Source organism: Telmatherina bonti (genome assembly GCF_933228915.1).
Source record: "Telmatherina bonti genome assembly, chromosome: 22".
Classification (NCBI taxonomy): domain Eukaryota; kingdom Metazoa; phylum Chordata; class Actinopteri; order Atheriniformes; family Telmatherinidae; genus Telmatherina; species Telmatherina bonti.
This window is the reverse complement of record NC_136631.1, coordinates 17641312-17785490: the sequence shown is the minus strand read 5'-3', so window position 1 is coordinate 17785490 and position 144179 is coordinate 17641312. Positions and strand designations below refer to the sequence as shown.

The 144179-nt window shown below is 38.4% G+C and overlaps 8 protein-coding genes across 14 annotated transcripts; 4 read left to right on the top strand and 4 right to left on the bottom strand.

The window, feature by feature from the left end:
• Window positions 1-12329: 12329 nt before the first annotated feature.
• stac (SH3 and cysteine rich domain) lies at window positions 12330-41898 on the bottom strand (the record flags this gene model as incomplete). The annotated part of the gene is made up of 12 exons (XM_079261525.1): window positions 12330-12428; window positions 15714-15851; window positions 16368-16419; window positions 20091-20188; window positions 22704-22771; window positions 25092-25173; window positions 26545-26651; window positions 26861-26942; window positions 32398-32531; window positions 38411-38744; window positions 40783-40815; window positions 41785-41898. The coding sequence occupies 12 exons, from the start codon at window positions 41896-41898 to the stop codon at window positions 12330-12332; spliced, it is 1341 nt and encodes a 446-aa protein (XP_079117651.1).
• A 14356-nt stretch (window positions 41899-56254) lies between these two features.
• On the bottom strand, window positions 56255-61696 carry mtfr1l (mitochondrial fission regulator 1-like). Of its 3 annotated transcripts, none has more exons than XM_079262567.1 (8): window positions 61581-61696; window positions 60586-60663; window positions 60325-60432; window positions 60109-60218; window positions 59479-59690; window positions 58300-58666; window positions 58054-58211; window positions 56255-57935 (listed from the first exon to the last, which is right to left on the bottom strand). In XM_079262567.1, the coding sequence occupies exons 2-7, from the start codon at window positions 60598-60600 to the stop codon at window positions 58094-58096; spliced, it is 930 nt and encodes a 309-aa protein (XP_079118693.1). In that variant the 5' UTR covers window positions 60601-60663; window positions 61581-61696; the 3' UTR covers window positions 56255-57935; window positions 58054-58093. The 3 variants fall into 3 exon arrangements, with proteins under 3 accessions (XP_079118693.1, XP_079118694.1, XP_079118692.1); XM_079262568.1 differs by having other exon boundaries at window positions 56255-57714; XM_079262566.1 differs by having other exon boundaries at window positions 56255-58211.
• A 1769-nt stretch (window positions 61697-63465) lies between these two features.
• On the top strand, window positions 63466-77878 carry LOC306772442 (oxidation resistance protein 1). Of its 3 annotated transcripts, none has more exons than XM_079261903.1 (16): window positions 63466-63586; window positions 64348-64586; window positions 66697-66893; window positions 67156-67217; window positions 69528-69671; window positions 70126-70299; window positions 72482-72613; window positions 72690-72874; window positions 72988-73355; window positions 73439-73598; window positions 75106-75280; window positions 75502-75618; window positions 76261-76413; window positions 76504-76599; window positions 76865-76938; window positions 77038-77878. In XM_079261903.1, exons 2-16 carry the CDS (start codon window positions 64486-64488, stop codon window positions 77171-77173), a joined length of 2274 nt encoding a protein of 757 aa, XP_079118029.1. In that variant the 5' UTR covers window positions 63466-63586; window positions 64348-64485; the 3' UTR covers window positions 77174-77878. The 3 variants fall into 3 exon arrangements, with proteins under 3 accessions (XP_079118029.1, XP_079118028.1, XP_079118030.1); XM_079261902.1 differs by having other exon boundaries at window positions 70123-70299; XM_079261904.1 differs by lacking the exons at window positions 63466-63586; window positions 64348-64586 and adding an exon at window positions 64597-64660 and having other exon boundaries at window positions 70123-70299.
• A 731-nt stretch (window positions 77879-78609) lies between these two features.
• Window positions 78610-86185, bottom strand: selenon (selenoprotein N). Its single transcript, XM_079262389.1, has 12 exons — window positions 85837-86185; window positions 85040-85157; window positions 84813-84949; window positions 84439-84651; window positions 84213-84337; window positions 83732-83869; window positions 83566-83647; window positions 81805-81993; window positions 81621-81726; window positions 80561-80673; window positions 80363-80464; window positions 78610-79888 (listed from the first exon to the last, which is right to left on the bottom strand). The coding sequence occupies exons 1-12, from the start codon at window positions 86020-86022 to the stop codon at window positions 79718-79720; spliced, it is 1680 nt and encodes a 559-aa protein (XP_079118515.1). The 5' UTR covers window positions 86023-86185; the 3' UTR covers window positions 78610-79717.
• Window positions 86186-104281: 18096 nt separating this feature from the next.
• LOC306772478 (14-3-3 protein beta/alpha-1-like) lies at window positions 104282-111419 on the top strand. 2 transcript variants are annotated; one of them, XM_079261965.1, is made up of 6 exons: window positions 104282-104396; window positions 104963-105360; window positions 108865-108988; window positions 109228-109391; window positions 109484-109579; window positions 110352-111419. In XM_079261965.1, the coding sequence occupies exons 2-6, from the start codon at window positions 105067-105069 to the stop codon at window positions 110421-110423; spliced, it is 750 nt and encodes a 249-aa protein (XP_079118091.1). In that variant the 5' UTR covers window positions 104282-104396; window positions 104963-105066; the 3' UTR covers window positions 110424-111419. The 2 variants fall into 2 exon arrangements, with proteins under 2 accessions (XP_079118091.1, XP_079118092.1); XM_079261966.1 differs by lacking the exon at window positions 104282-104396 and adding an exon at window positions 104543-104689.
• Window positions 111420-112094: 675 nt separating this feature from the next.
• Window positions 112095-126150, top strand: adam17a (ADAM metallopeptidase domain 17a). Its single transcript, XM_079262589.1, has 19 exons — window positions 112095-112268; window positions 112572-112704; window positions 114204-114337; window positions 114417-114505; window positions 115365-115554; window positions 116637-116767; window positions 116929-117015; window positions 117671-117793; window positions 118128-118272; window positions 118578-118669; window positions 119138-119290; window positions 120995-121194; window positions 121277-121380; window positions 121507-121641; window positions 121727-121857; window positions 122028-122106; window positions 122263-122351; window positions 122469-122528; window positions 124637-126150. The coding sequence occupies exons 1-19, from the start codon at window positions 112163-112165 to the stop codon at window positions 125051-125053; spliced, it is 2598 nt and encodes an 865-aa protein (XP_079118715.1). The 5' UTR covers window positions 112095-112162; the 3' UTR covers window positions 125054-126150.
• Window positions 126151-126181: 31 nt separating this feature from the next.
• iah1 (isoamyl acetate hydrolyzing esterase 1 (putative)) lies at window positions 126182-128178 on the bottom strand. Its single transcript, XM_079262590.1, has 6 exons — window positions 128107-128178; window positions 127939-127994; window positions 127425-127573; window positions 126883-127044; window positions 126659-126780; window positions 126182-126461 (listed from the first exon to the last, which is right to left on the bottom strand). The coding sequence occupies exons 1-6, from the start codon at window positions 128167-128169 to the stop codon at window positions 126285-126287; spliced, it is 729 nt and encodes a 242-aa protein (XP_079118716.1). The 5' UTR covers window positions 128170-128178; the 3' UTR covers window positions 126182-126284.
• Window positions 128179-128431: 253 nt separating this feature from the next.
• rpap1 (RNA polymerase II associated protein 1) lies at window positions 128432-140946 on the top strand. 2 transcript variants are annotated; one of them, XM_079261863.1, is made up of 27 exons: window positions 128432-128476; window positions 129022-129219; window positions 129335-129483; window positions 129664-129756; window positions 130044-130212; window positions 130305-130469; window positions 130588-130797; window positions 131392-131507; window positions 131646-131744; window positions 131911-132012; window positions 132100-132267; window positions 132495-132680; window positions 132779-132913; window positions 133491-133661; window positions 133845-134002; window positions 135237-135407; window positions 135495-135690; window positions 135791-135900; window positions 136036-136231; window positions 136415-136561; window positions 136777-136919; window positions 137206-137638; window positions 137931-138049; window positions 138146-138377; window positions 138483-138659; window positions 139284-139340; window positions 140319-140946. In XM_079261863.1, exons 2-27 carry the CDS (start codon window positions 129024-129026, stop codon window positions 140466-140468), a joined length of 4248 nt encoding a protein of 1415 aa, XP_079117989.1. In that variant the 5' UTR covers window positions 128432-128476; window positions 129022-129023; the 3' UTR covers window positions 140469-140946. The 2 variants fall into 2 exon arrangements, with proteins under 2 accessions (XP_079117989.1, XP_079117988.1); XM_079261862.1 differs by having other exon boundaries at window positions 130044-130218.
• The last annotated feature ends 3233 nt before the right edge of the window (window positions 140947-144179 follow it).

The window sequence follows — 144179 nt, the reverse complement described above, 5'->3', positions numbered from 1 at the left end:
AATTGTTCAAGACTCTCTAGCTGGGTCATCCCTCCGGTGAGCATGTCAACCAACTTTGAGAAGCAAAGCATCATAGACAAAGTTTATAATGGACTGATGATATCATCAGGTTAATCTGCAGATTAATCGCTTAAAAATTATGGCAAATGTGGCTTTAATACATACACACACACACACACACACACACACACACATATATATATATATATATATATATATATATATATATATATATATACATATATATATATATATATATATATATATACATATATATATATATATATATATATATATATATATATATACATATATATATATATATATATATATATATACATATATATATATATATATATATATATATATATATATATATATATATATATATATATATATATATATATATACACATTTAGTGCTTTTCATAGCGCAATAAAAATTACTCATTAGCACCTCCTCCTGGCCAGACAGACAAGCTGCATATCTCAGCCATGCGCTGTATTACGGTCAAGGCCACGCCCTGTATTGAAGGCGCAGTGCTGCTCTGCCTTTTCCTCTTAGATCATCACAATGATATGGTTTTACTTGGTTTGTCTGTTTCCTCATATATATTGATGATCAAATGGCAGGTCGCTACACTGCACTATACAGAAGTTGGTTGATGTGCTCATCAGAGGGATGACCCTGGTATAGAGGATTAAACAATTTTCACATCTTTCTTTTCAAGAAAATCAACAGCATACACTATTGCAGGGGTGCCCAAAGTTGGTCCTCGAGGGCTGCTGTCCTGCAGGATTTTATCCCTGTTCCAACACACCTAGTTTCCATTAAATGGATCAAGCGGCCAATGAAGTTCTGCACAATGACTGGTTAGTTTGAGTCAGGTGTGTTGGAACAGGGATATATGGAAAACCTGTGGGATTGTGCCCTTAGGGACCGGAGCTGGACCCTCCTGCACTACTAGTTGTGATGACAGACAAAGTTAAACAGTCTTAGGACTAATATTAAATCATGTAGCTAGCTTTGCGAGGTTTTAATGGTGTATTATCTAGATTGTGTTAGCTTAAGCAGGCCATTATCGGCCTACACATTTAAATAGTTGTGTGTTTGGTGCAATTTGTGACTGAGTGCCTACCTAACCTTTACAGAGTCTTCTTAAGATCAATTATGAGTGATGATCTTAAGTTTTGAAGAGAATTTTAATGTAGGAAGTAAAAAAAAACAAAAAACCGTTATATTTCAAGAGTAATCTTATGTGTGGGTGTGTTGATGCCCACTCCACTGCTTGTTAAGCTTTTTTCATTTGAAGTGGAAAGATATTCTGAGAACAGGCAAAAGGGTGAGATTAAGACGAGCCATTCACCAGACCACACTACAGGAAATGATGCCCTGAAAAGAATGAAAGATGAAAATGTATGACATGACTTTTCATGCTACCTGTATTAAAATGCATTATCATGACTTGATGATATGCAGAGAATGTTTATTGGTCCCTGCTTTTAATGCTTAAATATTTTCGAAACTGAAAATAGAAAAAGAATCAAAAGTTTAGAAGTGTAACAGTTTTTTAATAATGCAAGTTAAAAAACCAATCAACTTCAAATGCATGTATGATACTGCAGTGTGTTTTATGACCTTTGACACATGACTGCCAGCGCTCATATTAATGTACACTCGCAGTTGCAAAGTCACCAACTCCAGTCCTGGAGCTCTACTATCCTGCAGGTTTAAGTCTTTTCCTGCTGCAACATTACCCATAATTCCTCTTTCAATGACTCCATTAAATACAAATGCACAAATGACTTAAAAATAGTATAAGTGCATTCTCTTATTGTTAAAATCTTAGCTCAAGTTTTCAAAAAGACCCTCTTTATAAATGTTATTAATTAGTAGGGGATTGAATACCTTAGGTCTGTAAACATTGGTGACAGTTATTGTTTTTTATGCATATTTGCACATTGACTTTACAACTTGCTTAGTTATTTCTTTCTTATAGTTTCACTTTTTTAAAACAAAACAGAGCTCACTCACACTCAGTACGCCCAACACAATGTCCAGCTTACTTATAAACTTTATTTATGCAAAAGGGAAATTACAATCATGGAAAGCATAAATAATAAATGACTGTAATCAAAATCAAACAGCTGAAGCATAATGAAATCTGAGTTCAAACCAGTGCGTTATTAGAGGTTGTAAGGTGCATAATTTGTTCTCTCACGTTCATATATTTCACTAAAATGCATGTATATTCGGTATCTGTGCCCTCCAAGCACCATGTTTAATCTTTTTGCAGAGTTTCAGACGAGCACAGGCAATGGCAGGTTCACCTCTTCTCATGGCATCAATCAGTTTATTGCCATATCTTTTAATTATCATTCTGCAGGCCGACTTGATGATACTTTTCATGTCATTGCAAGCTTTGCTCAGCAACCCCTTGATTTTTTCCTGTAAGAAAAAAATTAAAATGCATTTCACCAAAAACAAAAACACACTTTTCATTCATTGGTGGAGCATTGTGGTCTCAATTAGAATGGTTGTCACTGAAACAGTGAAGCAAAATTTCCATGATGGGAAATTTTCCTAAAATCTCCTAAACATCATAACTATAAGCTGGATCTACTTTAAACCCAAAAAGTACAATATGGCTTTGCATGTTTCTCATGTGCTGTCGTGACTAAATGCAAAGCAGAGAAGAGCTGAGCAGATTAACAGTGACCTCCACCTTTTTTTTTTTTTTTTTTTTTTTTAAATTATCAGATCTCTTCAAAGCCCAAAACAAATAGAATCAAATCTGTGAACAGGTATCCCACCAAGATTTTTGAGAAATATAAGAAATTAATGTTAGAGGATTGATAAGACATGCTCTTTAGATAAAGTTTTTTGTTTTTGATGAAAGACACTGCTGAGTTTATGTTGTGATAAAGTCTGAGATGTCTGTTGGGCAAAATTGGATTAACAAAAACCCAGTTTATTACTTAGATTATTGTACAATGTCCATATTAAAGTCTTATTTCAGTTGACACAACATTGTATTACTTATCCATCACCTTTGATGATTCATTGCCAACTTTCTTCTTCAGCCAGGTAATAACCATTTTGCAGGCACGACAGGAACCTGGAAAAAGTTCTCTCTGCAGAATCTAAAAGAAAACTTCAGCTAAAAACTAGTTTCATTTTACAACATTACAGGTTTTACATGCTTTTTATTCAGATAAATATCTGACATTATATGCAGATGAGTCAAGCTTTACTTTCACTTGGCTTGTCATTCTCACCTCCTCTTCATTGTGGACTCTTCTCTTAAAAGGTTTTAACTGGAATGGAAACTTCTCCTTCTTCTCATTCAGGTCCTCCAGGGATTTCCATGACTCAAAGGCAGCTAGTATAGGTAAAAAAGTACATACATTTTCAAAAAGATAGGTGGCTGGAAATAAGTGTAAATGAGGGTGAACAGATGGCTTAAAATGAGATTCTTTCTTACTTGTAAAGAGTAGTAAAGTGATGATGATGAAGGAATGACTTAGGATCATTGTCATTGTATCACCCAAACTGTTTTCAGACACTGCTTGTGTGACTTTTTATACTGTGGCTTGGACAGTTTGCTTCTGAACTGTATGTATCAGCACTTCATTTACCGCAGACGAGATGCTGCTTAAACAAGTGACACACTGCATTTTAAGTTTTGCAGACTAAATCTTTTTTGTAATCACCTGCATTCAGCATAATTTACAATTAACAGAAAGATCCTCATAAAAAGGAATAACACACAAATTTTGATACAGGTAAAACATGACGTGCGACTGTTTGCTGGTTGAGTCTACATCCTTATTTGATTATTGAATATTTTTTTCTTTGCTTGTTGATATATATCTCTATCTCTATCTCTATAGGATTGCAGGGAAGCTGGAGCCTTTCCCAGCAATCCTTTGGAGAGAGGCAGGGTACACACACACACACATAGATGATGATGATATATATATATATATATATATATATATATATATATATATATATATGTATATACATATATATATATATATATATATATATATATATATATATATATATATATATATATGTATATATATATATGTATATATATATATATACATATATATATATATATATATATATATATATATATATATATATATATATATATATATATATATATATATATATATATATATATATATATATATATATATATATATATATATATATCATCATCATCTATGTGTGTGTGTGTACCCTGCCTCTCTCCAAAGGATTGCTGGGAAAGGCTCTAGCTTCCCTGTGACCCTCAATCGGACAAAGCAAGTCAGGAAATAAATGAGAATATATTTATAAAGTTTATACATGAATAATTAAGAAATGCAGACAAGTCTAAACTATCACATTAGCAATCTTATCTATCAGTTATTTGTAAAAGGGTTTTTTCTTCTTCACACCCACAACAACCATATTTAGGTGTGCTGTGAACTCTCACACGTACAAAAAGATAACTGCAAAAGAAAAAAACCTTTAAATTTTCCTTTTGTCAAAGTCAGTTTTGACAATGTGTCAAATGTCAAATGAGCTGTCTTAAATAGAGGATTTGGAACAGTATTTATTGCCATTTTTATAAATACATTAAAGGGCAGCTGTTATAGACACACATGGCTGAATGTTCTGCATTTCCTTTTCACTGTTTGATTGTTTAGAATGCAACATGGACATGGCTCAACATACCTGTATAATAATTAGTATATCACATTGTTTTATTATAAGTGAGTGAAATACTTCACCTTTAAGGTGATCAAACGTATGTGCAAAGTTCTTCCTGTAGAGTGCCAGTAAAGTCAGATTTTAGGCCTTTTTAAAACATACTGCAGAACTTACAAGATTAAAGATCCAGTATGTAATTCAATCAAAATTTAAACAAAAAAAGAAATAGTATATATCACTGAAGCATAATGTTTATATAGAAACTAATCACTTTACAAAACACACACACACCCACACCATTTTAGTAGAAATATTAAGACACTTAGAAGGGATGCCATATATATCCAACGCAAGTTTATTTGTATGGCACCTTTCATGTACAAGACTATTCAAAGTGATACAAGACGATACATAAAACACTAAAACCATTACAGATGGTGTAGCAAAGCATAAAAAGGAAAAAACTTTTTTTTAAAAATCACAATAAAATCATAAATTAAATCAAAATAATTTTAAGCAACAGCAGTTAAAAGCCACCATGCAGATGTTATGTATAGGCGCATGGGAAAACATTTATACCACCAATTGTTAGTATGGTGTCTCCTAATGGACAAACTGCAGTGTGTTATCATTGTAGTTGCCTGTAGTTCAGTTGTCACTGCAACAAATTTGGCCACCATCAACAACCACCCATTCACAGCATTCATTCATTCATTCATGATCCTAACCACTTAATCCAACAAAGGGTCATGGGGAAGCTGGAGCCTATCCCAGCAGTCTTTGGGCGAAAGGCAAGGTACACCCCGAACAGCTCGCCAGTCCATCACAGGGCCCATCCACAGCATTTCATTGGAAGTCATTGCTGTACCAGTCGTCACCACAAGATGTCAGTAATTCTTGAACATTGCACCTTTAAACCAAGACAACTGAAGCTAACTTTATGCCTTTTGTTTACACATAAGCCCTTTTAATATAAAAGCTATTTTAGTGAATTCATCGGTCAGTAAAAGTGGGGATGTTTACCTGTTCATACATTAGCCATTTATGTGTTTATTTTGCTCACAGACTCATTTCTAAATACTTGTGAAAGCAGCTGAAATAGCCACATTGTAATGTTGTTTTTTGCTACTTATCTTGGATCTGATGACAAAGATGTCTAAAGACTTCATAGAATGTTATTTTTCTCAAAACATATAAATGAAAACACATACCATATATACCCTCATGATATTAACACATACAATATACGAAAACATGATTTACATTCTAATCATTAAGTACTGACATTATTGAATTGGAATTAAAGAAAAAACATTTTAAGTAATGTAAAACTGCATCTGGGAGTATGCTGTTTCCAAGTTACAAATATCTCCATTCAAGTGCTTCTTTCCTTACACTCTTAGGGAGGGAGAGCACAATCTTGTTAAGTTGTAGTGGAACTGTTGCTTTGACCAACAAAAAAGGGGTGCTGCAGTCAGATATCTGGGTCCCGCTTGCTCTCTGCATTGATGGCCACACAGCCACAGAAGAAGAACATGAAGAAACAATTTTATATAAAAGTGTCTGTAGTTGCTTTTTGCTCTGCTGCCCATCAACAATTCAAACATTAGAGCTGTTGCTTAATAAAGCTGCTGAAGCTTGTGAAACTGAATGTCTCTGCATGGGCCACTTGTCTGGTCAGAGGCAGAGCAGATGGAAGATACCACAAAAGGTTCTGGAGACTGGGCTATAAAGAGATAAGACAGCTTTGTTCAGCTTAAAAGCTTGGTTGTTGTTCTTTTAGGTCAGCTCTGCATATTAAAACCCTGCTTCAAACACAGCTGGGAAGTTGTCTAAAATGTAAGAAAGCAGATTTAGTACAGAGAATGAAAAACACTATAGTTTTTGCTGTAACAGCACTTGTTTGATACAAAGTTTCTGAACACTATATAGCTAACTAAGTTATATTTTTTTGTTTTAAGGATTCTGAAGATGGTTTAATCACAAAATAATAATTTCAGAGTGTGAATGTGTCTCCTGCAAAACTACAACAGCTAGCTAGTTACACAGTAGACATAATAGGAACTGAACTCACATGTTTTAGTAAGGGGTGAAAGGCAATGCTGAGTGGAGAGTATCAATCAGTGTGTCAGTATCAGCAACTTGATGGTTCTGCTGAATAAACTAAATAAAATAAATAAACTTCATAACATTCTATGAAGTCTTTAGACTTCTTTGTCATCAGATCCAAGATAAGTAGCTTTTTTTTTTTACCCATGCAAAAGCATGGGTAAAAAAATCCTTACTAACTTTGAACATTTTACAAGATGATAAGAAATGACATGATTAGAATTTACCTTAAAAACCGTAAAATGTCATTTTGTTCATCCACATTTTTTATTATAGCTCAAAGCAATACATTTCTATGTGAGTAACAGGTTAGGGGTCGGAATTACTCTCATAACTCTTATAACTACTCTTACACATCCAAATATGTATTAGGGCCTTCTCCAGAGGTGTCCCAAGTGAGGATATTTTGGCTTTATTTGATGTGAATAGCTGCTCAAACGGTACTCCTTGGATAGTGGGTATGGCCTATAATCTGTTTCCAAGAAGGAAGCCTGTCACTCAAATTAGAATAAGGGACTTTATTGCCAAGGTTATTGTAAAAGCATTATGTCACATTTTTATTGTGATGATTTTTATTGTAACACAACGTTCTGTATATGCAGATGTTGTTCGGACCTGGAAATATTGGCGTAAAACACATTAACTTATTCTTGTCAAGTAGTACAGTTTTGTTGCTTCTTTTCAAGGATTAATATTCCACTCTGATTTATTGTTGTCCACACAAGAATGTAGTACAGATGAGAGCAACTCATCACCTGCCTGCACGCAGAGATATGGTGCACGCTGTGTCTGGGTGTGTGTTGCTCGTGGCATATGCACCACTAGGAGTGGGACAGGAAGACGTAGTCCTGTCTGGTTTATCACTGTGTCCTCCAGCTTCGCCATCACAATCTGTCCTATAATCCTGTTCAGTAAATACACACACAATTTCTTAATTCAAAGTTTAAATTTCTACGCTCTCACTGTTAAACGTATCACATTGTAATGCAATAACTTATGTTTTTAGAATGAAGTTAGTGAGAAAGTCCCAATTTTTTTTTTTAAATTTATTAGTGACAGCTCTATGCTTCCAGTAACCAGGTGCAAAAATTGTATAGTCATTTCATCATTTAGTAACTTTAATTCATTGCCAGTATCTAATATATTATTTTGCTGATTTATTGTGAAATTACACCCCATTTTGCCATTTAACGGTTCACTGAGACGTATCTACGATTCTTCCATATTCTCAGATAAACGGTTCCATTCAGCAGTTGGTCAATCTGATGAATACTGTCCCTGGACTGCATGCTGACCAGTTTAATGCCCAGATTCTTCTTCTAAAGCAATGCTAAACACATTGTGTTGAATGGTCTTTCTAAAAAGCATATTCTCCATGCAAATAAAATATTTAAATGAAAAATAGGGAATTTTTAAGAATCACATCCAGTAACGCTGCATGTTGGCATGGTGGCTAGCACGGTCGCCTCACAGCAGGAAGGTCGCTGGTTCTCTGTGGAGTTTGTATGTTCACTCAGGCTTCCTCCCACTTCTCAACCAAAAACATGCATGTTTGGTAAATTGGTTACTCTAAATTGCCCATAGAGTTAGCCCTGCAATAGACTGGCAACCTGTCCAGGGTGTATTTGCCAGGAGGCTGCTGAGATAGGCTCCTGCTCCCCCACCCTTACTTGGATTAAGTGGGTTCGGGGGAAAAAAATAAAATAAAATATTCCGTAAGCAATAAGTATAATTTCATGTAAAAACAACTTGTGGCTCCACAGAAAGCTGTGTAAACCTGAAAACAGTGATGGAAGTTCAATTTAAAAAAAAAAAGTTGACTGGAAGCTAGCCAAATATAAATAGCACAGAACCTTGTCACACCCTGGATGCCAGGTCCTTTTTGTCTTCTAAATGGGAAAAAACGTGTCAAAAAGTAGCAGCAGCCACATGATTGAAGTGGGCTTATATGCTGTTAATGCAATGAATTACTATGAGGACACACAAGTTCAGCAACACACAAAGGAGCTGTGGACAAAAACCAGTTTGAGGATAATGAATAAGGGATGAGACAGAGGAGCAGAGGATCAATCCAGGAAAATGAGCAGCTGTGAGAGTCCAGACTCCAGAGACAGGGTCTGTGACCAGAAAATCCGAGAGGCTAGAGGTGTTCGTCGTGGGCAAGGCAAGGAGAGTAATCCTGGGATGTGAAGCGGTGAGTCGGCAACTGGGGCCAATCCGTAGAACACTGGACAACAACGAGACATGAATCTGCTGATAATCTGGCAGAGGGGAAGAGACTGGAGAGTGTTTCAGTAGGTTGTGAGTCATAAAAAATGAGCAGAAGACCAGGTGAACTGAATTAGACTGATGAGCACAGCAAAGGCAATGAGGAAGCCCCAGGTGGACAGAGTTCCAATTGATGAGTGCCGGCAGATCAGGGAAGAAAAACACAACAGTTATATGTTATATTGTGATCTTTGAATCTGAGCAAGGCCTCTGATATATTCATCAAGTGATTGACCATTTAAATACACAAACTACACACACACACACACACACACACACACACAGAGCTGTCAGTGGTTTATAAACAGTGCAAGTCTCTGACTGAGCACTCATTGATTGAGCTGTACTGTGGTTGATTGAAGAAACAGTATGGGCTGATCAAATATGATTTCAGAGTCTTCAAAGGTTTTGAACTCCAAAAGACTCAGATTGGAAAAAACTAAATTAACAGAGTCCTGCTTTAATCTTCAAAAAGGCAAATTAAAATAGTTTGAGAGATTCAATGTAATGATAAATAGTTTTAAAGAAGCACATGTTAAAACACCAGTAAGGTGAAAACCTTTCTCATAAGTTCATTGAGATCTGCACAATAATGAATTGACTCTTTCTCTTCTTCACTGGCTCTCCAATAAGTTTCTTCTAACATAAATACTATTGATCACATTTCTGCATCTTTACTCACTTCTTGGTATAAAAATAGTGCTATACTGCATTCAAACAAATCCTCCCTGAGCCACCACCTTATTGTGGTAGAGGGGTTTTGTGTGTTCTGAAGATCCTGGTAGCTATGTTGTCGGGGGCTTTATGCCCCTGGTAGTTTCACCCATGACAAACAGGTGTCTAGGGCAGGGACCAGACTAAGTGTAGCTCAAAGACACCTAAGATGATGACGACCATGGGCGGAAATGTTCCCTTGCCCAGACGCTGGTCATCAGGGCCCCCATTTGGAGCCAGCCCCAGGGGTGGGGCACAAGAACAAGCGTCTGGTGGTCAGGTCTTTGCCTGAAAGGGTTACATGGGCCCCAGCCCCCCTGGGCCCCATCACCATCTGCGAGAGGAGCCGTAGGGGTCAGGTGCAATGTGAGCTGGGCAGCAGCAAGAGGTGGGGACCATGGTGGCCTGATCCTCGGCTGCAAAAACTTGTTCTAGGGACATTGAATCTCTGGTGGGGAATGGTGGGGAAGTCTGGGCTTCCCTGCTTAGGATGCTGCCCCCACAACCGGACTCCAGATAAGCGGAAGAAAATGGATGGATGCATTCAAACAAATGCCATCGGAAACATTAGGAGATGGTCACTGCATCCATGATTTGATAAGTATTGTTTAGCAAAGAGGCTAGAAAGGAAATGCAACAGTAATTATGAGACACATTTAATTATTGTGATAAAAACATTTTAATCTTGCTCATACATTATGTTAAATAAAGCATATCTGGGGAGTCAATAAAGCCAAATTTCAGTGCAGAGCAACCTTTAACAGATATACTATACCTACTAAATTGCAACACTTTTCCATAAAAACCTTTACTAGAATCTGTTCAAGACGGTCTGAGCTGAGAAAGAAGAAAATCGAAAGAGTGATCACATTTAAAGTTAAAACTAACTGGAAATGTATCATGTTTTCTTACACGTTCACAGACCATATCCAGCAGACTGAACAAAGTGTGGCTACCGAATCAATCAAAACCATCTTCAGTTCTGATTATATAGTGGATGCAGCTTAAATCGCTAAAGAAAGACAAACAAAATAGAAGAAATTCAGAATTCACTTACAAAAATATGTTCAAGATAAGACTTGAGAGGTAAAGTCAGCAGCTAAGACAATACAAAATGTTACACAGGGAGAAACATAAAGAAAACTACTTTAGAATTTTGCAGGTCTGATTTCGTTTGATGACCTGTTATATCTTGATTAAGTCAAAGACAATCAGTGAAGTATTATGCTAATACTTTTATGGGAAAACAGAGAATTGGAAGTCTTTAAGTGTTTTTCTTTAGGGAAAAAAAACTCCCCTACATGTTGCAACTGAATTGTGTTAAAGTGGCTCTATTGTGCAAATTTCAGTCTAATTTATTTTAATATGCAAGTCCAGAACGGCAGGAAATAATCAAGCATTTTTCACAAATCCCTTCATTCATTTTGTATTGATCTCTATCAGATCAGAAACAAGCGAACAGAGAAAGCTCTGACCTATGTCCTGCCTGGGGCTGCATCGGATTGGTCAACTGCTAAGAGTAGTTATACATAGCAGTCAAGGTGAGTGTGGCTTTCTTCTTGTGAATGTGCACAACCTAGAGAAGATGGCCGATCACTGAGTCACTCTCCCGGGACGTCACTAAAGTTTAGAAGTAGAAAAAACTCTCTAAAACCAATTGTTTCTGTTGCCATGGAAACCGAACATAGAGAGTGCTGGAAACTCAAACGTATGTTTAGGTGATAAAAAAAAAAGAAAAAAAAGAAAAAAAAAAAGAAAGGGTGCCGCTCATATGTTTGAAGAGTATTCAACACTATATAACACTGTTGAAAGTTAAAAAAAAAAAAAAAAAAACTAGAAATAACATAATAGAGCCACTTTAATATATTTCACCTGTTTTAAGAGAAACACATTTTTTAGTTCTTTCACAGGGCCCCAAATACAAGAAAGGATATTTTCTTTTGGCAGTTTTTGGTAAATGAGAAGTTTTTATCCCATTTTTTGACTTATTTAACCACCCTTCATAACCAGCAAACATTCACAGATTTTCCCATCCAAAATAACAGACACAACAGCAGCAATTGTTGACTACTTTGCATTAGCTCAGAACATACAGTGAACAAGCATGGAAACCAACTATTTAACCAACTATTTATTGGAGGAATGTTAAGTAAAAGCTTGACAAATAATCAGTTTAAAGCCAGTTGGCAGCCCTTTCTAAAATGAAACAGCTTGTGTACAATGCAAAAAAAATAACACACACGGGCTCTATAAATGAAATAAAATCCGTTACACAGTGATTCCCTGTCTCCTTGGAACAATAAGCAGTTTGTTGTCTCAATGTTTATCTGTAAGCAACTGAAAGGGAGACAGACTGACTTGTAACACAGCGACGTCTTCGGTGACATAACCTTCCCCGCGCCGTATAAGTTCAAACTCCAGTCTCTGACGAGGTGAACTCCTTCACTGGTATCCAGTTCCATCTCCACTCACCTCCTGGTGGCTGAGCTTGCCTCCCTCATTTTCCGTCGTCTTCTTTGACAGTTGTCTCAGATAATTTCAAGGACGTCACAAGGCACGAAGCCTCTCTTCTTTCCACTTGCTACTTTGATGAAGCCACCGTGCTCTCCCTCGCTGCTAACACAGATCTGAAAACCAAATGAGTAATAAAAAAAAACCCCAACATATTAGGCCATCCTCAAACAGCTGACAAAATTACTAAATAAAAATAAAAAATTACAATGAAAATGTGTTCTGTTCTTGAGAAATGACTGCATGGCCTGGTCTTGTCTATAAAAGTGATTTTATAATAAAGGAGCCAAGATGACTTAAAGTAGCACAGTTGCTTTTCCATCCATTCATTTTCTTGCCACTAATCTGGGTCCAGTCACAAGGGCAGCCCAGACCCTCCTCAAACCAGGGGATCTTGAGGTGTTCCAAACCCATTCTAGAGAAGTCGTCCCACCAGAGTGTCCTGGGTCTTCCCAGGGGTCTCCTGTCTCCTGTGCTTGGAATCGGATGTCTGAGCCACCTAATTTGGCTCCTCTTGATGTGGAGCAGCAGTGACTCAACTCTAAGCCCTTCTCAGATGATCGAGTTCTCGCCTATCTCTAAGGGAGAGTCTGGCCCCCCCTGCGGAGGAAACTCATTTCGGCTGCTTGTATCTGTGAAATCGTTCTTTCAGTCACTGCTCACAGCTCGCGGCAATAGGTGAGGGTTACAGAAAAAGTAGATTGACTGGTAAAACAACAGTTTTGCCTTTGGGCTCTTTTCCTTCTTCACCATGACTCTGCATCACTCCAGATGCTGCATTGGTCTGTCATGGTGATACTTGTACTCCTCCAATTGTGGTAGGCCCCTTTCTCAACCATTTTCCAGCTGAGGACCATGGTCGTGGATTTGGAGGAGCTGATTCTCATGGAAGTCAGTATTTAACTTTCTGTACTTAAAATATCGGTTTCTAACTTCTTTTAACGGCACAATGACGTTTATTGTGCACATTCCTGGAGTTTCTGTTGCTCACCACGGTCCTGAGGCTGAAACACCGCACTTTACAATTTTTGCTTTCAGAGGGCTTTGTCACATTTTGGGTACGTTTAACTTTATGTACCGCATCACACACTACTGGCAGTGTTGAAGACACAAGAAATGCAAGAGAATATTGTTGGAGGAAACGAGAAAAAGACTGAGAGAAAGAGGCAGAATATGAGATAAGATAAAAGTCTGCTTTGAACTGACTTTTACTTGCTGGAGAGAGCTGAAAGTACAGGTACCCGTCCTCAGGGTAAAAACCGATCAAATTTGGAAGGTAAATCCTCAACTTCTATTTAAACGAAAGCTAATCATTTAAAACATCTTGCATTGCCTGTGTGGGGTTTAAAGACTAAAAAGTTCATTAATTAGTAGATTAATGGTTAGTGTGGGCTGTTTTTTTGTCGAGGTCTGGAGCTCTTTCCAATAGTTCAGTTTACACTTGGCAGCTGTAACACCTGAGAGCTGAGATGTCCTCTGACTGCTTGAGATAAAATCGGTATACAGAATGGAAAGATGATGTTCTGGTGTGTGGATTGTCCAGTTACTTGTTGTAATAGCAGCAACTATCTAAAGTCTAAAATGATGATGAATTTATGACATACAAAAAAAGAAAAGAAGAAGAAAAAAGATTATGAAGGTAAAAAGGTAACAAAAAATGTTTTTTTCTCTCTATAAATCTGGTGAATTTCTACATTCCACTGATATCTTAACTCCACCTTTTTAAATTACCAGAAGGTCGTACATGGACAAAGTTTTTTTTTGTTATCTGTATACAAAGTGTACATGAAGATCCTATGAATATTATTTTTATTCAAAGTGTAATATCCAGCCTCATTTATCTTTATATTTCATTGAATATCAACCTATATGGATACAGACTAATTGAAACTTTTGTTCAGTCTGAAAGATTGGAAAAAACGTTTGCATGTAAATGTGTGTGTGGCCATTCAGGAGAATAATAGTGATCTTATGAGCAAAATATAAGCGGCTCATTCTTTAATAACCTTTACGCAACTTTGTCTTCTAACTAGCTGTTTGCAGCCATATTAAGATTTAAAATGTCCTCCATTGAGACTTTGTCCATTAGCTGTCACTCCTAATCTAAAACTTAGTAATTTATAAATAAGCAAAACATTTTTTTTTCAGTTGTTACATTTTCTTTTATTTCTGTTTTACATATTTTATGTTCCCTTTGTTATTTTCTATTTTAATCTCTAGTGACATTCTGAAATAACAGGAATTCATTCATTGTTATACTTTTTATTCTTCATTTTTATTGTGTTAAAAGGAAAAAAACAACTTAAATTTGTACAACTTTAAAATGTAGGCTCATCCTCAACAAAAAAAAAAATTGGTATAATATGTGTTTGAAGTTCGAAAAGTGGTACTTTCATAAGGAGGAAAGAAGAGTGAATACCCTTGCAGCCTTAAATTTGGCTCCCTGAACCTCTTATGGGTCAAGCACGTTGTTGTCATGATTTTTCTCTGAGTGCTCTACAACATCTTCCCCTGGGTCTGTGTGACTGGAAAGGAGAGTCAGCAGGTCACAGACTTATCATGTCTTTAGCGGTTTCATCTCTGCTGGGGGTTGCTTACTTTAGACCTCCTCAGAGCCCCAACATGTCCTGGACAGGATTGTGGGAAACAGGGGGGCTGGTACTCAATGCTTCCATTTTGCCAAAAATGCTAATTTAATAGTAAATCCTGGAAATGATGCTCTCTCTGTGAAGTCCAGGGGAGCTTGTCACTCAAAACACGAAAGTCTGCAAGAAACGAGCAGCTGGAGGAAACAACAGGATATGACTGAATAACTTTTGTGAGCTGATGTGCTCTGATGTCCGAGGTGTGACCATGAATTAGAGAGAGTGGTAATCAGAACTTGAGTCTTTGCGTTGCCAAATCGCGATGATGCTTTTTCGGATTAACCCTGCTAATATGTTCTCTGACCACTTATGCTAAAGACTAGATTAGTCTTTCATGTATTTAGCTTCTCTGGCTTTAAAGCTGCACCATTAACCCAAACAACAAGCATCGAAAGTCCAGGAGAACCTCTCGGCAAATCTGAACACTAACAGATACAGATCAAACAGATACCCCAAGGGTAATTACACTCGATCCAAACTGCAGCTGATCCAAACAAACTAATAGAGGGTGAGTGCTGACAACTGCAGCAGCATGAAGCTCCAGTAATTGACAAGCAGCTGTGCTAGAAAAGAGGATCACATTTCTCTCCCAATAGCAGGGATGTAAAACCAGATCACATATGGCTGCGTGAATCCACTCAGATATTCCACATGCTGACACATAAACCTGACTTGAAATCAGGCCAGTGCTTAATGTAACTGAAGCACAAAGTCTTCACTTGTCGTCATCCTTGTTGCATAAATCGGCCTAGGTACCTGTCCTTCTTTCAGGGTGATCTGGCCTTGTTCCTTGCAGCCAATGAATGTCCTGTTGCACCGAAAGACTTGGTCTTCTGCATGCAGCTGATGAGCAAAGGCTGCTGGGAAGAAACCGATCCTGTCATCAATTACCCCCTGAAAACAAGAGAAGATTACATCAAACATGTAAAATTCAAAGTGCAGGATTAAGAGGATCATTACCCCAGTATATGAATGATCATACCTTGGTTAGTACATTTAAGCCTCTAAAAAGTCCATAAGATGCATGCAGGTATAACATGAGGAGCTAAAGTTTGTCTCGACTTGGTATCTATCGTTTAAAGCCCAAACTGCCAATATGTCTTTGTTTACTAACAGCTTGCAAATGAGAAAAAATGTTAAAAATCATCTTGAGTTTTTATCTTGGTCTGGTGGTAACACACTCCTTCTGCACAGTCACTGCTCTGCAATTTGTTTCTACAATTCATCCGTCATGCATTGGCGTCGTGAGCTGGCACCTTGTTCATATGATTTGCTGCTTCACTTCATACAACCTAGAGATGCTTTTAAGGTCAGTTTCGAGACTTGTGAGAAAAATGGAGAAAAATGCAAACTAACATACTAACAATATGGAGATATAATAATAATAAGTGTTTCAGTGTTAATACCTACCTTCCACCAGTCATCATTAGAGTCATCAGCCAATAAGATCCTGTCTCCTGCTCTGTAAATAAAAAGATGAAATACATAAAACAGACAAATGTATTGCACAAGAAAATGTTTATCTTTTATCAGCATGGACAGACAAAAGCAGCAAAGATAAAATGATAGCGCAAAAGCTGATATGTCATGCTTAAGAAATAAATTGGTTGCTGCTATTACAACAAATGGTGCAAGCAATAGCTTAAACCGGGACATTGAAGAGTGAGATACCATTAATAAGATGCTATAAAACTCTATAGAAGAAGCTGCTTGCTGTCTTGAGGAACATGTCCTGTGTATTATAGTCAAGCAGAGAAGGAGGCATTCTCACAATTAAATCCTTAAATCCTGTGTTTGGTAAGGGGAAAACAGTCTTTATTCAGGGAGCGGATCAATCATTGCATCCTTTCACTTCATCTGCCATAATTACAAACATGTGTTCAAAGCTGATGACTTAATTTCACCAATAAAAAGCAAAGGCAAAAATGGCCCAGAACAAATGAGCCAAATGCCAATTGAAGTCAGTGTAAGTAATTTTCTTCTTTCTTTGGTTTATTTGTAAAACCACAGCTTCTCAGACTACCCTGTTTCAAACAGATGAGAAATACAGGAATGTACTGAATGAGCTTCTAAATTCTGCAATGAAATTTTCCATATGTGCTATTTTAAAAATGCTGTGAAAGTCATAGAATCATCAGATCGTTGAAGATTATCACGTTAAGCGTCTGTGGAAACAACAGAAACTAATCCTCAAGCTGTAGTTTGATGGAAATAATTAAGACACTTTTTCATTCGGTTTCACTTTCTTTCCAAAAGTTTTTGCTTCATGTGTTATTGTTTGACTGATTTACTGATTCCTCTGTAGTGACGAGAGAAACTTAGGATGTAGGTTTTCATAAAATAAAATTTTGAAGTCATTGGTGGGCAGAAAGTCTTGGAAAAGAAGTCAGTGAATTTCAAATTAAGTCTGAGGATTGAAGTTTTCCTTGACTAAAGAGAGAGGAAAGCCCCATGGCCTTCTGGGTATGTGTATATGTGTGCACAAGTGTAATATCTTATCCCTAAATCCTTGAGAGATTTCAGTGAGAACCAGAAACAAATTGGCACTCAGACTCAAGGACTGTTCTTTCCTGAGGGCCTCTTTTAAAGTATGTTGCACATGATGTCCAATCAATCATGGTTGTGGTGGAAAATAAAATCTAGACCCAAAGCTTCAGACTACAAGAAGTCCTGACTTAAAAAGACACATATACTATGCGTTTACTTCACATTATTGTTCCAATACAGGAGAAAAATAATGGAAAGATGTAAATAAAGACTAGTTATTCCTGAAGGAAAAGAAATGTTATTTTGGAATATTTTACACCTGAGCTTATAGATATGCTATCTTAAAGGCATCTTTCTACAAAGAGATAAAAACAACTATATGACTCATGTTAACAACAGAGATGTGTCATGTGAGGTGATTTTTATTAGTTAAAGCTGAAAAACTAGCAGTCATGGCCAAATAAACAAACCCACAAACTGTGGCCAAAGTCACTTTCTGTCTGCCAGCAGAACTGTTTAGGGAACCATATTAAACTCATTCTAGCTTAATCTAATTTTGCAGTCATTTTATAAAAGTACAGCTATATTCATTTGCATTTAAGTATTGAAATTACTTTATCTACTAAACTTCTGAAGCCAAGAAAAAAAATGGCTGCTTAATTGAATGATTTTATAGATATTATTTTGCAGTTGGCATCAGTTTGGCTACAGCTGGCATAGGAGGAGTATGTCACATGAAAAATAAAAGCATTGTGATTCTTTTTTTCTGTCATGATAAGTTAGCAATGCACAGTCACACGCTAGCTGGTGACATTAGCTCGCGAGCTCATGTGCAGCCTGGCTTGCAACAATAATAACCAGATCTGTAACTTTATGAATAAATCCAGGACGGAACTGTTGCCGCATCAACACAGCAAATAACTATCTATCACTATAAAACTGCATTTCCTTTTAAATAAGTGTTATATTAATTTATTATTCTGTTTTTGTAATTATATTATATGGATGGATGGATGGATGGATGGATGGATGGATGGATAGACGGACAGACGGACGGACGGAAGGATGGATGGATGGATAGATAGATAGATAGATAGATAGATAGATAGATAGATAGATAGATAGATAGATAGATAGATAGATAGATAGATAGATAGATAGATAGATAGATAGATAGATCACAATGGTGGTAAACTGCTGGCATCCCTTTTAAGAGTCTTAATAAGACAAAGATAAAATAAACTAAAATAAAATTTTAAAAAATTTAATTAAAAAAAAAAAAAAAAAGAAGCAGCAACCCCACGGATTTCTGACTTTTAATTTAACTTTCTAGACTTTCTAAGTAATACAGGTTTCTACTTTTGTGCTTGGCTGAAAAATGTGAATGGGTCATCATTCCAACACCTATAAATCAAATTAGTGCTTGATTTAAAAACGTTATGCCCCATCTTAGCAGCTGGCACAGTGTGACAGCCTCGTGGGAGCTATGAATAGATAAAACTCATCCATCTCTCTCAGGATAAATTGAAGAAGACACAAGACTGATTAGATTTTAATAGACAGTCACATCAGGCACACAGGTACTATTAACAAGGCCACTCCAAAGCTCTAAATCTGTGAGGAGCATTGCTTGAAAAAAGGGCACTAATTGATTCCTTTTGTGGATCTATTTTTGTTTATTATAACGTGTGCTGCAGTGACTCACGTAGTTATGTAAGATCAAGCAGAGAAAAGGATACAAACACACTAATTAGAAAACAACTGGGATTTCTGATGTGAGAAACAGCACTTGACAGAAAGCAAATGAAACACCTCTGGCATTAACATTCATTTTGAAAATGTTATGTGATATTAGGTGGTGAATACAGTTGCATTTTTATCCATTTTTTGATATTTATAACTACAAGCATCAAGGTTCTGTTTCCAGTGCAGGCTTCTGCAAGTACTTGTTATTACTTCAGTAAGTAAAATGTTTGCTTCTGTTTGGATGTCTGCTGGCAACTTTAGACAAAAACAAAGCAGACTTTTGTGCTTTTTTTTTTTTTTTTTTTTTTTGAGAATGGGTCTTGGTCTAACTTAGATTGCATCATATTTTGGGAGTGATCTGAAATTAATTGTGGACACAGGACAATGTGGGTAAAAATGAGCTGCTTGGCAGAAGTCTGCACTCTGTGTTTTTCTAGTATTATGAATATATTGTAAATAAAAAGAAGAAAAACTATAAAACATAGCTTGCTTTTTGCTCTTAATTTGGGATGCAGTTCTGGTCCTCTCAATAACAGAAATGACTGACCATTATTCAAAAGTGCTACTGAAGTATTTAGGAACTAAAACACACTTGTTTGGTCAAAGAAGAAGTTAAATCTATTCTGCTCAAAAAGTGTAAACAAATCAAATATCTCAGTGAACCTGAATCATGCTTCCAGGAGACGGAAGAGCTTCAGTGTCTTTGTTTACTTCTTTTTATGAGCAAAAAGAAAAATCACTGTAGGCACATCAGAGTCAATCAGTCGTCAATATTTCATCTGCAGTCCTGGAAAGGTGCTGCATTGAACAGTGCTGGTGGGTGTTGTGTTTTTGAGTTTTGTTTTTTTCTTTTCAAAGGGTCTGTGTGTGTATGTGTGAGAGAGAAAAGGGAGAACAAACCTCATCTCGAGGTCATGGCTTTCTTGGGCGGTGAAACTGTACAAGGCCACGTAGGTGTTGAGTTTAAGCATGTCTTTCTGGAACTGGCTCGGCTCCATCTAGATGAACCATAACATCATAACATGTTAACATTCACTGTGTCTGTTGTTATTTTTTGCAGTCTAACATAAAACAATCTCTTAACATTTACACTAGAAGGAGAGCTCCTCGCTTGTTCAAGTTGCTCTGCAATCTGTTCCTTGAAATTCATCGTCAACAACAACACGAGTGGGAGAGACGGGATCAGACAGGATCAGGTTTCCATGAAGTGAAAATAGGATTTGGTTGTGTAGGTGGAGCGGAAGTTCTCAAAGATGTGTCAGCATAATTAACAGGGAAATTCACTTCACTGCCACCTTGGTGCTCTTCACAAGAAAACTGGTGGGTGCTGCTTCCTGTTTCCTCACCCAGTATCTTGAGTCTGAATCCTGCCTGCTGTGTCCTTGAAATTCATCCAAATGAAACTTTTTCCTGTATGGTAACAGGGAGGCAAATGTTTGTTATGACAATAATGTCTATTCTGGTTGGACATCAAGAAGCTTCTCCATCTTAATGACTCTACAATGAAGTGAAATGGCTACCTGACAAGGACTGGAAATCAAGCTGATGGATGAAGTGAGTTAAATGCAGGCAAACTGCTTCTGCAGCCTCTGGGTGAAAACAACATTAGATAGTGGCAATCCATTACAGCTAACTAAGAGCTGCTCGCTGGCCTCAAGGGGCAGCTGATGCTATGACTGCTACCTGAAACAGGGGACGGTTAAGATAGTAACCCTTCCTCTGAAAAGCGTTTGAAGGGAGAGACAGTGTAGTAAAATGAGAAAGAGAAAAACTCTCCTTCAAAAGTCAAGAGAGGAAATTTTATGGACAATCAATGGAATATTAATAATAAATACCATTTTCACTGGTGTAGACATGAAAAAGAAACAGTTGCTTGTCTTAATATTACAGAGCAACAATACAATTCATTTAGATTTGTATTTCAAGCCATCAAGTGGCTTAAAGTTCAATGTTCACTCTGTTTTGGGCCTCCTGAGGGAAATATAAAAAAAAATTTTCACACATTTTTATTAGGTGTTAATATAAGAATATTGCTTTGTGGGTATTTTTGAAGAATACGATTTTGTCTGGGAATGAGAGATGGTTTTCCAGAATGTTTGGAATGAAAACAGGTCACCAGTAAAAGGACAGAAAAGCCGTCTCACCAAATCAAACTTGCATAAACAAAATAACAGGATCAGATTGTTAAACACTGACTGTGAAAAGTGTAAGCAGATGGCGATTCCTATGCACACATGGAGGCTGCTCTTCGTTGGTGAAGAAAGAGTTTGAGCATTTTTCTCTGATCATTACCCTGCGGAGCCTCCATCTGTCTGTCCGCCAGCTGGGCTAATGGACCTGTCATCTGACAGACAAACCGCCTGCTGCCAGCTGTGCTCGCTCCAGCCTGATAACCCTGCACAATGCATTTCAAACATCCTCCCTGAAATTGATGGCTGGACTGTTGGATTACATTGCAGAGGATAGATGTAGATGTATATGTGTGCATGTGAGTGTGGTGGCCTTGTATGGTTATTTCTTCATTTTTGTGTGTGTCCAAGTATCTGTGCTCTTTTTCTATTGTTCAAAGCCAGGGTAAACATGATAAAATATAAAAGTAAGCTGGCCGAAAAGAGAAACAGAATACTGAGGGCACTCCCACAGATTCCATCCTGGAGATAAGAAAAGAGCACTGATTAAACCCGTCCATTAAAAATTAACAGCCGCTCTACAGGAGGTGATAAGACACTTGTGGAGGCTTGACCTTTTTCTTTCTTTGGCATGAATTTTGCATCTTCCACATTGCATCATAGAACTATAGCAGCATAGACTCCAAGGCTGATCCAAACACTAAGGTCAAGGCTTCGCTGTGTCACTCCAGGCCAGTAGTCACGTCAGCTCGGGTTTGATTTGTTATAGTAGGAATAGAACAGAGAGTTTTCTCCCATAGTCCTGGGAAATGCTTAATGGGTGCAGAGCAGGCTGGCTTGGTATCAGTTCTCAGACTGACCATTCAGAGTTCAAGCACTGGTCAAAGATTTTCACTGCAAACACTGCAAATATTACATTTGCTGAATGACCAACACTATGAAAACTGAAGCAAAAAAAAACATGAACCGAAAATGTTGATTAAAGGAATGTCATTCCAACTGGTCCTCAAAATCTCAACTTAATTAATGTTATCTTGCATAGTTTCCATTTCATCACTTTGCTTCATTTTACATAGATTAAGGTGAAACCTGGCTGCAATCATGAATGAAAAACCTCCTTTTCTAATGTTTGTGTTTTAACCTAAAGGAACACCATATGTGTTTTCGGACAACATCTACAAGCTAAAGAGTTATGTTTTTTTTTCTCCAAGAACCATAGAAAATAAAATGGAAAATAATTTTGACAAACAATTAGTTTGATGGCTTAAAAAAAAACAACAACCAAAGGTTAAAAGAAATTTACAAAATTACAGAAAAAGTTGGAAAAAGCTGGAATAAATCATTGTGTGTTGTATGATACTGAACAGTCTAATAAGTTTCTTACCGATAAATCCTCGGCTTTTCTCTCAGGCAGGTAGAAATGCTCAGTTCCGTTTTCAATGACTGTAAAAACTGAACAAACAAGCAAATAAACAAAAACAGTTATGATATGAAAACAACAAAAATGTCAACAGTCTGAGTGAATCCATTTATCAGTCTTGCTTACAGCCCTAAAAAACTGCAGTGCCAAATTGCAGCCAATATTAAACCTTAAAACATTTCATATTTCTTAAACTTTAACTGCAAACAAGGAAAACTGATTAATTTTGTTTTATGAGTGGCACTGAAAAGATCACAGAACTCATAAGGTGTCATTTGAGAGCATGAATGGCCCATTCTTTGTCAGCTCATCTTGGTTTTTTTTCCTTCCCACACCACACTTCCAATTCAGTTTAATTTAGTTTTATTAATACAGCACCAAGTCACAACAAAGTCATGTCCAGGCACTTATAAAGACATAGTTCAAGCCACTTCTAACAGAGCTCACCTATTTTTGTCCTGTAAGCCGAGCATATGATGGGGAAATCACAAACACATCACACGAGGGATGAGTGAGTCGTGACACTGAGTTAGTGAGTAACTTAAAGTGGAAGTATTATGTGCATTTCAGGCTAATTTATTTTTATTTCTGAGACCAGAAGGGCTGGGATTGATCGAGTTATTGTCACAAATCGCTTTATTTACTTCAGACCGACCCTCTCCGTAGGCTGTCAGATCAGCCTGTGGGCAAAACGAGTGGATTGAGACTCTTCCGCATTAAGCCCTGCCTCCCGCCACGACGCTACATCGGGAGCGCGCACCGCACCTGCTTTCGCCGTCATTGTAACATCTCATAAACAGAAGGATTAGGCTAATATGAACTCAATAAAAAAAACAAAATACAATGTCAGCACATAGCACACAGCCCTACATGTTGGAACCTGAATCAGACCCTGAAAACAAAGTGGAAAACAGCAACCCACAGCAACGAATGCAGCAGGATGTCTCTCTTTGGTAAACTCACCAGCCATTGTTGGAAATAACTTTATCCGACGTTTTCCACCCGCCTGATGTATTTGTACATGCCCTTGTTAACCAGTAGAAGGTAACCAATCACCAAACCTTATCCCCCGGAACGTCACAAGTATTTCGAAGTAGAAAAAACTCTAAAACGACGCGTTTTTCGTCGCCATGGAAACCGAATGGAGAGCGTGATGGAACTCAATCTCAAACATGCGTTTAGGTGATAAAAAACTGTGCCGTTCACATGTCTGATGAGGATTCAACACTGTAACACTGTAGAAAGCTCAGAAAACTCAAAATACCATAATAGCACCCCTTTAAGGTTTCAACAATGTTAATTAGAAAATGTCGCCTAGCATTTTGTTTATGAGGACAAATATATCTCTTCTAAGACTTTGATTTGCTTCAGCAGGATTTTTGTTACCAACAAAACCCCCCAAAATGTCTTAGTTGTCATACTAAATAGTCAAATAAGCTTCTTTTAAAAAGGCTGATTCCACATAAATGTACTTTAGCATTGACCCATAAAGACCTATCCCATGAAAACATGATCAAATAAGTCCATTTTTTTAAATATGAGGTTTTTATTTGTCCCTTTAACAAAATGTCAAATATAAAAGTATCTAATTTATTAGGGATATTTACTACTTATTACTATGTGATAGTTCAAGTTTTTTATTCTGTAATCTTCTGTAGGTGTCCATTAACGGGTAAAAGACAATAATCAGGTTGTGTTCCACAGGATTTTGAGTTTGTACCACAAAGTGATGCCGAAAGTCTCAGAAATTGTGTGTATCATATACAGCAGGGATCCTCAATCCTGGCCCTCAAGGGCCGGTTTCCTATAGGTTTTCCAAATTTTCCTGCTGGAACAAACCAGACTCAGACTCAGACAAGCTCTGCATATGTTTCCTACATACACATTTATTTGAATCAGGTGTGTTGCACTTGGAAAGCCTGCAGGACTCTGGTTCTGGAGGACCAGGATTGAGGATCCCTGACATACAGTATGTCACACTGGGTTCTTATGGGTTAAATACTTTAAAATCTTAATACACATAAAATGGATGGAATTTGCTGCTTTTTTCGAGGCTATTGCAGCTTTTTTATGGAAATAATTCAGCAGCATTGACCAGCAGTTGTCCACTGTGCAACTTTAGTTCTACTGACTCCAGAGAGACAAACACTCTAAACAACACAAAGATCTTGAAGTGAGCAAACACAGCAAAAAGAATGACTTGAGCTCAGTGGAAAACTGGAAAGTTCCTTTTTCAATGTTTCATGGGGGAAAATCTGATGTTGCAACTTTCTTATACTAATAAGAACAGTGCATTCTGACTATGTCACTACATGTACAAGATCCACATACGGTGCTGCAACAGATACTAACCATCATCGCTGTGTTTTCTCGACAGCTCTTGCCTACTGCTGTGGGCCACAACTTCCTCTGGAACATTATCCAAGTCACTGGTCTGCAGTAATTAGGATAGCAGTGATTAGTGAGATCAAGACAGATATTGATTAATGACTGAGAGGAGAAATAAACTGCTACAGAAATAGCTTTTGTTACATATTGACAGTCCGAATGGATTAACTTCAATTTCTGAGAACAAAAATAGCTAAAACTCAGCCAGTTATACGAGCTAACCATCATTACTGCAGTGCAGTAAACATGCTGTTACATTGTGTGCATTTGGAAAGTATTATCAGACCCCTGACACACACACACCCATCTCTAACAGCTGCACAGGACAGCAAAGGATGGCCCAGACCCAACAGCTTTAAAATGTCATCATGCAGAGGCCCATATCCAGCTTACCTAACACACATGATACTCTGTGAAAAACAGATTTGACAAGAAGTTGGAAATCAGTTTAATTCATCTTCAGGGCTGGTGGATAACTGTTTACAGTGATAGCTTCCAAGGGGATTGCCTGGACCACACTGCCTTTATTGGTAGTGTTTATGGCCCTGCAGTGGTGGTATCTATTTAGACAATCAACTACAGTCGGTCTGCTAAAGTGGGACAAAAGTTGTGCGTAGCTGAACAAATGGAAGTCTTATGTCAAATAGACATCTAATCCAGTGTAGCGAGTAGTGTATTTCTGGATTCAGATTTAAAAGTGAGAACATCGGGGGAAGAAAACCCTCCTCTTCACATAAGAGCACGAGCATCTGAAAGTAAATCATCCACTAAGACTTCAGTTTGATGACCAAATGTAATATTACAGTTGTGGCTTAGAATGAAAGTTTCCATTCTACCCATCATTACCTCTATCCGCAGCCTCAGATGATGCTATCTCTACTCTTCCTTCAATCTTCCCAAGCATTGTGCTATGTTTTACTAACCTGACCAAATCAGCTCATCCCGCATGACAAGATTTTATATAAAACAGGGATCTGGACCAGCTGTCTGTGGCTGAACTGCAGACATGGTAATGTAAGTGGAAATAAACTTCCAGTCATGTATTTTTACAGTTTGATCTGTAGAAGTCTGAGGTGAGTCTGCTGTGTGTCAGTGGGAGTTTTAAGACTAGGTACTTCATGCTCTATCACACAGTAATAAAGTGATGTAGGTGTTAAACTTGTGCCACTAGTGTCAAACCTTGTAGAAGAAAATAGTAGAGAGGAAAAGAGTAGCTTACTAACATCTAAAGCCAGCTAATGTGAATGAAGGTGTAGAGTCAAGGTTGGAAAGATGTTCTGTTGAAATGTCTCTGGGTAGCGTTTTGACCAAAATATGTCAAAATATCACATTCATACCTCTGGAAGTTGTTTTAACTTGTTCAAATTGGGCATGCATGTACTTTATGCTGCAACAGTGACTGATATTTTGTTCTTACTGAGTTTCTGTGAGGAGAATCGGAACCACTGGCCCTCTTGGCTTTCTGTGCTAGTGATGTCCCAAACCTCAGGGCTTCATATACAGGGTCCACCTTATTGCCACAGGCTTTGGAGAGGAATAGCACAAAAATCACTAAAACTTGACAACAAACAAGTTCAAGCTTTCACAACAGCCAAGTTCTGATTTATGAAAACCTTGTGGACAAGGTTCCCATTTAAGTTCAAGCAGAAAAGTGGTTCTGAGAAAATGGAGTTAACTTTTATGCATCCCATCCCACACAGAACTGAAATGAGGATGAGATTTATGCCCCTCACCGATGGGTAGTACTTCTTTGATGCAGCCATACTGTTCCTGAATCAGTAATGGAGAGCTGTAGTATCGCCGAAAGCCTTTTGGCTAAAGAGAGAAAGATAGAGAGGAGGGAAAAAGAGTGATGCGACAGACATTGGGAACAAATCAATACATAGCACTGCAGGCAGCACAGCACCCTCACACTGAAAATGCACATAACATTGCACAGTTGAACTTTTCTCAACATAGCTCACCTCAAAGTGGTTACGTTTCTAGTTAATAGATGATATTTGCGACTGAAGCATATTGTACCACTTGAACTAAATAAATCCAAAAATAAAAACCTTTGCTAAATGTGAAATGAAATGGTTCTACTAATCATCCAAAACCTGCAGCACAGAGGTCCCAGAGGACCAACTCACACACAGTTTAAATTCTTTCAAAGCTATACTGTCATTAGCTGTGCTTAATAGTTTGATCATGGGTTTATAGGTTCATGTTGATTTACAATTGTTATTAAAAACATAAAAGCTATACAAAAGAAAAGATAATTTTATATACAGGTATTACTGTTTGCAACTAGTTTGTGCAGCATAACTGAGAGGAAAACTGACAAGGATAAAGAAAAAGCCAAATGACTAAATAAACAAATGCAAACAGCATACATGAAAAAATATAGAAAGTCAAGAGCCAAGAGTGAGGTCTCTGCAAAGAAGATGGTTCAAGGGCAAAGTGGACAACAGATGCTGAAGGGGGTGTGTCTGTTTACAAAATGACGTCAGACTCAGTCAGACGTCATGTTCAATACAGCACTGTCCTGAGGCTGAGACGGACCATTAGTTCCACTAATTTTTACTTTTAGCACATTATTACATCAATGGAAAAAACTTAACGATCATATTTTATATTGTGCATCATAAACACAGACAGAGTTGAAACACTATGACTTGGTGAAAAAAAAAAAAGCTCATTGCTGTGTGTCAAGTGAAATAAATTTCAATTCGTATCTTTTTCTTTTTCTCAGTTTGAGTGCCTGTCATATCCGCCTCCAATTGGTCAAGACCCTTATACATTTATCTTCTATAGATCTATAGTGGCTGCACATCAGATCAATACTTTCCCATTAGTTCTGAAGCCTTAAGTACACCAAAATGCAGAAGATTGAATCCTCAGAGACATCATGTCATCTTCAGCCTACTTACAGAAGATTAATCTATGCATTTAGATATGTTTTAATTTTCTCTAAACATCCAAGCATTGCTCTTCTTTCTGGAGATTTACTGGATTTATTCATTACAGGATGTCCTTCCGTAGTTTGATCACAATTTGTGCAGCGAAGTCACGGGTGGTAAACCTCACTTTGCTAATCACTCCCTGATTAAGACCACTTATGACACTTATGATGATGAGGCAGCTAAAATAAGCAACTCTTGAGCTTGTCAGGCTCATCTCAAGAGATAAGATGTCAAACCAACAATGGCAGACTCATTTAGGAAAAGGTTAAAGCACACACTTGTAGAAGCCAATCTGGTTTATCTGACAGAGGGTTGTGAGTGCAGGAAGTGGCTTTTGGGACAATGGGACAAAGTCAGCATGAACCAATGAACCTCAATGAAGCTGTGAATATGAAGTGAAGACTTTGCAGTCTGTCTTTATCTTTGTTATAATAATCATGAAAAACCGATTACTATTTATCCTGAACAATGTGTTGAATTAGCTGATTCACCCTTCATATGATTTCATTGGGTGTCAGATGTTCAAACACATGTAAACTATGGTCTGTTTGTAAACTAAGTCTAAACCAGTAAATTCACAGATTAACTGACAACTACAAAGTTTGATCCAAGTTGACATCCCACTAACACCACTGTATTATACAGTCATGTGAAAAATAAAGGAGAGAGACTTTTCTCTCACTTAAAAATATAATTTTTGTAACTGAACAACTACAAGACCTCTGTAACAATTTCCATTGGACAGACAAGACCAAAGTGAAGGTGTTTGCTTATAATTCATCCCCCAAAGTTTGGTGAAGAGAAAACATGGCAAAGCAGTATGAATCAATACACCATGACGGTGGAGAGTTGATCATTTGGATCTGTTCTGCAGCCAAGGTCAAAGCCTTTTCCACCCAAAGTATTTTGGGGTTGAATGAGCTCATTTATCCCAAATCTAAAGCCTGGCTGAAACTGTGTCATTTAACTGGCCAAAACTCACAAATAAAGCAGCAAATCTATCAAACAAATAAACAAAATCGTAGGAAAAAAGCTTATGCAGTGGTGGAGTCAGAGTCCAGAGCAAAACCTGACAAGCCAGAATTCCTTCACAAGGCCTATCACATTTCACTGATTTTCATCTGCATTTGTAAGGGAGTTGTTGTGTCGCGATGTTCAGAAGCTTACAGGAAACATGAAAACCAACTGGTTTCATGTTTAATAAAGATTCAGAGCATTGAGTCACTTGGTTTCTTTCTTTGGAGTCCAAAAGCCAAGAGAAACAAGCATGGTTGCAGAAGCGTCCAAGTTTAGAGTGAGTTGAATTTAGAGCTTGAGTCCTCTGGGGAAACTTCCCTTTTTATGCTCGACCTCTCAACCTCATTTTCCACTCCTGAGAGCCTGTCATATCTTCGAGCCTCATCCCACAGGCATCTTGTGGAAAGATGTAACAGGGGAAAATGAGAGAGACTGGGCGTATTGTTGGTATTAGTTATGCATTTTAACAGAAAATGTATTCTCCTCATTCTTGGTGTTCAGCGCTGAGTTCAGCCCCATCTGATTTGCTGCTATGGAAGTAAAAATGCTTATTGGTAGTGACTTGTATGAGCATGACTGGACCTAGCAGTGTAAAAACAACCTGACCACCTTCACAAACCCACTCAAAGACCAGCGATCTCATTTTAATGCATTCCTCTGATAATGACCAGAATAATAAATCTTATGACTTATTTCATCCCAATCACTACTGTCACCATCCAACAATGAGGACAACCCCTTAAGACAGCAAATTTCAGGGAGAAATGCACCAGAATATATGGTGATATCAACGAAGAACTGTGTTTTTTAGGTTTCATACCTGCATTCAGTATCCATTTATCAGCTAATTGCAACGATATACCAACTTAGCAACTGTAATAAGACGACTCAGATCAGCCAATAAGCCTTTATCTTCTTGAGAAAAACTTGCTTTGAGTGAAATCATAATTCTTATCAATGATTTCTCAGCATTACAGACATTTAAGTCTGGGCAGTCATCACATCTGGTGGTTTTCTGACTTCTACATCCTCCTTATCAAATGTGAACAGTTTGAACAGATGAACCAGGTCTAAGGAGTAGCCCCATGTGTAAAAGAGTCAAAGTGATCTGTTATTGCTCTTGCCACCTTTGGTATGAAGTCATACAAATTCCAGAGACACTCTCTCAGACACACTTGATGCTGATAGATAAATATCACTAGCTGTGGCAGAACTTTACCAATGACAAGACAGACATGCCCAAAGGTACAGTAGGTCGCTTGGTGCAGCACTAGTACTAGCTTGTGTCTTGATATTTATTGATGCCTATTGAGTGAAAATCTCCATATGTCAATTTTCTAATTATTACTGAGACGTTTGATGTGTGTACTACATGTACTTTTCCTGTGTGAACTGCTGGCAATGTAAGCAAGCTGATCTTCCCATACTAGAAAGATTCTTGTCTAAATGAGTTAAACATGCCTGAGCAGACTGTATGTGAACTCCAAGTAAAGCCAATCATGTCTCACCAGCATCCATGTTCCTGTTTAGAACAAAAAGGACAAGCCGGCTGTCCCTCCATTATTTCCACACAACGCAGAGTGACGATTTGAAAAGTTGCTTAGACCTGTCAGTAATGTGAATAAGCAAGTTGCACTTACACCTTTAGGTCACTTTTGCAAGCTGCATTTAGGAAAATCATTTACATTTTGCCTGACACAGTGACATCCATCATGTGTATCTCTGGAGCTAATGCTGTGTGACATTGCAGCAGAGTTTGGCTTCACACTAGAAAACACATTGGCTGTTTTGAACACACATTGTCACAGATTCAGCAAAGAAACACATGAAATTAAAAGAGCAATAAAAGAAACAAAACAAGAGTTATTCTAAGATCGTCTTTTGCTGGCTGGACAGAGCTAACAGGTCAAATAGGATGCAAGATGGATGCCAAATTAGCAATCAATGGTGGCCACGTGATGGGGACAATGGCCAAAGTTCTGTAGTGTGTCTTTAAAGTATTGAGATTTTGACCACAAAGTTACAGTGAGATTTAGGAAGTAAATGTAGACCAAAAGTTAAATTATTTTAAATGTTTAAAGATGTAATTTAATGTGTTTCTACAAGCAAAGGAAACACCTAAAGGCAAAAGTAAAAACTACTGATGGTATGATAGTATTGCTTGTTGTCCACAGTTGTCCTCTCTCATCAATTCATCTCTTCAGAAGGACTGATAATTTGTGATCAATTTGACATGTTGTTGAATAAAGAGATTCAAATCCTGTCAGCAACCAGCTGAAGCGGCTAATATGTTCCCATTAGTGGTGTAGTCCAGGGTATACGCAGGTATACGGAGTATATCCACTTCTAAACTCCCTGTGATGCTGCTTTTACAATTACAAACATCCCTACACATGTACCTACGTCACCTAGCAGCTCAGCTAAGGTTACCTATGCTACACTGGTGCAGTTAGCCATCAGCTGCTTTAACTTTAGCCTAAACACAAACATAATGAAAATATATGTATATATGTCTATGAGCCTGTCTCTCACCAGTCTGTGTTCCAGTACTGGTTTAGTCATTTCGTAACTCTTCCTCCCTGAAACTGAAGAGCAGAAATTATGTGACAAGGAGCAGATGTACTGATGGATTTTTGAGGTAAACTAAATAGAGTAGTTTTACATGTCACTTTTACTGAAACAGCATTTTTCTGGGCTACTTTTTTCTGGGTTTTTTTTTTTTAAAAAGGGCAAAAAATTGAGAGTATATCCACTTCTTGAGGGTCCACTACACCACTGGTTCCCATGAGAGGTCCACAAAGTGAAAAGGATGGTGTCAGCATTAGAAACTGAATTATTTACAAACTCTTAGCACAGGGAACTTTTATCATCACATCCACAGCCTGTAACTCCATAAAAGACCAGGCTTGACTTCAGTGTTAAAAGCAAACTCATCACAGTTGAGACTATGAAATGTCAAACACATAAAACTGCCACATGATTGTCAATAAGATGCTTCAGGGCAACTTATTTCTCTTACTTTTATGTTGAATGATAACAGAATAAGAACTTTATTTCTATTATCTAACACGAGAAGGGTGATGATGCAACCACACTGAGGATGGATGGTGGTCACAGATGCGCCTGCACACTGACACATAGAGTGTGATTTCTGAACAAGCACATTGTGGTGGGAAAAAATTCCACAGCCAATTCTGATATTTTGATGTGGCGAAGTGGCATTGGTGAATATATTCCTGAGGTTCAGAGTCTCTTAAACTGTTCAAATTGAATAATGTACATCATGTACTCATTGTAATGCCTCTCACCAGTTTCCCCATGCAGCGCTGCTGCCCAACTCCGTTTTCACATTTGTGGTGAAGGCTCATCTTGCAGGCTTTGCAGCGGAGGCCGTGCTTGGCCGTGTTTCCTGCCAGGAAGACCACGTGCTTGGCTGTTGTGCCTGATATGCAAACAGAAAAAGAGACAACAAGGTCCAATCTGTCATTTCAAGTGTCGAAATCAAATGAGGCTCGTCACTGAACTGGAAATGCCCTGCAAAAAATTCTGAGAAAATAAAAACTCTTTTTTTTTTTTATCACAGTGCCATTTGTGACTTTATTGTCTTTACACACTTATTTTACTCTTAGTTTTTGTAGTAGTTCTCAATATGCTCAGAATAAACTAAATTAAATGTTAATTATCCTAATAAAATCTACAAAAACAAGCTCATGAATTAAACTCCTGCATGAGTATTACACTAAAACACACTCTAAGTGAAGCAGTGTTTTCTCTACCATCTGAAAAGCATCTCAGATTTCTGCCTGAGTGCAGCTTTTTCTCCAATATTAATACATAACTCACGGTTGCAGAAATAAGATTAATCGTACTAATTTGTAAACCAAAGTCATGCAACAAAATGTGCCATCATTTTGCACGAGGGTGTGTAAATGCGGGTATGCGTGTGTGCAGAAATAAGTGAATGGCTGTAATAAATAACCATTGAGGAGCAAGAAAAACAAAGTCGGGGAGACACAAACGAGAATAACAGTCTTGTTCAAAGTGGAGTCTTGCGTCAGAGAATGAAACTCACATGGCAACAAGAACAAACGGCAGTGCTGCAACTTGGTATTGAATTAAGAGCACACAGCAGTGTGTTCATGATGCAGAAAGCAAGTTAAGGAAGGGTAAGAGATTAAAAGGAAGGTAGAAGTGCTGTACTGGGGTAAAGCTGGCTAAACAAAAAGATTAGAATGTTATTAAGACCAGGAAATTTCTAGTGACCTGACAGATTTTAGTACAAAAGCTTGTTTTCAAAAACCAAGAATGAATTAACAAGATTTAACATGAAAAGGGCTTCACCTAACCAAATGACAAAGTAAACAAAGTTATCCAATCCTTGAACTTTATGTTGTTAAAGAGAACTAAATGTAAAATATTATACAAAAAATATTATTACAGTCATTGGTTAACTAATGGTAAATTACTTGGAACATAGGTATGTGTAGCTATCACCAGGATTAGCAGCTCATTTAAAAGTTAAATCAGAGTCAGGAGCTTTCTGTCAATGGCATGATAATCCGGTGTGAATGGAAAATTTTAGACTGCACAGAGCCACGGTCACACCGTCCACAAAGGCAGAAAATTCAAGACCAGTCTTATCCTCCCCATGAGTACTAGATCCCCTCTGCAAGAGCAAGCTATGTCCTACTTCAAATGGTCACGAAGAAACTGGTATAAGATCTTTTACATCTTAACAGACTTAAATTTCAAGTTAAAGATGCACATGGCCGGCCTGCAAGTAGAAAACTGCTGCTGTAAGACAAAAAACACTGCTGCCCTTTTGCAGTCGAATGATCCACACAAGAAAAATGCCAGAAAGATTGTTTTGTAAACAGATGACAAGATAATATGACAATTTTCTTTACATGTGTTTGTAGAAAGAAGAAAACACACCATTTACAATGAGAACTGTCGGAACTACAATCTGTGAAATATGGCAGCGAAAACATCCGGGGTTCGGGCTTATTTTACTGCAGGACAACCTGTTTCAGACTGAACTGTAAATTCAAATTTATTCTAGTAAATTCCTGAGGAAAATGTTCAAAACATCAACTCATGAGCTAAACTTCAGTTGTCAACAGCTGAGCATACAAATCATTTCAGCAAAGAATAAATTCAGATTAAAGTAAATGTTCTGAAATTATTTTATCCAAAACCTGACATTAAAATTCTGGAATATATAAAATTATGCAAAGTGACAAATGATTTTCAATCATTATAAACTATTAACCATGACTCAGAACCAGCAGTGGTGTATTACTTGAGATTTATTTTTAGTTACCAGTAGAGGACAGTCATTCTGATGCTTTTAGGCATAGTCTGGTAACTGTGGCTGCTTATTGATTAATCCATAAGCACGTGCTCTGCATATGCCCACACTCAGATACGTGCAAGAATATGTAATGTAAAAGAACCATCAATCCATGTCGATGGACACTGAGAGGACAGAATACAATTTGTCTAGCCAGAATCTTAGCTATTAAAAGTTTTTCAAGCATTTCTTTGAATAGACTAATAATCCTAAACTGGTTTTGTAATCCAACTGCAAAAATTAAAATGTTGCTTCTCTCAATACCAAGGACCATTTTCAAGCAGGTTACATGCAGGACGTTCAATAACACCCAATCAAAAGGCAAGTATGTTTTGTACAACGTACTGTGAATAAAGGATGTGACGGGAGACAAATGAAATGACTGTTGAATTTTAAATTGTGCCAAACAAAGAAACCGAGCCCTTAACAATCCAACAAATATGAGAAACTGTAGTCGAGGTGCTAGAAATAAAAAGGGGAGAGTAAATTCTCTGTTTGATTTTCATGTGCTGTAACATGAACTTGTATCCGGCTTCTTTAGATCTAGGCAGTAGCAGCAGGAACTGGAAACTAGATCCCCCATTTAAAGCTTGTGACGCTTGGTTGAGGTTATCTGACAAAGAGCTGGCAGAGTTAGTTATACCGAGACTGGAGCAGAGAGAAAGTTGAACCAGCACAGGTCAGCCATGGATCACCACAAGAACTGTGGAAGCAGCAGAGAAAACGAGCCTTTTATTTCATTTTATTTTTTCAGTCACTCTAAATCAGGTCGACATATTATGTTCCTCAATGAACTGCTTGTGTTTCAATCCTTTTCAGGTCTGCTAAGTTTTCCAAAGATAGGTATCTTTAAGAAACTATGATTGTATTTCTTGTTAGTCTGTATGGGTATGTGCATGGGGACAGGAAGCAAATGATAATCTTGTCAACCTGTGAATTGGATTGTTTTAGATGGCCATCATAACCAGCTGGCCATCTTACACGACAGTGAGATACCCGAGATTAAAAAAAAAAAAAGATAGAATATACCTTTTCTTTTTTTTTGTATTGGCTGGATAATGAACTCTCTTTCCAAAGATATGTGTTCCATTCTCCTCCCCACAATGTCTCTATCACTCTCACACTCTTTAGATGACACTTGTATATTGATCCATTGAGCTGACCCTTTGCCTCTTGCATATCTATGTAGATTACCTGTGACCACTAATCCATAGTCCTCTAAAGCTGACTAGGCAGAATAAACCATCAAGTGTTTTTATTTAAGAAACTGTCTCAGATTAGGAACTGGCAGCGTATCAGATGGGGTAGCTTCTGTATGCATGGTTTCATCAGGAGCTCTGTGGCAAGACAGTGGTGGCTTGCTGAACATAAGTAAACCAGTAAATTCCACATGTTAGCATGAGACCCTCATGAATCAAAGCAGATAATGGTAGTGCATTACATAAGTTTAATTTAAATTATTAAACAGAAAATCTTTTTCCTGCTTGGTCTGTGTATACACATTCTGCATGCAAGCACTGTTACAATTAAACCATGTTTGATCTATATGTAACTACACGTAAATATAATAATAGTAATTATAAACTAGCTGGGCTACGGTCTCATATTAAACACAGCTTTAAAACAGAAATGACATATTGTTTTACATATAATATTCACTCACTTATGCATAAACTCTGTTAATTCTAAGCTGATGAAAAAGTCAGCGAACATTGGGATAAAATTATGTTTTACTTTTGCAATATAATAAAGGACCTACTTACAAGCCAGGTGTTTAACATTTCCTGTATACCCTGTATAGTATTAGCATACTTGTATTAACCTTTTATACATTTATGAGTGTGTGGCGAGTAGCACGTAAGCCTAGATGTGGAGATTCAAACACCTTTGCATAATTAAGTCAATCCAATTTATAGATAATCACCATACTAAATATTTTTATACTGTTACATGTTGCATGTCCATCACGCAAGCTTATAGGAAAAATTGATTGATAAAGTTAAAATGCTCAGAAAATTTAAGTTAAAATAACATCTTAAGCTAAAGACATATCAAGCATTATTCTAGTTTACTATTTGTGAATGCATCACTCAAATAATGTGTCAATGTGGCTATTCTGCCACACAAATGAACAACACTTCTGCAAGTTTCCACTACACCACACAAGAAGGCGCCACACTGTCAGATTTTATGTGATTTACAGTCAGCTACCATTCACTGGTAGCTGCACAATCTGCCCTAAGAATACAAATAACTTCCCACACACAACAACATTTGACCAAACGAGGAATTTACAAACAGAAGAGAGGGTCTGTGCTTACAAATGTACTTGTAAGGGATAAATGAGACAGATCACTTTTAATGCATCTCAGTGTTGTTCTTTCGTTTTCCATGAAACATAATAAAATATTGCTGCACTCATGTAATAATCTAATAAACTGTGATTATTTAATAAACCCCCTTCTACTTGTTTACCACAGATATTTCTGCTTGTGTCTTGAGTCTTCTGCTCTGAATCTGATTCTGACAGCACCATTATACCTCATTACACACACAAAAACACACACATGTACACACAATATGCTCTCATTAAAGCAGGACAAATGAAGAACAAGGGCCAGGTGGGGCTGATCATCCTGTCATCAGAGAAAGACCACCCAAGGCTTATTCAGAGCTACTACTGAACACTCTTTTTTTGACCATGTGGATCAGTACAAATAAACATATTTTTAAGTACATATTAGTTCATTTTGATGCACAGTAAACTAGTTTATTTATGTCATCTTCTGTGAATTTGCTTGTATTTTATAGTTATAGTTTCATAGTTATTTTTTGTATTGTATAGTTATTTGTTTCTTTGGAATTTTGAGGCATGTCAGGGTGGAAAATCTCTAAATAGAATTAATTATGGTAATAATCCTGCATTTTTCATAGTCAGGTCAAAGTCAGGTTAACTTTTTATCATCTTTCACAGATAAATATGCCTGACAAGACAACTGTAAACCTACCATGACTTTTCCCTTCCTGTCTTCTTTGTAGCCTTCTTCCTTTAACATGGTTACTTTTTCTGGTCCTACAAGAGCTTTTGACAGCTCTGGCTCCTTAATCCATAAGAACCTAGTGCGCCATATATGATATATACAGTTTATAAAACATTTTTCACCAGTTTATGCTACAAACTTTGCTCAAAATCCTGTGAAACACAATAAAATTTTAGTCTTTTGCCCCTACTGGACACCAGAAAGCATAAGATAACACTATTAACATTTTGGCATATTACATGATAATAAATGGTAGATATCCCTAAAAAAATGTTCATACTTTTTATTTTACATTTTGTTAAAGACAAATAAAAACCTCATATTCAAAAAATGTGACTTTTTTTGTCACTTTTGCATGGGTAGGGTTTTATGGGTTAACTTCTTAATTTCAAGATTTTTGGTGCAAAGCACATTTTCACCTTCCCAGTTCTTTGATCTTTTAATTTATTAGCAGACAATATGAGGGGCTTTTTGAGCAGATGGTGCCAGTATAGCCCTTATCATTATCATGCCATGAGTCTCTGTGCAAAGACTTTGTGTCCCTCAGCTCTGATAGTTCACAAGGAAGTCTGTGGCAAAAGAACATCTGGCAAGGGCAAGACGAGTAGAAGAGTTGGCACAGCTACTGTTGGCTACCTGACACCTCAGTAGACAGATGGAGGGACTGAGCTCACACGTCAGAGGGTCAAGTTGGATACTCAGGGTCACATGCCTGATTGTGTTTCTGTGTGAGTTTCAGTGGTTTGCAAACTTTTCTACCTGGATACCAACATAGTACTTTAAACATAAAATAAATGTTAGAAGGAATGTCATGCTGCTTTGCAACTCTCAAGCCTCGATTCTAGTGACAGAAAGCCAGGCAAAAGTTTCTGCAGCAGCTGTTACTTTGCTTTACGTGGCTTTGATGTTCTGATGTGTCAAGCGTACCTACAATCATGTGGTTGCAGACATCACAGAACGTGGGCTTCTTGAAGATGTGCTCCATGAAGCAGTGTCCTGCTGAGTCTACTTGCAGTGGATTACGTGACTGGGAGCGTGATGTGGGAGGAGGAGCGCAGGGAATGGCTGGTGGGACCGGAGGAATCGGGAGATTGGTGGTGTGCGGCGGTGCCATCCCGATGTTACAGAGATGACCCGTGCTGCTGCTCACATCAGAGAGCAGCTCGGTCTTGTTCTCGCTGCTGGTTCGGAAGAAGTTATCAGCGCTCTTGCTGCGGATGCTTTTAGTCTTGAAGGACAAAGACCGCTTGAGTCTTTGCAGCTGAAAACAGAAAAGATGAGTTAAAGAAAATGGAGCACATGAGAGAAAATCAACCACTTAAAACTGCCGAGGCAGATGTGAAGCGAATAAACTGTTGAAACAAGCTGTGAAAATAACAAACGATGCTTCATAAACCTTTAATATCTCAATTTCTAAGAGCTAACTAGTGCTGGGCAAACTTATCACTTATCACTGCTCGGTGGGAATAACCTGGGATGTAATGTAATTTCCAGCCTCAGCCAGTGCATTACCTTAAAATGACTTCTCTCAAGCATTCACCTGTTTCTGGCTGCAACCACTATCCATCTCATTGGGTTTCTTCTCTACAGTAAAGTAACGCATTACAATCCACACTGACAAGTCCTCATTTAATCTCTCAGTGTGAGCCTCCTCTCCTGTGAGATCCACTTAAACCTGAAAAACACAGCGTTACAAACAACTGCAAAGCATTTTCATGGATTTGTTTTTTGTTGTGACATGTGGATGGAACTGAATAAAGAAGAAGATTAAATATAATAGGTAAGGATAGAACCTTAATTATCTATTAGATCCTATTGCAGAGCTCAGGCTTGTTTTTACAACTGAAATCCATCTGTGGAAATCTGCGTTTGTTACAATGCTCAGAGACAAGACACAGAAATCGTCGCCTTAAACACTGTTAGGTGAATTAACACACTGCTCATATACGGTTTACGCTTGTCATTTTTCTGAACATGCCTGAGCAAATTGTTTAGAGTCACTGCAGCTGCACAATACTGAATCAATTCTGCAGATCACTCTGGAAACAATCAATTTTGACCCTTTTTCTGCCATCACCACCCACACACATGGATGCACAAACAGACATGCTTTTACAGACTAACAGATAAGAACCAGCATTACAAATACTGTATTTTCTTCTGCAAGCTCTGTGCAGAGCTTTTACACACAGTGGCAAAGACACATCAATCTTGATTCTATACAGATTTACTATTCATTCTATTGTGTGTGTATATATGTAGGACTTATTTAAACAAACTATGGCAGTAAAGAAAACTTATTCCTTGTGTTTTGGGAATAAATGAAGCAAAGCAACTATATGTGTGCATGCAGTTCATGCTCTGTTTAATGGCACCAAACCTACAACTTCTATGATAAAGCAAGGAGGGTTAGGAGGAGGAAGGTCTGCTGAGATGCTACACAAACTGCAACAGCCACTTATTTTATGAGACAAATGTGCAGTGATATAAATACAAACTCCAGAAAAGTTGGGAAGATTTATCAGGTCCAATAAAATCTTTAATTTGTTCTTTATGCTTTTGAACCGTTATTAAACACGCTTGTACAAAGGAATTCATTTTTGAGGTTTTCAGTATCACATTTAGGATCTCAAACAAAATCTTTAAATGGACGTCAGCACCACTCTAATAAAAAGCTGGGAGAGAGGCAAGGAAGAACAAATTTTCTTACAGAATATCAAAGTCAGTGTTCTGGAAGATTCTCCAATCAGCTGTCAAAATAGTGACAGATCAGACTGTCAGTATGAAATGAGAATTTATCGAAGTTTTAGCCTTTACCAGCAGCAAGAGGTCATCGGATCAAGGCAAACTATTGTCACTGAAAACAGTCTGCGTTGGACAATGGATTGTTTAGCAGCTAAGAATAGAAACAGGCTTATTTAGCCGAACTTAAATAATTATGATCATCAGGTGGTAAATGACAATAATGTCACTAAAAGAAAGGCTGATGCCACAACATTAACAAGCCTCTGACCCAACTTTTTGTTTTTTAAGTGGTTTAAGTTCTTCTTTCATTTCAATAAACTTCTCAACTTAATTGAGGTTTGTAAATAAATGTTCTAGCTTGAAAGAAGAAGTCCCCTGCATAAAAATGGGTGATGACAGATGAAACTTCTCAGAGTGATCTGACTATAAAAACAGTAAAAGTTGTGGTGCCAGTAATGCAAAACAACTTTTATCTGTATGTACATGCAGGCATATTTTCATGATGGCAGTCTAGTATAAGCAGTTTGCTACAATTCACATGAATGGAGGCTCACCTTGCGCTTGTGATGTTCGGGCCTCACAATATTCTTGAAAGAGGAATAAAAGTAAAAATACAGCTTTACTTGACGCTTGTTGATGAGCTATTCTACTCTGGGTAAAATGAAATACTTTTTAGTTCCACACTTCAGTGTATAAAAACAACTGAAGTGAGTGCAGTTGTTTGGCAATAGTTTTAAAATATGGTAAAGTCATCCAGAAGATGAAAGATTGTGTCATAATATGTGTTTGCACAAGGATTTTTTTTTTTTTTTTTTTTACTTAGTCATCAACTGCAACTGAGAAACTGATTACAGCCTCAGTATTATTCAGATAAATTTATTAAAATTGCAGGCATCGCTCCTGTGTGGGAGTTTTGGGGACAGGAGAAAAAAGAATAAAGCTGCTGCCATCATACCCTGATAACTGGTCCAAAAATGTCCTGCTAATTGTAGGAGACTGGGCAACAAGTGACCCATATACATGGTAAAATGCCAAAGGCAGTCACAAGAGGAGGCACGAACTATTTAATGAATAGAAATATATTATTTGTACAATACTGTTTATTTGGCCACAAAATAAACATATCTTTGGCTGATTGGAAGCTTTCAAACAAACAAACAAACACAAAAACTATACCTGTCAAATCAAAAAGTAAATAAATGGACTGATTATGTTGTATTCTCTAAATAAAGAAACATGGTTATACACATATAAACAAGGTATTACTTATGTGGCGGTAGCTTGTTATTTCTAATGTAAGCTGGTTATCATAGATATTTTACAGGGTGGCGTTTCTATGATATCCTTACCAAACACAGGAATATGTTATTAACGCATTTAAATGCATCTTCTTTTGATTGTTCTGTGTTTATTCCCTTTTTGAAGTCAATTTATGTTTAATCAATTTTTAAATATAATCATCTTACAAGTTTTTTTTTTTTTTTTTTTTTTACTATGTTCAAAGAAGTTAGGCTCATCCGATCCTACAGTAGGCATGTGAGGTAAATAGGACCTACCTTGGTTTCCTGATGGCTGGCGCTCGTCGTCGGGGATTTGGGTGTCTCATCCTGGTCCCGTTCGTCCTCTTTGCCCCCACTGTCCTCCTGAATCGCGTTGGCCGGCGGGATCATCCTCTCTATCTGCGATCTATTTGAAAAAAAAAAAATCACTGTTGCTCTTTAGAGTTTGTTTCCTGCCAACTCCGCTTACATCGTTTCCACTCCTCTCCCAGTCAGTGTGATCAGAGGACAGGAGAAGTCAGCCAGTCCCTCTGATGACAGAACTAGATCCGAGACAAAAGGAAGAGATAAAAGTCGTGTAGCTACTGGGAAAAGTTGATGTCTAAAATCACAAGTTGAAAGGCATTCCAGCTCGGCTTGGAAGCGTCCCGTCTGTGTGAATGAGTCTCTCGCGTTTATGGCGACGTCGTGCGTAAACCTTCCAAGAAGTCTCCAAGTCCACGGTGTGCGCCTCACTGTGCCAATACTCTGAGGGGCGGAGAGCTTTAAGGGATGGGAGAGGAAGGAGGAAAAGACGACACATTTACTCTGTCTTGCCAAAATTTAGTGACACTTTCAGCAAAAACACCCAGAAATAAAATACATTTTCTGAGCTGATCATCTGAGCAGATAACACGTGTTATTTTCTAGTTTTCCCTAAACATGACCATTTATATTAATAACAATCAAATGAGGTTTGAAAACTGAAAAATCCAGAAACACAGAACATATTTGGTTTGTTTATATTTAACTAATGAAAGTGGATGGAAGGCGTATCTTATATCTGAAAAGCCAGTTAAGATTAAATAATTTTACTATTAGCAGATGAAACTGAAAACAATTGTCTGGTGAGGGGAAAAATGAGAGTGATGCTAAAGATTTGCCAGCTCTTGTGCTTCAAAGCACCTAAATCAACACATTCATAGAAGTGACAAGAAGAAGTTTGCAATTCTTTGTGTGTAATTCTTTACACTTCAGCTCTGCTATACGGGCAGCCTGGTGGACTCAGTTGTATTGAGACAAACTATAGAGGCTTAAATGTGAGCTTTACAAACTGACCATCTGTTGGGTTTAACTTTTCACTGAGAACACATGTTGATACACTATAGGCTGCTATGTTTGCAGATTGATAAACTATTACTTAGCAAATAAGCATCAACATGGCTCTTTAGCATTCATGTGAAAAATGATGCGTCTGATACACCTCAGATGAGATAGGTAAGATGGTCATTGTAGTGATACATCACACTGCCTCCCTCCAGGCTCCCGTGTGATGAGATGTCCTTGAAGTTAAACTGCAGGATGAAGGAGGCAGGCGCCAGACTGCAGCCTCCTCACTCTGACAGGAATGCAAACACCAACATAGTCCCAAGGACTGAGTATCCATATACAGTTTTGCTCTCCATTTGAGGGCAGAAGGAGTTGTTTGATTGCTGGTATTACACATTTGACTTCTCATAAATGTTGGATGTGTTATTTGGACATATTCAACATTTTATTTTACTGCATCATCGAAAACAAACATCCACTGTTAGAGAGCGAGAGTCAGAGAAAGTTGCACTGAAGTGTATGAATGACAAAACATGTTAGAAATGACACATAACTTACTCGTTGAAGTGGCCAAATCTAGATTTATACCGGCTCTGAATCTTCCCATTAAGCCAATGCTGATTATATTATGCTTCACAGTATGATTAACACCAAGGACAAGAAACGGCAAATAAAAAAAAAACTGCAGGAGTTTTTTAAGGTAAAAGACAAGCGGAATATTCTTAGGTGTCTCATTAAGCCATTTGATCTTGACCTGCTTGAGCTTCTCTTCACTTGATGAAGGCAAAACATGTAAGATACGCAACTCAGTTGAAAACAACTGCAGTGAAATCTTGAAAAGTCATCACATGGGCAGAAATCCATTCATTAATGATGTGCCCAACAGTGTTTTATTCATAGCTAAACTAATTTATCTCCATAGTTTATCTCAAACTAAAGCTAAGTCAAAGCTCATTAAGCTAATTAAACCTAATATGATTTTATGCTACCATAAAAAACACAATGTCTTAGTATTTTTGGACCTGTACCGACAGTGAACTGCTTTATTGTCGGAGGACATGTCCAATAAACAAAGTCCTCACCATCTAAGTATTTTGAGAAACAGTGATAACTCTACATCAGCAGTGATCGCAGTGTTTGAGTATGCTAATCAACCTGGCTCTTTAGTTTGTGAAAAAAAATGGCTTTTTATTAAAATTTGGTCTCATGCTTTCACACAAAAGCCCACCACCTAGAGAGAGCACAAGACAACCCCTTGAGTTAGTCAAGCAGAGCATGAGTCAATTTGTGCATGTATGCCCATGTGGTGTGTGGTTATTGTGAATCATGTCAGCAAAGAGAGCTAAACACATGACCAGTTGTTCCAGGAAGTGAGAGGAAGGAGAGAAGGAGTGTGAAATCAAGACAGGGAAAGAACATTATAATTTCCTCCTTCACTTACCAAGCTATCACAGTGGAAGGAGGGGCGTGCGAGGATGAGGAAGATGGAACGGAGAGGGAGGATAGGACAGAGGACTATAGTGATACGGGTTAATTAGGCCAAATGAAAGGTTTCTTTCAGGCAGTTTCATGGCTCACAGTTGCTAGCTCACAATTTGAGCATTTTTTTTTTTTACACCTTAAACGTTCTTTCCGAGCATTTCTGTATTATTTTATCTTTTAGGGAACATAATTTCATCTTCAATGAAATAAGTATGAAAAGTAAATATCTGTGTGCCTCTTAGGTGTGTTGTAATTCAATTTAATTGCATGATGAGACAAGGAGGCAGACAAACAGAAACTGAGGCAATTTAATCAAATGACTGAAAAGTGCTGCAACCGCTGGATAAACAAGAACAAAAACCACACCAAAAGAACTTTCACAAATGTACTGTGCACAGCAAACAGAAGAAACTGCAAAGGCAAGACAAGAATCAGTCAGTGGACTGAGGAAACAGTAGTATTCAGAGGGATAAATGATGAATGAAAAGCAGGTGCGACAAGCTAAGAAGCAGGTGAGACGGGAGCAGGAAATGAATCCTAACTTGAACACAGAAATGGACAGAATTATAGAACAAGGCATAAAAAAGAACTATACTCAAAACAGAAGTAAACCCCACAGATCATAGCACATGAATCATCTGGTATTTACCACAAGATGAAACAGTTCATCCCACCAAAAATTTCTGTTTGGAGGTTTGTGGTAAAACATCCCAAAAGTTGCTCTGGTCATTCTACATTTCACAATTTTGATCAGTTGATCTGTAAATAACTGAAGTAACACATTATGTTACAATTAACTTATTTGATTGGAGCTGCACTGTTTAGTCATGACCTTATTGCTTTACAAGTCAAAAGTAATAAAGGTGCCATTAAGTGTGCAATGTATGTTTAGATATTATAATTTAAAACTATTTCTTGTTTCATCAAAGCAGAACCACATGATGATCAAACAACACTGCACAAAATGTTATTGTGCAACAATATCCCATTACTTGGCTTTATATTTATGGCACACCTTCATGGGTACATTTTAGCATAAAGGGATCAGTAAATTTGTTTCATCTGGTTGCTAAGACAGAACAATGAATATCTCTTATTCTCTATGGATTTTAATTTTGGGGAATAAAGTGTTAATTTTCTATTAAATTATTGAATAGTTAGCATTCATGTTAGTGGAAGCTGTAAATATCAGCTCTGTGTTCATTTCAGCACACTATCTAATTTAAATAGCTATGCTAATATCCTGATGTTTGGCAGGTTTATGTTTATAAATAACGTAATATAACTTACTATATGCACATTATACAAGGTGGGATGGTGGTTTGCACCACAGTTTTACAGAGTAGGTCACTGGTTTGAGTTTTGGCTTGGGGGGTTACCAGTAACTTTTTCTGCATGAATCTGTGAGTTCTCTCCGGGTATTAATGGGTTAATAATTGCTGGGGCAGGCTCTAGCAACCCTTAATTGGATTAAGTGATATAGAAAATGGATGACTAGCTTAATGCAAATAGTTACTAAAAAGTAAACGGGAAACTTTTAAAGTATAAAATACATTTGAGTAAAGAGGGGATATCCTCTGAAAATCCTACTTCTCAGAAGGAACATTTTATGGCAATTCCTTCAATACAGTGTAATGCTATGTATTGCTGGTTGGCTATTTTCGAAGGACATTGCTGAATTGGTAGATTTTTTCTTGTACTTTTGTGCTACTGTAATAAAAATTATCATTCCTTTCATTTTCCTTTTTTTTCAATAACTTCCTCTTAAGTTTCTTAGACAAATTAGCCATGCTGCTTGTTCAAATCAACCAGTGTATTCGAGCAGCCTCTGGCTGATAAAGTTGTGAGATGTTGTTTTATCAGCTCCAAGGCTCTGTAGGGCAATGATAGCTCAAAGAATGTGCATTAGAAATGTCAATGTGCCATCAAAACAAGTCAAAAGAACCAAGTTTTAGGACCTAAAATCTTTGTAGTTTTGCTTTAATGTCAGTTTACAGGCTATAGGGGGTAAGGTACCTCTTCATTTTGTAAACTGTGTGGTCTCTTAATGTACATATATGAAAAACAAACAAACATCAAGCACTGCATCACCGGTATTCACAATAAAGCTTTAGCCCCTGATTTGATGTCCTCTATTAGAAAGTATTAAGTCTCTGTGCCTGATCCCCAGTTAGCATTTTTCCTCAATGTGTCTTGAAGGAGAGTGTTTAAAAAAAAAAAAAAAAAAAAAAAAACTTTCTGACTTTGTCACACTTACATGTGCCAAACTCCACATTTTGCCTCTTTCTGGTGGGAAGTCTGCTCCTTTGAGAGACTCAACATGTCAGCAAGCTATTCTGGGATTGCAGTCTCGGACTCACGCACATGCTGTTCTCATCCGTTTCAGCTGCTAAGAAGACCTGATGAGCTTCAAATCTTGTCATAATCTCAACCAAGGCAGAAGGAAAGGACCAATATAACTTCTGTGTTGGTATAATTAGAAGTCCATTCTTTTTTTTTTCTTTTTGTTGTTATCGTTAATATTTTGCAAAGGCATGACTTTATAATAGCATAATTTTTGTGTCAGAGAAGCTTCCTTTTTCTATAAACTTTAATACACTTAAGGAGTTATATCACCTATCTGGATCTTACACATTTAAAAGTAGTTCTGGAGAGATCTGTATAAAAAGCTGCATAGTAGAATAACTGAAGTGTATGATTAAACACTAAGAGAACCAAAATATTTGATCAGGTCAGAACATTTGAATGACCTTTTTAATGCCTTTAATCTAAAAGTGTATCTTATCAGTTTATACACTGTGTCTTCAGCTCAAAGTAAAACTCAAAATGTTAGCAATTACCAATGACCTGACCTGACATTTTACAACATACACATGCACACACACACATAAAGCAGCACACATAGGTTTTAGTATGTCTTACAGTAATGGGTTAACAGATTCCCCAAGAACCAAGGCTAATTAGCTATCTTATTATGAGCCACCCTCAGAACAGTCTCTGCAGTGTACAACCGAGTAATGAGAGGGGGGAATAAAGTGTACAAATGTGTGTGCATATTTGTGCGCGTGTGTAGGAGAACGAGTTCACTTTCCTGAAATGAATCTTGTGAATTAACACATGTATAATGACAATGATAAATTATGGTTACAAAGACAAATTAGAGCCTACATTATGTTTTACAGCAACAAACCCATTCTGATTCATGTCAGAGACCTTTCCTCCCAGTGATTCATCAACTCTGACTTTAATGCAAATCATGTATTTTTCTTAAAAAAAAGGGAAAAAAAAGGAAAGTAAATTAAATTTAATAGAATCATGTTGGTTGAAAGTCTTCCTACATCACTTCATTCTTCTGCATGTCTGTGTAGCTCCTCAAATAAATAATAAAACAGTTTTTCAGAGTAGCATTGGAATTTTACTCTGCTGGAGTTTGTAGTCTCAACGGAGACAAATAAATTAGCTTAGCTTAGCTTCAAGACTGCAAATCTGAAAAAACTATAGATTATGATCACCTATAATGGTCAGTTCGGATCCATATCCCCGGCAAAAAAATTTATTGAAAGACTCAAAATGTTTTCAAGTCTCCCATTCTTGGGTTTAAAAGATTGCAGTAACTCAGCTATTTGCATGACGACCTCAGGGTAAGAGCTGGACCACATGGTAAATATTGAACTTGTGTCCAGATCCTCAGAAGGAATTGGGGATCAAGAGGCCTGTGGCTTGTAAGAGCATGTGCTACTTCTGCTTTGTGGAAAAACTACAAAGTTAATATTAACATAAGCTTTTAAATTTGGCCTCCTCTGTGCTGATTCATGAATCTTCAGCACATCACAGGATTTCACACCTCAGAGGTGTAAATCTCAGCTCCCTGAGATATTGAACATTCTGTCAGTTTTCCTTACTGGACACTCATTGATGTAAGTGTTGCTTTATGGTTTTAAATATCCATTTTTTTAGAGTGCTGTCTTTCATTCAATGGTGTTTCTGTCTTGTTCTCCAGTTGATAATTTCTGCGTATTGGTGTCCCAGTAAGGACTGGGAAGACATAGACTAGCAGTTCTGAGCAGCCACACAGAGGGATTCACATCTCCATAAGAGAAAAAGCGAGGCATGTTGTCCTGTTTTACACAGTGCTTTTATTCAGAGGACAGAGGTTATGTTTACAGCAACATTGGTTTGTCTGCCTGTCTGTTTGTTAGCAGCATAACACAAAAGGTGATGCAAGGATTTGTATGAAATTTTCAGCAAATCTCAGGCATGGAAGTGATTCAATTTTGGGTGTGATCAGGATCACTGCCTGGATCCATGATTTTTTTAAAGGATCTATGGGGAGGTAGATATAATTGGGCTTCTAACTAAAAGACAGTACCCTCAATCATTGTCAAAAAAAAGTTACAACAGCTTACGTAAGGTCTGTGCTCTGAATGATTCTGGTTGTATAATGTGACGATACACAGCTGTTTCTGTTCACAAATGTGGGAAATTCCTGGTTGCTGGTGGTTCTTAAATCAGCAGTTTAGTATTTTTGGTTGATCAGGTCAATCTAAAACTGGTTAGAAGCTTTTGTTGAAGTCTTATATAAGTTGCAGAAAAAACATACATAATACACAAATTTCATTAGAATCGAAAAGTATGAGATTACAACAATCCTACAGTTTTCTCCCGATTGACTGGCTTCAGCCTCCAACTCAGTATTTAATGAATGTAGCTGTTTATCTGTGTCACCAAGGCGTAATGTCATTTAGTTGCTCCAAATTATTTGAATCTTTCTTTTTTGCTTTTTTTTTTACCATGAAGAAAATAAAAGAACTAATTCCTTGGGGAATCCTAGAGTATCTGGGCACTGTAGATTCTGTAAACAATCCTGGGAAAAGGCTTAAAACTTATTAATTACTTATTTTTAGAGTAATAAGATGTGAAAGAATATATCTCTCAGCACCACAAGGTGAACAATTGATTTTTCAACATACATTTTGGACAAAAACAAAAGTCATTTGCTGAGAGAAATGCCAAAAAACCTTGAATCATAGGATCAAGTGTTCCTTTTTGTCTTTAGGATTTGTCATTGGGAACAGAAATTTGAACTACATATAAAGAATACTTCACCAGATGGTTTCACACTTCATCAAACATACGAACTGAACATATTTGCTGTTCTTTCGTTCATACAGTTGGCCTGAAGTGAAATATTTTATTTATACTTTGGGACTGGTTCAACCAAGCAGCCTGATTTATTGAAGATTAGCTCTGGCTGCGCTTTTGGTCCCAGTAATACATGACTAGTTTGGCTTTTGTTGGCTGCTACAACGATTCCTCTGCTAATAAGAGAGCGAGTTAGCTCTTTGTGTTTTGTCTTCTGCCTTTGATTTGTATATATTTTTGTGATTTTTTTTTCAGCTATTTTATAATGACATTCCCTCATGAGCGCTTCAACTCTGCCAGTCAGATGCAATAAAGATGCAATTTCTGTGACAACATTTTTAAAAATGGAACTGGGGAAACTATACTGGTTTACTCTGTTTATCCTGGTGCTTTCTTTGACAACAAACTGGCTTCAGTCATGTCTTCTGGAATAATATTTCTATCCAATGAGAAATGATGTTCTGAGTAATGTTAAGAAGATACCTGACACCGAATCACAAATATGAATAAACGAATGTTATAAAAGGGTTATTTAATTGTGGACAAACTGGACTATGAACACTGCAGAGTGTAAATGCAGGCTTTATCTTGTTTGATGGGTCTAGTCATGTTTTCTGTCAGTTTTGATTGTTTTTTTATGATCATTTTCCTCCAGTAAAAACATTTTAAAACTGAAATCATGTGTTTGGGGGGGGATCAACTTTTTTTTTTATCTGTGAAACCCACAAGTTAACCAGCTTCTAAACATGTCACTGATTTTCCACAAGTCAAGATCTAATATTTGGCATAAAATAAGCAAAATGGCTCAGACAGATACACTTTAGTAGTAGGATTCACAAAGAAAGGTCATCAGTATAAAGATTGGCTTCATTGTAATAATGAACATGATTTTCACAAGTTGTTGTAACTCTCTTTTCAATTTGGTTCATTTTCAGCTGACCATTAAAAGAAACTCTCATTTCATGTCATCCTGAGAAAGAACTCACATCTAATCTGATGTATTTCTCTTCTTTGTTTTGAGCAGTCATACCGTTCACATACCGTCATCTCATAAATAACTTAGGAGTATTTAGAAATCCAGCATGTTATTCCATCATCATGAAGAGTTTTCATTATAAGTGCTTTTGGTAAATAAAGAGCGAATGACAGCTTTTGATTTTTATTTTTCTACAGGATCCTTATCATTAATGAATGACCACCTCATAGGCTGTGACACTGCGGTACCATCTGGAACTCACAAGCTAACTCTTATCAATTTCTTATCAAGGCATAGCCCAGAGCTCCGGGGCAAAGGGTTGAGGCAAAGAGAAAATGATAGCTATCATTTCTATTTTAAACCCCCTTTTCTCCATGTTCCATCCCCACTTTATTGTTGAACCAATCTGACCCACTTACAAATATGTTTTCAGATTTTTTTTCCACAAAACCAGCAAGTTGTCGTCCTTAAGGAGCAGACAGGCTTATTCCAATTACAGTGCAAAATGGGGATTAAGTCAGAGATTACTCATATGTCTGATGTTCGAGAAAGACTTTGTGCTCAGACAGAAATGATAGATTCATCCCTGTCCTGACTCAAGTGTCGGGGCAACACCACAGTTTCAGTGTGTGTCCCACTTAACGGACATAATTTATTCTGCATCACAAAGCAATCATCTTTAAAGGGCAAGCCCACTAATGAGCCAGAAACACTACAGATGCCCAAAAATAGAAACTGCAGAGTGAATTCAATCGGCCCCTAACAGCTCTTGTGAAGCTGTAGCTATTGTGAGTCAGAAGTGTTTTGTGTCTTGGTGACGTGGAGGGAGATGCGTGGGTGATGCTCAGGGAAGGGTGGGTGGCTTGGAGCAGCAGATGAAGCTCTTGTGTTCCCCCAGACCTTTGTCATCCACTTGGTCCTCCCTTCATTCAGATGGTTGTTGCTACGATACAATGTGGAAGATGACACTCAAACTGAACACGCAGACAAACACGAAAAAGCTGTTACAAGTCGGCACATTCTGGGGCTTTTTCTTTCTATTTTCGAAAAAACTAAAAATGTCTGGAAACGTCACCGCATCAAGTCAGTGTCAAGTTCATCACAGACTTTTCTATGTTAGCACTAAACATGTCACCACAGCCACATTTAAAAGAAATTAAACTTTAACTCTGTACTCTGCTCAGCTGAAAAGCATGGTGATACTTTATGGATATTTGAATTAAAACAGTACAGCAGCTGTTTTTGCACTTCTTTTATGTGGATTAATGAGGATAGAGACTATTTGGGAGTTATCATTATGGAGCTCCGTGCACTCTTCCTCTGGTATTTCTAAAGCTGAAGGCCATTCAGACTAAAAACCCATAAATATCTATGCAGAATACAGAAGAGCTTAACTCTTGACTCATTTGTGTTACATAACTGCTGTCAAGTTTGATATAATAAATAGATTTTATAAAGGTATTTGCACCAGAGTATTCTTCTTGCTTAATGTTTTCTTTATTTTATTTTGTTTGCTTTTAAAGAAATGATAACTGTATTGTTTTAAAAGAAATGCTTTTAAAACATTCTTCATGAGCATTAATACAAAGACAAACTGAAGTTTATTTTTATATAAAAGAGATAAATCAGCATGACTTTTTTTATAGTCATCTTTTGGCTTTTTTAGGGGAGTTTTGTGAATGTCTTGGTTCTCCTTAGTAAAATTTTGAAGTATTTTATCTCTGTGGTTGTACTGTCTTTATTTGAAGTAATTTTGTGTGTCTTTCCAAAGGTTTTGCATGTCGTTCTGATAAATTTGTAATATTTATGTGCTTCTGAAATGAATTGTCTTGTTGCAAGCCCCTGTCTAATTTGACTGTTTTTTGTTTTTTTTTTAGTTCAGCTCTCTCTGTCTCTTTGTTATCAATTTTATCCTCATAATAAGCATCCATTTAAAATTACATTAATTCACTGATTATGTTTTTGCATCTTCGTTTTTATATTGTGCAAGTGTATTTGGCTGTCTTGATAGTTTAATTATCGTTCATCATTTGTGGTCATTTTTCAACTGATTGTCTTCTGTTTTCTGCTGTGAGAAATTATCACATAAACATATCAGGATGTCCTGGGCAGGAGTTATTAAGCCTTGATTAAAATAAAAAAAATAAAAAAAATTTAATTATATATATATATATATATATATATAAAATTTTAAAAATTATATATATATATATATATATATATATATATATATATATATATATATATATATATATATATATATATATATATATATATATATATATATATATATATATATATATATAGTGTATAGTGTATAGTTCTTTGGTCTGAGCTAAAACTACATTGGTGGCCCTTTCCAAGCACCACTGCAAAAACCAAGAGTCACTAAGATCACAGTTTAAAGAGTGGTTTGGACTGCTACAAAGACAAAGACCACAGTGGAGTGGTCCATGCCACTGGGAGGCATCTAAGTGGTCCCTGCTAAGGACCACAGCATGGACCACAGTATAATCATTGGTCCATGCCACTAGGGGCAACTAAATGTGGTGATCCATGAAACGGAGCATTTGTTTAATAAAGGTCAACTTGACATAGTGAGTAATGTGCCAGCATACATTGATTTGGTCACCCCCAAGTGGAAAAAGAATACAATGTTGAAAACAAATTAATGTCAATTTGTTCATTAAAAAAAACAGGTGAACAAACTTCTATGAGTAAACCGAAATAGTATCATAATAAATAATTGGCCTAAGTGAAAAGCCAGTTAATTAGGTCGAGATGACAAACATATAACTAGTGCAGTCTAGCAGTTGCCATAATTATGGATACAAAATGGATCAAACACATGAAAAATAAACACTAAACAAGGTAATAATTATAAATGTTAAATAATTTATGGGTGGTGGTGGTGCTTGGGACAACAGAAATATTAAACTGATGCCTCCCAGTGGTCCAGCCTACTCTTAAACCATGGTCTTAATGGTCTTAGTGGTCCTTAATAAAGACCTAATTGCGACACCCCCCCCCCCCCCCCCCCTTTCCTCAGAAAGGTGCAGTGTGTCAAAAACTGATACCATCTGTGACATATCCTCTGTTAAACCTGAGTTGAGAGAGTGATGGAAGCTACAACCATCTGTCTTCGCCTGGTTTTGACTAAACTCCTTGCTGCTACAATGCCTGGCATAATTGCTGGACAAATCAATCAAAACCCAACATGAAACATCTTTGCATTTGAAAAACTTTAACCAAGTCTCTCGCCACGAAGGCATTTCCTGTGATCGAATCAGTCTTGAAAATAACAGATGCCTCTGGGTATTACAGGAAACCAGCAAGGACATTGGAGTTGTGTTTCTGTTTCCAGTGACAAGCCTCTTTAAAGAGCTTCCAGTGAGGAAAGAAGACACTGATAAAGAGCTCTGAAGCAAGGGGAGATGGACGAGCCATGCCGAACAGTCAGTATAACAGATGCTCAACCTGTGGAAATGTTTGCTGTTTCAGCGATGCTCATCGCAGAGTTGAAACTTGGCTGTAGACTCTGCTGCTGTGGTGGGATGAGAGGACTACTACTGAGAGACACATCTCCATCAAAGAGGGAAAATGCTTTGTTGAGGTCAACACTAAGGTTATGAGTGGTTTTGAGTTTTAAATTTGAACGTGGATGAGGAGGAAGGCTTGAAGAACAGCTCAAAGGTATTAAAATTCAAGTTAGATCATCACTTTTAACAGCTCCAGGGAACTTCCAGCATGTATTCAAGATTACCTTAGCCTGCTTTGGAATTGTTGTAATGCGAGTCAGAGTGATGAAAATGTGTCAATGTCACTTTGAGAACGTGCAAACCAGTATTTATAGGTTTAACAAAGCCTCATTTTTGACACAGAGCCCCATTAATTGAGCCCTCTACAGACATCTCCCTGCATCTAAAATAGGTAGGAAGTCCATCGTGGAGGTGAAGAGGGACAAAGTAGGCCAAGGACTCTCAGAGAAAATAGACTGCAAGTCACAGAGGGGGGCAGATCATCCAGGGAAAGAACAGGAAATGGGAAAGAATGTGGGTTAACAATAATCCTAGAAATTAGAAGAGTGGAGATGGTCTACAAAGTAATCAAGTGAAGAGGTCGTGCATGTGAGATATTTTTTTTCAGAGAAAATGGTGACACAAACTGCAGCCTCCTATTTTCTTTTATTTGAAGGCTTTATTCAAATGGTATCTACAAAAAACTAATGTGCATTTATACATTTCAAAGATACCTATTTTAAGAAACAGAAAAATAGCACTTTTCTCCAGTTAATTTTTTAGCAATTTACAGAAAAAGTAATGAAAGTGTGTCTTTTCATAAATACACGAATGTGGATCAAATGATTGGTCAGAATCTATTCATCCATTTACTATACACATTTTATCCTGTTCAGTCACACGCGGCTGCCTGTCCCAACTGTTATTGGATGAGAGTTGGTGTATGTCCAAGACATGTCACCACACTATCAAAATTCAAACACAAAGTGACAGTCAGCCACATACACTCGCACTCAGCTCATTCTGAATCATCAGTTACACTGACAGGCATGTCTTTGGTCTGTGGAACAAAGCCCATAAAAATGAAGGGTACTGTCAAAGCAGCAACCCCATATTAAATTGAAATTGGGCAGCTGTATAGCAAAAGCTGATGTCCTTTTTTTTTTTTTTTTTTTAATTTTTAATGAATTTCATATATATTCATAATTTAATCCAAACAACATGTTTCCAACAAATTAGGAAAGGAACATGGGTAATTTTATGTTGCATCATTAGTCACCTAACTCGTCTCTTATTATGCCATTTCCGTTTCACACGGCACAGAATAGTGTAATTAATATGTAATAGATCGGAGGTACAACGTGTAAGTGCTCCCAAGTATATACCTGGAACTTTGCTACAGAAAACGATTTCATCTGGGTGGCATATTGTGCAGCTCCATAGATTATGTATTGTTCAAATTGATTAATAATGATGCCCTCACAGATGTGCAACTTACACGTGCCAAGTGCACAAATTCCTCCGAGGACCATACAGATGTCGGCTTATAACTGTGGAATGACAAAAAGCAAGGCGGTTTGTTTCTTCCTCAGTCTTCAGTCAGACTAATGAATCTTTCCCATCTTCTGAAAGCTTTTTGGGGTGCCCTTTTGAGAAGTTTCTGACTAAACATTTGATTAGCTTTGTTATATAGAGTTTGGCGGAACATACTCAGCTGTTTTTACAACATTCCTCATAGTACAACCACCTCGAGGGGCTTCAAAACAGTCCCCATCACAAAGCCAGCCTTCTTCATAAGTTTGTTTTGTTTGCTTGAGTCAGTGGTTCTGATGCAGCTGCTTCCAAAGATAACTGAAGAAAATGCCCAGACTTTCCACCACACAATAATAGAGGCTATGCAGTATTTGCTGCAAATATCAAAACAACCTAACCTGTCAGTATTAAGTGAATCAAATATGTCTGTTTTGTTTATATATATTACTTTTATTTGCTGTCCATTTTATTTTTGGATACATATTAAAATAACAAAATTAAACAATGAAAACAATAATCTAAGTAGGCCTGTATATTTTCCCTTTTTCCGAATTACTTTAAATCTGTTTTATGGAATAAATTCAAGATGAGAAGGCCTTCCAAAAGAAAGAAAAAAAACAGAATAAAAAAAAAAAAAAAGATGGCGTTCAAATACTCATTTCTGCAATAAGCTCTCCATGTAATTTGTGAACAAAATCTCAATTTGTTTCGCTGCACTGCCCCCATGTGGTTACCTTTATCACTGCATACAAATACCATAAAGAATTCATCAGAATTTCAAAACATCTGCACAGTCTTTATTTACAGGTCCTTGCACAACAGAAAATAAAACATACACATGGTGGTGAAACGCTCAATGCGACACAGAAGTACAATGATATCATGCACCCAAACTAAAGTAGAAATTCAAAACAAAGATTGCAAGGTTCCCCTTTTTCATGGTGAGTGTTCCAGGTAGCTTAAGCTGTGAACTTTTCCCATCTCAAGTGTAGAGTAACAGCCAGTATCTTTGAACTTGCATAAAGTATGTGCAGTTCATTACTATATCAAATGAGGAAATTAGTTACTGAGTAGTACAACCTGCGGGCAAGAAAAATAAAACAACTCCACTGTTTAGAAGTGATACAGACCCCATCTTCATTCAAGCACTTGGCAAAGTCTTTTCCCACAGCTCAAGCAGGACAGCTGAATGCTCAGGAGTGACACGAATGGGAATATTTTTGTGAGAGCTTATTTAAAAGCATTTGGGGAGATCACACGTACAGCTGATAAAAAAAAAAAAATGTGACAGTTTGTAAAGCTTAATAAAGTTGAGGATGGAGCACATATTCAGGACAGGCAAAAAGGGGTGGGCTGATTAAAACAAACCCATGGCACTTGGGACTAAAGAGGGAGAAATCAGGCAATGGATATGTGGTAAGGCGTCTGGGAGAATAATCATACTTATAATCCTGATTCCCACAAAAGGTTTATGAAACAGAATGAAACTTGCTTCTTTTACATACAATTCCGTTTTCTCTGCACAAAGTAAAATAATTTCAATGACGTTGGCTCTGTAAACATTTACTAGTGCCTTCATGTGGCATTTACCACATTCCACACAGGGAAATGTGTTTTTAAAGTGTATAAGCTTGTGTCTGAATTGAAAACAACAATGGATGAGAACTTATTTGTGTCCGTGTATTAATAAAGCACAAACTCATTATCTTATTCATTTACTCACACCCTTTTAGTTTGGGTTTCAAATCCCTTCTCTTATTTACTGCCTATAAATAAATGTAGATTACAAATAAAGAAAAATACATTAAAAATAAAATCGGCATGGAAGTTGTATGAATCTCTGCACATTTTTAAACTCAGCTCGGAAACACAAATATCAAAAGCAAAGACATGATCTTTTTTTTTTCCCCCCTCCTAAGTGTCAAGATTACCTACAGTCCATCTCTGCGTGTATATTAGAGCCGTTTCACCTGTACATAAAATATGTTCAAGTATGTTAGAAGACCTCTGTTACTGGCTGATAGACAAAAAAAAAGTTTGCGTTTTTCTGGGAAAACTAAAACAAATACATAATATTTAAAGGAGTCGTCACAGCAAAGTAAATAACATGCTTGTTAAAAGAGAAAACACTCAAAACTTTATGATCATGTTTCTGATGTCAGCCTTTTCTGTGTCTTCCTCTACACATGGCAGATGTTTATGTAGATCAAGTGACTGGTCTTAATTTGAAATGAGTCTGTTGAGTCCCTATTTGAAGAGAGAAAATACACAGATAATGCAACACAATGCTTTAACTGACTATTTTTATTAAAACATTTTCTATGACCCTCAGACTAAACCAGTACTGTGGATTTTGGTTTTCCCCATCGAGGAGTTTTTATTTGTTCTAAATCTTGCAGACTGCCATTGCAAATAGGTCTTAAGGGTGAGGTTGTGGATCCATGAGTACATATTCCAAAGGCAAAGGCCTAAAAGTCAGGATAAAGTTGGAAATTAGCAAAGCAAACCTAAACTAAAAACCCTAAAAAACAATAACAAAATATTTAAAAAGAAAGCAGCTGAAAAATTGACTTTCTCCTGACTTACATGGAGCAGCAGGATCTGGTTTTGATGATTAACAATCTGGCTACTTCCTTCTTACAGCAGCAGTATCTTCTTCTTTAAGCACAAACTTTTTCCTCAGAGCTTCTGAAATCAGAGTGGCCGAGTCCTCCTCTCTGAGGGACGTGCAGCCTCTGTTGTACCTAAAATAACACAAACAATATGCCACTTACAATACCAAGTTAGTCCATTTACTCTTCTTCTTATTTTTATTAAACCAACTTCTCTCACCTGTCTTTGCTCATCTTCATTCTGTTCATGTCCTTCAGGATGTCTGTGACATCAGCAAAACTGGTGGACTTCGATAGTGACACTGTATCCTCCTCTGCCTCTCTGAAGTCCATGCTGGGCCTGTCAAGATCAAAGGTCGCCGACGCTGTCATGGAAACAGGCGGCAGAGGGTCGGGAACTAGCTCTGACACCACAGAGACAACATCTTTCTCGTCTTCCTCTTCTTCCTCCTCTGTGACGTCACTGATGACAAAGGAAGCGGGAGCAGCGGTGGCTGGCTGGTAGGGCGTGGTTTCGAAAGGTGCCATGGAAAAGCTCATGCTCGTGTCATCTGGGGAGAGCAGGTCTGGTGTCAAGGGGTTGGAGCCTGCACCGGAAAGACAAGAACTGAGTCAGTGTGTTTAAGGGTTTTTCTTTCAGGTCAGAGCTAATCCCTGCTGTTCTAAACTGTACTATATGTATTATGTACTGTATGGATTCAGAGCATAAAGATGAACATACAGTTGTAGTTTCCTGTAACTTTTCTCCAAGCACAATTTCTTATTTTTTGTTCAGTGTTGTGACAGTCTGGGGCCATAATTATTCACATATCCAAGTAAATCTAATTTTCTCTCAGCAAAATTGAGTTTTTAATGAAACAACAAATTATTATTGATAGGAGTTGCATGATACAAATTTACATGATCAAATGTGACATGCTGCCCTGACAGCTGAACATCATCTTGAAACTTTTTTTTATAACAAATCTAAATCCATTTTTAGATTGATTTATTAAGCATTTTATTTCCAAATAGAAATGCAAAACTTGGAATGTAGGACTTTTTTTTATTGTGTCTTCATGGAACCCTTTAACAAAGCGATGACCGGCTGCTACAAAACAGATAACAGATAATCGTCAGTCACTGACCTAAAAACTGACGCCAAGTCATCTTAGCACAAAAGAGCTTTAAGAGAATCAGGGCGGGTGACTTGGCAGCAGGACATCAGTCACATGAACATTGTAACTTTGTGTTAGAAACACATACATGTATGTTCAACAAGACAAAATCTTAAACCTTACATGGCTCAGAGGAATTAATATACTGCAGAATCAATAAAACTCTTTCAGTTTCAGTCTGTGGCTGCAGTGTTACTGCTTCAGGTGTTTACACGGTGTACATATGTGGTTGAGCTACATACCAGTATCATTTGCAACAATCTTGGCGATCTGAGCCCGGAGTCTGCTGAGCTCATCTTGCAGGGCTGTGGTGCGGTTCAGTGCAGTCACCCCAGGCTTCCTTAGCCCTTCCATGCGTTTGCCCTCACGGCGGAAATTTGGCACAGATGAATTCCTGTGAAGCACCAAAAGCGGCGTGGGTCGCCATTCGTGCTTAAGAGGCCGTGTGTCGCTCCTGAGAACAGTTAAATAATTACTGTGACCAAACAGCAATTTTCATAATGTGTCCAGCCTTGTCTTTCACTCTGTGCTTTTACTTCCCTGGTGCCATTTTCTTATTAGACCCAGAGAATTTCCAAATACCGATTTATGCTTGCTAATTAGATGCAGCAGTGCAATTTGAACTACTTCAATGATGTAACACTGCTATAAATCCTGCTTTAGGTTCATGGTTTTCTGTCTCTAGCAATAGTTATACTACAAAAACCACCAGAAAGCTCAATCAGCATTTTTCTGAAATAGCAGTATTATGTGCAACCTTACATGACATGTGCACCAAATCAGATGGATGATACAAGTGGGATTAAATGCAGCTAAATAAAACAGACTTGATACTGCTTCAAAAGCTTTCTGTTCATTCACTGCAGACTTGCCTCACTCTGGCATATGTCTCCTCCTCATCTGCAACAATCCAGGCTATGTCTGCCAAGGTAGGGACCATTGGGCCGTCCAAAGGACGAAGAGGAGGCAAGCCGGGCAGTTCCTAATGCACAAACATGAGTTATTTTGTTTACATGACGTTTAACATTAAGAAATAAAACATACGCACAATTTCAAGTTAGAACATGACCAAGTGATGCTATATGCACCTGAAAGCATGCCCTTTGTGGAGGCCTGAGTGGAAGAGTTGAACCTATTCTTCTAACAACACTTCGGGTGGATCCATGGGGCTTATTCTGCCAGATAGGTATAACTTCCTGCAAAATATCCAAAAACACCATTAAGCTGTCCTCAGAAAATTTAAGAGTTTTCTTGAAATTTCTATACCTGCAAAGTTCTGTGAGTGAAAAGTAACTTTTAACAAATAACAAAACAGTTTAAATCCATCAACTGCTCAAGCACAAACTTACTGTTTCTGTCTCCATGATGACTGTGGCTCAGTTTCATTCGTTGGGGAGATGCACACCAGCGTTTGGTGCTTGCAGCATCTGAGGAGAGAGCAGATCAGTTAACAGATGTCATGTTCGTGTGAGAGCCACTTCTTGGGATTGAAATTAGTAATTACCAAGAGCACCTGTTCAACAAGGTAAGCGCTTTGACATATTGTTTACCAAAATAGAAAAGCTGCTCTGCACGTGTACAGTATGTTGGTTTAATTTAGTTTTCTTGTCTTTAGATCCTCCCACATGTTTTAGTATGTAGCCGACCCAAATTAAGAAATGAGAATATTTTTAAATGATTTAATTAGCTTCTCAATTGCATACTATTAGATCTATTGCTAAAATTTGTGTTTTATTTATATCATTTTATTGTACATGGGTTGCAGCTGATCAAATTGCGTAGCCACCACAATTTATAAAGCTATAATTGTTTTTTGCTTTCATTAAATGCACGTTCTGAGTTCGCACATTACATCAACAAGACATTGCCGTTTTGAGTCTAGCAGTAACTTATGACAAACTTAATAAACAGATTTTGAAAACTATACCACTAGTAGGCTGGAAAAAATGGCTTGTGCTGTTATTTTGTCCTTCCACTGGGACAAAACACAACACATAAGGAGGAATCCCTAGTATGGCAGCTAAGCTAGCTGAATCAGATCCGCTGACCATGTCAAAGAGAGCGGTGCTTTCTGTATTGATTATCGTTTTATAGTGACGACAGATTATGATACCATTTAAAAAACAAAACAAGCATTTGTGGGCTGTTTGCAAACAGCTTTGTCAGGTTTATCAGCAGCCGGCAGCTAACTTAGCGACGGGTTTGTGACAAACAGGGACCGTCACATAGCTTGACAACGGCCCCTTGGTTGACCTACAAATATTTATTTAATCGACACTTGTCTCTGTGTGCTGCTATTTTTTTTAAAACCAATTTCAGTAAAAGCTACAATGTGTTAACTTACAAGAGAAACCAGCAGAACAGCAGTTAAAATATAACAGCCTTGGGGAGCAGCTACTTCTCCTCTTCGTCTTTCACACTGTTGTCGTTCATCGGGCCGGAAACCTGAGCCTCCCTTTCCTGCAATCTGATTGGCTGGAAGCTCGTACGTTTCCTTTGTCATGGCCGATTTGACCCGGTGCGAGAGCGCCCCCTATAGATTAAAGTGGAAAAATGCTGCGCACTGTAAATTCTATTTACAGAAATAACATTTTAATGTAATTTGATTTGTGATTAATTTAGTAACGAATACTTTACTGGGTCTATTCTGACAACGAAGACTTCAAGTTTAAAAATGTTTCAAATATTTCATAATCTATGATACCAAATACATGTGTTAAAGAAAAGCTGTGATTGCTGAAGCAAACTCATGTGGTTCTGATATGTCCTATTACTTTTTTGTATAAGGATTGTTCTAAAATAAATTGCGAACACCAGCACTTTCACAGTATAAGACTGATATGCTGTGCATATTTGTATATTCATACTACATTTTTGCTTAAAAAATATCTAGTTTTTCTTTTTCTTATTTTTCAATTTTTCTTTTAACAAAAGAATACATCATTTCTGCCTCTCTAGACTTTGTCTTTATAAAATGGAAAATTATTTAGAAAATTAATGGAGAAATTTAGAATCAGCTCCTAACACCAAGGACATTTACCCATGCTAATATCCATTAAAGCTGAAGTTGGGTAAAATGACTGAGCAATCTTGAGCAATCTTTCATTTATTTGTATATGGCTGGAGAAAATTAAAAATTGGTTTAGAGATTTTTGAAACATATAATAACATAAATTGTAATACAGAAACTTGTGCAAAAAGGAATTTATAATATTCTATTGAGCTTGAAAGTCCATTTTTGGTGTTATCTTCTGTATTTTTCAACATTTTCAACCATCCTCCTCCGACAGACTTCAAGAATTATTGCTCAGGCTTGGATGACATCAAAGCTCGTTTCTGGATGCTGCCTGCCCTTTTGTAAATGGTGCTTAAAGAACAAAGTTTATGTGATAACATATAAGTTGTTCTGCACATTAAAAAAAGACACTAAAATTGCTTTAAGATGATGTGCTTGATTGATTATTAATTAATGAAAATGTTCTATAATACATGTAAGCTTTGTAGTTGCTGTTTTCTGAGTTTCTCTGTTTACATGTGAGTGAAAACATTTTGGAAAATTTTTTAAATTAAAAAAATCAAAGGAAGCAATAACTTATCCCCATAACTTACTGATACTAACTCTTTTGCATTGTCAGTTATGTTATGCTTAAGGAAAAAAATTAAAAATCAATCACTGTGTAATATTATTACAACATTTGAATACATGACTATATAAAGATGCCTAAATAAGTTATCGTTGCATCTTTTTCAAATCTACAGTCTAGGGTTTCAAAGCACTGATTATTTTAAATTAAACTTTATTGAAAGAATAACAATACAGAAAAAATAACAAGACAGTAGTTTAAAAATGGAAATGTTAAGTAACCAGAAAATACAGAAAAGTAAACAAGAATCAAAAGAATAAGAACAAAAGCTCTATAATAAGTAGAGGTATAATTGTTGGTATTAAGACTACCATAAATGGTGAATCAGCACATTCAGGGAGAAAAAAACATAAGCAAGTCATTTAATCAAGTTAAAAGAAAAACAAATAATTCCGGTAGATAATGTTAGTGCACTTTTCCTTTAAAAGAAAAGAAAAGAAAAAATAAAATAAATACAGTCTACGGTGGGTAAAGACAAGATGTGTCACTTCTTTGTACTTCCGCCTTTGCCTCCCACTGTTCATCTCGAAGAGGGGGGGGGAACTATCTTGACATATAGCCGTACGTTGTCGAGTAGGCGCTTTCAGCACAGGGCGGAGCTTGAATATTGAACTTGTTAGTGTTGTCTGCAGTGATATCATAAAGCTGCAAAATGAATGCAGACTCATGTGACCGACACCCATCTCCATCCCTGGGCAAGATACAGGTAAGTAAACATACTACCCACCATTACCATCTTTGTGACATATTCCGCTGATGACATTGGCTTTTGCCGTAGCTTCTGTCTATATTATTCAATAATGTCGTTTGTAATGCTTATTCCCTCCGTAAAGATAATGTCTGCATTTACAGGAAGCAAGTTCTTACCCTCTCTGGAGCGTATTACAGAACAGTGTCAAGTGCTCGTCAGGCATGCAAAAGAAAGCTAACTTAAACCCGTTTTCTCTGCTAATGCAGGCATTACTTCACAAATTTATCAACACCCAGGAGTGCTTTAGCCCAGGACTACCAAAGACGTCCCACGGCTGGGCTTCTAGTCGGATACATTGCTGTGTCATGTCAGTAATATAGTATTTATGCTAATAGTATTTATAGCATTTATACAGCCATGCTTAGCACTGCCTAGAGCTTGCTAGGTGATATACCAATTGATCAATATTTGAGACAAAATACTGACATTATCTGATATCCGGTTTCAGGTACAAATATGTGGAAGATTACTCTTTTAAAAAGTGGCATGGAACAATGGGCTACAAGCTTCTATTGACTGCTGGAGCACTTTCACATACTAATTACATGGGTGGATTGATAGTTTTATTGAATTGGAAGCCTGGTTCCATTATTCTGATGAGTGTCTGGCTTACTTCCTTACAGGAAAGGCCATGTTGTTGCAGGTATAGTAAGCTTTTCTCTCCCTAAGTGCAGTGAATGTTTGCAAAACCAGCCCACATTTTCTGTGTTGTGTAGGTACTATAACTGGGGCAAAAAAAATGGCTGGCAAGGAGAATAAGAAGAGGAAGGATGCCAGCTGAGCCCCTCATCCCTTTGCATCTACTGCTGCTGCCGCCAACATCAGAGTAAAAAAACAAAAAGAGAGATAAGAAAATGGCTCAGTCTGTGAGGAGGCCAGAGACCTTGGGAGCCATGAACCTTGAGGCCCAGAGAGACAAAACCAGGACTAGCTACTTCTGCAATGTGAAGACCAGGTCAGGCCTCTAAATATGTGGGATTACGGGAGGAAAAGTAATCGAAGGAAGTATGCATGTGACAAGTTTGGCTGGTGTGTGCCTCTCGGATTAAAACACACTACAATTCAGCCTTTCATTAGAACCTGAAATGATTTTAGATCAGAAGAGGATTATACCCAATTGGAGCACACCTAGAAATTGTTGTTAAAACATGCATATTTGCATGGGGTGATTTCATCCATCCTGTCACTGAAGGACTCTATAACACATCATATGGGGGAAAGCGGCTACATCTTGCCAGGAACTCTGGCACTCTATTGCACAGACAACTCCTACTCCACTATAAATAACTCAGAGCAGACTGAATGCTGCTCATTCGATTATTCACAGTACAAATACTCACAGAAAATCCTCAAAGCCTTGCAGGAAAATCCTCCTCAAAACGACATTAACATTAAAGTGTTTTTTACTTAGCTTTTTGGTGCAGTTCACTCTAAATGTTTATCTAAATAGTTAATGTAAAAATGCCTTTCTTGCTCAAAGAAAAAAATGACAGCTTTTGCCTATTTTATGGATTTTTAACAATCCTACATTGGTTATTGTTGAATGTCTTTACATTTTTCTGGTTCATTGTTCATTTAAATGCTTGTTTGATTTTTTTCAAACAAGAGACTTTGTAGCTAATCTTGTATGTTTAAATAGAATTTGATGAATTCCCACAAAAAGTTCACTTTGGCATTTTGGTCAACTTGCATGTGGACATGATTTGAGTTAAACATTTTGTTCTTCATGTTTAGGACTCCAGGTTAACTGAATCAGATGTCCCAAACAAATATTCTTAGTCACTAACTCAAGGGACATGGGACTGTAACTACAGAATACACCAGATAATAGGAACTTGATTTTAGGATGTTTGTATTTTTGTCAAAGTCAGTAAAATCTTAAGATAACTATTTTTACTTCATGTTAAGGTAGGACTTAAGAGTAAATTAAAAATAGAAAAAGAAATTTCCCATGGCAGGGGTTGCAGCATCATTCCCTTAGTTTTTCTTTCCTGGAAAAGTGTTTTTAAATAAAACCTTCCACAATTTTGGCTCCACAAATACCTGTGCTCATTGTATCCAAAAAAATAAGCTTTAACCTTCATGAATCCACTTAATTATTTTCAAAACATGCAGTTTTGCTGAAATGCTCATTTGCAGATTTTTTTTTTTTTTTTTTTAAACCAGTAAATTTCAAGGTAAGGAAAAAAGTTTTTCTATCAATGACTCCTTCGTTATGCTACTCGGCAGAACAGTTTATTTACCTCTGTCGAATCTTCCTGAAGCTTTAATAAAAACCAGCCTCTTTAGTTTGGTTTTTGTAACAGCCTTACATGCAGTCCCCCAGGATATTTGATCAGCCATCTTGACCTCAACAGTTTTTGGGAACTGCTTTTGTTTAATTGCATCACTATCGGAGGCAACTGTCAAGTGAAAATGATTTTCCATCAACTTATAGCTTTCTCCTGTTATTTAAACATCAATTATTTTTTATTTCACATTGCCAGGTGCCTGGGTAGAGGAACTCATGGTTACCGATGGCTCAGATGAGGCTTGAAGCTTTAAAATGAGTATTCCTTCCTTATAGCCCGCGAGCTAGCCATTCTCCCAGCTCTCTAATTAAGTCAGTAGATGTTATCTAAGAGCTTAAAGCTCTTGAGGTTTATAAGCTTCTCCTTTTCTTTTAGTTTATTGCTACACTATGGGAATTTAAAAAAAAAAAATCCCTGGTCTTGCTCATGACTGTTAAATAGTTCTACATCCTTTAGATGCTATAAAATATATGCATTGTTTTTAAAGTAGCTGTAATTAAGATGTCTTTTGAAAGACTGAGTCGGGAGTCTGGTTTTATTCTAAATTAAATTAAACGTTGTCAGATGCATGATTCCAAATTTAAGTAAACATTAGTGTTTTTTGGATGTGAGAACTTTAGGATCAATATTTATCTGGTGCATTTATAAGAGATTTAATTAGTGTAAATAAAATGGTGCAGGATGAGAAGGATGAATTATCTGATGATAACGACTGCATGGCACTCCTTATTGATATAATGGTATTGAATTTGTTTATGCTTCTCCGCCTCTCAGGTTGGGATCCAAGCTGCCCGCTGGAGTCTCCCAGCCTCCGCAGTTTGCGAAGCCCCCCTGGGAGACCCAACCTCAGGCCCGAATTATGCAGCAGGCTGCAGCCAGCAGCCAGCTTCAGAACAAGCCCATCATGAGCCGGCCTCTTAACCACATCCACCACATCAGAAACCCCAAGCTGCGGCAGTACTACCTGCAAGGTGCTCCTGGAGTGTTTGATATCTTCAGGCAGGACAAAAGCTGTTTGCATCATGTGGGAGGAATTGCAGCTTGAATTTGCATATAATTTGAAACCTGTGGGCAGCTTTCTGTCTAAAAGTTGTATTCAGACAGACAGGAAAGCAAAATATGTTAGCTATGTGAGAATTGTTACAGTATTCCTCTCTACTTCCTCATACTTGTGTACTGAGTACTTTGAAAGGAGTTATTACAGTTGTCTTTTTTCTTCCTCTCTCTGTACAGGGACCTCATTGGATTTAAACAATACTGTAGTGGCAAAAGAGCATGTGGGCGGATCATCAGATGTGAGTCACGTGTTTTTTTCTTTAAAACATAAAATTTTAATTTCATATATTGTGGTTAGTGAGGAGTCTAGCTGTGGGAGCAGGTAAGAGGAAAGTCTGGACATTTGTGTATTTACTGCTTGATTTATGTAACATCCGATTAGTGTTGCTATGAGACGCACTGTATAGTTTAGTATACAGTGATTGGTCTGGCAGTTTATGGTCTTGGAGTTTGATAGGGAGTGTCGAAGGTTGAAAGATGAGTGACAGAGAAGGTTCAGCTTCTCTCCGACACCATGGGGAAACAGAGTCTCTTTAAGATCATCTGCAACCACTACAGCCGCAGAAATGCCTTTTCAGACATTTTTTCAAAGGTATTTGTCATCCATTGTTTGTATCTGACTAAGCTTGAACTGGGGAAAAAAAAGAAAAGAAATATTTGTTTGCCTGCTGTGATAAGTTCTGTTATCGCATGTTAAAATACAGCATTGATGATCATTTAGTTTAGCTTTATGTACTCATTATTACTATCTCTGCATTACATTTGCTTTCCTTCCAATGTCTGCATATTGTCTACATGCATTCCATTTTAAGCCTTTGACTGATGACAAATTAGTAAAACATTTATCCCAAGATTATTTTACAATCATTTATCCCGGTGATAATCCAAAACAAACTTTTTATTGAAGAAAAATGCACATTCACAGTTAAAAAGTGCTCACACCCAGGGAAAAGCAACTTTCTGTTGCCACATTATCAGTCAGGCACCAGTTATCTTATCTGGGTCATTGGATCCGTTTTTCATTGGGTGATGGCGATGATGTGTAACTCACACAGCTTTAACTTGATCCTACTTTTAATCAGTTGGGGGTTTTTTTCCCACAAATGTGCATAATACCTCATTTAGAAATGTTGCTAGAGTGCACACAATGTAGACAGCAATTACTGTCTCTAGATGTTCATGAAATAGTTCCTATGTTTTCACTCAAGTCCTTAAAGAAAACCTTGTGGAACCGATGAGGCTAAAACCTTCATTGAGGGAAAAAATATCTTCTTTTTCTTATCTGTAAGTTGAAGACCTCATTAGTATTCTAGGGTACTTTGAAGACAGAAATGATCTGGAACTGTAAAATAAGATGTTGATTTGTGGAGGTGTTACTAAAGACTCTTTACTTTAACAGCAAAATATATAAGAGTTTGCAACGCCAAAGAATCCAGGGTTGTTTTGAATACGTTTGTTTTTTTGTTTAAAAAAAAATGTAAACAATGCAGAAATTAAAATAAGAAATTTTTTAAAAAATACGTTGATTGATGAAAATCAAAATAACTGAGTTGACATAGGATCTAAGTTAAGCAGTGGGAAAAACTTGCATTTCATCATAAGAGCCTTAATTCATCTAGACATGGTTTTATTGTGGTTTGGACCTGGTTTGCTTTGTTCAAGCCAGGATGCCGTTCAGAGAGGAATAAATTCTGGATTGTGCTCACAAATCCTAAAGACACGTCAGGTTTTTTGTCTGTGCAGTGGTAAAAATAAGCCTAAACATCTGCACATTCAGTAGGACTGATCAAAATTTAACAGAAACTCTTGAGTTCCTGTTGTTGCTTTTCTTGATATGGAAAACAAAACTTTGCAAACTGTACCTGTAAGTAAGTAAATAAATAGATGTGGGTTTAAAGAAAAAAATATTAACTAGGCAGGTAACAGTAATTCAATCATAATCAGATGCTGTAAATATTCTATTAGAGCCTATAAACTGGAGTAAAGCATCGACTAAATCATATTTTAATTGATAAAAATAGAATTTTTGTCTTTCAGTTTTCATTTAAATTGTGTAAAACTTTTAATGCTTAATGTAAAGAATTTAGCACCATCTACATTAAAACAACAGTTTTTTTTTATTATTAAATGCCCAGTGATGTTGGTCAATTTAATTAAGATTTGATGTCTCAGTTGCTGTTTGTAATTTTTATGTGAATTACAATTATTGCATTAAATCAGCACGTGGCATTGTCTTGTGCTGATTACTGGCTGCAAAACTAAATCAAATTAAACAAGTGATTCAGTAAAGCTCTTAAAATCATGTCATGTCATGTCATCATGTCTTTCGCAAGATTAAACACAAGCTCTTGAGTTTTAATCTTATCCTGCAGAACTTAGAGAGAGCTTGAATAGGGTACGGTCTATCTTATTCACGCCTAATAAATTGCTTTACTAATTTAAAAAAATAAAGAAATAATCTTTTGGGGGGCTTGTGAGTGATGAGATTTTAGCTACTTAGGTGGAAAATGATCATGATTGTCTTGTTCTTGTGGTTTTTGTCCATACAGGGTCTCCCGGGGGACACTGTGTTCAGCGTTTCATCAAAGTTTAATAGTAACAGTGCTCCCTCATTGGATGAAAGTAAAATGCGTCACACACCCCCCCATAGCTCCACACAACCCAACTTATCTGCTGCCCCAATACCCGGAGAGGTAAGAGTCAACTGTTGGCACATGATGACACCTGATGAGTGATGCACATGAGAAAGTGTGCATGCTTTTTGTTGAAATGGTAGGTGAAATGAAATGACAAGGTGATGGTGATTTGAAATGCAAAACAAGACTTACCACAAGATAAAACAGGAAGTATGTTGCTCCACCCTCGTTCATGCATTAGTGCCTCTCATAAACATGTAACTTTTGACTAAAATCAGACTAATAACAATTTTTTTTTTGCCGTAATAAATTATAGAAGTGCTTTTGTAAAACTGTCTGACCTCACATGTACAGCCCTCATACATCTGCAGGAGCCTGATGTGAATGCAAACACAGAGAGGAGGAGCAATGCATTGTTGAAAGAGGAAGTGGTCACTCTAGCCTACGGGTGACACAGTGTGTCCATGTCAATGTCAGAGCTAATCTTATCATGGCTTCTATTCTGAAGCAGCTGCTCTTAAAGGGAAAAAACACCTCAACCAGTGACGGATCAAGTCAGCTAGAACCGGGCTCAAATGCTGTTCTCAAAGAGAAGCCGGACGCAGAAGCAGATCAAGACTGTTTTGATACCCTTGCTGCTCAGCCTCAGTCCCCCTCGCCAGAGGCAGAATATGACAAACTACTGGTAAGCTGAAAGCATCTGTGTTTTCTGCATGTTCTGCTGTTAAGATATTGCTCATTTTGTGGTATGTACAGCTTATATTTGTCAGTGTTACACTAACTATTACCCAAAAAGGGGGAGAAATTTAGTTTTTAATCCCACTACATTTCTGTAACCGCTCTAGTTACCAGCTACTGTGTATGCTAAGATCAAGGATTAAGATTCAGGAAGATTTTTAAACTAAATGTTTTCCAAACCATTTAAAATTATTATGTTGTGAATAAAAACAGAGGTATGTGTCAGGATTTTCCCCTCCCAGCAAAATGACTGATACACACAACATGGGAAACCAAAGCACAGCAAAGTGATCTGAGCTTGCAGTTTTCTTACTATATGTAACTTAGAGCTGTCAGATGAACGGAGGTCAAAATGAGATGAGAAAGGCCAGAAAAAAACCTCAGAGTGATTACTTGGAGGATTTCTTGACTGATAGATGGAAGTTTAGATTGAGTTGTGGACTACCAACAAACTGTTAACAAACATCATAAGGTAAGGAAAAAAAAAAAAAACTAAAAATCAGAAGAGGATGGCTTCTACAGCAGGTTCAGAGTTAACAACTTCAAGCAGCCCAAGCTGGAGGTTTTGCCATGACTGTCACTTATTTAAACATCATTAAAGATCCGGATAAGACTCAAAAGTAAAACACATGCAAGATGAACCAGGATTCATATAGAACTTAGGTCATGTTGGCTGCATGAAAAATTAGGTCATTAAAAAGACCAGTAATAGTTTATGTTCAGTTTAATTTTAATCTGATGGCTGCGCAGTGGTATAGTGGTTAGCACTGTGGCCTGACCGCAAGAAAGTCACTGGTTTGAACTTCAGCAGGGGGAAGGTTTGAGTGGTGGCCTCTCTGTGTGGTGTTCTTTGTGTATGTGTGGATTCTCTCCGCATACTCCTGCTTCATCCCAGTGTCCAAAGACATGCATAATAGGTTAATTCAGTGTTTCTCAATTCCGGTCCTCAGGCCCCCCTGCACTGCATGTTTTATAGGCAACCCTACCTTAACACACCTGACTGAAATAAAGGGCTGCAAAGAACTTGATAAGGAAGTTAAAAAAAATCTGACTCAAGTGTTTTGGAGGAGGAGCATGTCTAAAACATGCAGGGCATGGGGGGCCTGAGGATTGGAATTGAGAAACACTGGGTTAATTCGTTCTCTAATCAGGGATCTCCAACTCTAGTCTTCGAGAACTACCACCTTGGAGGTTTTAGTGTTTCCCCTCTGCAACACACCTGACCCAAATCAGTGGCTCATTAACAGGCAGGTGCAGATAATGGCAAAAACTTTACATTGGAATCAAGTATGTTGCAGCAGGGAAAAACTAAAACGTGGAGGATGGTAGCTCTCAAGGACCGGAGTTGGAGACCTCTGCTCGAAATTGTCCTTAGGAGTGAGTGTGACAGTGACTGGTTGTTTCTCTCTGAGTTGGCCCTGCGATGGACTGGCAACTCTGGACAGATCGCTGGGGGAACCACTGGGACAGGCTTCAGCTTCCCTGCAACCCTAAATTGGACTAAACAAAGCTTTTATTTTAAGTTTAGTTCTGCATGTTTCTTCAAAGCTGGAATTAAACATTACTTCAAATTTTTTTGTTTCATGTTATTTACTTTTTTTTTATTTTAAATATGCCTTGTATTTTCTAATGTTTTATTGACACTTTAAAGCACTCTGCTATATGAATATACTTGCCTAATCTGTTAAGAATATGAAAGAATCTTTGGGCTGTAAGAATTTGCTTTTGTCCCAATTCGATTCCGATTTCTTTTTCTTTTTTGGGTGCCGATTTAGATTTAAATTGCAATTCTCACAACTCCTCGATATTGCTGACTTTTATAGACTAAAAACAAAAAAAAAATGTACAAAACTGTTTTTGCTAGTTATTTTTCTTGATTTCAATTAGGAAAAAAAAACAACAACACAATAGCCAGACCATCATTTTGCTGCTATAATACCCAAGAAGTCAAGTAAAAAATCTATTTTAAACTTAAGAAAAATATCCCGATATTCAATTTTCCCACCCTTAATGTTTACATTTATTGCATTTCACCATAACACACTGTGTGATTAATGTCTCATGTACATAGTGAGTATGTCTTCTTCCTAGTTATTGGTATATTTTATTTTCAACTTTGATGGTAACAGGATGTGGAGGCGGTGCCACTCCCTGATGGACAGCTGTGCTTATTGGCTCTGCCGCCAGAGTGCTGTGAGGGGGAGGGACCAGAAGCCAAGGCCTACCTCAAGCTCTTCTGCCGCTACATCACTGACCGCAAGGTGGGGATGAGACGCACTGCTCTGATCTCAGCTTGCACATTAATGAGTTCATCTCAACGGTGTATCTGTCTTACAGGGTGTGGTTACAGGTATCCTGTTGGTCACTCCTAATAAAATCTTCTTTGACCCGTGTAAGACGCACCCCCTGGTGACGGAACACGGCTGCGAGGAGTACCTTCTGTCATTCTCTGTCGACAATCTGGCATCTATCTCCTTCTTCTCTGACATCTCACATGTGCATTTCAACACCTCCCAGCAGAGGTCAGCAGTGATTACATGATGCTAAATACACAAGACAAACATACTCAAATCGCACAAAAAGCTAACAAAAGTTAAAACGCAAACTTTTTTTTTTTTCTTTTTTTTTTTTGTAGGAGAAAAGGAAAGCTTATTTTTCAGAAACTGAAAAATGGCAAACACCTTGCAGGCGGCCTTCCAAACGATAAGGAGGGAGAGTCTGTTCCAGCTCTGGTGTCTACGGCTCCATCAAATTTGCCCAACCTGCCTCTGAGTCTGACCAAAGAAGCTTCTGAGGATGAGGAGCCAGAGAGCAGGGACTTGGCGGAGGCTGAGCGGGATCTGGACAGCAGCCCTCTTGAGGTGCAGTCAGAGGAGTCTGTGGGCAGTCTGGCTGTCCTGAGCAGCGCTGCTTCCTTCTGTTGTGGAGGTCAAGAGGCAGTGAATAAGTTAAAGACAGAGCTTGCAGACACAGGGAAATCCTCCGTTCAGAGTCAGACTGCAGGTCAGATTTACTTCCTCCTGATCAATGTGTTATTTTCTTCTTCTTCTTACATTGTATTAACTGTAAGTGTGTTCATTCTCTAGTGCCTCGGAGGCCATCTGGGGGTAATCTTGCAGGTTTAATGTTTGTGCGGCTGCGGGTTCAGCCATCTGCAGGAAAGAGGAAGGGCTCTGGAGGTCTCCAGCTGGGCTTAGCTAAAACCCTACCCAGAAGGGATGCCTGGCTGGCCTTGTCACAGGAAAGGTAATTAAAGTCTGAGTGCAATTGTGACTAAGATCTAGTTTCTATTATGCAAATCTCTGTCCTAGCTCCTATATGAATTTGCATCTGTAGGATTACTCAAGCTAATAAGGTAATAAAGTAATCATTATTGGCATAATTTTAGGCACCGGATCCTCCAGACACACATGAAGGCATGGCTAGCTGTTTTAGTAGCTGTTGAGCAGTAAATGTGAGTTAACTGAAAACATGCTGCTCCTAACACAAAAAACTCAACGCAAAAAAACTGTTGTGATTTTTCATATTTAGGCATCTGCTGACTGTGGATCTAAACAATTATTTAATGGTGTTGGTTGACAAGAAGCAGCGAAGTACTCCATAAGTGTAACTTTGTGGCCATAACACTTCAGTATTAGATATGTTGCCTCTGCACAGCCGTGGAGGGGATGTTTTGCTGGCATAGGTTTGGGTCAATTTGTGTACCAGAGTGGGCAATACCCTCATCCAGTGGATATGGGGAGTCACTGAATAGTTGGAGTATAAAAATTAGGTGAATAATTTTGTAGGCTTTAAAGGTGGAGTATGTAAGATTTTCAAAATAAATTAAATAATAATAATAATAACATGTAGGTTCCAATCTGTTCATATTTGATGCGTTATTAAATTACAAGTTTAATTAATGACAAATGACAAAAAGCTTTTTTTTTTTCTTTTTTCTTTTTTTTTTTTTTACTGGTAGGCAAACATTTAAGAAGAGTCTTTGTAATTAATTAAACTTGTAATTTAATAACACATCAAATATGGACAGACTGGAACCTACATGTTTTAAAAAAAAAAAAAAAAACTAATTATGATTGTAGTTATTCTTTAGTTAAATTTTTTTTTAAATATTGAAAATCTTACATACTCCACCTTTAAAATCAGCCGATCTGAGACCATTTGTGCTTTTTAAGGTTTGCCAGTTGCCATTTATACAACTCTTATTAGTTGATATTTACAAACCCTAAATGATATAGATTGATCTTATATATGAAACATAAAAAAATTAAAGCATTAAAGCATCATTAATGATGTTCCAACAATGAAATAGTTTGAGTGTCAGTGTTTCAATGCAAGTGTTGTGCGTTTAAGCATAGACCGTGGCATTGCTGCTTTTAGCTGAGTAAATGATCACAGCACCCTCTATACACCAGCATTTAAACACTCATCCATGTATCTGAGTGACTCTTTAACTTGGTGACCCACAACTTGGGACCTTTTTTTTTTCCTAAAAGGTTTTATTTGAGGTTTAAAAAAAAGCTCAAGAAACTTGCCTGCAATATTTAAGCGATAACTGCTTTCAAAATGCCGCTGAGGACAACATCCCATCAAACTACGCCTCTGTAATAAGAAGGCCTGAGGAAAAAAATCCATGACAACAAAAGCCACTCAGTGTGCTCATAGTAGTCTCATTTCTCTGCATGTTGATGCGGCTGTAGCTGTTGTTTGTCAGTTCAACAATCTTGAGTGAGTCATTCTTCTCCCGCTGTAGCTCCGACGAGCTACATGCCTACCTAAAGCGCTGCCGGCCGGACTTGGTTATACTTGAGGGAGACAAGGAGGGTGAGGCAGACTGTGGTGAAGAGGGGTTTGTTCTTATCGAGGACAAGGAGGAGGAAGACGAAGACATGTTCCAGAAGCACCGCAGCGCAGTGGACGATTGGGAGGTGAGCAGGTTCATTTTGGTCTCATGGGATAGGATTGGACAACACAACAACAACACATAGATGTCACTGGTACAACAGACTAGCAGGTCAGTCTGTGTGAGACACCTGAAGAAGAACATCTCTATAGACTACAATGTTTCATTCTTAACAAAGAAAAAAGCTATTTTAGTGCATTTGGAAGTTTTCATGTCTGTCTTTTGAAAGATGATCATGTTTTTTAGATGGTGTTGATGGAGGAGAGTAGGGACAAGGCGACCCTGGTCATTGACAGGGATCCTGAGGGGCTCGGGAAGATTGTGGAGATTAGCCGGATTTTGGAGGCTTCGCATGTCAAAGAGGTGAGCAACACATTCAACGCAAACAATGCTAAAATTTTAATAGACTATTTTCCATCCATTTTTGTAAAATTAGTAGCAAATTGTGATTGAGAAAACAAAAGTAGCAACATATTAATGCTAGTGGCTCAATAAACTTACCTGATAGGCGTAAGCCTTATTATGATAAGCAGTTGTCTTTTTAATTGTTTTGCTCTCGTTGTTTTAACTTATAATGATGATCACAACCAAAAGTCATCATTACAGAATGAATGTCATTAACAAAACAAGTGCAAAGTGCATTTCTTTCCTGCATAACCAGCATGTATCTAAGGTCAGTTTTTGCTGATTTTAGACTGTTTTATGTGATCAGTTATTCTATGAAATATCATGCATTATAGATTTGTCTTGGTAGATTAACCGACTTCTTAGTGTCTAACATCTGATCTATGTGTCTGTATTGCCTTATAAGTTAACACTGAAATTAAAAATGGGTCAAACATTAACATGCTGGTTTTGTCAACTTTTTTTTTTTTTTTTAACGTAGGATTTACTTCTGCAAAACCCTTTCTGTAAATAATTCACTAACTAAATTTAGTAAAAGAGAGAAAAGGCTAATGTTAACGTTACATCCACTTTTTCTCTCTTCCTTTTTCTTTCCTTCAGCTGTGTAAGGAGCTGCCTCCGCGGACAGTCGGCCACACTTGGCAGCTGGCTTACAGCACATCCCGACACGGCGCTAGCCTCAAAACTCTTTACAGAAAACTCTGTGCCATAGACTCTCCTGTGCTGTTGGTCATAAAGGATGCACTTGATGAAGTAAAGGCTCATATGTGAACTATAGATGCAATCTTATTTGACTTCCCTGCTTTGTAATTATGGCTCCACCTTGTGGCTTTCCCTCATCAGCTCTTCGGAGCCTTCCTCTCTCACCCTCTGAGACCCAGTGAGACATTTTATGGTACAGGAGAAACATTTCTCTTCATGTTGCACCCTCGCTTCAAGGTAAACCATTCAGAGCGTGTTCCCATAGCTGTTCTAGTTCAGCTAAGTCATTGAGCATCTTCTAGGCTTTACAAATATTGTATATTCATATGAGGTCAGGGAGCAAAATATTACATAGTTTCAGCTGTAAAGAGCGGATATGTTCTAGTTTTTTCACAGCTTCCTTTGTGCTTTTTGGAAAAGAAGTAGCTTCTGCATTGATGGAACTAAAATTTGCTGAATTTGTTTAAGCACTAGTTGTAACCCCGTTTTGTCGACTGTTCAGTGTTTCAGATGGACTGGTGAGAACTCCTTTTTCATTAAAGGAGACTTGGACTGTTTTGTTGTTGGTGGAGGCAGGTAATACCTCTTTGGATGAAATTTGTAATGACGGATGTTTCTTTCAAATTGATCTGAAAAATGCAATTTCCTCCTCCTAATCACTTCCTTTCTCCCCAGCGGTCATTTTGGACTGTGGGTGGACGAGAACCTGTATCTGGGCCGTAGCAGCCCCTGCTACACTTTCAACAACTGCTGCCTCGCAGAAACAGATGACTTCCGTGTGATGGAGCTGGAGGTGTGGACATTCAGCTGAGGGACCGGGCGACCACTTCAACCGACTTCGTCGCCGCAGATTGGCTTTAAGACAGCATTTATCACGGAGCCAAAAACGTGAAGCTGCAGCATCATTTATTGATAACATCCATGTAGAATATCACAAACTGCTTGACTTATCAGTGCGATCACATGCTGCGGATGTTTGCTGGCTGAAAAAGGCTGATCTTAAACAGCTCACTGTGCCAGAGAGGACTGTTTTTCTGTTGGTCGACTCATTCCTGTGGGTTTGGCTACTGAAGTGAGTGGAGCTGAACTGTTATGAAACTGGATTCTTTGTATCCTTGTTTTTGAATAGAGTTGGTTGCGAGTCTCAGACAAGGGTACTTTGCTATAAATGTGAATCTGCAACCTTAATATTTTTCATTATTAATCATGAAAGCACGATGATGCTCCTATTTTATTAATGCAATAGCACTTTCATGTTCATGCTACAGATTCAAGACTCTTACTATAAGATTATTCATGTGCATGTGTACAACCAACAGTCTCAGAAATGGCTCTTTCTATAAAACTAATCAACATTTTCATGGGTTGCCATCCACCAGTATTGCACACATTCATGTTAAACCCTTATTAGAGATTCTTTTATAATGTTCATTTTGTCCCAATCATACATTGCTGTGGTTTCTGAACACTGAAAAGAAGACTTGAATTTCTTCACATTCATGCAGTTTTCTCATATAGCATTAACTGTAACAGTTCACTCAAATCTGATGATCCATATACTGTGCTTGAATTGTACCATACTGTGGATTCATTAAACTCAGCGCAATGTAAAATTGAAGTGTTCTCTCTTTCATATATACACACATGCATATCTATCTTATCTCTGGGCACTCTGACTTCCTCCCACCGTTGAAAGACATGCATGTTAGGTTAATTGGTTACTCTAAATCAGGGGTGGACAGCTCCGGGCCGCAGTCCTGCAAGTATTTAAAGTTCCTTGTTGCAACACATTGTGACACCTATCAGACTTGATTTGCAGACTTGTGCCGAGCTTGAAGTCAAACTCAGCACAAATCTGCTGCTAAGCCACTGGTTTGAGTCAGGTGTGTTGCAGCAGGGAAACTCTGAACACTTGCAGGACTGCGGCCCTCGAGGACCAGAGTTGTCCACCCCTGCTCTAAATTGTCCCTCGGCATGAGTGAATGGTTATTTGTCTGTGTGGCCCTGTGATGAGTGTCAAACTGTCCAGGTTGTACCCTGCCTCTCGTCATATGATTGCAGAGATAGACTCCAGTTTTCCCACAACTCTGAATTTGACTAAGCGACTAAGAAAACGGTTTGATGGGTGGATTTCATATCTCTTATTCATCTATATATGTATAAATAAAAAAAGCCACACAATCTTCTTTGTATTAAAAAAAAAAAAAAAAAAAGACATTTTATTTGGTGAAGAAAAATGACACACAGATGAAAGACATTGTTGTTCCTCTCAAGGCTTTTAAGCAGATAGACACCTCATGGACAAGACACTGTATAACCTGGAAAGTGTAAACTCCAGAACAACTCATTTGTTTGACGTCTCTTGATCCTGCTTTTCTTTTATTCATACACTAAAGATATGAGCCCATTGCACATCCAGAATATATTTTCCTTTCTTTTGTCTGGCTAAAGGTGCAAGCAAACTGTCAGTTTAATCAGCACATATTAATGTCTGTCTTCAGCTTAAAGAACAGCTTTTTTCCCCCCCATATCTTCATAAATATAAAGCAAATTTAAATCAATCTAATGACTTTATCTGGACAGTGCTCTTTGGTGTGTTCATATCATACAGGCAGATAATCTTGACAAAATGTAGTAAAAACAAAACAAAAAAAAAGAACCTTTATTTAAATGTCCAGTTTAACTTCTTCCTGCTGCTTTAAGTCCCCCGAGTCGGAAGGCATTCCCCCTAGCAGTTTCAGCAACAACATCAGACATCGCCCGGCTCAGAAAGCTTTCAGGCGAAGTCTTCACCAAATGCAAAAATGCAACTAGAGGCAACATTTGCAACCTCCCCGACTCGGGGTGCACTTTGCAGCAGAAATACTCACTCAGCCATTAAATATTGCACAGACACCACAACAGTACGTTGTGTTGTGATGCACTTAGGATTTGTCTTTCACTCTAGAGTGACCTGGCGGGCCTCCGTCTACATTTTCTACTACTGTACATAAATCAGCAGCTACAAGCAGAGAGAGCAGGTCTAAATGTGTTTAAATGTTTGTTACTGCTCTGTGTGCAAGGGATTTGTAACTTGTACCAATCACAATACAAAAAAAAGTGTTTATAAAACTTCATTTTTACCAAGAAAGGTTTAAATAAATAGTAACAAAGAGGACAGAAGGCAACAACATTTTCCAGCTGCCAACACAGACCAGAAAGCTTCTCTACATAATTGTTATCATTACCCAGAGGAATGATTATCACTTCCTCAAGCAAAATGTCTTGAGCTCAATCACACACACACACACACACACACACACACACACACACACACACACACACACACACACACACACACACACACACACACACATTACTGTGCTATGTACTCCTTAGCTTTCTCAAGCCCTTTTTTAAGGAAGCTGATGTAAGTGGATGTGGAGGGATCTTCGAGCCCACTCGAAAAGCTGAAATTTGCTCCCTCCTCCTCCTCTGGTTTCATAGACGTTTGGTCCAGGAAGTAGTTAGCGTTAATGTGGTGGACCTAAAAGAGACAGATGATGGCATTTACAATGAATTCTTTCCCCAAAAAAGTGGTAAGACAATTTCTTATTTTGAGATACAGTAAAGAATAATCACACAGCTCTGTGTCCAACTGATAAACAAAAAAACCTGATTACATGTAGCCAAGAAATTAGAGCAAGTTGGTTACTAAATAATCCAGGACTTATACTTTGAGTCATGAAAACAAGCGAGCATGATGTTGCTTTTAATGCTTGTTTTTTTGTCAGTCCTACAATAGTTTCCATTGTTGGTAGCAGAGTCAGCTGTTTCATGCTGCTAATGCATGAAGAATTCAGAGTAAACAATGCTTCCATATGATTCATACTTTAATACATTTTTAGTCACCACTTACCGATTCCTAAAAATCCTCTGGCTGCAATTTTCACCTTAAATTTGTTTGCTTTCTGACATTTCAGTTTTGAATATTTGCATAATTCATTACAAGGATATTTACAATAGTTCCATTGGGCAGTGCCACCATCATCTCCACTGGGAAGTTGTACTTTTCCAGGTGTAAGCGGGCCTTTTCACTCAGCGCAGGGTTCTGCTCATCAGCCTGATAAATATCAAAACAGGATCATTCTAAAATTGCACTGTTGTGCTTAAATGGCAGCTTCCTTGTTGAGCTAGTTTTTTCACACTGACAGCTCACCTGCATGTCCTCCAGCTCTTTGACTAGAGACCAGCTGCTGATGAAGCTCTGGTTGAGCAGAGCCAGGACGGGCGAACTTTCCAGGACTGTCTCCCGGAGAGTTCGCCCCGAACCTACAGAGGGCAGAAGAAGATCCGTATAAATGAATGGATGCATTTATTTTAGTGAGACTCTCACTCCTCCCTCTCAGAAGCAAGTCATTATTACCATTTTTCAGCAAGACAGCTCAAAAACCATCAGGCTGAACATCCTGACAGTTGGAGCATGAGCTAAGGAAGATGCCACAAGCTCCAGATCACTTTCTTTACAACTTTGCCAGACGATGCACTCAGTACATACACTTCTAGTTTGACATCATTTCTATTTTTCTCTTTTTGAAGTAACCGTCATCCATCCCTCTCTACCTTTGAGATCAAACTGAAAACCTTCCTTTTTCATGAATCTTATAGTTAAGATATGAGCATCTCCTGAGTTGGAGTCTGCATGTACAGGACCCAGCTGTCCAGGTTATGCTCTTTGCTCTTATAGTTAGGGGTAGTCTAGCCATCCATTACTTTTGCAGCAATGGGGATGTCACCGTAGTACCTTGCTCCATTTCTCTAATGTATAAAGATATGACAGGATTGCCATCTCTAACATATTTCTTCTTTTTTCCGCAGGTCTTCCTGAATAAAAGCACCTGTACATGTTGATCTGTCTTTCCTGTCCTCTCCACCCCAACCACTCGAGGCAGATGGCTGCCCTCCCTGAGCCGGGTTCTGCCGGAGTGTTTCCTTCCCACTGTCGCCTCATGCATGCTCAGGATGGGGTATTGGATAGAAATCATGATTCGATGCAATCTGTTGGTTTCTATTAGCTAGGCTATTCATGAACTGGCTTGAAATGATGTGTCTGTAAAGTTCCCCGAGACAACATTGTTGTGAAGTGGCGCTATACAAATAAAGCTGAATACAACTGAATTGAATCATTTGTGCTCCAAACCAAACCCACCATCTTGAAAGCTAGATTAACTGAACACGGCTCTGCTTCAAAGAAATAAGCTCCTCGTCGGAGATCTCACCTCAGCAGGATTGGTCATCCAAAGCCCCCCAGAGCAGAATGGAGTGCACAAGTTTTTTCTCTGCTGTAGCTCGCTCAAAGGCCTCTGCAAAAGGCAGGTAGGGCACCTAGGGCAACAATTAAAGAGCTGTGAAGCCATCCTGGCAGCACACTGATGGTTTATTCATTCACTTATCAATGCTTACCTTCTTAAAAGGGTAGAAAGCAACCTCCAGACTGCGAGTGGCCTCTTGCTGACTGATCTCTGAAGTCCAGTGAATTTCTTCAAAGACAAACTGGATTGGCTCACCACCACTTTCCCGCCTGTCGATTACATTTCCATCCTCGTCCATGATAATGGAAGGAGTAGAGGGGCCAGAGGACTCCAGCTCTAACTGCAAACACAAGTTGTCCTTTCAAACATTATAAACGCAGAAAAAACAGTCAGCTCATGCTTTCAACTTCCTGCGGACAAACTGAAACAAAAACCTGTGCATGACCACTGTAGAGATAAAAATTAAGACGGAAATAAACCAACTTTATAACTTTTGGCAATTCACAAAGCATTTTGACATTTTCAAATAGATGCCATGAGATATTTTGCCTCAAAAGTTAAGTAGCACTGTGGCTTCACAGCAGAAAGGTCCTTGGCTAGAGCCTCAGCTGAGGAGGAGGTTCAAATGGTGGCTTTTCTGTGTGGAGTTTGCATGTTCTGCCCATGTATGTGTGGGTTCTCTCCATGTCCTCTGGCTTCCTCCCACTGTCCAAAGACATGCTTGTTATGTTCATTGTTTACTCTAAATCGTCCCTAAGAGTGAGTGTATATCGTTGTTTGTCTCTGTGTGGCCCTGTGATGTACTGGCAACCTGTCCAGTGTGTACCCTGCTTCTCGCCCAGTGATTGCTGGGATAGGCTCCAACTTCCCCACCACCTTGAATTGGACTCAGCAAGAAAATGGATGGTCTTTGGTGCACATTAACACCATCCTCAGATCCACTCCCTCAACCACAAACATCTTTACTCCATAAATGTCCAACTCATCTGCAACTGCTAGAATCAGCGACAGGATGTGGTCCACACAACTCCTTTCATCTAACAGGGCGAGTCTGTGGGCATGCACCTCCAACAAGGAGCAGCAAGGTTCATTGACATACTTATTTATTTCAATAATCAAACTTTACTACAACACTGTTTTTTTGTAGGAATGATCAGTATGATTAACATATAGATGATAAACCCTGACCCCATTGTTAATAAGACCACTTACCAAACTTCAGACTCACCAGATGTAAACACACTCCACTGACCTTAACACATCTTCAAAACGATGCTCGATGCATTTGGACACAACGGTTTATAAACTGTAGAAGGTATGCAAAGATCACATAGATGTGTGTGTCCTGACATGCTCACTGAACCAGACTGCAGACTTGAAGTCCAAGTTCAACAGAATTAATAACTCGTTCATACATTTAGCTGCTTTTTATAAGATTTTACCATCACTGTGTGATTATTTAGAACCAAATGCTTTACTTTAAATTTTAATTGATTGATTTTCATAAATTTAATTTGGCATTTTCTTATTTTTCCTCGTCTCTACCTCATCTCTGTCTGCCTCTGCACATGGCCGTTCAGTCTGGGGATAATTCATTGTCATAAGCATTTACGTGCAAATTCAGTCAGCAGCTGGCCCATCCTTTAAATTTACAAAGAGATTAGCTTTCATTACGCTGCGAGCTACAAACATGTTCACAAAACTGTCATAGTTTTCTTAAGAAACACAACAAATTAAAGAAGATTCATAAGATTTTATACATGAATGAGTTCCCATGTGCTTAAATGTCTATAAAAGAATTTTTTTTTAAAAATAACACCAATATGAAGGTACACAATAGAGTACAGCAGCTAAAGTGAAATTAAATTAAATGACTCATTTCCTAAGACTAACTGCATCCCTGCAGCAGTACCTGAGGCAGGTATCCGATGTCCACCTCCATGTTGCTGCTCTCGCTCGCTCCGTAAAGCCACTCCATGTCCACGTTCAGAGATCTGTGGTAACAACAGGAGGAATTAGACGAGACGTACGCTCAGTAGCACTACACATTAAACCTGTCATGTGCTTGAGGGGGTTACCTGTCACTGGGGACATATAGGTGGAAGTGGCGGACGTGAGAAGCGTCTTTAGAGATGATAATGTTGCCGGTGAACTGACCTGGGGTGAACCAGAAGGGAAAGTCTGGAACATCATTGAGCTGGAATTCTGCGTGAATCCTGTACAGGTGAGAGAATGAGTTGAGTTTGTGCCATAAGAGAAGGACGAGCATGGAAGACTTTCAAACATTTAAACAGGGACTGGGGCTTTTAAATGCATGAACATGACAAAAATGCCATCATGAGATTAATAACATCAACACTGAGCTGAATCAGACTCTGCAATGTTTTTTTTTTTTTTAAACTCAGACCGTGGCTGCCTGCTAGGATAAACAACATCATTAAAATTCAAAGTATGTACTGGACAACCAACACTAAGGGGAGGAATGCATAAATCAGTAGTTAATATGGTGATAGATAAAAAGGTTTGGTCTTTTGCACCTCCTGCTGACTCACTCCTCACCTGAAGACAATGTCATAATAGAAGTCACTGCTGGCACGAATGCAGGCGACCATGCCCTGTGGAGCAAAACGTGACTTGATGAAGGGTCGAGGGTGGAACATGCGCAGTAAAGAGTGGATGAGAACCTGCGGCAGGAGAAGAACAGAATTAGTTTATCTTGGAGCAAGCACAAACTAAAATTCAATAGGATATTGAGTTGGAGGGGGGGGGGGGTTTCCCCAAGGACCTCTTTTCCCTTTGGGGTCGGAGGGTGGTATCGATTGTTGGGCAGATATCCAGTAAAGATGTTGAGCTCGCTGGGAATCACCCAATATGAGTCTCCCACTTCCACCTTGTTCTTTGGGGGCAAGAACACTCTGAACTGGCTGGCGAAAAATGACGAGGAAGGCACAGCAGGACTCCTCCAAGAGCGGAGTCCATTCAGCGAACTGTGTGAAACCTGACAGGGACATATGCACAGAAAGGATTTTCTCACTTTTCCACCAAAAGCTCATTTAGAGACTCAGTAATAACTGCATTAATTAATCTCAAGCGCATCCCTTTGACACTTTGTCTTTGAAAATACATTGAATTTGTGAGAAAGTAAAAAAACAAGCTCACGCCAAGGAATCCATCCCGACTTTTGGTCATGGAGTCTAACAGGAGAGGCTGCATTTTGGCCTCCAGGATAAAAGTCTCTCCATTAGGATCATAGACCACCTCCTCCTCCTCCTCCAAATTCACCGGTGGTGTGATCCCTGTGAAGAAGCCAAAGCAATGTGGGTAAAGGTTATATGTGATTAAAAAAAATGTTTAAAAAGGAAGAAAAATAAACTAAAATGATCCACCTGTGAGCTTCTCTACAATTGGTTTAAACTCTTCAGGACTGAGATAGAGGTCATGGTCGGTGTCTAAGGAGGAGAAGAGAAAAAGCCCCTCGGCACCCAGGGTTCGAATACTGTCCTCCTAATGGTGAGCCGTGGGACAAAGACAGATCTTTATGCTCTTCAGACATTTTCAGTGCTTCATCAAAACTAGGACAAACATCCATTAAACATCTAAGATAGGAAAAAAAATGCATAAATACAGGCACCTTTACAATGACTTGTAATATATGTCTAAATCATAGAGGAATACAGTTTGGTCTGTGGTGCCCAAGCTGATTATTCAACTTCTGCAATCCTGCCTTCTTAAAGATCAGCCCTGAAGCCACAGATTTTCTTGCATGAATGTCAGTCAGACCACCCTTTCTCTGGCAGATGCGTGCCTGCCAGCGTCTGTACAATGGAGGGGAAGGGGGAAGGGGGGTGCAAAAGCAACTTGGAGACCCTCTGTAGGCAAACTAAATGTGGATTTAAAGCTAAGGCTGCTGTTTTACCAGTTGGGAAACAGATCCACTCATCTAATAAAAACACGGCGGGGTGGGGAAAAACAGCAGAAGAGGCACTTCAAGTCGTTTGATGAACGGACATGTTAGAGAAACAAGCCTTTTATTAAAATGCTAGTGAGCGATGAAGAAGCAAATTCCGCCAATCTGATAATCACTGGTCATTAAATGCAGCACGAGACGAGAGCAAAGTTTCTAATAAGCATTTCAGCGCTACTAAGTTAACTGTGAGACGTGATTTGCAGATGTGGATCTTACATGACGTTTGAGGAGCTGGGCATCTTGGTAGTATTTAATCCCGAAAGCGAGAAGGGGAACAGCACAAACAATCAGCAGGGTCCACACCCCCCTGGAGAACCGGGATCCAGAGACCGAAATCTGGTGCCCATTCTTCCTAATCTTGCTCACACTGTCGGGTTCTCTTTTATCCACGTCTGCGGCCATCCTCGACCTCTAGCGCAGCTCTTTAGACGAGGACATGTTATTCAGACAACGTACTACAACAACTGCCAGCAGTAAATTCCTCAATGTGAACTTTTCTCTTAAAAAAGTGGAAAATGTGCTGAAAGCTCGGTCGGCCTTTCAGCCGGGAATGGCGCGTCTTTTCCAGCCGTGGCCGACGCTGGCAGCAGCTGTGAAATGTTAGCTAGCAGCAGCACAGATTCCTTATTTCCCACATCCCATCTGGAACCATATGGACATAGTTAGATATGTCAAGTTAGACAGTTGTGGCTCTGATAAACCGGAAGTTGTAATTGCGATGGAAAAAAAATAAAAGCTCCGATGATCACGCAACTTCTTTGCAATGAAAAAACATTAAGATGAAATGTTTATAAACTACAAGACGGACTTTCATATTTTCCCTACGAAAGAACAAGCTTTCAATTGAAAATCAATATACATTGTGCTGCCTGCACAGTAAGAGTTGATCAAAGTAACACGTTAGATTGCTTTTATTTCACAACGAAAGATAACCGGAAGTCAAGCTTCCCTCTCGTCTAAATAACTCAAACTTGACAGAAAGGCATAGACGTTACATTTAAAGAGGTAGGGTCACTTTGTTCGTCCAAAGAATGTCAGCTAATAAGCTTCAATGATAGGTTTGGATGCCAGTTTTCTTTTCTTTTTTTTAAACTTCTCAAGTCAACAAACATGGATAAATGTTCCCTCAGTATTTCAATAACATAAATATGACAGGCGTTTATGCAACAACAGCGCACTTTATAAAGTGTAATTAAGTTATAAATCCCCTCCTACGTTAACAAACACGTCAAAGTGTATGTAGTATTTTAATATAGAGCAACTTCTAACCCATATAGGGTTTTGTAGTTCAATCTTGAGTGTTACATCCTATGGTCTTTCACATAGTGTATATGTTTGCCTCTGCCCCAGAATTGTTTTTAATCTAACCTAAAGCAATTGTAAAAAAAAACAAACAAACAAACAAACAAAAAAAAAATTAAAAACACACCTGTTAATGAACTTCAAAATATAGTGTGATAGCGCATGCACATAGATTGCATTTCCTCAAACATCAACATCAACATCTTATATTTTGCAGATACTGAGTTAAAAGAGTCCATTATCTTACTGCAGTACATCTTCAAGTGAACATATCTTTTTCACACCTAGCTGCAGAAAACATTTTTGATGACCTAAAATAACCAAGCACACAAATGACAGACAACTCAATAAAGTATATTTTTTAAAGCGTAAATCACATTTAAAATAAAACATATTTGATAGGATATTTAATTTAATTTAATTTAATTTCTTCTGACATGGTTAGGCTGCTTAGTAAATTTGCTAAGTTTGTTTTTCTTTTTTTTATGTTATCTTGTGTTATTTAATACAATTGTGCATTTTAATTGATGTAGCTGAACAATGAAGACTACATAAAATGACTGCTACCAAGAGAACTCCAAACAAAATTAAAACCTATGATGTCAAGGTGTGTTTTACCCCAGTAGTTGATGAGGGGTTCATTAGGCTTCAGCATGCACTGTGCCTTTTATTGGACATATCAAGACACCAAAGGGGCATTACCAGAACAGTTTAAGTTGAGGACAGACTATGAGCAAGAACTGTTACCAAGTATACGCTACAACTCCTTCATGCCCTTTTCACACCAAAGACCCTTATTGTTCAAGAAACTTTTCCCCTTGATTATACAAATTCATTATATTGAACGTATTAATAGCCATCGTCACAACATCTACAATGTGTATTTTACAAACAAAACTGTCCAATGTGCATCTCAAATCGGGACAGACATATAGACAGAAGTACATCCATAAGATGGCCTGAAGTGAAAAAGAGAAAGAGGAGAACATTCATGGAAAGATTAAATCTTGTCTAGCATGTAGCACCAACAGATAGAGGTTCACATAGTAGGAGGGTGTAAGATGCAGGCAGACATACATGGAACACCATACCCAGGTGGAATAGTGCACAGAAACATCAGAACCATGTTTAGGTTGGAACGTCAAAGAGGGGAAGTGGGACATGGGAATTGTCAGTCTCAGATACTATATATCTTCCTCCTTACCACACACAAAGATTAAGTTTCATTTGATCTTTTCCCAACATACACTATTCACAAAAAGTTAGGGATATTCAGCTTTTGGGTGAAATTTCACAACAAGCCTAAAATGCATTCAAACCTGTACAGGTGAACTTAATGTGATCTTCTCTAAGCTTTTAAATGCACATGTCCAACTGTTAAATGTTTCAATAAATTTTGCACAAGTTGCTGTTCTCTAACAAGGAGCTCAACGGCAAAAATCACGGCAGGTGTGTGATCCTTGAATTGACCAATAAATGTCCTGGTTCAATTAGAGCTGGTGTTTAAACAGTTGTCCTCATCATGCTGTTCACATTTTGACATCATGAGACCAAGACGACACCTAACAATGGAACAACAGTCCCTTGCCATTGCGATGCTTCAAACAGGACATTCTCAGACAGAAGTGGTCACTGAGCTTGGAGTGTCACAGAGTGTCATCAGCAGGTTGCAACAGAGATATCGAGGGACCGGAAGAGTCACAGGAAGGCCTAGAAGTGGACGTCCTTTGGCCACATCCCGTGCTGATGACCGCTACATTGTGAACACTGCCCTGAGAAACCGGATGATGAATGCCACTCAACTCCAGGCACGTTTAAGAGAGGTGAGAGGCACCCAAGTGTCACGTCAGACCATTCGGAACCGTTTCCATCAGCGTGGTCTGCGTGCTAGACGACCTGCACGGGTACCTGACCACACCACCAGGCACAGGCATCATCGTCTTGCATGGGCCAGGGAGCATTTACGCTGGACGAGGAACCAGTGGGCCTCAGTGCTGTTCTCTGATGAAAGTCGATTCACACTGAGCAGAAAGGATGTTGGAGACGTCAGGGAGAGCGCTATGCATCAGCCACTGTTGTCACCAGGCGAGCTTTTGGTGGTGGCGGTGTTACAGTGTGGGCAGGGGTGTCCACTTGGTACAGAACTGCCCTACACTTTGTGAATGGTACAGTGACAAGCCCATACTACCTGAATAACATCATTAATCCAGTGATTGTGCCCCTACATGAACAGCACAGGCCTAATTTCATCTTCATGGACGACAATGCTCCTGCTCATCGAGGCCGCATCATCAGGGAACGGCTGTTGGAGACTGGTGTACCTCAAATGGAATGGCCTGCACTCTCTCCAGACCTGAATCCCATTGAAAACCTGTGGGATCAGCTGAGCCGTCGTGTAGAGGCTCGAAACCCTGCACCCCAGAACCTCAATGACCTGAGGGCTGCCCTTCAAGAAGAGTGGGATGCCATGCCTCAGCAGGCAATAAGTTGCCTTGTGAACAGCATGAGACGTCGTTGTCAAGCTGTAATTGATGCTCAAGGGCACATGAGGAGATATTGAGACGTTCAAATTTTTTGTTGTGGTGCAACTACCATTGTTGTTACCTTTTGTGTTGAATGAATTTTTTGAGATGAGGAAATCAGTAGTGCATCCTTCTACTTAAATGTCTTACTTTTATGATATTATATCACTGTAGCATGAACATATTGCATTTTCCATAAATTTCACCTGAAAGCCAAATATCCCTAACTTTTTGTGAGTAGTGTATTTCACTTTCCCAGACAACTAAATTAGCCTCTCCTCTTTTGAATGTTCTAATTTTATTTTAATTGATGATTAAAGTGTCAGTAGATATCATAGAGCTATTATTGATAGCAAGTGTCACGGTTAGAAACCTTCTGCCGCATTTGACTTTCACCAGGATACATTGTTTTAAGAGAGAAGAGGAAAGGCATGTAGCAGAATGTGATTACCCTAAAGATTATTTAAGTTTTTTCCTTTCTTTTTTAATCACTGACTTATAAATGATTTCCTCCTGTCTTTTCTTGAAGTGTGTGCAGTATGTAAGTCACCAGGCTGTATCCAATAATGTCTGTGCACTAAAATTCATTCACATTTACCATGAGTTTTTAAAATGAGATAATGTTACTGTAAAACTTAAATCCTTTTCATTCAGTTTTCAGAATTGGGATGACAAAAGATAGTTCGACATTTATATAAACCTTTTTGTTTATTTATTAGGAGCAAATTTAATCTAAAAAAGCCAGTGTATCTGACAAAGTCAAGACTGATGAATGTTACTCTTGTAACTCAAAAATATGCTTACAATATATTCATACACAGTTGTTAGATCTACTGGTCTTTAAGTCATAGGAGTGATATTGATCAGTTTATTAATTCGCATATTCACAGTTTAGAATTTTATTTTGTCTCTTTGTCCTCCTTTGGCTCCTGCAGCTGTGTTGCTTTTCAGCTTGTGTTTTTTCTTGTGTAATTTGTGTATTATTTTCTGCAGTTGGATCATTTTATGTAATAACACAGACGCTTACTTACAACTGCCCTGCAAAGATCTCCAACTTGCAACCAATATCCTGCAATTATTTGACATAGATTCGAGTTGTTAAATATCTATATCAGTGCTCCCCCTTGTGGCCATTGCCTTCAATTACATAAAATGCTGAAAGAGGACGTAAAGGGACAATACAATCCACAATTTTTGCTGTAATAATTCCATTCCACTGTTCAGTTCATAAAGCTGCACAGAAAGGATACCAGTGCAGTGTATGGTTCTTACCCAAGCAGTCCTTATTGTTAAAAGTATAAATGGAAATGTCATCACGGAGTTCCTTTTCTACATTTTAAACTGCAACGAAACAAGTCAAAGAGAGTCCTTTTATTTTTTATCTTTGTATGAACAAAGAGGCATGAGCCAGACAGAGGAAGGATGCCAGGACAGTGTGTCACTGCAGACCGATTTGTAACCCGGCCAACACCTGGTGCAACGCATGCAATCACACAAAAAGGGTGTGTAATAGAACAAAAGACAAGTTTGTCCTCATTATGGCTTTTATCCTGAAAACCAAAAACTTCTTTCTGTGTAATTTTGTTTGTTGAAGTGAGTCAACCAGCTGTTTGCATTCAGAACGACATGTGTCAGAACAGTAAGCAGGCTAACATCTGAGCTGCTGTGAGATTACAGGATAAAACGGGCGCTCAACAAACAAGAACTATCCAGATGAGAGTGTGTGAATGAATGAAGTAAAAAAAAAAAAGTAATTAATTTCATTCACACATCTTTCTTGTTTAATCTTTCTTTTTGCTCCTTTTGTTTTACTCCAAAGTGTAAATCTTGGGTCTAGTTTTTAAGAAATGCGTAATACCTCGGACAGCAAAACAGAAAGGGAAAAAGGACATAATGTGTAATCTTGTACTTATTTGCATTGGGATTCAATTTATGTTTTATTCAATTTTCCCAGCATTGCTTTTATAGTGGTCATAAGTGCACCTTTTTTCCCTCTTGTGGGTGGAATAGTCCTGTTTTCACAGTGAGATTGGTATGAATGCATTTTAAGCTGTCTGCATGAGGTGGGTTTCCATGGTTACCAGGGGCACGCCAATGTTTTACAGAAGCAGAGGAATCGGGTGTGGGTGTGTAATTACATAGGAACATGTGAGTGTGTGGTGAGGAGGTGGAGGAGGAGGAGAAGGGAGTGATGTTGTTGCTGCACTTCCTGCCATGATGTTCTGTTTCCTGTTTCCTATGTGGCCTGAAATATCTGTTGTATCAAAAGTCTCCATGTGCTTGTCATGTTCAGATAATACAAACCTAGCAGGGCTCTTTGTTCAAAGGACCAGGGCCAGCTAGTCCAGACGAGACTCCAGAGCAAACATGGAGAAGTAGCATTTAGTTGTTATGCTGCAAATAAGGAACAAACTTCCAATGGAAATTAAACTTTCATCAAATGTAGACTATTTTAAATCCAGGTTATAACCATTTTGTTCTCATGCATCTATAGGCATAAAATCTGCATGGTATATGTTAACCTATCTAATCTGTTGCCTGCTTTTAAGCTTTTAATTTTAATCTTTTATATGGTTTTAATGTGATTTTATAATGATTTTTGCAATGTCTTAGGACGATTCTCTTATTATATTCTTTTATACTTTTCAATGCTTGTTCTGCTGTATTGCTTTTAATGTTTTATGAGAAGCACTTTGAATTGTCTTGTACATAAAATGGGCAACACAAACCTGCCTACCTTTTTCCTTCTGTTTATCTGTCCTTGTGGACATATGAAGATTCAATTTTATCATGATTTGGGGATGCAGAAAGAGCAACTAAAATGCACCTGTCACACTTAAAAAAAAAGGTGAGCAAAGAATAAAAGGGAAGGGTGGAAAAAAAAGGAGACTAGTATGCACAAAAAATCAGGGAAATTAAATGGTAAAATATTCATAAGAGAGAAGATCAGAAAGCAGATGGGCAAAAAGCCAGACATTCAGTTCTGCATTTCTGAGAGTACATGTAAGTGTATTAATCCCAATAAGAAACCTCTCCCCGGTAAAACACATTATATCAATCTTTATTTTCACAAATATAAAATATCAGTATGCCTGCGTGTGTTGCACCCAGTATTGTTCCCTGACTAGTCAGTGGTGACACACTGCGCTGGCATCCTTCCTCTGTCTGGCTCCTGTCTGGGGACTTTTCATCTCCACATCTCATATAAAAACCACATGAATTCACTAACCCAAGATCAGGGATGTCTGTTACAGTACCAGTCCTTTTTTTCGTACCTTTATTCTGCTTCCCACTTCACTTCGTCTCCATGGCAACAATGAAAGTAATGCAAAAGGAGCAACCCAGACAGAGGCAGGTTTGCAGCAATGAATCGTGGCAGGAAGCAGACCATTTAAGGATTTGAGTGTGGATAGATTTTTTTAAGAGAAAGTGCTGACATGACTTGTATTAGTTACCACTCTATTTGAAATCTGACAAAGATTTATTATTTAAGATTATTTTTAATACCTAAGCACAAAAAATATATGACTGCTACATGTTATTTCTAATGGGGAACAATTTTATTGAGAAAATAGTGCAATGTATCACAGTGGTGGTGGATGTATTTTAATAAGTGTTCAGCAAAGAGCAGAGGTAAAGCCAATGGGTTTGTATTGCTGCTATTAACGGGACTGGAGTGATTCAGATTAGAAGTGGTGATTATGATTCTTCCAAAAATTAGTATGAATTACCTCTTAGTATTGTGGATATAAAATATGGGCTAACAAGCTATATGAAAGATAATTCCTGTGTCATAACAGAACTCTGTATTTTAAAGTTCTGCCCTTCCAAGATGCATGAACGATATGTTCTTTTTACACTTATTATGGATTTCATCTTTGAATGGCCTCAGGTAAACATAAAAATATAAAACAAAACAAATTTCCTGTTTGACTTTTGGTTATATCACAAGATTAGAGATTGAACTATTTCATTTTATTAGTGTTTGAAAAGAATAATGGTCAGGGCTTAAATACACTCTGTTTACGGTTAGGCCATCACTGTTGTGGACTCCGTTTAGGTATATCCTTTACATTCAGTTACTCTTAAAACCACTAGAGGTCAAAGATTCTTTGAGAGTAATTGTAGTCCGTGTTTGCCTGCATCCAGATCTACACACACAAACGTTTGACTTTGTCTCTTGCTTGATAGCCAATGTCTGTTGGTACCATTTATTATTGATTCACTACAATTCTTTTAGAAGAAAATAACAATAAATACAACTAAATGTACATTTTGAGCATGTTTATAACTACAAATGTTTTGCATGCAGTTGGATACTGCAGAGCCCTGCAATGGACTGGCGACCTGTTCAGGGTGTACCCTGCCTCTCACCCAGTGATTGTTGGAATAGACTCCAGCTTCCCTGCGACCATTAATTGGACTAAGTGGTTAAGAAAATGAATGAATGAATGTATAATGAAGAAATTTTTGTCTTTAAATAAAACAAACCCTGCAGTATCGTCACAGATTAGGGTCACTTTGGAGGGAGGAGAGGAGAAAAAAAGAAACAGAAGCACAGACCTCGTCATCAGAGCAGAACACGGCCTGAGGCCTGGACACAGACTGAAGTGTCTCTGTGCTTTGCTGTTCCACCATCACATCTCAGACCTGCAGCCAAACAGCATCAGAGAAACAATGCTGTTGAGTCAAAGGTGTTGCACTAGTGACAGAAAATCATTCACCTCAAGTAAAAAGGGGAAGTTTATGATAATGAAGTACAAAGTCTATTGTTGCACAATGAACTTAGCAGATAATAACTGCTATGTATGTAACTGTGTGTGTACATATATATATATATATATATATATATATATATATATATATATATATATATATATATATATATATATATATATATATATATATATATATGTGTATATATAAATATTAATATGTGTGTGTAAAAAAAAAAAAAAGTATTAATGAAAACTAAATAACAGATCAAAGATCATACACAAGTAACAAAACACCAAACTTCTTATCAGATATGGTGACAAAACACCTCTTGTGGAAGCACTGTTTCCAGGAAGGCATTGTAGTAGCACATCCTGCAGGGATATCCTTGTGTATTTCTGGCCACAGGATATTTGGACCAGATACCTGTTCCAAATATAACATTTAGCAAAGTTGGATTTTAGCCTCTTTTTTTTTCTTTTTTTTAAATCAACCTTTAACAGCTCATAATGGACTTAGGAAAGTAATAATTTACATCTGGTTTAAAAGAGTTTTTTCCAGGCTCTCAGAATATTAGCATTTAGCCTTTTTAAAAACAAATGTTCATTTCACTTTTTATTATAAAGCGTAGGCAGGCAGCTGATGTTGTTATAGTGACAGAACCCAAGAGGGAGGAAAGGACTCTGTGAGGCAGGCTTTAGGTAAAGAGAACACTTTGTGAAATAGAGTGATAAGAAACCATATTAAGACATTAATGTCTAGACATTGAGACAAAGAGGCTAAAGACATAATGGTTTTATTAATTATCTCAGGCCAGCAAACTTACTTGAAACCAGCTTGACATATCTGTCATCAAATCAACATTCTACTGAAACAAATAACTTCCTCCACTGTTTTAAAGTGTGATTAAAGTGTTAAGAAATCTTGCCTATCCCCTCTAATGGAAATGTGGCATTGCAGAGAAGTGCAACAGCTCTGGTGTCTAACAGACACTTTAGCTCAAGAACCTAATGACTTCAAAGCCAGTGTGGCATTCAAGTACACGTACCCTCCACATGTACTTTATCTGAATAGCCTTATTATACTTAAGATACTGCCCTTTGGGAGATGTGCAAGCTCAGGTTGCTCTTCTGCTTGTTTCACTGCAATCAACCTGCTACAATCCTTTATATTGTATAGCTATTAAAAGTCTAAATACATTGAGTTCTAATTTACCTGATTGCTTGACAAGGTGTTAGTATCATAATACTACTATCGTTAACATATTAAACACAAGAGCATGAAAAGTCTTTTCTTTCAACAAGAAAGCAAACAGCTAATTTTCTTGAATACCTTATGATGTTTCTTAATCTTTACATTATTTCCTGGATTTCTTTCTCCAGTAATATTCTTAACAGAGCGTGATTTCAGCTTTAGTATTGAAGCTATTTATTAGTATTTCAGTACTAAATCTGACATGTTTTATCTGATTTATCTGTCCAGGTACAAACCTCATTCCCCCAACTTGTTCCTCCTCATTGTCTTTCTCTCTCCTCTAATCTTATGTGTGACCTGGTTTGCTGGTGTTAAGTTTATCTCAATGATCTGTGCCCCACAGGCAGGCAGAGTCAACCCAAAAAAAGCTGAGGGCACTTTTAGAATAATCAGAGGACAGAGTGGGTTCAGAGGGATGATTAAGGGAAGAGGAAGGGATGAAAATTCAGATTGGTTTTTATCTTATAGCAGCTAAAGGTTGGAATCAGCTGTGGCAAAAGGGACTTTGTGCAAATATACTGACAATGTGTGCAGTGGAAAAGTGTCTTAGATTCTTTATATCACATAACAGTAGCAAATATTAGCTTCGAATGACAGCAAGGGGGACTTTATCCATTAGATATGAGCTTAATGCTGGGTTCCTTGTGACCTTTCTGCTGCTGTTTGCCTGCAAAGCTTCAGAAATGACTCATCCACTTAATAATTAACATCAGCCCCCTAAACCTTTTTATGTGGTCCATGCTAATTATGCCACGATGCACTGGACTGTGCATATCCAATTAATGAGCTGACTGGGTAGCCAGTCAGGTTACATTCTTTTAATGTAAATTAGAGCAAATAGACCCCCCCCCCCCCCAACCCTCATCTTTCACATATATTAAAAAAACTATTTTTTTTACTCAATTAATCAAATATAGCATGGGATATTTTTATTCTTATAAATACCTTAAAAGACATGAGTTTCATGGCTCATTAAATCATGTCAGTGTGCACGAAAGCCTAATCTTAATTGTATTTACATAATGTGGGCATATTTCACATCGGATACACTTGTAAAAAGAAAAAAAAGAAGTAGTTGAGGCAAAGTGAGACAGAAACCTTTTTCATTGAAATTCTGCAAATGTCTCTATGCAAGTACTCTGGCTTCCTCTCACAGTCCAAAGACATGCAGGTTCATTTAGGTTAGGTTAATTGGAATATACAGGAATACCTGGTGACCTGCCCAGGGTGTATACCATGCCTCTTACCTAATGCCAGCTGGGATAGGCTGCAGGAACCTGCAATCAAATAAGAGAGCATAGATGATGAATGGATGGATTCAAGAAGTAAAGTCGCAGGTAACCGGTAAGGGTTTCAAGATTGGACATAAAACAGCATATACCAAAGACGGAACATTTTCACATAGGTATAGGTAAAGGTTCACTACTTTTTTGCCAAATTTGATCAGTCATCAATGAGTGTTTGTGTGTTTTTTTTCTAATAGAAAAAAAATGCATTTAACATGTCAAAGAAAGGATATTTTAACGTAATGTACAATTTTAGAATCAAGGAGTCTCAAAAATTCCAGTGAAAAGGCATAAAAGCAAAGGATGGTGTACTACCTTGAAGCTCACATGCAGTTTGAAATGAAAAATCTAGCATCAGAGTTCAATATGTTTTTCCTGACATTTGGAGTAGAAGTAGAAAGTGGCATAAAAACAAGGCCCCAACTCCATCTCCTTTTTAAAATATTGTATATATCAAGAGAAAACTTAGATGACAATTGTTGAGCAGCTAAAATCTTCTATTTAGCAATGGATGCAAATTTTTAAAAATGTAATGACTAATGTCAGGAGATGCAATGTCACTAAATATTTTTTTTTTTAAAACAAAGAGAAATACAACTTAGCATACATTGAAATTAATTGTTATCAGACATTTCACATAGGTTCTGCCTCAATGTCCTGGAGGTCTGTATTTACACTTAGTAATCCCTGAATAACGACAGAGAGCCCACTCCTATGACAGCAGATACAAATGTAGGACTTTAGCATTTCTTCTTCTTCCTTTAAAAAGTGTTTAATCCTTGTGTAGCCAGTACAAGATGAGCCTTACACACCGTTACTTCACAAAACATGTCACAGAAACTCTTGAACCACGCCTTCTGATAACTCATTTAATACTCAAGAACAGTAAGTGGACATTTGCATACTAGCTCTTGCAATGTGCAGTTATATTTTTCTCCAACAGTTGCTACTCTATTTATGACAAAGAAAATACCTTTTTCAAAACTGTTTTCTCAAGTGCTCTTCACTGCTAGTCACACAGGGGATGGTCCCCTGTCTATGAGACACACACCCTCCTGCCACTCACCTCACCTCTGGGTAAGACAGGGTGTGGTCAGAATGTCATAAAGGCAGTGTAACTTTCCATTCACCCCAACACAGCCCACTAAGCAAGCTTGCCTCACACTAAGAACTTGATGCAAATGATATAATTTAAAAATAAAAAAAAACTAAACATAATTTTACCATTTATCAGCCATTTCAATACAAGCCACATACTTTTATTGAAATAGATGCATGATTAATTACAGTAATGATTCCAAGAGTCTTTTATATTTACTATGGCAAATTAGAAAACTGAGGTTCATTCTAATACTACAGAATAATGCAATCCTGGAATGGTTGCGACACAAAACCAGATTACTACAGAGATTACACATATGGTAGATATACACAGAAAAAGCTCTCAGGCTTTGTTCTTTGCTGATACTAGAAAATGCACTCCTACCAACACGCCAACGCCTCTTCCCGCTGGAGACACATGCAATCATAATGGCACTTCATAGGAGCAAGCATTCACTCACTTTTCTTTTGGTCTACCTTGCTTTCATTCTTGGCTGCATTCCTATGCAAAACTGGCTGCTTTTTCAACACTGCAAGTTGACACTGGATCATGAACCCTTCTGTCACATCTCCTGGCAGCATGCACACAGGCTGATCGTATCAGGGTGTGTACTATCCAAACACAGAACAACATCAACTACACAGATAAAGAGCTGATCTTCCTAATTGTTTTACTGCATATGTCGCTTCACCTTTTCAAGCAGCGCCTAAAAAGGTCATGAAGCTGTAGAGGCAGACGGCAGCTGAGAGAGAAAGAAAAGCACTTCAGCCTACTCTTATCACTGTTTCATTTGGTTGTGTCCCTGCTACTTTAGCACCCTGGGTGGGAGTACTAGAAGCCTGTTTGTTGTGTAACAATTTCCTGCCTCCACACTGTCAAACTGGGCTACACTATGGTTGGATCACACTAGCTTTCATCTTTGTGAGAAAGCAAATTTCAAGTTTTTGTGTAGTATTCTTGCAAACACATTATGCAACAATTTCTTAATTGGAAACTAATCATGCAATTTAATGGGTGGTGTCTGTAAATCTGAAAAGAATCCAGTTGAAAACCTGGGCTATTGTGACAAAATTCAAAATTACAACTCAGTTCTTGAAAGAAAGTGTAATGCAATGAAAAGATCATTGTAAATAAATAAAGTATTGTAGATATATTTTTAAATGTCTCTAAATAAAGAGATTTTATTCAGTTTCCAAAGTAAACCATTATGTAAATCACTAATTCACTAATAAATCTAAATACTTTGAAGACCTCAAAAGAAGTATTAACATCAAATGATGTTGCAACTCTTCGTTTGAAAATGATGGTACATCATACTGTTGCCATGACAATACATGTGAGAATATCAGCATGTGAAAAAAAATGTTACAATGTAAAATGACAATATGTTTATAAAACCTGCATGTTGGCAATTAGTTTTTAATGACTACCATGCAAGATCACATTATCTAGCTAATTTGGCCGCATTCATAGATAAGTTACTGACATCTCTGTTAAGTACAGGAGAATTTTTGTGATGACAAAAAAAAACAACAAAACAAAACAAAACACTTGAACTTAGTTCATCTAATATTAGTTAATCTAATAACATCGTGAAAGACCCCACTCAAGACTTATAACACTCTAAAGATAACAAAAACGTTGAAATGTGAACACAAACGTTTGAAGTTTGGTCTTCTAATATTGTACATAAACAGTTTACATCAATAACAAATCTTTGTACACTCATAAACAGAAAAAAATGGCAAAAATGCTTACATTAAAGGCATTTGATGGATGTCTAAGCTTTACATGATTTAACATTTGTATAACTTTTAACAACTAAAAAAAAAGATAGATGCTCACTTCAACAGTCTTGTGTCAAAGTGACACAGATGGCATTAAAAACCTTTAGAAGACAAACAAAGACGTAAAAATAGCTGTTTCTTCAGTTATCTTACATGTCTTTGTAACAAAGTAGTCAACTGCATGGAAGTTTTTAAAAACTAATGATCAGGGCAGGAAATAAACACATAAAACTAAACACCTGAAACAAAGTGTTTGTGCTTTTCTGGCCATTTCCAGCTAAGACTTTGATTAACGTTCAAATTTGCTTGTCTGTGATCTGTTGGGAATGGTAAATAATGCATCTATGGTAACCTTTCAGATGTATGACTAATTACATGAAGCATCAAGTAGGTCTGATAAAAAGGTGGACATAACCTGCATGTCAGATTTTGTTTATCCACACCGTGTTAGAGAAACTGATACCGGGTTGCTGTCTCACAAACAGTTTTCAATTGAAACCAGCTACACCCAAGGATTTCTTAAATTTATGCAAGTCCACGCCTTTCCATGGTCTCAACTTGCTGCCTTTCTCTTCACCCAAAGGTAGGGGTTAAGCAAACAAAAAGCAGCCGCAAAAAATACAGGTTTAAATTGTATATGTAAAAAGGATCACAGAAAATCATTAACGAAGCTGACTATAGAAAAGCTATGCCACCTTCAATGTTTTCCCCAAAACACAGGCTAGTAAAATGGCATATATAGAGATAAAACATCCATCCGTCCATCCATCTTCTGCCGCTTATCTGGGGTCGGGTCGCGGGGGCACGTCCCCTCCCAGGGGGACGTGCCCCGAACACAGGGAGGCGTCCAGGAGGCATCTTGACCAGATGCCTGAGCCACCTCAACTGGCTCCTCACGATGTGGAGGAGCAGCGGCTCTACTCTGAGCCCCTCCCGAATGACCGAGCTCCTCACCCTATCTCCAAGGGAGAGCCCAGCCACTCTGCGGAGGAAACTCATTGCGGCCGCCTGTATACAAGATCTCGTTCTTTTGGTCACAACCCACAGCTCATGACCATAGGTGAGGGTAGGTGAGTCTCATCCCAGCCGCTTCACACTCAGCTGCAAATCGCTCAAGCAAGAGCTGGAGATCATGGCCAGATGGAGCCAACAGAACCACGTCATCCACAAAAAGCAGAGACCCAATCCTAAGGCCACCAAACCGGATCCCCTCAAGACCTCAGTTGCGCCTAGAAATTCTGTCCATATAAGTTATGAACAGAATCAGTGATAAAGGGCAGCCTTGGTGAAGTCCAACCTTCACTGGAAATGAATCCGACTAACTCCCGGCAATGCAGACCAAGCTCTGACACCTGTTGTACAGGGACCAGACAGCTCGTACAAGGGGGTCCGGTTACCCATACTCCCAGAGTACCCCCCACAGCAGCCCCCAGAGTAAACAATCGAACGCCTTCTCCAGGTCCACAAAGCACAGTCCACATGCAGACTGGTTGGGCAAAATCCCATGGCCCTGCCATGACCCCCAATGAGGGTATAGAGCTGGTCCACTGTTCCGCACCCAGGATGAAAACCACACTGCTCTTCCTCAATTTGAGATTCAACCATCTGACGAACCGTACTCTCCAGGACCCCTGAATAGACCTTACCAGGGAGGCTGAGGAGTGTATTTGCCCTGTAAGTGAAACACACCCTGCCAGTTCAGAGGCACTGTCCCCAATGTCCATGCAATGCTGCAGAGGTGTGTCAGCCAGGACAGCCCCACAATATCCAGAGCCTTCAGTAACTCCGGGCAGATCTCATCCACCCCCGGGGCCCTTGCAGCCAAGGAGCTTTTTGACCACCTCAGCGACTTAAGCCCCAGAGACAGGAGAGTTCACCGCTGAGTCCCCCAGCTCTGCTTCCTCATCGGAAGACGTGTTGGTAGGATTGAGGAGGTCTTTGAAGTATTCCTTCCACTGACCCACAACATCCCAATTTGAGGTCAGCAGCTCCCCATCTCCACTGTGCACAGTATTGACAGAGCATTACTTTCCCCTCCTGAGTCGCCGTGGACCGGAATCGCCTCAAAGCCATCCAGAAGCCATTCTCCATGGCCTCACCTAACTCCTTCCACGACAGAGTTTTTGCTTTGGTGACAGCCGAAGCTGCATGCCACTTAGCCTGTCGGTACTTATCAGCTGCCTCCAGAGTCCCACAGGCCAAGATGGCCCGATAAGACTCCTTCTTCAGCTTGACGGCATACCTCACTGCTTGTGTCCACCAACGAATTCTGTTATTACTGCCATGACAGGCACCAACGACTTTAAGGCCACAGCTCCAGCTGGCCGCTTCAACAATAGAGGCACAGAACACAGCCCACTTGGACTCAATATCCCCCGCCTCACTCGGGTCATGGTTGAAACTCTGCTGAAGGTGGGGGTTGAAGCTCACTCTGACGGTGGACTCTGCGAGACATTCCCAGAAAACCCTCACAACATGTTTGGGCCTGCTCGATCTGACCGGCTTCCTCCCCCACCATCTGAGCCAGCTCAACACCAGGTGGTGATCAGTTGACAGCCCCACCATCCTCCCAATCACTCCCCTCCAGGTCTCACTGTCATTGTCATGTTAGCATTAAAGTCCCCCAGCAGAACAACGGAGTCCTCAGAGGGAGCATCCTCCAACACTCCCTCCAAGGACTCCAGAAAGGAAGGGTACTCTGAAATGCTGTTCGGTGTATAAGCACAGACAACAGTCAGAACCTTCCCCAACCTTAAGACGGAGGGAAACTACCCTTCCGTCCACCAAGCCGGTGCAGGCACCAAGCCGGTTCGAATGTGAATACCCACACCTGCTCGGCACTCCAGTGTGGAAGAGGAGCCAGTCCCTCTTGAAGGTACTGGTTCCAGAGCCCAAGCCATGCAGAGGTGCATCCAACTATATCTAGTCGGAACCGCTCAACCTCGCACACAAGCTCAGGCTCCTTCCTCACCAGAGAGGTGACATTCCACGTACCTAGAGCCAGTTTCTGCAGTCGGGGATCGGACCCCCAGAGTCCCCCACCTCTTGCTGCCGCCCAACTCATATTGCACCCAACCACTATGGTTCCTCCCACAGATGGTGAGCCCACCGGAGGTGGGGCCCATGTAACCCCGACCGGGCCCCATGGGCAAAGGCCCGGCCAACAGATGCTCACCCTCGTGCCCCACCCCCAGGCCTGGCTTCAGAGGGGGGTCACAGTGACCCAAGGTCATAGTCATCATGGAGGTCTTTGAGCCGCACTTAGTCTGGTCCCTCCCCTAGACACCTAATTGCCATGGGTGACCCTACCAGGGACATAAAGCCCCCAACAACATAGCTGCTAGGATCTTCAGGACACACAAGATATAAAACATTGCTCTGTATTAGTAGGGTTGTTTGAGCACAGAAGGATTGATATTTATTAGGATGTATAATACATTTACCCCTTTGTATTCTGCTTCCAGCAAAAAAAAAACCCCCACACATTTTTATCTCTTTTCAGAGCTAAATATTTTCCTGAATTACTAATAACCTCTATACAAAATGTTAAACACTTAGATTTGATCTGTTTATAATTATCTTTCAGATATATTTTTCTTCTCTAAAGACATACAAAAAAATGACAAATATCAACCCAGAGGTAACTACTTAAACTGGAAAATTTTATCTCTGACTCTTGTGTTGTAAACAACCCTGATTGGCTAAATGATAGCTTAAACCATAACAACCTTGACAATTTAACACGATTAACTGCTTGTGTACTAATCGTTCTAAATTTACTGATCTTTCAGACACAATCTTCTGTTAGTCTGACTATTAGAGACCAATGCAGAGTGTGACTCACAATTGCTCAATTCGGCCTGTCCACATGTCCTGTAGTGTACAAATTAAGTTACACACTATATACAGTCTGTGGTTAGATAGGCTCAAAATGCTCAAAACAGGTAACATCCATTCATGTCATGTCATTAAATGATATCTATATCAAACTAACTCATCTATTCTTTCTCTCTTCCAACACAGAAAAAATGGAATACCCTAAAGATTGCACAGATCTCCAAAGGTTTAACCTTTCTATGATTCTTATTTTTTATCAAATAAACATTGAGCTTCCCAATGAAATGATACTTGCTTAAGAAAAAAACCAATGCACTATTTTTTTTTATATTCCATTTCTGTTAGATTTTGTTTGAAACAGATTGCTCTTGATAAGCCAATCACTTCTTCCTTCCATCACGGCCGATCTGCTCTTTGTTAATACACTTGAATTCCCCGCTGTGCACTTCTTGAAAACCGCAGACGTCTGCTAAAGGCTACACAAACCATGTGACGATCGAGCGTTTTGAACTTCCGTTGTCAAGTGCACTAAAGAAGATAGAAGTCGCACCCGCCTACAGCGAGTTAAAACTGGAAAGCGATTGGATGAATATCACCGTGGCAATGGGATGACGTATTCATTCCTTACTCCAATTGGAGGAAACTCCGTGGCCCCAGCCCCTGCAGCACTCCAGTCATTCAAACTACCATTAACGGCCCGCCTCTTTCCCCCGCGCTTAAGAACTATTGGTTTAAACTGCTAACCAATCATGTCCATCAAAAGAGACTAAGCCTTATAATTGGATAGTTAACGTCCAGCTGAATACCCCCCCCCCCCCCCCCCCCCCCACACCGCCTCCGCCTCCGCCTCCTCCTATTTTAGCACGTTCAGATTTTTTTTCCCTTTTTTTTTTAGTGCTACTGCTGTTCTTTGCCTTTCTGACCAATCTGAAATCGGATCAATTTGAAGAGCAAAATTGGACCTCACTAGGTCAGAAACCACGAGTATTTCTCTTTTTTCCCTTAAAATCGTAGGTTTACTGGCGTACGATTAAATTGATGAGTTGTAGACTCGGTTGATGAATTACACGAATAGGGCTAACACGGGATTTAATATTAAAAGGAGTGGTCGGTGTAGCTAACCGTAGCCAGCTAGTTTGTGCTAACTTCCCAGCGAGCTGCACCAGACAGCTTTGTGGCGGGTGCCTTGCAGGACGAGATGACGAGCGGATCTCTACGTCTGATGCTCACAGACAAGCTCAGCTAAAGAAAAGACTTTCATAGGTGGTTTGTTACGTGTGGCAATTGATTGCTCGGACTGGGTGGTAATTATGGTTAAAGAGCAAAAGTAAACTAAGCGTAGGGGGATTTTTTTCTTTCTTTTTTGGCGTTTTAAAAAAATTTTTTTTATTCTCGCATTTTTATGACTAGGTTGAACTTAATATAGATATATTAAAGCAACAGCAGACGGATGAAGATGTTTCACCACATTAATATCGTTGTACTTCTTTTAATCACCTTCTAACAATAATATTTTTATTTATTTATTTTTTGCAGCCTGTGGGGAATAACAGCCGTACTAAATCCATTTTCAAGTTAACTCCTCGACTGGCATATACCCCTGGATTTCTTTCTCCTTCGTCTCCCTGAATACACAAACTATGGATCGGACGGATCTTATTCAGAAGGCCAAGCTGGCAGAGCAGGCTGAGCGCTACGACGACATGGCAGATTGTATGAAGGAGGTAACTGAGAAAGGAGGCGAGCTGTCAAACGAGGAGAGGAACCTGCTCTCAGTCGCCTACAAAAACGTGGTTGGGGCGAGGCGGTCCGCATGGAGGGTGTTGTCCAGCATCGGACTCAAGACCGAGGGAAGCGACAAAAAACAGCAGATGGTCAAGGAATATCGGGAGAAGGTGGAGAAAGAGCTGGAAGAGATCTGCAATACTGTTTTGGTAAGAGTGAAAATGTCCCACAGGGGTCCATGTTTCCCCTGATGAGAAGGAAAGGTACAGCACAAAAATATGCTTTCCTGCTGGTTTAGATCATGATAGATTTAAACAACTCTAGATGCTCTCAAAGAATTTCTGCTGGATTAAAACAGAGAGAAATCAGAGGAATACACTATATTTGCTCTGTTTAAAGGTTGCTTTGAGTGTTAATAAGACCCTCCCCCCTTTTTGTTCGTAAATATACACACATAAGACATGTTCATATTTGTTTTTAACCCATTTGCACATTTCACTGGTATGAACTATCTCTGCTATAGAAACATTGTTAAGCCAAAGAGTACAAGCCAGTATTATTTAGTCCTCCCACTCTATCTTCCTTTTGGGAATACAGATTTAGAACAATGAGCTTGTAACTTAGTGAGGGTGTGAACAGACAAGAAGTCATAGTACCAAATCAGCAAGGTGTGTCAGAATGACATAAGTGTTAACTCATGTGCACAGAAAACGCAATGGTTCAGACCTTGTATAACAGTATGTTTGTCATCCATTCAGTCCCATCTGGCAGACAGAAGCTTAATGTGGTTGCCCAAGTGCAAGAATTTACATGCATAAATGACTCATACTCCCCCCAAAGCCCAGTTGATACAGCTCACCAAAAATGACACTTTCCTGCTGAGCAACTTTATTGAACCAGTGGGTTTAAATGCATTCTCGGGCATTACTTTGCCACCTTTTAAGGCTTAGCTGTAATGGAATGCTGGATGATGTACTTTCACTCCTTGCTTAATCTAGTGCAACTGTAAAGATTGGTACATTGTTGGTAGTCTGACTGAATAATGGATGGATAATCTGGATGGAAGCTTAGTTGTATGATTGAGATAATTTTCCTAAGCCTCTGTCCTAAAATTACAAATGCACTGAAAACAGCACGGGTTGCTTATTGTACGCCAGCTCTCCATGTGTTTCCTTGAGCCTTTGTGCTCCTGTAGCTTTCAGTATCTCTGCCAGTTTGTGTTGACGGAGGGTTTGTCAGCAGAAGAAGGCTGTGTTGGTCCTCAAGCCTTAGCTTGTCCGCATGAGCTTGACAAGTCAGTGATACACCCTAAAAGTTTAGAAGAGCAGAGAAAGCCACAGACATGTAAGCTGCTTGTATGTCTACACTTTCAAACCAGACAGACTTGCATCTCAGCTGAGAGGAGGTAAAAGCACAGAAATGCTTGGATCCCAGTTTCTACACCTGTTTAAAGCAGGTTGTAAATAAGTCATGCAACATCTTCAGAGCGTGCCATTTTGTGCATTTGCTGAGTGAAGCTGGAAGATGAGCTATTGGAGCGTTTCTAATTGCATAGTGAGAGATCAGTATTTGAGATCAGACTCTGCCAGCAGAGGTACAATTTGATCCAAACTCAGTCCCTCCCTTTTGACCCAGCCCCTCTTTTCTTATGGGAATCAAGTCATAGTGGTCATTTGTTTGGCAATTCAAGTGCTAACCTGTAGATGTGCGAGATATTCACTGCAACTTGATCCCAATAAGAAAAGAGGTTCCTTACTTTAGGTGATGTGGAAGTTGTCTTTTTTTTTTTTATATATTGTGGAGGAAATGTTTTGAAATGTGGACACCAACACATGAGGGTTTCAGTGGATCCAAACTTTGTTTCTGTGACTGAGAAGTGCCTGTTGGCAGAGCTTGAAGGGGAAATATTTTACTGTCTTCAGATGACAGTAAAAATGATCATTTGTTCTCTATGTTGCTCATTATAGTTGTGCTGTTACGTAAACCATTGGTTATTAGAACTGAAGTGTTTGCAAGCATTTTGACTCCATGTGAAACAATTAATCTGTTCTATAAATCGGTTAACTTGTATATAAGTCATGGTTTCACTGACAGATTATCCATTGTAATCTGTCTGGCATGTCTGCTGAAAAACTCGCATGATTTAGCCTGGAGTGTAACCACAGGATATGACTTTGCACACATGATTTGTGTTTTGCAACATTGCGACATATTTGGCTCCTATTTATGATACTTTTTTTTTTCTAAGAAACTAGGTTTAGGGAGATTAATATTATGGGGTGATCAAGAGTTCATTGTCATCACTAACAGTGTCTAAATTATATTTTCCCCATTTACTCTTTTTTTTTTTCTTTTTTTTTTTTTTTTTCCTACTGGAGATAGCTGGGATTAACAGGTATCCTACTACACTGCTGTCACTCCTCTGGTGCTGTGCTCACCCTGCACTGGTGCATGTCTTATGAATTGTCTGTAACTAAAACACACCTGCTTTGGGAATTTAAATTCAAACATTTAAAAATATTTATAACGCATCCAAGTGATTTGCTTTAGTTAAAATGAACTCTGGCATATAAGAAAAGAGAACACTTCTCATTTTTCTGTCATTTTTTTTAAACCTTTTTTTTTTTTTTCTTTTTTTTTTTGGGGGCAAACTTGCTTTAGAAGTTCCTGTTTGGCTGTAAACTAACTAACTGTAGTGGTTAGTAAAACCTTAATGTGACATGACAAACTCGGAATGCAGATATTTCTGCTTTACCAAAATAAAGGCTACAGCTCCTTAGTCCCAGCACCTAAAGTTTGCATAGCTAGATAAATATATTGATACTTTATTTATCCTCAAGGGGGAAATTTAGGGTGTTACAACAGTTCCTTTAAAAAAAAAACAAAAAAAAACGCCCAAAAAAAACCCAGATCTTTTTTTAAGCCTTTAAACAGTAAAATAACTCGGCATTTTCACATTTTACCTGTGAAAATGCGTATTTTTACTGTTAAGCAAAACTGATTTGTAATTTTGATTTACCCTTTTTTTGGCATTTAACTAAACGTTTAAACAATCTGTGATTAATAATTATTTAAAATATTCTAAATGGCATTCAATCACAATATATTTAGTAAAACATGAACTGTAAAATACTATTATAATTACTTTTTCAGAGGCCAACGAAGAAAACAGTGACAAGTCTTTTTAAAATCATCAGTAACTTCAGTGTCAGCAATAAGATATCTGGTCTTGCTGCACGGTGCTGAAAAGAGGAGGATAATTATCTGGGACAGAAGACAGCTGGGAACACACCAAAGAGCTAACCTGCTTGTGAAGAACTGGAACAACCTCAGCTGAAACTGGCACAAAGCTCCTGATGGATGAACTGTTTTTTTTATGTTGGTCAGCAGATATGAAGAGCAAAAATGGTATTAATTATACAACACATGGAAGGCTTTGTTCAGTGTTGATATGCAAAGTCGATGTGATTGTCATTGCGTTATTTGGTTTTGTTTGATGGCTAGTCTGTGAATCTGACATGACTACAGTGCTGGTGGATAATAATCCCTTAAACGTGGCTCTTTCAGGGTATTATGTTATAATTGTCTCTTTATTTGGTGGATCACTGTAAACAGCTGTTGGATTTAATATTAGTGCTGTACATCCAAAAAATAGATCTGATTGTACTTTTTTTTTTTAAAAAAAACAAAAAAACATTTTTCTTCTCTCTTAGAAACTGCTGGATAATCATTTAATTGAGAACTCCACAAATCCAGAGAGCAAAGTGTTCTATCTAAAAATGAAGGGGGACTACTATAGATACCTTGCTGAAGTTGCCTCTGGAGACGACAAATCAAGTGAGTTCACAGCAACACTACATTTTGTTTAAAGTTACTGTTTTGTTAAACATTTTTTGCATCTTGTGCTTAAATAGATCCTTTTTTTTTTTTTTTTTTTTTTTTTTTTTTTTTTTTTTATAAACAGTCAGAGTTTATGTTCACCTCAATAAAACCTCATAACTTTAAAAATGTCATGATTAAATTCTGATAAAAATTAACTGTGTCTCTTTGGAATTGTTAATGATTTATGTTCTCAGAGACCATTGAAAACTCACAGCAAGCATACCAGTCAGCATTTGACATCAGCAAGACCGAGATGGAGCCCACACATCCCATTCGCTTGGGCCTGGCACTTAACTTCTCAGTCTTCTACTATGAGATCCTCAACTCTCCAGATAAAGCCTGCGATTTGGCCAAAAAGGTCTATAGACTTTCTTTCGCCCAAGCCTTTAGCTGTAAACAACCTCGCATGGGCTGTTGTCGCAGTATTAACATTTGTCTTCTTGGTTTCAGGCATTTGATGATGCCATTGCAGAGCTTGACCAGCTACACGAGGAGTCTTACAAAGACAGCACCCTCATCATGCAGCTCCTCAGAGACAACCTCACAGTGAGTGTTCTGCTTTTACGCGACACAAAAATGATCCCCAGCGTGAACAAATGGTATCATGCTTCTTTAGATGTATCTGCCTTACAGCTTCAAACAATTTCTTACATCATAGTGTTGCATCACATCTCTGAGAAGAATGTAGTGTTTTCCACTGCGTTACTTCCTACCTCCAGCAGCACGGACTTGGTCTGTAGGGTAACCAGTTTGTGAACAGTGGCTGCAGTTGCATGTATAATAATCTCTAGAAAGGGTTTTATGGAACACATTGTGCAAGAAGGAAATTAAGAACAATCATATCAAAGTCTGGAAGAACTGAAAGTTAGGTTGATAACAGTCCATCTAATGGCATGTGATTATGTTTTGATTCCATCTGGCAGTGAAGATGAGGGGATAATGTCATACTTGAAGGACACGAAGGCGAAAAATCACAAAACATTGTATTGATGTAATGTATTGCATTGTGAATGTATTGATGAATGTTGGTTGAACAAGCATTTTATTCTAATCAATTTGTTCTGGTTTAAGGAAGGATTATCAAATATCTGTGTATTTTCTTTTTTTTTTTTTTTTTAACCATAATCTGAAATAACAATGTTTAGTTTTAGTTTCTTACTACAAAGCAATGCAAAACAGGGATCCAAAAAAGAAACACTTCAAATGCCAGGGTTGTACATAGGTGTTTAAAGACTTATTTCCTTTTAATGAAACGGAAGATGCATCAAAATTCAGAAATACTAATGTTATTTTGCTATGCTCGTCTTTCTCTTCACAGTTATGGACATCAGACAACGCTCCTGAGGAGGGTGATGGTGGAGAAGGAGATGGCGGGGAGACTGAAAACTAAAGCATGCACATCCTGACAAATTATCTCCAAAAACAACTCAAAAGGAAAAAAAAAAAAAAAAAAGAGAAACTTTTTACATATTATTATTATTCATTCCTTAATTCTCCACTCAAACATTCTACCAATGAATTTCATGGCTGAAAATGGTTGTTATAAAATATAAATAAATATATATAAGATTAAAAAATAACAAAAAAAAACCCTCTTTTTCACAGTTGAGCTTTGGGCAGTATCTAGTGAAAAGAGGAATCCTCCATTCCTTTGGTTTGTCTTGGCCTTCCCATTTGTGCTGTTTCAGTTGTAGAAGAGTGATTGCTACCACAACATATCAGACCCCAGTTTACTTTTATAGGAACAGAAGCCAAAATCCAGTAAGTTGTGCAAGTTTGGGTTGTTGTCCATTGTGACATTATATACGGTATATATATAATATAACAAAAATAAAATGCTCTTTTCTCAAATCTCTCTTTGTAGTGTCTGTCTACAAAGTTAAGTGCTACTGTTACAGCAGCCAAAGCTTAAGTTAAAACATTTCCAACCTGCAGGGAAAGCCGGTGCATTTTTACATGCTGGCAGCAGATTTTACAACACAGCCAAGTAATGCCCATTTAATGAATCTTCACTTTCTGCCCTGGTTAGGATGCCACGTCTTTCACTGAAGCATGTTTGGTTTGGGGGTGTGGGTAATGGTGGGTCATGTCTTGCCAAATGCATGGACGTTTTGAATTGGGAGGAAGACAATTTTGTCATGCACGTTTCTTGAGATATTACACTGGAATGGGAATAGTTGCTGTAACTCACAAATTCATGTGTCAGTATCAGCCATTTTCAATGCAGGTTTGTACACACTCCACAAGGGTGAGATTTGTTAGTCTATCCAGTGATTTGTCACTAGAGATTTGGACCACTATTTTGCCATTCATTCAGCTGTAGTCCCCCCCCAAAAGCTTTGTGGAACCATTGAACCCTAATGTGTCAACCATGTTGTCATGAATAAAACGTTTTATAAATCAAGTACGAAGTTTTCCTGTTCTTAAACATCATTTATTGAATACAAATATCTGAGAACTATATCTGTCTGTCTGTCTACCTGTGTACATATTAATGTCGTTTGTTAGGTGTGACTATTTCAGTTGTGCCCCGGGGAAAAAAATATTAAAAAACTAACAAAAAAAAAAAAAAAAAAATATATATATATATATATATATATATATATATATATATATATATATATATATATATATATATATATATAAAAATAAGCTTAGCAATTTGCAGGAATTATATGTGTGGATATTTTTATTCACACATTTTGCTTTGAACAGTCTTTTTCACACTTTTGTCCCAGAAGAACTCATCTAGAAGTCTCATCTATTTTGTTTTTTTTTTTAGATTATTTGAATTTATGTACTTGACCCAGAAATCAAAACATGTTGACGGAATCTGAATATATACTGGACCAGTTGCACCATTTAAATACTCCTTAAAAATTAGCCTACCGTACTGGGGCTCAAAATGACATAATGCAAAAATGAAAGTTAAAAGCATTTTCAAACAAATGAATAAAAAAATCCCCCTTTACCTATTGACAAGTTTTAGTGTTATTCCATATTGTGACGTAGTTCTTTCCAATTTAGGAAAAGAGGATGTTTTTCATTCGTTGCACTTCCGGGTAGCTTAGGCGCAACATTTCTTTTGACAATGACAAGACTTCTATAACTAAAAAAAACACCTTCAACATGAAGCTCATATTATTAATTGCTTTTCTTGGCCCTTGTTGTGTTAACAGTGCAACAAAGTCCAGAATAACTACAGAACATATTAACCAAGAAAACCCTGAGTTTGGTAAGTAGCTAAAGCTAAGCTAACATTAGCTTGAACCACACCGCTAACTGTCTTCCGGATGGTAATTGGCAATGAAGGTAAATGATACGTATTATAAACAAGTGTGTAAAATATGAAGTTGTATTTTCCTTGACAAAGGTTAACAACCTTTATCTTGGGCGTTCATACATTAAATCGTGACGGGTTGCTAACTAAAAAGGTATTACATCGGTTGAGGACGCACGGTACTGTTTGGAAAAAGCAAAAGCTGTTTCTCTTTTGTGAATGAGTGTAAGGCAGCTGATTTCTGTCATTTTATTGCAGATACTCTAAATTCCATTCTGTTAGATTATGAAGTGCTGCCTTTGTCGGATCTGAACTTGCACTCTGTGAAAAAGAGGGACATCCACACCCAGTCCCATCTGGAGCGCCTGGTGAGCTTCAGAGCCCTGCACAGGTAAAGCAGTGTAACAAGCTCTCAGTTCCCCTCAAGATAAATGTGAAAATATCATAACATGTATGTATAAGAGGACCACCTAGTCTGGAATATAGTGCCGGATTAGTAGATCGTAAAGTACTTACTTAATGACATTGTTCCTGTCATACTTTATGTGTAAGCACCTTCACCACATTAAGTGCTAATATAAATCTGTCATTTTCACGTTTTATATTTCCTGTTGTGTTTAAACAAAAGAAGCTTTTGTGCATCTGAAAGACATTTTTCATATAATGAACAGAAATGTGATCATGCAGTCATCTTTTCCCCGTTCCTTTTAGTTCTTTCCACATCACTAAAAAAATGACCCTAAACAGGTTTCACTTATATCTTTGTCTTCATCTTTTCCTGCTGCTAGGTTTAACAACAGTATTATATTTTAGTATTCTATATATTAATTGTTATATATTAGTATGAAATTTCCCTTTGGGGATTAATAAAGTATATATTTCTTTAAAAAAAAAAAAAAATTCATTTCATTTCGTATTTTGACAATATTGTAAATATTGCAGCTTTTCTTCCCGAACATTGACAGTGGTCTTTATTGTGAAACTATGCGCACTGCAGGTTTTTTTTTTCTGTCAATACAACAACTTTATTCTTAAGATTGATTAAGAGTGATTTTAGCTATTTTATAACTTAAAGACCTCAAATTGAATTTGGTTGAGACATCTTGTTTGATATGTACAGACTACATGATGATGCTTCCTGGTGAATTTTAGAAAGTTGCAAGGGTGAATGTGGAAAGATAATAAATGTCATATTAATGCAAAACAGGTTTTATGAGCAGATGAACAAGCCAAAAACACCTTCACTGTTGATTATATCATAGTGTGTATTGATAAATATCAACCAGATGTGCTTTGTATAAACTCCACACATCACCCTGTGCTGTGTTGATTTAGTTGATAAGGAGACAAATGAAAACTGCATTGCCAGATGCAAACATTTTTGCCTGATTAATTAACTGACAGAAATGGTCATGAACCTTAGTCTTTTTGATGTAATAACTAGCTTTTTCAGTCATGATTATTGATATCCTCATGATCGTTAGTGTTGGTCATCTTTTATCTGGAACAGTTGTAAGCCACGCAGTGTTTACTGGGCTTTAGAAGTGATGTGTAGATGTCGCTATGGCACGGGTGTCAAACTCTGGTCTTTGAGACACACCATCCCGCAGGTTTTTTAAAATTTTTTTCCCCTGCTCCAACACACATGACTGAAATTAATGAATCATTTTGAAGAAGTTGACAAAAAATCCTGATCTATGGATGAAGTTTGATTAATTTTATTGGAAATTCTTCCCTGATTTGGCCCTTTAACGGAGTATAAGCCATGTTTCTGAGAGATATGCTAAAATAGCCACCAGCTTCAGTACTGTGGTGGTGAAATGGTCTATAATGATGTGCAGTTGAAATAGAAATAAAAAATTTTTCTCTTTTTCTTTCTTTAAACCTTAGAAATTTCAAGCTTTACCTTACCACAAACACAGACCTTTTTACTGACAAATTCAAAGCTGTGTTCATTGATAAACATGGAAAGGAGGAAAACTTTGATGTGCAGCTTCAGAATTATTTCACAGGACATGTTGTTGGTAAGTTGATGAAAACTGCAGAATATGTTATTTTGATAGATTATTAAAGGATATTTGAAAATGTATAATACATTTACAGGGGAGGAGAATTCACATGTGCAGGCACACATAGATGGTGATGAGTTTTCTGCTCACATCCTCACAGATGAAGCAGAATACAGTGTAGAGGTAAGAATCTGTGCCATTAATGTTTAAGTGTAATAGTGTAAAATAAAAAATAAAAAAATCAACCCCTCAGTATAAGGGGTATAAAAACATTTCATAAAAGGCTTTATTGAATACACGGTTTTTAGGGTCTGAGCTATACGAAGTATAGTCGGGCCCTATTGTTTTCCAAATGTTTATTATTATTATTATTATTATTGTGAGCACAACTCGACCATTTTTTATTTAGTCTTATTTTTGGATTGATGAGTTGTGCTGACTTTCTGAGATAAAATAATCAGGTTTAACAGATCTGTAGCTGTCTGTAGAGACTCGGTTAAAGGTATTTGATGATAAGTTAGCCTTTACAGTAGCTGCATCGTAGCCCCGTATATCCGAATGAATGAATGAAGAGATTTTCCAATTTTACCTTTTTATTTGCAAAATCCTCGATATGTAAAAGAAAATAGCACAATGCTTTTGTCATGACAGTCTCACATCCATTCTGCACACTTTTCATCTTATTCATAACTTGGCAAAACGTGGCTGCATTACCACACCTTTTCTTCAATCTTTTGTCAATAATTAATCCTAATTCATAGCTGTATGTTGATGGTGTTTTACAGTTGTCTCAGAATCTTGAGCAGCTGAGAGTAGGATATGTACAAGCTGTACTGGGCACAGCCACCTTTAAGTCCGAAGCTCAGGGTCCTGTAACTTAGATTGCTTCTTAATTTTTGGCAAAAATTTGACGGAATTCTGAGTTCTGAGGAAAAGTGGAATGCACGATGATATAACTTTTTTTTTTTTTATCTTGCTTTGTTTGTTCTCTTTGCTATGAGAAACTGTCTAATCAGACCTTTTTGCCTTTTTGAATTTCTAGCCGCTGTGGAGGTTTACAGATCTTCCAGCTGATGGCAGGTTGCTGGTTTATCGCTCAGATGATATCAGAAATCTGAGTCGTATTGTTTCTCCAAAAGTATGTGGTTACATCCACGCAGAGGCCCAGGACCTTCTGCCTCAGACCACCAGGAGGAGTTGGGAAGGTCATGAGAAGGAAGGCCTGGAAAATGGTAAGCTGTGCTGTCTGCCTTGCTGGGGAAGAAGGAACTCTAAATGTGTGTATGTATTTGTGTAGAACGCAGCCCAGGCTGGGTAGCATTTTGTAGATACTCAAGAGAGGCAAAAAAGTGTAGGTGGATTAATGTTGAAGGTGGAGAGAAAGAAGGCTGTAGTCCTAAGACAAAAGAGGTGGGTGTAAATTCTCCAGTCATTACCTTAATTGGAGCCTTTTTTCCAGCAGAACATATCGTAACATTCTTGTACATACTGCTGACAAGTAGGTATTATGTAGGTAAATCAAATCCCTTTTGTTCTGCATTGTGCTGCATTGGAAATGTAAAATATATAGCAGAGGGTTAATGTGTTAGGGGAGATAACAACACCACCTCTCATTGGCTCCTGTTGAAAGCCTTCAGTGGGGAGATGAGTTGAGGTGATGGTTCATATGGAGGAGGCATTAAAATTTATAGAGGCTCTGCTGTCCAATCAGATGAGTCTGAGTCGTCACTGGTCTCCCACTGCTTGTTGAGGCCAGAGCAGCGCTCTCCCACTCTTCTGAATAATGCAGAATCAAGAGCACCGTATGATGTAATGTGTAACATAGTGTCTTTCTGTTGTCGTCTTCTGTTTAACTGATTGCTCAGAGATGATGATGAATTAAATCATAGAGACCCAAGATTTCTTGACATAATATAAATGTAACCAAAACCTTTTGCATTCTGCATGTAAAGCTAAATGTAAAGAAAATGGCTAAATCATTTAACAAACTATTATCATGTGAGGCAATGAAATTGAATGTCAAAATATGTAACAGACATAATTCATGTTAATCCTTTTAGTTGAAACTTGACCTGATTAGAAGCAGAACAAAATCATTTATATGTCAAACTACAAAAAAATGTATTTAAAAAAAAAAAAAAGAAAAAAAAAAAGAGGACGACTGACCTTGACTGACCAAGATACTTGAAGCTTGGCATCATTCTTCAACTTTTTTTTTTTTTCTCAATGAATCCCTGTTTTTACATAACCCAAAGTTCCTCTTCCAGCACAAGTCTAAATATTATTCGCTTTTCCTCCTGCCTCTTCCTTGCAGAATACCTGCACAGGCAGAAGAGAGAAGATCATGACCACAAGAAGAATACCTGCCCCCTGTTGCTGGTTGCAGATTATCGCTTCTTTAAACACATGGGTCGTGGACAAGAGAGCGTCACTCTCAACTACCTGGTCAGACATCATGATGCTGTATTCACGTTGTTTCCATCAGGATTACTGAAAAGCTGTTTTTTTGCTTTAAGTCTGTGTGCAGAAAATTTCTCTATTTGTCATGTTGTTTCAATATTTGCATGCTGATCTGTGCATTTTATTACTTTCTTTTCTTACTGCAGATTGAGCTGATTGATCGGGTTGATGATATTTATAGGAACACGACGTGGGATGATGAATATAAAGGCTATGGGGTCCAGATTAATCAGGTGCGAATTGTATCCGCAGTCTCGCTTTGTGGTGTTTCGACATCAGATTTTAGTAATCAGCTATATAAAAGCTTCTTTTTAAGTATCATCACTCTCAGAACTGAGCGGGAATGAGACACAGACCTTCAGTGAGTTTGAGGACAGAATTTTTGGGGGGAACTGAGAGCTTTTGTGTGTTCCTCTTGGGATCATTTAATTTGTTCCAATGGCTGCAGGAATGAATAGAGACACTGTTGGTAATACTCAGTCTTTGACTTTCTCACTGAAAAGATATGCATTCATCTAGCTGCTTTGAGTCATTTTTTAAAAATTTTTTCACCACAATTGTTAAAAGATCTTTTCCTCTGTGACAGTAAACCACAATGCAAAGCACAAAGCATGTCGCTGAGAGACTAAACTCTGTTTAACCTTTTTTAATGTTATTTTTTATGTTATTTGCATTAAAACCACGGCCGTAAAGCTGAGGTTGCTCTAATTTCAACAGTGTGTGTGTGTGTTGTCCTGTAGTTATCATTGAGCAGTCATCAAAGTTTGTGTAATTTTATACATTTTAACACTTAAGCTGCACTCAAACATCTGCTAAATACTTTTTTGAATGTGAATTTTGAGTTGTAATGAGTAGTTGTTAAATAGCACCTTTGGTGGGACTTCTCAGATCATCATCAATAAAGAGCCAACACGGCCTCCTTCTGACCATACTGGCAGCTGGGTCCACTACAATATGGAAAATAGTCCTGTGAAAGGAAAGGAGGTCTGGGATGTGAAGAAACTTTTGGAGGTAGGAAAGCAAAACTTGGAGAAAGAATGAGTAAAAACTGTATCCACGATGGGATATTTTTTTGGTAATCTTGGGATTAAATGTGATTAAGACTAAATTTAATATTTAATTAACAGTTTAAAAAAAACTTTTACCAAATGAATCCCAAATATTTTGCTATATCAGCTCATTTTAATCTGCTGCAATCAGAGTATACATGCCTTGTGAAGCTTTGATGTGAAGTGATTTTTCTTTTTCACTGAGTTGCTTTTCTGTGTTATTAGTCATTTATCCTCTGTTAGTAAAACTAGAACATCTAGAAATGTTGGTAGATAATTCTCCACATGTTCCTTAGCAATTCAGCTCGGACATAGCTGACAACGCCTCTACCGTGTGCCTTGCTCACCTCTTCACCTACCAGGATTTTGATGAGGGAACTCTGGGTCTGGCCTATGTCGCCCCTTCAAAAGCTCAAGCTTTGGGTGGCTTGTGTTCAAAACGTAAGACACATCTTCTAAATGCTTTTTTTTTCAATCAAGAAAGTGATCAGCTCTGGTATATTACAGCATGTGTTTGAGCTCATTTTAGAAACCTTCCTTATTATACTCTGCAAACCATAAAGACCTTACAAATATACAAAAACCTTTCTACTCTTGAAAACTACATGTGTTGTGCAAGACTGCTTATAGATCTTTTTACCATAGAGGATCTAATATTTATCTTGGAAGGATCATAAAAAGCATGTACAATTAAAAGTAATTTGTTGGGTTTTTTTTGGTTTTTTTTGCACTACGTCCTATTGTAGCTTACTATCCATCTCATTCTGCCAAGAAGCCCAGTTACCTCAACACAGGCCTGACCAGCACCAAGAACTATGGCAAAACCATCCTGACTAAGGTCTGTGATCTCAATCTTTCATGGTTGGAGACAGTCATAACCTTGGACACACTGAATTACTATGTGCACTTGGCTTCAAACCGGATGTTATGCAACATGTCATCCTGCCAAGCTTATGTTTTAAGTAGAGCAGACAGAGCAGACACACCTTTCTGTGTGGGTGTAGTGTGCAACGATGTTAACTCGCTTTTACTTTTGGTACTGTCAGAGTCATCATATCATTATATGTCACTGTCGTTGTAGATATTGCACTAACAGGGTCAGGCTCTAGATGCTCTGAAGTATCTTTTTTTTATATCAAATTGTTAAAATAAAGTTACATTCTTAGTCATCTTAAAAAACAAATGGATAGATATAAATTATAAATCATATTCAAAGGTCTGCCCTTCTGTTTGGATGAGGTCTTGATTAAATTTGATCTTAATTCACCCATGTGTCAAAGCTAAATGTGAGTTTGGCTCTCAACAGGAAGCAGATTTGGTGACCACTCATGAACTGGGTCATAACTTTGGAGCAGAACACGATCCTGATAACATCCCTTACTGTGCACCCAGTGACGACCATGGGGGAAAGTTTGTCATGTACCCCATTGCTGTGAGCGGGGACCATGTTAACAACAAGGTATCTAAAAATGGCTTTCACACACAACATTACTCCAACTGCATTCCCATCACAAGAACTACTAGAAGCATTGTAATGCATTTGTAGTAATAAGTCTTGGTTTACAGGCAGAGGTGGATAATCCAGGTGCCATAAAGTAAAAGTCCTGTCCAGCAGCTGTTCCAACCAGTCACTAAACCAACTAAACTTAAGCAGCTCCACTGCAGGTAGATAGGTCTGTTAGTGAAAACACGTATTCTAAATGCGTAGGTAGATCCAAAAACATGGCAGTACTTTTACTTTATTGCAGCTGGATTACACACCTGTTTTACCAGGTGCAAGTTAATGGTGGGAATCAGAGTATAAAATGCTTTCTAAAACGATTAAGTTACATTTCTATTATTACCTTTCCTGTGAAATTTTATGGCAGAAATGTGTTGTGACTCTTCCACCAGGCATTTGTTGACATATGTATTTATCTTTGTGACAGTTTCAGTGTTTATTTGTTGTGACTATTTAGATGCTAGTAGCTATTAAAACTAGATGACAGATCTAAATAAAATACATTAAGTATATGCAGTAGTTGGTCCTGTGATAGATTCACTGCAGTCTTTTCAGGCAGAAACATTATTTCCCCACAAAAGCCTTTTTCCAGACATCAACTGTGTGCAGTAAAGTGTCTAAATTAGCACCCTGGTGTGTTTTTCTAAACTTTTTTCAACAGTAAAGTTGAAGATTGCACATTATCAATGCAGCCTTCAGATAAGGGATAGACCAACACAACAGCTTTGGTTCTCTTCAACTGTTTAGAGAAATCTGATAAGTAACAATGATGCTTAAATATCTTAATCTCCATGGTTTTCCTTATGACAATTTGTTATTGCTGTTATTTTTATGGTTTTTTAGCATGTGAACTGAAGTGAAAGAAAGGTGTCTAAAAAAATCCGGCATGAATAATTTGAACTGCTCCTATCCACCGTTGTTTAGTTGTTTACAACCACAGATTGCGTTTAGAGCTCAGATTTTTTTTAAGCTAAGATTGTTATTTGAGAACAACTTTCAGAAAAAATCTGTAATATAACAGAAAAATGTGCATTAAGAAGGACTCAACTATGTAACTTTTAAAGACATGAGAGGTGCTTCAGCACCATCAGAGTGGTGATGATGGAGACAGTGTCTGGTGAAATGAAGGATCAAGTTGAACTGACAACAACTATGCATGTTATTAAACCATAATGAATGTTCAGCAAGCTTCAGCATTTTGCAAAGTATTAAAAAGTCATAAAATAAATAACAGTCCCACAAACCATCCATAGCGCTACCTGTGGTAGTATAGTAGTGCCCCTCTGCCTCTACCCATCTCCAGTGTTCTCTAGTACAGTGCAATGGCCCCAGGCAGGACGCTTTACACAACCACTACATGTTTGACATGTTGATATGAATTCTTACAGCACTATGATATAATGTGAGAATACTGTAACTCTGTATTAGACCATTTTTTACATGTTGTTTATTTTAGTACAACATTGCTTTTTTTTGTCACTTTCGCCAACATGTCAGTGTGAAGGGTGGGGATTGATAAAGCAAAAGTGACTGGTTGCCAGTTTTAACTCATTAATGAAACCATTAACGTTATATTTCTTCTGTCTGAAAGAGCTTATGTTTTATATTTGGTTCTTTATTTTACAAATAGATCATTTCAGTCTGTCTTCTTCTCTCCAAAAGCGCTTCTCCAAATGCAGCAAGATCTCAGTTGGAAAGACTTTGCGTCTCCAGGCTCCTGTCTGCTTCAAGGAGAGGAACAGTAAAGTGTGTGGGAACTCCAGGGTAGAGGAAGGGGAGGAGTGTGACCCTGGGCTGCTCCATCTCAATGATGACCCCTGCTGCACTTCAGACTGCAAGTTCAAACATAAAGCACAGTGCAGGTAAGTTATACAGAAGACGTGATCATGATCCCAGTTTCCCAATAATGACCCAAACAATGGATTACATGATCTGTCTCCACAGTGACAGAAACAGCCCATGTTGTAGGGACTGCAGGTTTGAGGTGGCAGGAAAAAGATGCCAGGAAGCCATCAATGCCACCTGTAAAGGAATATCTTCTTGCACAGGTGATTTAAAGCCAGAACTACAACACTCATTAAGCCTATTTGTTGTGACACTGCATTTTTAGTTATTGGATTAGTTTAGGAAACTACGGAACAGCTTGATATCTTAACCTTTTCCTCATATTACAGGTAACAGCAGTCAGTGCCCACCCCCTGAAAATGCTGCAAATGGCACAGTGTGCGTGGACAATGGGCAATGTGTCAATGGAGAGTGTATACCCTTTTGTGAGGCTAAATTGCACCTTCCTTCCTGCGCATGCAATGGTAAGTAGGATTTGATTACAACATGACAGTGGCAAAGTCTGCAAGAGCTAAAATGTAGATAATTTTTTCTAATCACCTCTTGCAGAAACGGATGACTCCTGCAAAGTGTGCTGCAGGAGAAAAAATGGCGTTTGTTCTCCCTACATCCAGTCCAATGGCAGTTTCCTTTTCCTTCGTAATGGCAAACCCTGCACTGTTGGCTTCTGTGACAGAAATGTGAGTTAAGACAATCTTTATCTGTCTGCTAAATAGACATCTGACCTCATTTTATATCTTGACAATTTGCCATTTTTACACCTCAACACATTCCAGACAAAGCTGTCTAAATGCAACAAAGATTTGATTTAGTTTCTTTTGATGGAGTCAGTCTTCTCTTGTTTGAACAGGGAAAGTGCATGAAGCAGGTGCAAGACGTGATTGAGAGATTGTGGGATTTTATTGACAAACTGGACATTAACACATTCGGTAAGTCAGTTACAACATGGCTGAATACCTGAATGTGCAAAGTTAACCAAAACAGGCAGAACAAAAATAGAAAAAGTGTTTTATTTTAGAGCTAACCTGATTGTTTGCATTTGTCTGGTTTGTTTATATTTTAATCCTTTCTCTCATCCCTATCAGGGAAATTTTTGGCTGATAACATTGTGGGCTCAGTTGTGGTTTTTTCCCTTGTCTTCTGGATTCCTCTCAGTATTCTGGTTCACTGCGTGGTAAGAAACTTCTGGGCTGATCCACATTGTCTTTACTTCCTTTCTGTTGTTAATATTAAGGGAAATATTTTTACTGAAAATGCTGAGAGCCCATGTGTTTTGTGCTTCCTTTTGTAGGACAAACGACTCGACCAGCAATATGAAGAGACCACAAAGTCACTTTACTTTCCTCCCAGTGTGAGTTTCTCATCTTTTAAATAATCATATCTGATCCTGTGCACCAGCTTTGTTGCCAAACTAACAAACTAATTCAATCCAGCACTGCTGTATGGAAAAGAGTGTGCATGAAAGGGTATTGCAGAGAAAAATTTATTTGACCTTTTGCTTGTTGTGTTGCATTATATAAATTGAGAAAAGGTCCAACTTAAAGGTGAATGCTTATGATGAAACTAACCACAGTAAAGCTATTGCACTTTTGTCAGTGAACATGTCTGACAGCTTTTCAAACAAGGTTCAAGTAAGTGGACAGAGAAAGTTTTGTTTTGCCATCTCTTGTTTCTTTTTTGCTTTATATACTATTTTCCACACATGAATACTGGAGATTTTTAAGACCAGACAGTGTGTGAACAGTTTAAGTTGGAATTTTTCCACATGGGTTTTCACAAATATGCTTAACAGTGGAAGATCTTCTGCTGGGAATGTGAGCCAGTTGGTGTAGGGAAATGTCTGAAAGGAGTGAGAATGAGGCAGGACATGATGCAGAATTAAACTTCTGAAATATCCTTGCAGCACCTTTTAAATGGCAGCCGTTGTGTTGATATTAGTACCAGACGAATGTCAATATATCTGGAGTAACACAGAGTGAGCGGAGAGCAACATTCAGCAGCTCTCATCATCATCTACACTACTACTAAACATTCAGATAAATTGGCCACTATCACTCCTAGGGGGGGATTAAATGTACCATATCTCTCAATTTTTAAAGCATTTTTGGACTCCTGGCATTTGTGACACTGGTTTGTTTTCTCCTAAAGTTTCTGAAAACATTACATGACATGACATTCTCATTTAGCATGTTATTTAATCCAAAATGATGAACAAGCAAAGAGCACACTGGAAGATGTGTGTTTCATTCAGCTTTTTGTGTATTTTAGTTTTTGACCCTTTTCTTTTGTTTGGTGGATAAAAGTATTTTCAGTCACAACTTAGTATTTGATTATCATGTTGTAACTATTGTGAGGTTCCTTGCTTGTGCCACTTGCTGCATATCATCTCAATTAGCACAGCAGTTAATGCTAAAAAAAATGTTTATTTTATCAAGGTTAACTTTGATTCATTTAATTTGATTGTTTACTTAGTCATGTTGTTGTCAGTCATGGTAAACATGGTGCTTAATTGGCTCACGGTCATAGATGTGTACAGGACAGAAATGGATTTATAATGTTGTGCAATCCACCAGTAAAAGGTTCCCATCACTGCTGAGTTTGTGAATGACCTTTCCATCACTCTTTGCCTTGGAATTGCAGCAGATGGTGGTTTGTAATAGAGCTCCTGCCATAGGTGAGTGCGTGCAACAGCATGGCGTTGCAATATGTTGCCATTGAGTCCATGATGCATGGTCCGTGGCCCCCATTTGGGATACTCCTGCAGTCACTTTCTCTTCGATGTAATCACTGATCTAGCTGCACGTTTCCAGCCCTCAAAAGTCACCTTCATCTGTCATAGAAACCGTTTCATGTGACTGGAAAGCCGTGTGTTCCTCTGCACATCCTTCTGCACAGATGCTGTTGTGTCTGATCAGAAATTACCTCAAGAAAGCAAGATTGCATTTTAGGAGTATTCAGACAGAAAGAGGACCCAACAGATTGTCGTTGTCTGTTGTGAAATTGGAGTATTGTCAGCATTTTAAGTTTGTACCTACTATTGTTGAAAACCTCAAGCCAAGAGTGAAATGTTTAGTAGGTGATCATTTTTTACTTTTCCCATATTTGTTTTTAATGGCTGTCTGTACTGTGTCGAGTCTTAAGTTTTATTGGAAAAAAACTAATGAAACTGGATGCATTCCTCTTTAGCCCTTTCTTTTAGCTGGTGGAGATTTTTGACATAAGCACTGGGGCAACTAATGACAGTTTACTTCCATTTAGCTGTAGCATTTGCTCCTGTGGCTGAGCTAGTACATGTAAAATGAGGACACTAAATGGACTGTGGTTAATAACATAGTTACACATATGTTAAAGACAAACGATGGTTTGAAATGGCCAAAACAAAATAAAAAGGAATGGATCCCCCCTCAGTCAAAGATGACAGCGATGATGTGTGTCTCACATGTTGCTCCTGTTCTCCAGAATCAAGACCTGTTGAGCAACATCGAGTCCGCGTCCGTCCGCATCGTCAAGTCTCCTCCGCTTCCCTCCTACTGCGGCGGCCGGACCGCGCCCTCCTCCCAGTTCATGCAGCCTCAGCAGCTGAGTCAGGTCAGAGCCCCTCCAGCAGCCAGTTGCAGCAGTACCCAGGACCCCAGCCTGAGCTGCGGTGCCACCCCGGACAGCGCAGGGGGCAGAATGGCCACCATCCAGGAGGACCCCAGCAGCGACTCTCACCTGGGAGAGGAGGGGCTGTCAGAAAATTTCACAACCGCAGGAGCCTGCTCGTTGGCTACGAAATCCTCCTACGAGGATCTGACAGATCAGAAAGCATCTGCCAGGGACCGGCGGCGCCTCAAGAGGCAGGACTGCATTGACACGAAAGAGACGGAGTGCTGAGTTGAAACAAACAGTCCATTTTTGCTAAAAGAAAAAAAAAAGGAAAAAAAATCTTAAACATATCTTGGTAGGGAACAAACATGTGCAGCAAAACAGAGTTTCTGCTTGTGTAACAGCAGGCTTCTTCTGTAGGTCAGATTTTAGAGTTGTAACATGATTTCTAGTCACCTCTGTTGAATTATACCATTATAATGAGTTTGAAATCCCTTAAAACTACTGGTTCATTTCTGTGCCTTGTTAGTTAAAGACTGAGATCTAAGAAGATCTGGGAACCTAAATCTACTGCAAAACGGTTCTTAAATGCTTCATTTAATGGCAATTTTGCAACAAAAAGTTTCTGAACATGTAATTTTCTTATGAATATTAAAGTAGTATACACTGATTCTAAGGTTGGTATAGTATGTGGTAAGCAATGCTAAAGGTTCAGTATTGGGGTGTAAAAAGTAATTCAAGTCTTCTAAAACCTGAGTGTATGTATTGTTGACAGTGTTTTCCAGTTAAGAAAATATTTCAGCGAGATGTACTGTGGAGATGGGAACAGAATTTAAGATGTTACTGTCTTAAATGTCTTGAACTGCACTTAAGTATTTTTGTCATCACTGGAGATTTTAAGGTTGTTTAATGGTTTTTCTTGCTGAATTATTAACTTGTTTGGTATCAGATCCATGTATTTAATGCAGCTTTAGATGTGTGTCATATCAATTGTTTGAGCTCAGTGACATGATGGTTTTTAAAAAATGGGCCTCTGTTGATTCCTGCACAAAATGATAAAAGAAATTGTGCCTTTTTGTGGATTTTGTGCCTAAAAATCCATTCTTCCTTATTTTTGTGCAGGTTTCCAGCAGCTGATTACACTGTCTGAAAATGACTTTGAACCTGAATTATCAGATTATTTTTCTGTACTTGTGCAAAATGAGCTCTCCACCTCTTGAGCTTAATCAATGCTGTCATGGTTTAACATTGTACAAATTAAAAGTTATTGTAGGTCAAGAAAAAAGTGTTACTTTAGAAAAATATTCTAGGGTGAGTGTGAAAACTGTTGTTATATTGAAATATGTGTATATTCCTCTTTTTACCCATATAAATGTTTCTCAAATTATATGGTTGTATGAACTACACATCCCAAAATGAAATAAAAGTCTTTTAATGTGCATTTTAAACATTGTCAAATGGCCTTGCATTGCTTTATAAATCAATGGACTGATTGTAGTCAAAGGAATCATTTTCTAATTTACTGGGAACTCAGGAGGCTGCTTTCAGGGCTTTTAGCATCTATGTCTCCCCAGTACGGCAGGATGAAGGGAAGGTCAGCCACACGGCTCTCCAGCACTCCCCATAGGTGCGTGGCAACAAACTGGTTTCCCTTCTCTGAGAGATGCAGTCCATCAGACAGGTAGATTGTGTAGTCCTATAAAGGATAAAATGTGAAAGCTTTGGTGATGGTGAAATAAGCTAAGGTGAAAATGTTAACAGTCTTACAGTGCATACAAAGCTTTTTGTCATACTTTTAATAAGAATTTTATATGAACCACCAATATTATTGCTGTTCCTGCTGGTGCAAACTAAAAAGGAAAAAAAATACTAACACTGTGGGACCATACTCACTTGTCCATCTTTCTGCATGAGTGTCCACAGATCCAAGACATCTGAACCACACTGACCAGCTGCTTGGACACAGGCCTGAGCATACTGACCCGCTACGGAGTTGTGGCGATTGAGGGGACATCCTGAAGGAGACAAAAAGAGGGATTTGTGGTGTCTGCAGGCCACATGACTAAAAATGTTAAACACAGGGATTACAAGAGGACAATTAGGCAGCCTAGTGTTACCTTTAAGAATGCACTCTTTCTCCCAGGTTGGCTCATGAACAGGAGGAGGCGTGATGAAGATAACTTTGTCTGCAGACACACCTGCTGAGGTCAGAAACCTGCTGATCTCCTTCAGGTTCTCGGAATATTCCTGCAAAGGGATGTGTTGCTGTGGGTTCTTATCTGAAAACAGACAGAGGCAGACATAAAGACTGTTGGAATACTTATGGCAGCATTTTTACATGTAAATAAATAAATCATAACACTGAGTAAAAAAAAAAAAAAAAAAGGTAAACTTGCAAGATAAACTATGCATATTTATATAATTTTGTCCACCTGCCAAAGCTCTGTGTAACACTGCTAAAAACCTAATGGTTGTTCTCCCAAAGACTATCAGCATTTTACTTCCCTTAACACATGACTACAAAAATTGAAGGCATCCTCCAAAGGAAAAGGTGAAGATGAATGAAATCAGACGGTAACCTGGCAAGGAAATCCTTACATTTACTGAAAATGAACCCTCTTTTCAGGGCGTGTACTGCTGGTTTTTAGTGAGGCTTTACCTTCCAATGCACAATCGTTGGCTCCAAAGAAGACAGTTACAGCTGCTATGTTGTCTGTAGAGTTTTGGCTGCTAATAAGGCGAGGAAGAACTATCTTGGCCCATCTGGTGTTGTATCCAGACAGTCCTCTGTTTACAACATCACATTTTCTGAAGAGAAAGTAGATGTCAGATTCAGTGGCTCCATAAAGACATATTTTGTAGTAAAGTCACAGAAGTGGAACAATCCATTTTTTAACCCCCTTTTTTTTTTTTTTAAATTTTTTAATTAATTTTTTTTACGTTTTAAAGGGGCTCTAAATCTGTTTGTCATCCACTGTTCTACAATCTCCCTTGCGCATGAATGAAACAGCTTTACTAATGTACGGTTGTACTTAGTTGCACTACTACTAATGCAACGGCTGTTTATTTTCTTTTTAACAAGGAAACTGCCTGCAAATGTATTTTAAATCACCAAAATAACATTATCACGAGCTGAAATTTAAATCATATTGTCCAAAACCCTCGCTTCTCACCGTGCAAGCTTGTTAGCTATTTCTGTTCCCCATCCTCCATTGGCTTGAAATGAAAACTGAAAGATGCAGAAATATTAGAAAACAGGGTTGCAGTTAATGTTAACTGCAAGCTTTCGAAATAATAAACATGATAACACTGCATGTATAAATAATACTGCAGGTACACACCTGTGTAATGGAGTCGCCAAACAAAATAACTTTGGGCCAAATAATTGTACTGAACTTAGACATGTTTGAGTTTGTTCCAAAATCTCGAAGGAAAATTACGCGAGACTTAGTGAACGTTTTCAACCTTATATTATATGTCTTCAATTAAAGCGGATAGATTTGCCAAAAACAAATTTTATTTGTGTCTGTTTGGGGAGAGTCTGTTTCACAGTATTATGTTTTAAAGAATAATTGACTTTGATGCTGTCACAATTTACAAAGCCGCCCCTTTTATTTGGAAGGGAAGCGGATGTTGTCCTACACTAAATATCCTCCGTGTGAACTGTCGACTTCTGTGAGATTTTCTCCAGGATTCAGCTCACAACTGAAGGTTAGCTGTCATCGGTGTAAACATATCAAACACCACATACAGTACAATGTTTCATTGGATACTATTTTGTTTTAATTTTGCTACCAAAATAAATATGTTTTCACATTTGAATTTCACGTTCTTTTAATGTTTACCGCGCGTCTTCAAATCCGCGTAGCAATGTAAACTCAACTACACGTGAAAACGGGAAAAGCACAATTTAGCAGTATGTGGGCAATTCATTCATTTTATTCTGTTAATATCTGTCACGCATGGTCTCTTAGATAAAGGAAGTAAGCGCTAACTCTGACCAGAATAAGATGAAAATGTTGAAATCAAAATATGATCTGATGAATGCTGAAATCAAAACAGTTTTTAACCAACCACGTTTGGCTTTAAACATTGTGTAAGCTTGACGACTTAAATGAATTTATTTAGAGTGAGGCTGGTTTTGCTTTGGGACACAGAGTCATCTACTTTTATTCCTTCAGTTTGTGCCAAGTCAGGATCAGATCTTTGAAGTAAATAAAAAGCTTGATATCTGACATCTTTTTTGTGCTTGAAAGGGATGTTGCGGCGTCCCCAGCCATCTGACTCTGAGGCGGATCTCCTGAGAGAGCAGGAGCGTTTTCTGACCTCCGGGGCTCTCTCTGCCGCCAGTGTTGTCCGCCGTCCCGACAAGAGGAGGGGGGAAACGGGAGCTACAGAATCAGGACACAACGACGAAAACGGAGAAAATCAGAAGGATGTGGTCACCATAGAAGGTTGAAAATAAGTTCTACACCTTATGGCCATATAAACTACGCATTTATGCTATATTTATTCCTCCTGTACTGATGTTCAACCTGAAAACAACCCAATCTGTGATGCTTCACATAGATCTTCCAGACCAGCTTCCATCTCTGACCCCGGCCCCTCCGAAGAAGTCTCGCTTTAAAGCAAGCCGTGTTACCTTTGAGGATGAGGATGCTGAAGAGAGGCTGGACAGACATGACACTCACATCAGCACAGTTCTGTCTAGGATTGTTGTAAGTGCATTTTGCAAAATCTAACTGATTTACTGTATAAAGCATTAAAACCTTGATTAATAAGCTGTACATACATACAGGAATCACACATTAAGCTGTTCTTTTGCCTTCCTTGTTATATAGAGTGTACTTTTCTCATTTAGTCTTCTATTGGTCGGTAACATTGTTCTTTGCTGAAAGGAAAGAGACACCAGCTGTGCTCCAGTGTCTCTACCAGCATTTACAAGCTTGGCATTCCCCAAAGTATTGCACCGCTCAGAAACAAGCGCTCAGGTAAAAGTTCATAATGTTCCCTTACACTTACAAATATTTATATATTTAAATTGTTTATAGGCTTATAAAACGGTTTTCACTAGTAATCATTGGGAGAATAGTATGTATATGGAAACAAAAAAACTAACCGAATAATTCTCAAGATTTTTCTAAAATATGATAAAATGTAAAAAACCAGAAGGTAATTGGACTTTTAGTGTCACATTATCATGCTGAAGTCCTGCACTTCATACATACCTCTCTACCTGTAAGCATGATTGTATTGGTTATCTTGTCCTTGTCTGCAGGTAGCACCCTCATCAGTTGGAGGAAAAAAGAGTATCTTTGCCCGACAAATTGCTGCTCAGAGACTAAAGGAAGCCAAGAAACCTTTACATGGTTCATCTGATGCTTCTCAAACTCCTCAGCCAGGGGTTACTGATACTCACATGGATACAGATCATGGTGATGCTGCTGGTGAGCGTAAGTATTTTTGAACTTTGTAAAAGTAAAACAAATATCAAATGTCTTTTATTTTTCTCCCTCACCCTCCTATTTTTGTGACTTAGAACCGTCTGTACACTCAGGCCCCAGGTTGGTATCAGGTCAGGGACTTGGGGGCCCTGATAGCTCAGGTGAGACCCTGAGAATCCACAGAGAGAACCAGGCCAAGCTCCAAGCGATGTCTCAATCTGAGATAGTTGAGGAACAGAGGAAGCTCTTGTCCCAGCTTGGTAAGCAGAAATGTAATGGGAGCACATAAAAAAAAAGGTTTATCCCAAATAAAACCATGGCAACCTATTTCTCCAGTTAGTTTGGATGTTTTTACAGCCCTTTTTTTCTGCTTCCCAGACCCCAGACTGGTGGAGTTTGTCAGATCTCGTAAAGCTCCAAGCGTCCTGTCCCTTGCACCCTCGTCCAAACCCCTGGAGGACAAAAGCAGAAAGGAAGACCCTCTGCTTGAAAATGTTAGCAGAGAGTCCTCGAATCCTTCTGTGTTGTTTGAACAACCTCAAGAAGTGGAGATGGAAGAGGAGCTGGTGCCAAAACCAGTGATGACTGGTATGCTTTAGTCAATTTTTTTTTTTTAAATCTTCTTCATCAGTCATTGCTTTTAGCTGACGATGCTCATGATAGAGGCAATCGGCACTAAATAGTTTACACTCATGAACATGAAATATAGTTATAACACAACCTGAAACAAAACAAATGGGCTGAACTGGGTTCATTAAAAAGAAGATCTGTACCGTCCTGCACATAAATTAGACAGAAACAATTTCAATATATGTGATATTGATTAAATCTGCACACAACCTGCTGCCTACAGGCTTAATAATGGATCCACCTGTGTAAAACCCCAGTCTTTCAACCCACTCTATTGGCTGTATTTCATCTGCATTTAGACCACTAAGTTTTCAGCTTTGTTATTAAAGTTATTACATACACTGTCAGTTATGGCATTTTGTTTTGTCTCACTGACTGTTACCTGTTTATCACAAATACATTAAAATGATTCTTTCAAAGTTAATAAAAACATTTATTTTGTAAATCAAAGATCAATTTAAAAGACATAACTAATGTTTTGTTGCAGATCTCTGTCGTTGTCACACACTGTAACGTTTTGCCCCTTTTGGCCTCTGATGTTTGCAAATTCAGAGGAGGAGCTGCCAGTGAAGCCTCAGAAGGAATGGGTTCACATGGATAAGCTGGAGCCAGATAAGCTGGAGTGGATGAGAGATTTGCCTGCACCCAGAAGAAAAGCAACCAAGAAGGTAAATGGGTGGTTCTTTCTAAGAGCTTTTATCTTACTTTTACATTTTTCTGGATTCGAATGTTTTTTTTTCTTGAATGAAAAGTTTATGTACATCAGTCCGTGCAATCTCCTGTATGGTTTGATGTTCCCTACAAAGGCCATGCAGGCTCGTTTTGACTTTGCGGGGACCTTAATTCCACCTACTGAGGATCTGCCAACGCATTTAGGCCTGCACCATCACGGAGAGGAACCTGAGGTCAGCAGCAGAAAATTCAAAACAAACATAAAAAGTCTCCCATTTCTCTGTTTCTTTTCTTTGTATTATTAAAAAAAAAAACACTCCAGTTTCTATTTTAGCTTTGACAGAACATGTTTGTTTCATCCAGCCTGTTTCTGGTTTTACTTTTGTAATGTCTCCCCAGCGGGCAGGTTACTCCCTGCAGGAACTCTTCCTGCTGTCTCGGAGTCAGGTCATCCAGCAGAGGAGTCTGGCTCTCAGCACTCTGGCCAACATCCTCTCAAAGGTACCATACTAATATGCACAGTGTAACCCATGACTACTGAGAATTTAGCCAGGATTCAGTTTTGCAGCTGCGTTTTGTGACTCGTAGGCGCGAGCTGGGGAGTACCTGTCCGTGCTGAAAGGCAGTGTGATTTCCACTCTTCTCGACGCCGGCCTGCTCTTCCTGCTTCGCTTCGCTCTGGACGATGGGGTGGAGGGAGTGATGTCTGCAGCAGTGCATGCGCTTAAAGCACTCCTTGTTTGTACAGAAGATGAAGTAAGATCACCCTGAGAATTAGAAAAAAAACATCACTTTTGAATACTTTGTGGTTTTTCCACATTGAACAAAACAAAAAGTAACAGCTTTATATTTCCTGCAGATGCTTTAAATGACTGTATGCAATTTACATAATCATGAGAGCTCATTGCTGGAAGGGAAAACAGAGTCTTAACATTCCTCTCTGTGAGTGTGTGACAGCTGAGCTCTTCCTGATTTTGTTTCAGGAATGTTTGGACTTAACCTTTTCTTGGTTTCGTGGTTTGGCCTCCTTCCCTCTGCTACCATTTTCTCAAGAAGAAGAAGAAGAAGAGGAGGAGGATGAAGGGCTTGATGAAATCATGAAGGAGACAGCCAAGGAAAAAGAAGAGAAGAAGAGTGATTATGATGTTGCCTGGCAGGATGTTGTCAAGGTAAATAACCAAGTTTTTTTTTTTTTTTTTTTTTTTGTACTTGTATTTAAGTTTGGTGTTTAAAGGCTAACTGGTGACTGGTGTGGTTTTTTTTTTAGGGTCTGATGAAGATGAAGTTGCTCCCCAGGCTGCGCTACATTCTTGAAGTAGTCCGGCCATCACCTCGGGTTGTCCAGGACATCCTGCAGATCCTGACCCGTGTCGCGCGACACTCCTCATCCTCTGCCACACAGGTAGCGAGAGTTCCACTGACGCATCTCCGGACTGATTCAGTGCGCCGCTGGTTTAATTTTTTTTTTTTTCTTTTTTCTTTTTTTTAACCTGTCCTGTCCAGCATCTCAGCATACAGAACAGCAATCTGCGTGCCATATTTTTGCCAGACAGATTTGCTCTGTCAAGGGAGACATCTCATGTATATAGCTGCCCTTGATAATCTGAATATTTTTATTATTATGATAATTATTTTATTTTATTTATTTATTTATTTTTTTTCCTTTTATCATTTTGCAATCATCGTCAGTCTTGATATGGCCAAGCTGGACCTGGCAGGGAAAGAGGAAAAAAAAGAGGAAATGAAAAAGAGAGACAGAAAAGAAAGGCGTGTCTAAGCTGCTCAAGTTACAGTATTTGCAAAACAATATAAAGTACTGAAAAAATACAACAAGACAAAAGTAGGATAGTGACAATATTCAAAAACAGACAAAAAAATGAAAAATAAAAGTAAAAAAAGTAAATGAATTAATAAAATAACAATTACAATACCAACCGTTATTAAACATACGCCGCTGATTTACTGCATTTCACTCTCAGGTGTTGGATTGTCCTCGTCTGATGGAGACGTTGGTGTCTGAGTTCCTTCCCACTTCCTGGGCTGCATCGGCTTCACTCAAACCACAGTCCGTTTATGGGCATCCGCTGGCCAGTGCCATGAAGCTTTTAAGGGTTTTGGCTACATCTGGCAGACATGCCTGCGCTCGACTGGTAATTGTTTGGAATAGTTGTGATAGATTCTGAAAGCTAGAAAACAATAGAAATATCATGGCTTTTAATACATAAATGCAGATTTACGTTCTTCATGGCTGTGTAAGATTAGCACCAGGTCTGTTTTTTATTATCTCTACATGATTTATTCAAAGTGTTGTATCGTCCTGTCTTCTTTCCCAGTTAACCTCTTTGGGAGTGAGGGAGCGTTTATCATGCCTGCTAAGTGCTGAGCCCAGTGAGCTGCTGCTGGAGTCGACAGAGGCCCTCAGCATCACCACAGAGGCGTTCAGGCTGTGGACTGTGGCCGCTGGCTATGGACAAGCTTGCAAACTCTACATGTAAGTTCATTCTTGTCAGTTCACCGAAGAAGGGAAGAATGCTTCATAAATAAACACTTGTGGCTCCTAAGAGTATTATACGTGTCATACTGGCCAGCAGCTGTCGTCTCGGCAGCCATGCAGACAGAAAAGATGTAGTGGGATGGCCCTCGTCTCTAAACTCTTCTGCATGTTCGCCAGATTTGATCACCGGCTACTTCTACTCTTTCTTATGTAATGAAATGAAAGATTTGCCACTTTGGTGTAGTAGAAGACATGCTTATAAAATTTGAGTTGCAAACATAGACCGTATATAAAAGATTTATGCAGTTTTAAAAGATTTTATGCAGTTTTATGCACAAGTGCATAAAACTGCAATCCCCCCTTCATCCACTAGGGGCTTCAAAACAAAGTGAATCCCCATAGACTTCCATGTTAAAAAGACCTACTTCACAGCAGAAATAAACATGTTTACAGCCTGGTTCAAAAATCCATTTTAGGTGTAATAGGTCAGGTTTTACGTCATGACAACTGTGGGGGAGTGAAATTTTTTCTAACTCACCTGTTTAAAAGTAATTTAATCTTGAAATTCGGCATATTTAGGGGTGTGTCCTTTTGATTGACAGGTACCTGATCTCCCGCTTTAAGTCAGAAGAATGTAAAACAACCACAGTTTTTAGCCAGTTAACAACGTGAGTTAGCTTTAGGTTGCTTACCTCCTAGCTGGTTAGCTCCTGTTTTCTCCGGGTTAGTTCGGTTAGCTCTTAGCTACAGACAGCTCGGAGTTTGCTCGATGTCAATCATCTACCATGACGCTCACAGCCCCCCCCCCTCAGCTCCACCTCTTTGCCCATGTTTATATTTTCCTGGCGAGACGACATGCATGCCCCTGCCAAGATGGCGATGGTAGGAACCGCCCATCAAGCTTCAATTCAGCTCTTCAGAAACCTACGGGTGACGTCACGGAGGCTCCGTCCAGCTTTCCTATATACAATCTATGGTTGCAAAGTTGCCTCTGCAAGTCGACATGTTCCAAGTTGGGCTGGAGATTTGGGAGCTGTCTGTCACTTCTAGTTACCAACTCAAACAATGAACATTTGATTATTTTTTGTTTAGAGGAATATTTTATAAACCTGCTGACTGAGTTGCAATCAGTTTCACACACATTAACTGAACCATGGCAATAAAAATGTCCAACTTACAGGGAGGCTTTTACTTAATGTTCTTAAAATGTGTGTGTGGTGTATTTGTCCAGAGACCTGTATCCAGCCTTAGTGAAGACACTGCAGGCAGTGCATCAAATCCTGCTTCCCTCAGACACTCTGCTGGTTCTGCAGCTCCAGCGACTTTCAGCTCTGCTTTCTCTGCTCACACAAATTACTCACACTGCTGGCTGCCATCAGGAGCTGCATGCTGGCATGGTCAGGTATAGAACAGCAACATGATGATGCCTCAGACACTGTTTGCTTGAAACATCCAAGTCAGCTTGTTGCCTTTTCTGTTTCTACTGCAGCGCTCAAGGTGAAGAGTGCCCCCCTCCACCTCTTGTGTCATGGGGACATGTTACTGGGTTACACGCTTTGATGTTGGGACATTTAAAGGGTTTTGTCAAGAATCTTGACAACCCAGTGCAGAGAGACAGCAGCTTGGCTCTTATACCAGCTTACCTGCTCTATCTGGAAGCTTACTACCATCAGCTCAGCAGACAGGTACTCCAACTTGCCTCATTGGTTAGGAAACTTGTAAAAAATGATCAAGCATTAAACCTGTTGCATATTTATTAAATGTTTCAATACATTTTATCAACAGAACTGCTTCAAACCAGTGGAGACGCTTCAAGAGCTGGAGCTTCTGACATCTGAAGTTCTCCTCCCTCTTCTGTGTCACAGTGCTGTGCAAAGCCTGATGAGGAATCTCAGGTAGGCCTGATTTATCCTAAACCAGTACTGCCAGTCGAGTTTTGTCATCACAAGCAATCTAATTAAAACTTTCGTGGGTTGATTTTTCAGCAGCATGCCCCATCTTTTTTTTTTTTTTTTTGTATTTTAAAAAAGGTCTTCCTCAGTAGTGTGCGCCGTTCAGTCCGGTCACCTGGCTCCAGAGATCACTTCTAACCTGCCTGGTTTGGCCTGCCCAGGATGGAGCGGCCGGCCTGGGATGATTGTCCCCAGCTCGCCCTTCCCTCTTCTGACGGGATTGGGACTGCTCTTGGAAACAATCACAAGCATCCATAAAGGCCTCGGCGGCAAGGTTGCTTTTTTCTTTTAAGAATTTTCAGTCATTTTATGTTTTATTTGATTCCACATGTTGTAATGCGAACAGCTGACAACTGAGTCCAAGTTCCAGTGTGCCGGTATCTTGTGGAGAGATGGGAATATTTTACCTGGTGTTTTCACGTTTCTTTTTTGCCTGACCTTTTTCCTCTCCTTTCAGTTCACTGGCCTCCTCCTGTTGGAACCGGTGATTGGTTACATGCGCAGCTGCTGTCAGGCGAAACCCACCTTGTCTCACACCAGGGCTTGGCTCCTGCGTCATGAATACCATCTCCTCTATGTTCTGCTCCAGCTGGCACACAGACTAGTAAATCCCCCTCTTGTTTAAACATGTTTTTGGACTTCAACAAACATAACAGTACCAGTCAAAAGTTTGGACTCATTTTTCCCATTAAATCTAATGTGAAACTGTGTCCAAACTTTTGACTGGTGAGATCAAGTTATATATATGAGATGCTGTTATTAGCTATTTAATAAAGTTGTGATTTCATTTTACTCTGTCATCTTTTTGCTAATTCTCAGGTTCCAACTGAGCCAGAAGTAGCGAAACATGCTTCACTTTACCACCAGATGGCGCTGGTGCTTCTTCCCTGGTTATTACCAGGCAGCGAATACTTGGCGCATGAACTTCTCTCCACTATTGTTTTCAGCAAGGACTTCATATCGTAAGCATTCTTAAAATGTTCTCAGTTTAATGGCCGTTTAAATGATCACAAAGCACTTACACTGCCTGCGGTTCTGAGCTTCTGCTTTTGTTCCCCTGCTGTTTTCTGCCTAAATTTTATTTGTTTAATCCTATTAGATGAAACCCATGATTGAAATTTACCATAGTTTGATATCCGTTACAGTCCAGGATTTTCTTTTGGTATACTGTTAAATTAATAGATGATACAGGGGCACTGGTCTCTTGTGCTACTTTAATATATTTAATTGTCCGTCTCTGGTTTGCAGGGAGGGACACAGTGGAGGACCTGAGGCTATAGAACTTGGGGAGCTGAAGCTTCATGAGGACACACGACACCACACCTCTCCGTCTCTCCAGACTATCGGCGCACTCCTTAGAGAAGCCTGCATCCAGCTACCATCCATACGAGACTGCTTCCTGACTCATTTGGCTCATCTGGAGCTGTCTGTACTTGCATCCAGAGATGCTTTCTTGGGACGCAGCCCATGGATCAACTCCCATCTTCTTCCTGAGCTCACCGGCCCCACACTACCATCCGACTGGCCTTTCCTGCCACTCATAAGCCTGTATGAAAGAACAGGGGTGTCTGATGGTGGAGGGCTGGCAGTGGAAGAGCTGCCCCAGGGGGCGCTGCAGGCCGTGACCCACTGTCTGCAGTGGCTGCTGCTGCTGGAGGTCTGGAGGGAAGAAAGTCTGAAGGTAGGAAAACAAATCGGGGTACATATTGACTTTTAAGCTGAGTAATGATGACGATAAAAAGGATTTCTCCTTTTCTGATGTTGTTAGGTGTGCAAGCTCAGTGCCAAAATGGCTCCAAAAGATTTTTTTGTGTGTTTTGATTCGGATTTTTGGCCTTTTTCTTTTTGCTTTCTTTAAACAGGAATTGAGCTATAAATAAAACATGAACAGTGTTTGATTGTGATGCTGCTGTGTCCATCTGCATCTGCTACACCTCTATTCTGTCAAATGAGATTTGTTTCTGTGTTTGTAGGTGATCCTTCCCGTCGCCAAGCTGGCCCGCCTGTCCTGTGTGTTCCTGTGTTCAAGTGACTTGTTCTTGGAGAGACCGGTTCAGAAACTGACCTGGGGTCTGTTTAGACTTCTCACCAGGTCTGATGAAATATCTAAAATATAACGCCAATATTGCACCAGATGTAAGCAGTGAACCTCTAAAGTTCCTAATTAAGGAATGTTGCTTCTCTAAAGGGGATCCCGGCTGGACTCTTTGGACCTGAACGTGCCCCCGCCTGGTCTTGCCTCCTTCCAGGATTTGTATACAGCCCTCTTAGCCCAGTATGAAGCTGTGTCTTTTGGCGACCGGTTGTTTGGCTGCTGGGTTCTCTTGCCTTTGCAGAGGAGATACAGCACCTCTATGAGGCTGGCTGTTTTTGGAGAACATGTGGGGATGCTCAGATCCCTGGGGGTCACACTGGAACAGGTGACACCATAAACTCTCTTTTTTTAAAGCAAACATGATGTGATTTTTCTGTTTTGTTCTGTATTCTTACGCGCGTTATTCTGTTGTCTGACTCTTCTTACGCAGCTGACTATCCCTATCGAGCGATTCACTTCGCCACCTGAAGACTCCCTGCCCCTCCTTCGTCTCTACTTCCGCTCTTTGGTAACAGGGACTCTGAAGTTCTCTTGGTGCCCCGTCTTATACCTGGTCGCCTTGTCTCACGTGAATTCATTCATCTTCTCTCAGGACGCAGCAGCGCAGGTACAGTTTGGCTCACAAGTGATGTTTGTGCACAAAGAAAGGGAAAAAATGTAGTGTAGAAAAAGTGAAGTCTTCTTAGTATATTTTCTCTTCTGGTTATCTGTTATGATTATGTTTTTTTTGTTTTTTTTTGGGGGGGGGGGGGCAGTCACTGTGAAATGTGAAGCAAACTCCCAACATGTGTAATCATTTAACAAATCCAGAGTGTGCTGCAGCTGCACTGAGTAGGAGGCTGGATTTGTGGGGAGAGCTCAGGGATTTTACAGGGCTCTATTAACATTTTCTGCTTCAAATCTGTGCTCAGTGGATTTTAAAAATTTTATGACTCTGCATAACTGTCCTCATGCTATTGATTACTACTCAGTGGGGCAGCCTCAGAATTTTACTTGGCTCCCTGATGTTCATAATGACGGAAATTTGAGGTATGCAAGTTGGATTTAACTTTGTATTTTTTGGACTTTAAAATCCTGAAACGCGAAACACATTTTCTAACATGTTGTTTATTCAATTCCCAAATTGTAGAGAAGTGCAGCTGAGAATACGAATAAATGCAGTTTTGAAAGTGCAATGCAAGAGCATCAGTAGAGTACATCCGCTGTGTGTAAAGCACTTGCTGTTTTCCAGGAGGTTGAAGCTGCTCGACACAGCATGCTGAGGAAAATCTACTACCTGACTGATGAGGTACCACTCTGCTTTTTGCACGCGCAACCTGTTTTCTTTCATCCTTCCTTTTTCTGTTCTCTAGATGCCATCCATGGTCATTATTTCCCACCCTTGCTCTTTACACTGTTGCCATTTTACAGATAATCTAATCTTTTTTCCTGCAGTTTCTGTGTTTGTGCCCTCAGGTAGTTGTTAGCCTCTTCACCTGTTTCTCTGGATAATATAAGGAAATGCTTTATCTTCTGTTTGTTATTATTGTTCACTATTTTAAATATGGGACTTTTCATTAATATAATGTCCCATAAGCATTATTCTGGTTTTCTTGGCTCAGTCTTAAATTCCACCAATAATTTAGTGTAGAAGCTTTGGTTTTGACACCTTGATTAAATTGTAGAAAAAAATGCACTAATGAATAAATAAGAAAAGATTATCTGAATTTAGAAAGTCAGATTCCTCCTCATTTGGAGGTGTTGTGAAATATTTTTCCTATCAGATTTGTCAGTCCAGATTCCTGTTTACATTATTTTGCAGACCAGTTGGTCAGTGACATTTAAATCTCATCTGATTGCTTGCAGTGTATCAACAATATTATTTGATGAAAATAGCCTTTGAGCAAAGATGTTTCATTTGTTCTTCCAAGAGGCATCTAGCAACCCTTGAGGCCAGTATGACTTATGACAATCATACTTGTCATAAGTCTAAACAGGTCTAAGTCTCTTTGAATTTGTCCAGAAAATATCTGGAAAATCTGTGGACCAACCAAAATGTTTAGACTCTTAACAGGAACTTAAAAGCCATACACTAATTTTCATTTGTACATTTATTTGGAAATGTTAATTAATAAGTCCTTTATTGACCCAAATGTCTTTTTCTAAAGTACAGATCTTTACAGTCCATAATTTCAGTAACACCCATTGGGGGAGTAGTATTATTTGTATGGAATAGCTGAACCTCCTGCTCTTCTCACTAATTTCTGTTTCAATATCTCATTTCCAGGTGTTGAGGAACCATTTGCTTCTTTTCCGTCTTCCCAAACATGACGTACAACTCGGATTTGATACATATGAAAAGTTACCTACCATTAGAGCAAAGCGTTTGGAGAGTGTTCTGGGTGTGCACGACAGCAAAGACAACAAAGGAGACTAAGTGAAGCATAAAGGGACAAATGAAGTGGACGTGAACCAGAAAGATTACAGAGGAGGAACAGCGGGAGACTGCTGGTGTGTGAAGTCATATAAAGTAAAACAGGTTTAAGATGCTGGGAAGCGAAGTTAGCAGTGGAAGGCCACATAAACTTAAAGATGTACCTTGGTCCAAAAAACCAGCATGGTCACAAATGTTTCTGTTGCCTGTTCTCCTAAAAGAAACCAAATCTTAGCTGGAGTCGGCCAGCTGTGCAAATAACTGAGAGCTTTCACTGGAAATTACCTGAAACCTTGTTCAGCCAGCAAAAGGTTAAATAGGGAAATTAAGTGCAGATGCAACATGCCGCAGGTCTTACAGTGCTTGTCTTCTTTTCTACTTGTGACTCCAGTGTTTTGCCAGAGTTACTTTTTTTTTTTTTTTTTTTTTCCCCCTTGCGCTTGAAAAACAAACAAAACAAAAACAAAACAAAAGACAAATGTCCAACATTACAAGTGCCTGAAGTGGTCTTTTTATTTGTGAATAAAGTAAGACTTGCATGATGATGATGTGTGAGATTTTGTCTGTAATCCCACTAAAAAAAAACACTGCAACTCTATCCTGCAAATGGATCTGAACTCGTATGACTGTCGGCCACAGAAAGCTTTAACAAACTGAACAAACGTTAAAAGCTTTATCTAATTTTTTTTTTCTTGTGAGACTTCAGATAAGAAGAATATTCAGTTGCTCCTCTTTATTGACTTGCTCACCAATGCCATTTAATGCTCCATTACTTTTCTACTTAAACTGTCAGATCAGACGTGGAAAATGCCCGAGAGGCACAAGCTTATTTTCTCTGTTTCTGGTTAAATAAGCTTGATCCAATCCCATTACGCAACATTAACATTTTGTCACATGCCGATATAGTTAAATGTCAAAACTTCCTAAACCCATATAATATTTGATTTATGTATTAAAATACCTCTGAAACAACATGTAGGTGACAACCCTGCAAATCTCTTCATTTCTTCTGGACAGCTCATTCTGATGGTGGACATGGAGACACTGGCTGATTTGGGAATTCAGACTGTTGTCTTCTGCTGCAGATCATCAATGCAACAAACATCATGAAATTCAATTCAAATATTATTTGCATTGGACATTTAACACAACCTTCGTTGACCAAAATACTGAACAGAATTAAAATGAAATTAAAAGTGCAAATACTGATAATAAGTACAATCTTTGCAGTCCATGAGAGAATGTGGGGACAATGGGTACACAATAAAAACACAAATAATAAAAAAAAAAAGTCTGTAAACATGTAAACAACCAAGATATCCTGTGTAGCTAAGTTTTAAATTTTAAGGAGAAATAATGGGTTTTCAGACTGGACTTAAACTGGTCAGGGAGTGTGAGGCCCTGACACAGAGAGGAAGGCTGTTCCACAGTCCAGGAGCTGCCACTGAAAAGGTTCAGTCTCTAGTTATGAGCCTAGTTTTAGGCACTGCCAACAGGACCCGATCTGCAGACATTAGGGCTGCAGAAGCTCAGTTAATTAAGGAGGAGCCTTTTTTACTTACAAACATTAAAAACAATTAATAAAATCTCAAATTGAACTCTATAAGTAACTGGGAGCCAGTGAAGGGAGGCCAGTACAAGAGTAGTGTTCCCGCATTGCTTGGTTTTTGTGAGAAGGTAGGCTGCAGCATTCTGCACTTTCTGCCAACGCTGGACAGACCCGGGACAAAACCTGTGTAAAATAAATTACAATAGTCCAGTCATGATGTGACGAAAGCATGAATTGCTCTTTCAAAATCAGCTCGTGGAAGATGCTGCTTTACTTTTTGGAAGAAGTCTCTGCTGGAAAACGTTTCACTTTAGTGACACAGCTGATTCCCTTGTCAAACTTAAACATGATGAATTGGCATTAAGGTTGAACTAAACAAGTCCGAACAAAAATTTGTGAGAGCACAGATACCTGTGAATTGAGCGCTACTAAGTGTTTAACTTTGTTTGCATTGTTTGTGGTGTTTTCCTGTCATAAAAAAGGCGCATCAGGTTGTTACCTATGGAAAGAATATTGATAAACAACCATCTAACATGTTTCTTGATTTTATGGCAACAGTAATTAGAAAATGCCTTTTTTTCACACTATTAGCAGTAACCCACAACTCCTGAAGGAGGGAATTTCCAGTTTCTCATTACGCTCGTTTGGTTTTGCCACTCTGCAAGATTTTTTCTTCACGTGGAGCATGACATCAGGGTTCATTCATTCTTTAGTTAGGATGTTCCCAATTATCTGTTCTGACCTGATTATTGATTAATAAAAATAATTTTTTCAGCTGTTTTTAAGATCCTGGTCTCCAGCGAATTGCTTGTTATGTGTTATGCTGCTGAAAGACAATGGCACATCCTGTTGGTACCCATGTTGGTCACAAGATCCAGTCCACATCTGGTCTAAATTTTTTCTCATACATTGGAAGAAACATGTAAAAGTGTTCCACAACAAAATCAGGAATCTGCAAAAGGCCCATCTTGGTTTAATCCTTAAAGTTTCTGAGCTTAAAAAAAAAGTTAACAAGGAAAGCTTACAATAATAGTCGGATAATTAGTCTTCCTGATACTTGTAATCTATTTCTGAGCTTTGCTCAAATAAAAAAATAAAAAAATAAAAGGAGAGATCTTATTTATTTGTGTTTTGGATGCTTGCATCGTACCTCAGTAGTACCCTACATAGTACCTTGCATAGTACCATAGTACCAGATACTACGGTTGTAGTAGTTCAGTCCAGCAGGCCCATCACTGTCTTGTTTTTTCATCTTCAATGATATGATATAGTATGATGTATGACTGTGTGCTAGAGTCTGGTTTATGGTTGACAGACAAGATGCAGTGACTCACTAAACTGCTATGAAAAAGGTAGTTTAGTGCCAATAAAACCCAAATATAAAAAGAACAGTTTGGCATTTTGTGAAATTCTTGATTTTTGAGATGCTGATGAGACTATAAACTGTTGAAAAACTGCTTCTGGCAGCTGCTTGGCTTAGATTGGCATTAAAGAGGTTATTTTTGCTGAGCGGGGTTTTTTCTCTACTGTTAAAGGTTATTCAAGTTTTAGTGCTCAAACGATGTATGTTGCCAATTAACATTTCTGGAAATCAGAAATATATGAAATATGTTTGTTCTATGGAAGATCCTTTGAAGATCTATTTAGATCTTTTTAACATTTTATGAACTTATATAAGCTTAATGAAGAACATAAGAAAAGGGTCAAGTGACAAATGGCCCCCTGTGTGTTGATTGATATTAGAGTCCTTCAGATGTGGCACCAAAGTCCGAGTCCGTCCTGCACATGTTCCAAAACTAAAACCTGTAAAGTAATGTAGATATTAATGCTCATACCCTTGCGCATGAAAGAAAACTATCTATTTATTCATTCATTATTATTTTTGGTTTCCAGAGATCTAAGAGTTGAGGTCACTGTGATCTGCTGAATCCCTACTACTCTATGTCTCACATAGCAGGTTAAAAATCAAACGTGACCAAGCTTTTCAGTCAATTGCCCCAAAAATTTATGTTTGAGTGAAACTTTGGAAGAGGACCCACCTCTGCTGACATTTTAGAAATGCAGTTTAAAAAACATGGCATCACAAATAACATCCAATTAGACAGGCATTTCAACTAGTCTGTTGGTTTTTGTATTGTTTTTTATTTGATTAGTTTTATTTTGCT

Coding starts and splice junctions, on each gene's coding strand:
- mtfr1l (XM_079262566.1), bottom strand. Junction 59,691..60,108: donor GAGACATATGCCAGAGTGAG/GCAAGTCTGCAG, acceptor AACTGTTCTCAG/GAGCGACACACGGCCTCTTA. Junction 58,667..59,478: donor GATTGTTGCAAATGATACTG/GTATGTAGCTCA, acceptor TTTCCGGTGCAG/GCTCCAACCCCTTGACACCA.
- LOC306772442 (XM_079261902.1), top strand. CDS start 64,486: ATGGCTCAGTCTGTGAGGAGGCCAGAGACCTTGGGAGCCATGAACCTT. Junction 64,587..66,696: donor TTCTGCAATGTGAAGACCAG/GTCAGGCCTCTA, acceptor TCCGCCTCTCAG/GTTGGGATCCAAGCTGCCCG. Junction 76,414..76,503: donor TAAAGGATGCACTTGATGAA/GTAAAGGCTCAT, acceptor TTCCCTCATCAG/CTCTTCGGAGCCTTCCTCTC.
- LOC306772478 (XM_079261965.1), top strand. CDS start 105,067: ATGGATCGGACGGATCTTATTCAGAAGGCCAAGCTGGCAGAGCAGGCT. Junction 108,989..109,227: donor CTCTGGAGACGACAAATCAA/GTGAGTTCACAG, acceptor TTATGTTCTCAG/AGACCATTGAAAACTCACAG. Junction 109,580..110,351: donor TCCTCAGAGACAACCTCACA/GTGAGTGTTCTG, acceptor TTCTCTTCACAG/TTATGGACATCAGACAACGC.
- adam17a (XM_079262589.1), top strand. CDS start 112,163: ATGAAGCTCATATTATTAATTGCTTTTCTTGGCCCTTGTTGTGTTAAC. Junction 112,269..112,571: donor CCAAGAAAACCCTGAGTTTG/GTAAGTAGCTAA, acceptor ATTTTATTGCAG/ATACTCTAAATTCCATTCTG. Junction 121,381..121,506: donor AGGAATATCTTCTTGCACAG/GTGATTTAAAGC, acceptor CTCATATTACAG/GTAACAGCAGTCAGTGCCCA.
- iah1 (XM_079262590.1), bottom strand. CDS start 128,169: ATGTCTAAGTTCAGTACAATTATTTGGCCCAAAGTTATTTTGTTTGGC. Junction 127,045..127,424: donor CAACGATTGTGCATTGGAAG/GTAAAGCCTCAC, acceptor GTCTGTTTTCAG/ATAAGAACCCACAGCAACAC. Junction 126,462..126,658: donor TCATGCAGAAAGATGGACAA/GTGAGTATGGTC, acceptor TATCCTTTATAG/GACTACACAATCTACCTGTC.
- rpap1 (XM_079261862.1), top strand. CDS start 129,024: ATGTTGCGGCGTCCCCAGCCATCTGACTCTGAGGCGGATCTCCTGAGA. Junction 132,268..132,494: donor TTGTTTGTACAGAAGATGAA/GTAAGATCACCC, acceptor ATTTTGTTTCAG/GAATGTTTGGACTTAACCTT. Junction 136,562..136,776: donor TCCAGCTGGCACACAGACTA/GTAAATCCCCCT, acceptor GCTAATTCTCAG/GTTCCAACTGAGCCAGAAGT.